Source organism: Pinus tabuliformis, chromosome 8 (assembly GCF_031772625.1).
Source record: "Pinus tabuliformis cultivar Carrire ecotype Pingquan chromosome 8, CPIR1, whole genome shotgun sequence".
Classification (NCBI taxonomy): Eukaryota; Viridiplantae; Streptophyta; class Pinopsida; order Pinales; family Pinaceae; genus Pinus; species Pinus tabuliformis.
In genome coordinates this window covers 1,436,483,720-1,436,627,898 of record NC_142294.1, presented here as the reverse complement: position 1 = coordinate 1,436,627,898, position 144,179 = coordinate 1,436,483,720, and the positions used below count along the sequence as shown (strand labels likewise).

Below are 144,179 nucleotides of genomic sequence, written 5' to 3'. Positions count from 1 at the left end.
ATTACAACATGTTTTTTGAGACTTGAATGAATGAAATGAATTTTTTACTAAAAAATATTAAAAAATCAAACTAATAATTTTTTTTTAATAAAAAATGAAATTTTATTTTTCTATATTCATTTTTCTATTATTATAATAATAAAATAACTCTATATATAATAATAACTCAACTATATATATAATTTAATATAAACATGTTAAAAAAAGTTAGATGAGTAATAATAAAAATTAAATAATTAATAATAAATAGATAATTTTTTGTTAAACAGCCACATAACAGATCGATGAATTTGTACTTATTGACGTAGCCACTCAACCAACTTTATAACTGATACACTATGAAATAAAAATGGGGCATATAATAAGAATATAACCCTCCCATGATAAAATCAAGTTCATGGGAGAAGACAAAGCTCCAAGTTCCCACTACTAGCACGCCTTTGGGTTCGCCGCGTTTCGATCACGAAAAGGAGAATTGAAAATGAGATATATAATAATAATAATTATTATCTAATTTTAATATACAAAAATAATATATAATTCTCTTATGATAAAATAATAAGAATAATAATATAATTCACCCATCATAAAATATTGTTTCAGGGCTCGACCTTTTCTAACATGGAAAAGACAAAGCTCCAACTACTATGACGCCTTTGGGTTGAAAACAGGGAAGATAATTATAAAGTAACTAGCAATTGTCCCAAAAGGTACAAATAGAGGCCGATAGGATTATTAAATTGGAATTGTTGAATTTTTTTAGAAGAGATATTGGTTCAATCAGCCTGGTTTCCTACACTGCCACAACTCTTCCCGGTAAACTCTGACAACGATTCTGCTTTTGTGAAAAATTAAAATTTGCACCAGTAAACGTCACACATATACCTATACAGCTGGATTGTTGATTGATATCTTTGGACGTTGAATAATTTAAGGTAAATCTATTCGCTATTACGCATTTGTGAAAAAATGAAAATTTGCACCAGTGAGCATCACAAATATATACAGTTGGATTGTTGATTCATACCTTTGGACATGCTCGATTAATGAATAATTTAGGGTATAATCTATTACGTAAACAAAGGATCAAAGGGGGAAGGGGTGGGGTTTGTGTACTGGATCAAGCCTTTGAGATTCATGGGAGAAACGAAGGAAGAATCCCCACCCAAACCCTCTCAGTTGGATGAAATTTGTCCCAGTAAACATATTCCTTGGGATCCTTGCAGATTGAGCACCCTGGATCCAACCCACAGCCTACATGGCCATTGTATGGACCATCTCCACAGAAAACCTGTTGACCCACCCCGTACCTCCTAGTCTTCGTCATCCAAAATGAGGTCTAGTCTGCAGCACCCTAGGCCGATGGCCTAGGCTGCCCTGGTTCGAGTCCTCCTGCCGACAGAGCCCTCATCGCTCTCTTTTTCACATCCCCCCTCAAGTGAGAAAGGATTCATAACCCTATATAATCTTATTAATGAATATTATTATATATAATATTATATTAATATTAAGGTTTAATCCTATTCATATTACCAAAAATAATTTAAGAGAGTCATAAACTAAGCAATATGGGGATTAACAAAAAAAATTAATTAATTAATCTATAAATAAATAAAAATAATTTTTTAGGAAGAAAGCGCAGGAATCTAGCATCTGTTGATACTCCAGCCATCATCTCTATTTAAATTAACAAGTCTTTTTTTTTCAATTTCTAAGGCCTCTCTAAATTTACTATAATGAAAATGGTCAATCCTCGCAATGACTTTAGCCTCTTCAATGGAGATGTGATGATTGGTTTTTTCTGCATGCTCTACCAAAGCGGAGGAGCGAGACCTTCCATGCCTGATGTCGACAGCATGTTCACAAATCCTTTGGTTAATGGATTGACCGGTCTCACCAATATAAGGAGCTCGACAAGAACAGGGAATGATATAAACACCCTTCTAATCCTTGGGGTTAATCGGGTCCTTAACAAAATGAAGAGAACTTCATATAGTGTTAAGAGGTCTAAAAGAAGAATGAATCTCATGCTTCCTCAAGATCCTAGCAATTTTATCCGTGGTCCCTTGAATAAAGGGAAGATGAACACCGGAAGACCAATCCTTGGGGTCAATCTTACTCTTAGGACCCTTTTCAGCATTTTGAAAAGCCTTAAGACCTTGAGACCTACTATAACCATTCTTATTAAAAACTTCCAGGAGGTAAGTTTTCTCATCTTCAAGGTGATTTTCGTCATAAACTTGCAACGCCCGCCGAAGTAGCTAAGGTGTTGAGAACGCCTATCTTTTGAACAGGAAAATGATGGGAGCTAGCATGGAATTAAATTGAATTTAATTATTTTAGAGAGATGTTACAATGTTTAACATTTTGACTTAGTCAAATTAAAATTAAAATATAAAATATAAAATTTTCCAACCCATGGTTTTTCCTTATCATATTTTTAATCTATGGTTTTTTCCCATGGTATTTTTCTCTAATGTGAGTTATTTAAAGGTTAATATTTAAACTAATCTAAATTCATTTTAACTCTACATCTACCAAATGCCAAAAAAATCAAATCTCTTTTCACTCTTAAAAAATCAAAGTGTCAAAAAAAATCCCTCTTAACACATAATAAACTTACAACTAAAAATAAGTCTAAACTAATTTTTAAATTTAAAATTTAAAATTTATATTTCAATTAAATTATAAAAATAAATTAATAATACATTGCATTTAAAAATTAAAAATCCTCAAAAATCTTTGCTTTTCTGAGCTTTTTTCTTTTGATCTTTGATTTTTATGATCTTTTTCGTGCTTTCTTGATTTTTTTTGCATAGAATCTTTTTTGAGCTTTTGTGCTTTCTTGACTTTCCGTGCTTTCTTGATTTTCCATTGTTTTGTTTTCTGGTTCAGATCAACGGTTGAGAGTGTTTCATCTGATTTAACGGATCAAAGTAAAAGTGTTGACGAAAAGTTGATGCATATGAAAAGCCTATGGGCCTAAGTATTCTTTAAATAACTCATTATTATGATAGATAAAATATAATTCCAAAAGTTAAAGTGTGCACTTTTATCTATCAAATTAAATAAAGGATAATGGAGATCGAGATTTGACCTTTGCATCCTTCTCGTCACCGATACATTTAGATACAGGAGAGATGTTCCTGAAGGTGACTCCAACTCCTTGTAAACCATAGTTCGCATTGAAAGTTCTTTATAATAAAATAAAATATTAATAATGACTGGGATGCAAAACTAGTTGCCAAGAATCGTGATAGAGTCAGAGGATTGCCACCGTGGAACAGCAATTGCTTGCTGGGTTGAAATTCGATATTAAAAATCTTTGTAACGAAGCCACTGGACCAAAATCCAGTCTAACCTTATGGCATGATTCCGTGTCGCGAGATCAAAACACAAGCTGAAACTCTAAGGTGTATTGTTCATACATATGACACAGATCACTTAAGTTCTGCGGACACATAAGCGCATCAGACGCCTCCGAATGACATTTGTTAATTTACGTCACAGTGATCAGGTCGGCTTTAGTCACCGAACTTCTTCTATAAATCTTTCTAAGATTCATCGGCCTTTAACAAAATGTTCATGGCCTTCAATCCTAGAGACGAAATTATAAAATTATAGCGGTTGAACAAAATTAGAAGGCTTTTTAAAGGTTGTGGATCGAAATGCCCGTAAGAATTATGAATATGAAGTATATGAGAATTTGCATCTGACTAAGATATCAAAATAGCAATAAGAATTGTATATAGTATAACTCCAGTGACGAAATTATAAAATTAGAGCACTTGAACAAAAGTTAAGCGAGGTTTTAACAGCCGTGGATCTAAATGCCTACAAGAATTCGCGTCAAAATAACAGAAGAATTTACATTTAAGTAACAGATAAATATAAATTGCAATAAGAATCGCAAGAATGACAGACCAAAGCTCCTCGAGCATCTGTAAGGTGCAATCTTTAAATTCTTTAAATTAAATGGTAGAGAATATCTTGCCTGGAGCATTCCCGCCGCGGTATTGGTTGAGATGGAGACAGAGATCCATGGCTGAATCCTTGGCCTGTTGCTTTGGAAATTAAAATCAGCCCCGTTTATCGCCGGAAAATAGTGGCGGAGCGGTTTCCTGGCATCGCTCTCTTTTTCTTTAGCTGCGGGAGAAACATCTGTGCGCCGAATCACCAGATTTGGGAATTTTGCGGAGCAGGTCTTCGATCTCTGGATGAGAGTTGCAGCGATAGCCATAGCCATGTATCCTTCTATCTTGGCTGGGCAGATGCAGAGAATAAAGATTTGGACAGTGAGGAATGAAGTATGAGAGGTTGAATGAACTTATAAAGTTATTTACACTCCACGGAGACGGAGTGTAACGATGCGGGGCAGCTTTCCTTCACTATTACTTGTGTGTCGTGAAATGAACGCCAAAAAACAATTTGCATGGTTAGGAAGTTTTCGCGAGAATAATTTCCACCCTTAACTTGCTAACGACACACGTTTCATTTCGTCCAGTATCAATTTCGTTTATGTAGTTTACTATTTGTTTATTAAAGTAGAATATTTGATTGGATTTTAGGCGATGACGTATGATTTCAAACGAAACAGATATATTTACAGATATATTTCAACGAATATTATTTTAGTAGTTAAATATAGCGTAAATGAAAGTTTTAAGTGATTATAGATTTGGTAAGAGAATAAGTTATGTTTCCAGGAAAATAAGAGAATAAATTATGTTATGACCTGGAATAAAGTTATATTTTACAATGAATAAATATATGGAGTGATTGTTTTTTTTGGGCAAATTTATTATAAAATATTTATTGTACAGTGAGATCAAATTAGGTATCAAATTAATTTAAAATGGGGAAATTTATTATAAAATAATTATTGTTTAGTGAGATCAAATTAATATAATCTAACTGAATTTTACAATCTGGTCTATTTTTAAGTATTTTTGATAATTATCATTTTATTATAAAAAGTCATTCTAAATTTGGGGAAACTTATTATAAAATAATTATTGTTTAGTGAGATCAAATTAATATAACCTAACTGAACTTTACAACTTGGTCTATTTTTAAGTATTTTTGACAACTATCATTTTATTGTAACAAGTCATTCTAAATTTGGCAAATTTCCTTTGTATAGGTTAGGTATATAAAAATATTTTTCACAGCTATCATTTTATTCTAAAAAGTCATTTAATTAAATATTGTACATATAAAAGTAATAAAATTGTTATGATTTTCTCAAAATAATCAAAATAAGAAACTGAGTTATAAGATTACATAATTGATGATGGTTGATGATCATTAAGACTAAATTTGGTTTATTCAATTCACATGATATCCATTTAGTGATAAAAAGTTTCTTTAAGTTTGATATTATATGATAAATCTCTTACATTTTTTTTAACTCACAATACATTTTTCCAACTATCTTAGTCAACTAGTTGAGAGAATCTCTTAACAACACATTAATTTAGGAACTACAACACATTAATTTAGGAACTAGCTTGTTGGAGGGAATCTCTCACATCCAACTATTTACAACCACTTCTTAAAAACTAGGAATAGACTCCTCATATAGACTAACTCTGCCTAATAATGACCAATAAGCTCAACAATTAAATATGATCTCACACATAAGACAAGTAGGAGTTACATACTTTAACATCACCCCTTCACAACTACGAGAGTCTTAATCTTCGGCATCTCAACTCTTCAATATCATCTCCTATGTAACAAATAATTCACTATGACTTTAAGAACCCCCTCAATAGAACAATCTACCTCTAGTCCAATCCGACACTTTCACTTTATACCTCGATCATGTACACATCACCAAACTGTTAATGTCCTTATAAATAAATAACCATCCACTAGAATGCATGGTTATATAATCATTATAAGTGTTGGTATAGTAGAATATCCCTTCATTTACATGGTTCATTCAACTTCCTGATGAACACCCCTTAAATGTAAAACTTCACCTCCTAGAGTCTAAAACCAACAATATGACCCACCATATCATATCTAGCCACGCATGGCCTACTCCTGAAAGTGTTAAAGAACTCCCTAATAGAGGTCATTGAACTAAACTATAGAAGCAATCAAGTCATTAGGGAACACACAATAAAGGGGTATGCATGCCTCTTTAGGTCTTATAACAACATGCCTTTTTCATGTTACATAGATATGGATACAAAACACTCCATCCAATGGATATATTAGGTTCAAAATTTTCAAGGACCACTAAATCAAATCAAAACAATATATTTAGACTTGCTACAACTACGATGTGTAGATCACATTACAATATGTTCATGTGTGTTACTATTCAACTCACGTAAATTTACCTTATTTGTCCGTCATCATCTAATCTCTATTGTTGCCACAACTAATATCCTTTGCTGCCATGATGCTTCCATAAACACTATCACCTACTTTTCTTGGACCAAGCTCCAAAGGTATCTCTGTTGTATCAAGAACCTCTCTGTCCTCCTTGTTGCAAACTCATCATTTCACTCCAAAAAAATCAACTTGCAATCAACACTTGGTTTTCCTATGAAAGAAAAATGCAACTCACTTCCACCTCAAAAAGTTTCCATGCTCCTTCCTTCACCTGAAATTGTCATCACGTACTAGCTAGAAATCCTTCATAGCATTAATACCTTAAATTGAACTGGAACTTATTGTACTTTAGGGCCTAACATCAACTGACCATGAAGATTGAGTAATTGGCCACCCATGGACCTACTTCCATCTATGAAGATACATGGGTGTTATCCATTGTACTCGCTAATTATTTAGGAAAGTAGTCTAGATATGGGATTTATCTAACTCAATCTTGCATTTTCTACACCTTCCATTTTGGACTTATAGTGGAAAATTCATTATCAGTTTAAGGAGTAAAACACATAGGCAGAACTCCCTTCTGGCTATACCACTTCTTTACTATCTAGATTCATGAATCATTACATTGCTACAAATTATCAGAAAGAGATAAAATACATAGTGATAAGATTACCATATTGTTCTACAATCATTCACACACTAGGAATCTCAATGTGTTAGGTCCCTATAATACTAGTGATTACCCCATTACTATTGTAGTTGTATCCCTTATTAATATTGTTGTGCCCCTGTTTGTCCCCATATTTTTATTACTGTGCCCCATAGAATCCCTCTGTTGTTATTTTTGTGGCTTTATATTATTATTGTTAGGTCGGCTGGGTTATATTGTGACTCCTTAGACTCCTATATATAGAAAGGAGGTTTTGTCATTTGAATCATCAAAGAATCATTCATTTGTGTAATGTAAAGGAGGTTTCCCTCTCAAAGAGGCTGAATTCTAAGGCGTTGATCTATATTTTTTTATCTTTTTGTGAGTTGGTTTCATAACATTTGGTATCAGAGCATTGGATTCTAGGGTTTCGCTACTCCAAATAGGTCATCGTGGCATTTTCGCTATAACTTTTTTTTTTGCGACGTTTTAGAAGCAGAAAAAAAAAATCCATTTGAGACGAAATCGCATTGAACCTCGGGCCGAATTTCAGAGCTTTTCGCACTATATTTGTGGAGATATGATCTGAGGAAGTTGGTCTTTTTGCAGACTCCCGAATTACATTCCAAATAGGTGACCTCGGGAAAATCGTCATAACTTTCTCTCTGAGCATCAGATTGAAATTTCGTAACAAGGTACAGAAAGAGGACGGACTGTAGTTTCTTGTACATATTTTCCAGAGCCAAAGGTCAAAACAGGCACACGTGGCACGTCGTACAATATCGCTCTACTGAACTAGTCTATAATTAGGTCACTGTGGGAGATTTGGCATAACTCTTCCTTGGAGAATCCAATTTGGATGAGACTGGTGGCATTGGAAAGAGGACACAAAGGGCTACTGTAAATCACAATTTCAGAACTAGATGATCCGAAATTATAAAGATACATCAGAGGCAATATCGAGCTCCTACAAAGTGAAAAAAGGTGTGTAGATTTTTTAAAATTTTTTGCTTAAGCTTGGTTTGAAAAATTATTTTGAAGGAATTCAAAGGGCATAGTAGAGCACTATTATTGGTAACTGATGCCCCGAGGAAAGAAAATGCAAACACCTAGTAAGCAACCTGAAAGCTCTAGCATGACTCATGAAGAAGAGGAAGAAATGCTACATGATATATCAAAATTACAATACCAAGTGCAACAAATGTCACTCTCACAAAAGCTAACAGAAGCTAAGATAAATGGTGTAGAATCTAAGGTAAAGGGCATGGATGCTAAGATGGACGATTTGAAGATAGATTTGAACACAAATTTGATGACAGACATGGCAAATTTGAAGACAAATTTGACAAATTTCCTACAACAAATACTTACTAATGGTGAAAGGGTAGTAAAGGAAACTCATGATGCGAACAAAAGAAATGTTAATCATGATTTCATAGACTCTAATGTTGGATCGAAGACCTACCATATTCCAAAAATTGATATAAGGAAGTTTTATGGCAAGGATCCCGCAACGTGGATACTACAGATGGAGCAATTTTTTGATCTCAATAATGTGCAAAACACACAAAAGGTATGTATTGCAACTTTATATTTGGAACCAAATCAGTTTGTATGGTATCAATGGCTTTGCTCTCGTAAACAAATTATCACTTGGGTAACTTTTACGGAAGAATTGACAGCACATTATGAGGATACAAAAAGCAACACTTTTTTTAGCCAATTGATAAGTCTCAAACAAAAGGGTTCAATAATGGAGCACATTGAGGAGTTCCAAAAATTGAACATAAGGGTAAAAAATATTCCAGAGGAGCATAGGATTGATGTGTTCATAAGGAATTTAAAGGATGATATCCAACATGATGTTCGCCTTTGGGAACCTAATTCATTAGAGAAGGCATTCAGGTTAGCAAGAAAAATGGAAAGCAAAATTATGGCAACCAGGAAGCATACCACTCACAACTATAAAGATGGAATTGTTGTTGCCCCTAGTCTTCCACAACCTATAAGGTTGACACTACAACAATTGGAAGAAAAAAGAGCAAAAGGGCTTTGTTACAGTTGTGATAGCAAATACACTAAAGGTCATAAGTGTGCTGAGAAGAAATTATTATACATAGATTGTGAAGAGGAAGAAGAAAAGGAGCAAGAAAGGTCAAAAGAAGAGGATATACTCCAGGAAAAAAGCTTAGATAAAGAAGAAATGAATCCGACCATATCTTGTAATGCACTGTGTCAAGCTAGGCAGTAACTCCATTAAACAAAAATTGATTCGTATATTCTATTCCATCAGATAGGTCTATTATATACATGAGGGAGAGACTGTTCAGTTTGTCTCCCGATGACTGTTCATATTTCTCATTTATTTATTTATATATATTTACCCAATCACAAGGATTAGGTGTCAACATTCCCCCCTTAATCTGAAGGGATGTTGGTGAGTCCAAGCATCGTTCTGAATCGTTCGAGCTTTTCTCTTCCTAGCGCTTTGGTGAAGATGTTTGCAATTTTCTCATTTGTGGAACAATGACGGAGATGGATTGTTTTGGCCTCAACATGATGTCGAATCAGATGATATTTAGTATTGATGTGCTTTGTTCGATCATGGAACTTTGGGTTCTTGGCCAACTTTATTGCAGAGGTATTGTCAATCATGAGTGGAGTTGATTGTACTTGTTTTACCTGCAAATCTTCAAGAATTTTCCTAAGCCACACAATTTCTTTTGTTGCTTCAGCTGCTGCCACGTATTCTGCTTCTGTTGTGGAATCTGTTGGAACTGATTGTTTGCGTGATCTCCAGGAGACAGCTCCTGATCCAAGACTCATAGCATATCCTGAAGTTGATACTCTAGTTTCCTTGTCTCCATCGAAGTCTGAATCAGAGTATCCAATCAAGCTGAAGTTGTCTACCTGTGTATACTTGATTCCAAAGTCTTGAGTTCCCTTCAAGTACCTTAGAACCTTTTTTGCAGCAGACCAATGTCCCTCACAAGGCTTTTGCATAAACCTGGAGAGGATTCCAACAACAAACGAAATGTCTGTTCTAGTAGTAGTTAGATAGTTGAGACTTCCTACAAGCTGTCTATATTTTGTTGCATCCTCAAATTCTTTTCCTTCAATAGATGTGAGCTTTAAGTTTTGTTCCATTGGAGTAGTAAGAGGATTGCACTCTGTCATGCCAAACCTGTTCAACAAATCTCCAATGTATTTCTTTTGAGAAAGAAATATGGACTTTGGATGTTGGGTTACTTCAATGCCAAGATAGTAATGAACATAGCCCAAATCAGTCATTTCAAAACTTTTCCCCAATTCCTTCTTTATGGATGCAATGTAGCTTTCATTATTCCCTGTCATCAAAAGATCATCTACATATACCACAAGATATACAACTGTTTTTCCAACTTTCTTGACAAATAAAGTTGCATCATCAAGATCAAAATGTTTGAAATTGAGTTTCAGAAGGTGCTCAGTTAGTTTTTCATACCAGGCTTGCGATGCTTGTTTGAGGCCATAAAAGGACTTCACAAGTTTGCATACTTTATGTTCATGTCCTTTCACAACAAATCCTTCAGGCTGGGACACAAAAACATTCTCTTTTAGATCTCCATTCAAGAAAGCAGTTTTGACATCCATTTGATGGACTTTCCAACCGTTCTGAGCTGCTAGTGCAAAGAGTGTCCGGATGGTAGCTCGTTTTGCTGTGGGGGCAAAATTATCCGCATAATCGACCCCTTCCTTCTGTGCAAAACCTTTTGCCACAAGCATAGCTTTGTGCTTGTCAAGTGAGCCATCAGATTTATATTTGTTCTTGTAGACCCACTTGCAACCAATTGGTTTGGTTCCTAATGGAGGATCAACTAGCTTCCAAGTGCCGTTCTTTATGAGGGCATCATACTCCTTTTGCATCGCTTCTTTCCATTCATCATGAGAAGCAGCTTCTTTGAAGGAATTTGGTTCAAAATCTGTAGACAAGTTCAATTCACAATCATAAGAAACATCCATATCAACAGGTGAATTAGAGTCATTTAGATCGCCTCCATTTTGCTGGTTTGAATTTCTGGTTCCTGTCTTTCCAACTTCATCAGGATGAACACTTTCAAGTGTCTTTGTTAGCCACTTTGGGGGACCTTTCTGAGATGGTCCAGGCTGCTCCGTTGATTGAGTTGGGACTGAATCAAGATTGAGTCTCCCAATTCTATCAATTACATCACTTAAAGCATCATCCATTATTGTAGTTTCATGCGGGGAAGAGTGTTCTTCAGAAGAAGATTCCACATGTTGATCTAGTATAGGAATCCCCCCTTCAAGATGTGGAATCTGATTATCAAATTCTTGAAATGATTTTTCTTTTGCGAATCTATCCAAGCGATCAAGTTGCCGCTCAACAACATTGTCAGTTTTGGATGATTCAAGAAAAATTACATCTCTAGATACAAAAAACTTCTTATTTACTTCATCATAGAGGCGGTATGCTTTGGAGGTGTTTGAGTACCCCAAGAAGATACACTTACGACTTCTAGCACCAAGTTTGTTTCTATGTACCTTTGGTATCAAGGCATAACAGGTGGAACCAAAGACCCTGAGATGTTTTACCGAAGGAACATGTCCATACCACATTTCATAAGGAGTCTTGTTTCTTATAGCATTAGATGGACATCTATTCTTTATATATGCAGCACATAGAACAGCATCAGCCCAAACCATTATCTTTACATTTTTGAAGAAAAACATGGATCATACCATATTTAAGATTGTCCTATTCATTCTTTCAGCTACACCATTCTGTTGGGGATTATAAGGCACAGTTGTTTGATGTTTGATCCCATGTTGGCAAAGATAGTTTTCAAATTCATTTGATGTGTATTCTTTTCCATTATCAGTGCGAATAGACCCAATATGATATTGTGCATCATTTTCAATCCATTTATGAAAATTCTTGAATGTTTGAAAAACATCAAATTTGTTCTTCAATAAATAAACCCAACACATTCTGGTGTAGTCATCAACAAATGTCATGATATATTTATTTCCATTTGCAGAAGGAACATGCATTGGACCACATAAATCTGAATGAATGAGTTCAAGTTCCCTATGTGCTCTTGAATGTGAATCATGAAAAGACTGTTTGCTATGCTTTCCTAGAATGCAAGCATCACATTGCTTAAGTTTCCTAGGAATTGTAGGCAAATCAGCAACACCATTTTTCTTCAATAAGCGGAGACTGCCATAGTTCAAATGTCCAAATCTAGCATGCCATAATAAACTTGATGGAAGTGTACCTTCTTCATGATGAGAATTGTATGAGAAATGTTGTGCATGAGCAGATGTTCCTTGCAGTTTGAGAAGCCTTTCTTCTTCTATTCCCCTCATGACAAGTGAGTGGTCAGATGCTTTTCTTACCTCAAGCTTGCCTTCAATCATATGAATGGAGTGACCTTGCTGGCAGATGTGGACCAAGGACAACAAGTTTCTCTTGAGCTGTGGGAGATATAGAACATGATCCAGAAGAAAGTCTGGAAGACCAGGTAGTTTAAGCCTGATTTTGCCAAGCCCTGATGGCTTGATTTTTGATTGATCTGCAAAGTATACTGCTCCATCAACATTGTCAGTGAAATCTTAAAAAAAATCTTTTCTATGAGTCATGTGGCAGGTTGCTCCTGAATCAAGCAACTAATCATTTTTTCAGGAAGCAAGTGAAGCATTAAATAAATCTTTGTTTACTCCAATATTACATTGTGCCACAACATAGTCAGCGGATTCAGGTGATTTACCTTTGTCTGAATCATCAGTTTTACCTTTCTGTTGGTTTCTTTTCTGCTCAATTTTGTCCCATGGTAGTTTGCATGTAGAGGCATCACGTGATCCATTTCTTTTGCAGCGAATGCAGTGCAAATCTGCCTTTTCTCCTTGAGAATGTCTGCCCCCCCTGCCTCTGAAATATCTTCCTCTTCCTCTTCGTCCACCTCTTCCTCTTGTAGAATCTTGAGCAGGATTCTTTTCTTTATGAGCAAGGCACACAGTCTCTTCAGAAGATTCAGAGGTTGTCTTCTTTCCAAAAGCTTTCTCTCTTTCAGCAAAATTTTTCACAAGAGAGTCAAAGGTTATATCTTTGAGATTTCCATTTGCTTGCAATGAATCAAGATAATTGGAGTAAGTAGGATAAAGTGCCTTGAGAAAAGCGATAAGAGGAATATCCAATTCAACCTTAGTGGATTTGATATCATGAATTATAGGCTTTACTTCAGATGCAAGAGCAAGAGGATCATTATTTTGTAGTTCAAGAGTGAAGAGTTTAATCATGAGTTGGACAACTTCAAGTGCAGAATGTGAGTCATAGAGTTCTTTCAACTTTTGGAAGGCTTCAAAGGCAGTTGAATATGACGAAATATGGCGACTTACCTCTTCATTTATAGATGTTGTGATTAATGCATAAGCTTTGTTGTTCTTGTTTTCCCAAACGACGAGCTCTTTGTCTGAGGTGGGTTGTACTGGGTCATTGTCTCCTTCTCCGACACACACTCCTTTCCACAACTCATTGAAAATGAGGGTGTGTTTTATCATCCGGGACCATTCAGGATAGTTCTCCTTGCCAGTGAGAACTATTCCCACCATGGATATGATTGAATGCATTCTGTAAAAAAATTATTTCTGCTGATAGAAAAATACGCTAGCAAAAAAATCTATGTACTGTAAAAAAATACTTCTGCTAGCAAAGAGAAAAACTATATTTTATCCATATAGAATATCACCATTTGTATTTTCAACCTTATTTCATACGATATATCAAGCATCCATGCCCTTAACAAAAAGGAATTGCTCACTGCACCATTATCAATATATTGTATTCCTTAAATCCAGAATGAAAAATAAGGAAAACATCTTCACAGTCTCAACATTTAGCACACAAAGATAAACTATTACTCCTTTAACCTTAATGCCTCTGCGCTGATACAATCATAAAAAACTGTGGTGAAAATTACAGAAATATGGCCAAAACAAAGTGCGTGTCCCGTCCATACCCACGCATAGCCATGTTGTCTCCCCACCTGTTGCCAACCAACAAATCATACAGTGTATTCCGCAAAATTAATATTATTCAACCAAAAGGGCACAGAGGATTATTGATAGGCGCAACTCTCAATGTCAGGCTAGGTAGTAACTCCATTAAGCAAAAACTGATTCGTATATTCTATTCCATCAGATAGGTCTATTATATACATGAGGGAGAGAATGTTCAGTTCATCTCTCGATGACTGTTCATATTTCTCATTTATTTATTTACATATATTTACCCAATCACAAGGATTAGGTGTCAACACATTGGCTGGAATTACCACTCCTCAAACCATTAAGATAGAAGGACAAATCAAGAAGAAAAAGGTAATAGTGTTGATTGACTCAGGAAGTACCCACAATTTTATTCATTGTAAGGTAGCAAAAGAATTGAATTGCTTCCTATATCTAGCACTAGAGTGTCAAGTGATGATTGCAAATGGAGGAACAATAAATTGCTCTGGAAAGTGCCATAATATCAAGCTATCCATGGGAGAATATGTATTGACTAGCCCAATTCTTTCCATTCCAATGGGAGGTGCTGATGTTGTACTAGGAGTCCAATGGCTACAATCCTTGGGTACAATAGCTTTTAATTTTCAAGAACTTTTCATGAAATTTTCTGTGGAAGGAAAGGAAGTTGAATTAAGGGGTATTGCAGGGAAACTAAGAAATATAATCAGCTCTAACGGTATGACCAAGCTTCTAAAAAAGGAACAAAGAGGTGTAATTGCACAATTATGTTCGCTAGATGTTTCCACATCGGAATCATCTATTTCTCCATATCTCCAAAAAGTCTTGGACAATCATTCCAAGGTATTCGAGACTCCCAAAGGTCTCCCACCTATTCGTGATCATGATCATGCTATTCATCTGATTCTAGGAAGTGTTCCTCCAAACATCAGGCCGTACAGATATCCCTATGCCCAAAAGAGTGAAATTGAACATATAGTTGCAGAAATGCTAGAGGCTGGTATAATTCAACCTAGTCAAAGTTCTTTCTCTGCCCCAGTAGTATTGGTGCACAAGAAGGATGGATCATGGCGCATGCGTCCGGATTATCGGGAGCTCAACAAGCTCACTATTAAAGATAAGTTTCCCATTCCTGTCATTGATGAATTACTGGATGAATTACATGGATCAATTTACTTCACCAAGTTGGATCTTCATTCAGGATATCATCAAATAGGAATGAAGACTGAAGACATTCCGAAAACAACATTTAGAACTCATGAGGGTCATTATGAATTTCTGGTCATGCCTTTTGGCCTTACCAATGCACCTTCTATATTTCAAGGTTTGATGAATTCCATTTTCAAACCCTTCCTTAGAAAATTTGTGTTAGTATTTTTTGATGATATACTAATCTACATCAAGTCTTGGAAGGATCATGTTGAACATGTTGACAGGGTGCTACAACTATTGGAGGAGAAAAAATTATATGCAAAAACATCCAAATGTTTCTTTGGAGTACAAGAGGTGGAATATCTGGATCATATTGTATCTCATGAAGGAGTTAAGGTAGACCCTAGCAAAATTAAAGCCATTAAGGAATGGAAAATCCCCACATCCATAAAGCATCTGCGAGGATTTCTAGGGTTGACAGGGTATTATCGCAAGTTTGTTAAGAATTATGGGAGAATACCAGCACCTATAACAACATTATTGAAGAAAGATGCATTTTCATGGGCTCCAGAAGCAATAAAGGCCTTCGAACATCTTAAAGAGGCAATGTGCCAAGCACCGGTCTTAGCTACACCGGACTTCACAAAAACCTTTATTGTGGAATGTGATGCTTTAGGAAATGGAATTGGCGTTGTTTTAATGCAAGATGAAAGACCCATTGCTTTTGAAAGTCGTCCAATCAAGGGAAAGTTTTTACACAAAGCTATTTATGAGAAGGAAATGTTGGCAATACTACATGCACTTAAGAAATGGCGACCCTACCTAATGGGAAGACACTTCAAGGTAAAAGCGGATCATGATAGCCTTAAATACTTTTTAGAACAAAGATTATCCTCTGAAGAGCAACAAAAGTGGGTCACAAAGATGTTGGGTTATGACTTTGAAATCATCTACAAAAAAGGGAAGCAAAATGTGGTGGCAGATGAACTCTCAAGAAAGGATGAGGATGTGGAAGCATTGTTGTGCGCCATTTCTATTATCCAACCAGATTGGATAAACGAAGAAAGGGAGGAATGGAAGAATGATGAAGAAGTGTGGGCACTTATTCGAAAGTTACAACAAAATTCCAGTACATCTGATACATTTAGATGGCAAAATGATTCGTTATGGTACAAAGATCACTTATACCTCTGTAAGAATTCCCAACTCAAACAAAATATTCTTATGGAAGTGCACACTTCTCCCTTAGGAGGGCACTCAAGATTTTTAAAAACTTACCACAGGGTTAAGAAGGAATTTTTTTGGGATGGCCTTAAATCGGATATTCAAAAGTTTGTGGCGGAATGTTTGGTTTGCTAACAAAATAAAGTTGAGACAATTAAGACCCTGGGTCTATTACAACCTTTATCCATTCCAAGCCAACGTTGGGAGGAGGTTTCAATGGATTTTATCACAGGTTTACCCAAGTCTGAGGGAAAGAGTGTCATCATGGTGGTAGTTGACAGACTTACCAAGTATGCACACTTTTGTGCATTATCACATCCATTTAAAGCCAGTACAGTTTCTACTGCATTTATGGAAACAATTCAAAAGCTACATGGAAACCCAAAGATTATTGTAAGTGACAGAGATCCCATTTTCACTAGAAATTTTTGGACAAAATTATTTTCTTGTCTTGGTACTCAGTTATCTCATCTTATCATCCTCAATCTGATGGGCAAACTGAGATAGTAAACAAATGTTTGGAAGGATATCTTCGTTGCTTTGTATCTGATAAACAGACACAATGGGTCAAATGGTTGCCTCTGGCCGAATGGTGGTATAACACTTCCTTCCATACAACAACAAAAATGACCCCATTTATGGCACTTTATGGATATCAACCACCATCCATCGCATCATATTTATGAGAAAATTCTAAGGTTCAAGCAGTGGAACATCACATCGAACATCAACAACAAGTCCTCCAACTCTTAAAGGATAACCTCGTGTTGGCACAGAATAGAATGAAACAACAGGAAGATCAACAACGCAACGAAAGAAGTTTTGATGTAGGTGATTGGGTATTTCTACGACTACAACCATATAAACAAATGTCCCTCAAGCAAGCTAAGAAGGATAATAAATTATCACCAAAGTATTATGGTCAGTACAAGGTGTTGCAAAAGATTGGTACTATGGCATACAAATTGGAGCTTCCTGCAGCTTCTCGAGTGCACCTAGTTTTCCATGTTTCATGTTTAAAGAAGGTTATAGGTGACAAGCTCCCAATTCACAATATTGTCAGAACTTGACGAGGAAGGAAAAATTATATTGGAACCAGAAGTAGTCACAGAAACAAGAACTTGACAGCTACGAAATCGATCAATTTCGGAGTATCTCATCAAGTGGAAGAACTTATCTGCTGAAGATTCCACATGGGAGGATGAGAATTTTATACAAAAGCATCCAGAACTACTCAAGCATTGAGGACAACATTTTTTTGAAGAAGAGGGGCATGTTAGGTCCCTATAATACTAGTGATTACCCCATTACTATTATAGTTGTATCCCTTATTAATATTGTTGTGCCACTATTTATGCCCATGTTGTTATTACTGTGCCCCATAGAATCCCTCTATTGTTATTTTTGTGGCTTTATATTATTATTGTTAATTCAGCTGGGTTATATTGTGACTCCTTAGACTCCTATATATAGAAAGGAGGTTTTTTCATTTGAATCATCAAAGAATCATTTATTTGTGTAATGTAAAGGAGGTTTCCCCCTCGAAGAGGCTAAATTCTAAGGCGTTGATCTATATTTTTTATCTTTTTGTGAGCTGGTTTCATAATACAATGTTTCATCTTTGACATCTTTGTTTGCATATTAGTTCAATTTTCATCTTGGAGTTCCATACTTTAGGAAATTGTTAGAGTAGTCAATTCTAACAACCATGCACCCACATATTGATTTGATTAGGCTCAATATGTATTTTTTAAAAACTCTAAATAAATTCAAGCACACAATTTACATTACTTCCCAAGGATTCTAAGTAATTTTCATTGAAATAGAAATATGCTTTGATCCATTTCGTAGCCCTCAGCTAATGTTCACATTATCGTATTCAAGCTTTAAATCTTGGATCCATAATTTCTTTGAATTGGGGGATCAACTTCACACCATGCACAATTATGATTCTCTTTGTAGCTTCTCTAGGATTCAACTTTATCAACTCTTTATCACTACCATGTTTTTGTTGTTGTCATCTGTAACCAAACAGATGTGAATTTATCTTCGTCGTGATGTTTTAAAACCCGCAAATATATACCTTTCAACCCTTCAATATCATCCTCTAAAGTACCCTTTAGAAGGAAATACACACAATATTTCTCATTTTCTTCATCAATTGGAAGCTCTCCACACACAAGTTTTGTATAAAGTTCTACTTTCTTCTTCAATACTACATAGCTAACTAATCTAGCATTTTCAAATTTTGGTTGAAGTTTATCCCTATGAGATTAATATTCAACACCAAAGTTCTTTTTGAAGAAGATATTATGAGGGGCATTGTTCCTCTACCTTGCATGATGAAAATCAATTTTAGGGGAAACATCCTTTTTGGACTTGGCCTCCTCTTGGGTTCTGTAGGGCTGAGCCCTCTATTCTAACAACAAAGACACACTCACCCCTTATATGGCCTTCTATTTCTTAGGCATCACCCCTGACTTTTTCTACCATCCGAACAACCCAATGTAGCAACCTTGGTAAAAATTCATGGGACACGTATTCCAAGATGAATGTTGGGAGAACATCCTAGTGGGTGTTCATTTCGGTTATTATGGCTAAAGGAAAATAAAAAAATTAATTTCAAAGGCTTTACAAAGGGAAAATGACATTAATTGGCAATTTAATTATGAAAATAATGGAAATTAGGAGAAAACGAAGGGGAAAGGTCACATGTTTCATGTGAGGAGGAAAATGAGTAAATGGAGGCCTCATTGATAAAAAGGTTTATGAGGATCAATTCATATACTTTTGTTAGTTTAGCTTTGGAGCTTTCTCTCTATTCTCTCTCTTACACACTCTTGGACACTTAGAGTTTTCTTGGAACACATCAACATTGGATCAAGAAAATCAAAGAAGGCAAGAGGAAGTAACGATCAAACAAGGAAGAGCAGGATAAAGCAGCTACAACGTGATTCTTTGCAGGCATTGAGTTGCATGTATAGTTTCCTTGCTAGTTTTGGCATGCATGGTTATGCATGTGTGTATTTGGTTCTCTTGTTGTCATGGGCCTGGGTTTTTCTAAGTGATAGTGTTCGTAAGCCTTGCCTTGCCATTTATAGATAACCATGGTGTGATGGGGTTCTCATGTTTTGGTTGAGCTGGATTGTCGGATGAATTTGAAGCTGAGTGAGGTAGACCTCTGAATGAAAGAATACATGGCCTAGTGATCCCCAGACTAGACTGTGGATTGCGGTAAAGCCACTGGCCTAGTGACCCCTAAACCAGATTATGGGTTGCGGTAAATCCAGGTATTGTGTGCCTTGGTGGGCATAGGAATCCTCAACCAATGAATTACAGGATATGAGTTAAAGCCTACAGGTGGTTACCCTTGATCAGGCCCAAGAATCCATGTCGCTGAATGCCGGGATATACGGTAAATGCTGGAGGGTGGTGTCTCAATTATGGCCTAGTGATCCCTGGATCAGATTGTGGATTGCAGTAAAGCCTAGAGACTAGGACATAGAAAAATTCTTCATAGTGTAGGTGGAGAAATTTGGTGGTATCCATGCTTGTTTAGGGCTTAGTGATCTGGTGGGGATTGCGGTAAATCATGGTATTGTATGTTAGTTTTTTTGGCGTAGTGATCTAGTGAGGATTGCGGTAAATCCTGGATCTAGTGATGAGGGTGAGGTCATGTAGCCTCGGGAAACCCTAGTTGAGTTTTGGTTATGAGTTCCACATTCATGCTTAGAATATGTCACGGGGGTGATTGGCTGAAAGAAAATTTGGTTTAGCTAATCTATGGTCGGGTTTTTCGCGGAAGTCCCATACCCTGTTAGCCTTTTCATTCATTAATAAGAGTTCCTTCTCCTTAGTATTTCATGTGTAAATGTACTAGTTCATATGTGGTATTTATGGTTGTTGTATCCTTGCTATTTCTGTTGGTTAGATGCTGGTTATGAGTATGTTTTATGGCAATGATGATGTATGCCTCTCATCATGTTTTGATTTGTAAATGAATGAAAAATGCATATATGACCTAATAGATGATAATGTAGCTAATGTGATAATGCATCAATGCTTCCTTACGAATCTCAAATAAGTATGAGACCCCTATGCTCAGATATGTTGTTATGACCTGTAGATTACATGTGCACAATGTGTTCTACGAAATGACTGTCATGGTTAGGCTTGGTTAGGTCAAGCCCTTGATCAAGTTTTATGTTAGAGGATTTTGCTTGGTGTCATTTATTGTCTTGGTAAGTATCATGAAGGTCCGGGCAATGGTTTGGAGACTAGCCCTGAAAAAGTGGCTTAAATCTCATAATCTCTGGCACAAAACTGGCTGAAAAATACTGCAGTCTCTCCCTTGGAGGCACTGTGGGAGCGACTAGAGGGTCCCAATCACATGTATGCCCATGTCATGGGAGTGACTGGGGGTTTAATTCATTGAAAGGCTAGGTTAACTAAGGGCTTTGGAAACTAGAGTGGTAGATTGTAAATTTTAGGTATGTTCTATGCTAGAGCAATTTATTTCAATTTCTTTTCCACATTAGCAATCACATCAGCGTAAATTAAACTGCAGATAGAACATAAATATAAATTGCAGAAGACAAGTCAAGACAAGAGGACATAAGATGTGGCGCTAGCCAAGGACAAACCCCAATGTGGGGAAACCCTTGATCAATTCTTCTTTTATGTTCTTCAAAGTTCAGTAGAGAAAGTGAGAGAGATAGTACATTTACAATAGAAGTTAATCACTTTGACTTTTGATATCGGCATGAGATCAGTTGAAGACATATTGCTTCAACTGATTCTCTAAGGTGACTCGTTCACCTATCATAGTGTTGCATCTCGTCTATTTGCTGCACATTACCGTGTGACACCTTGCTGTACTATCACATGTGTTGAACCTTGATGACTGAGCTACTCTCATCTTCATGCTGCATCTTCCATGGTCTTATTCATCATCAACCTGTCCATGTTCATGATCTCATTCATCATTATGCTGCCCATGCTCATATCAGCATGCATCATTATGCTGCCCATGCTCATATCATCATGCTGCTCATTATGCTGCCCATGATCTCATACATCATGTTGCCTTCCTTCGGTGACAGATGCTCCGGTTGTTTTGGCAGTTCCCGGTAGTTCCGGCTTTTTCGGCAGTTCCAGTGTTTCCGACAGTTCTGACAGTTCCGACATTTCCGGCTTTTCTGGCTTTTTCCAGTATTTCTGGCTTTTCCAGCATTTTCGGCTTTTCCGGTAGTTCCGGCTTTTCCAGCGATTCCAGATTTTCCGGCAGTTCCGACTTTTCCAGCTTTTCCGGATTTTCTGGCTTTTCCGGTATTTCCGGTTTTTCTGGCGTTTCCGGCTTTTCCGGCAGTTCCGAATTTTCTGGCAGTTCCGACATTTTCGGCTATTCCAGCTTTTCCGGCAGTTCCGACTTTTCTGGTAGTTCCGAATTTTCCAGATTTTCCTTAGGATCTCTCCTCCTACTAAAACCCAAAGACAAGTAGAGAGAGGAAGAGATCCAAGTGTGTGTAGAAATGACTTGGAGTCCTCTTCTATTTATACTAAAACGTAGAGGTTTAATAGACATGACTTTTGGGCTTCTGAGCCTACATAAGTTGTTGGTCGACTTAACAATTTATCCATAACATAAATAAATTCATAACTTCATAAATACTTACCGGAATCAGACGATCTTTAGATCAATCCTACACCTCTCAATGAGAGGGATCCAATAAAAATATCAGCTGCCATAAATAATATGACCCACATGGAGTTTGGCCCTATTTGCCAATTTTAACACTCCCTCTCAACTAGGGAGAACTCTATCTGCTGATCCATATGTCCAACTGTACTATCTCTGATATCAGTGCCCTACACTACTCTACTTAGCTCTACTGGCTCTGCTCTGCTCTGCTCAACTCTGATGGTTGTACTCTACTCTGCTCTGCTTGGCTCTGCTCAACTTAGCTTTGCTGAACCATGAAGAAGAAGAATTGATCAATAATGTGTCATATCATTCTCCACTGACCTGAAGTCAGTCTCAGAGTGTGTACCACTGGTCCCAGACCAATCCTCAACCGACCTAAAGTCAGTGTCATAGTAGGTACAACTCCTACCACTAGTCCTAGACCAATACTCTACTGACTCGAAGTCAGTCTCAGAGTATGTACCACTCGTCCTAGACCAGTCCTTAACTGACCCGAAGTCAGTGTCATAGTGGGTACAACTCCTACCACTGGTCCCAAACCAGTATCATTAATCCCAGATCAATGAAGGTCATCCTAACATAGGGAGTACTGTAGATGCAACGATGCATCCATCAATACTACTATGGTCCCTATCCTCATTTCCCTGCTCATTGATCAGATGAGAGGTACTTCCCATGAGTCCCAGACTACATGGGTAGGATGCCTCGACAGGAGAACTTAATCAATCCTGTCCTCACAGGAGAACTAATCATCCTGCTACACAATCTCCATGGAGAACACATCATCCAGGCCTCATAGGAGAACTAATCATCTTGCTACACAATCGTCATGGAGAACACATCATCTAGACCTCACAGGAGAACTAATAATCCTACTACACAATCGTCATGGAGAACACATCATCCAGACCTCACAGGAGAATTAATCATTCTGCTACACAAACATCATGGAGAACACATCATCCAGACCTCACAGGAGAATTAATCATCCTGCTACACAATCGTCATGGAGAACACATCATCCAGACCTCACAGGAGAATTAATCATCCTGCTACACAGGAGAGTGAATCATCCTGTCCCACAAGAGAGTGAATCATCTTGTCCCACAAGAGAGCGAATCATCTTGTTCACAGGAGAGTGAATCATCCTGTCCACAGGAGAGCGAATCATCCTGTCCCACAAGAGATCGAATCATCTTGTCCCTCAAGAGAGCAAATCATCTTGTCCACATCAAAGCGAATCATCTTGTCCATAGGAGAGCGAATCATCCTGTCCCAGTGTGCACCACCAGGGGAGGGTGAATCACCCTGTGGTCGTATGTTGCTCTAGTAAGAACCACAAGCCCCCAGAGCTCAATGTATACAACATGCAGAACCCTTATACAAGGGTCTCTTGACGACTCCAAGTCATTCGGGAAAATCACAGATTTGATCTTTCCCCCAGGGCTTAGACAAAGTGTAGCGACCTGTACATCATCTCATAGCGATGGAGCTTCCTTGCTCATAGACTTACCATATCCCAGATAAGGTAGTATCTGATGTCTATTTGCTGGAGCAATTGTTGAATACGGGATCCCTCAATAATCAAATCCCACCTCTGGTTGTCACAGAGAATCACAGTGGTACAAACAGCTCACTTGAAGAGCTTCCCCAACCAGGCAGCTTCATACGAGATCATACTCGTAGATATGTATCCGGTCTCAGCAGTGCTTATAACAACCGAATTCTGCTTCCTGCTCATCCATGATATCGAAGCAGAATCCAAAGAGAAATAACACTAAGAAGTGCTCTAGTGATCCTCCACATTGCCTGCCCAATTAGCATTCGAATAATCATGCAGTTTCATATTTTCGACAATGTATCTCAATCCATCAGAGATTGTGCCCTGAAGACATCTTAGAAGATGTTAGGTTCCCACCCTAACCCCCTTATTTATGTAGTAGGATCAAGTCTTAGTTATAGTTAATTAAAGAGTCAATATAGCCCATATTAATAATTGTAAGCGGTTAACCCGCACATAATGACGGGACCACAGTTAATTGCAAATGGGCCATGGTATTAGATAGATGGTATTAATAAGAACCATGGTATTGATCCATGGTATTGCATGTATGAGTCATATATAAAGGATAGAGACTCCCTACGAGGAGCATCATGTCTTATTTTGTAATCGAGATCTGCTCTATTGGAGGTTTTCCCCTCGAAGAGGCAAGTGAATATTGCTTTTTGAATAATAAAATACTTGCTGTTGTTTCTCACTATTCTATGTTCTGGGTATATTTCTTCGCATATTCTGTATTCTGGTATCGTCTTGCAGGTTAAGAGCATAACAAGTGGTATCAGAGCTCTTTCCAGGGCTGGTGGGATCTCCATTTCTTAGCAATTTATTTTTTTGGCTAGAGACATGTTCCAGCGTCTTTAAACCACGGGATCTGTCGTTGAGCGCATAAACCTGCGGATTTGGGGAGGCATGCACGCAGGAAATACAAGAGGTGGTCACGCTTGTTGGACTCCCTTGTAACCCCTGTGGGTACCCCTTCAAGTAGTAGCGCATTAGACAAAACTGCGCACGCACTGTCTTCCAAGTACCCTCTGGGTATATCGGAGGCCCCCTAGCTCCTTTGAAACCTCGCCATAGATAAACCGTCGGCCGTCTTACTGTACAGTACACCGAGAACAGCACTCAGAGAGATTACTTGCCCATACGATAGGGTAGTCGGGTTGTACGGCTAAGGGTATGGTTGATCCTCCTTAGTTAGAGCCTTGAAACATTGGGCCAAGTACTACTATTAGACCCTTATGTATATTGCGATCTGTAGCACCTGACACTCCTCGAGACCATAGTTCCCTTTTCTATCTCGAGATCACGCATAATCTCTGCTAGATCAGATCTCGCAAGTGGGGTTGCAGCAGTAGCAGACATCAGTCCCGCAGTTCCAAGTTAACAGAACAAGCATTCCGATCTATTAGATCCATCAGATCCGCAACATCAATATGTTCTGTCGCTTAGAGCTATCCGATCAACCATTCAGATCTCTCAGATCCACCAAATCTGAGTAGTTGTGTGGGGTTCCTATACCGGGGCGTGATTTCCGCAGGACTTTTGGCAGCATTGACATTTTGGGGATTCAGCTACTGCAGTATTCCTAAGCAAGGAGTAAAACTCCGTTAGGAAAAAAAAAGTCTGAGACCCCTCGGGGCACTTATTGGTGATCTAGCCCATAAGAATTAGGACGACAAGTTGAGCAAGGTGGTACCATTCAATTGTTAGTGAAAAAAAAATCGGGCGGTCCCATATTTCAAGTACATCGGATCGGTGCATGGTAGAAACTAGAGCTCAAGCTATGGCCAATGAGAAGATCGACAAACTGGAACAATCCTTGAAAGACATCCAAGATCAGCTCGACAAACTAACTAATGCACTCTCTAAGGGCAAGGCAGAAGCCCGCGAGGAGGCGTATATTGGCAATGAACACAGTGAGGGTGAGTCTAGCCACTCTCTTCACCTCTAGGGCACCCACCAACAATCCCGTCCGTGACCTCCCAAGCTGGATATGCATAAATTTGATGGTTCTCACCCGACAGCATGGGTAGCACAAATGGAGCAGTATTTCAATCTGAATTACATCTTAGATAATGAGACTCAGCTTATGGTGGGGAGCATGTACTTGGACAATGAAAGATGGCAATGGTGGCAATGGCATCAACGTTGCAATGGAATTTTTTTGACTTGGGACGCCTTCAAAAAGCTCTTACAGAGCGCTTTGACCATGACTCTGCTTTTTTGGGTTGTCTCACTAAGCTCCGACAGACTGGCACAGTGGATGAATATGTTACAGCCTTTGAAGCCTTAGCTTTCCGCACTAGGGGTCTCCCAGATGCGTTCTACATGGAATGTTTTATCAGTGGTCTTAAAGAGGCCATACAAGCCCACGTCTGACTACACCACCCTCCCACATGGTCGGAGGCTTGCAAGGTAGCTCGTAATGTGGAACGTGCGTTAGCGGCCCAGTCCATTCATCCAAATTTCACCGCCAAGGGTCGTCCCCCACAGTCTCATAGCACGACTCAAACACTTAAGGTTCAAAAGGTGTCACCTGTGGAAATGGCCGAAAGAAGAAAGCAGGGATTATGTTACTACTGTGATGAAAAATACTCCCCAGGTCATAAATGCAAGGAGCCCAAATTCTTTCAAATTGATGCCACTGATTATAGCTCATCGGAGGAAGCCCCACCACTTGAGGAACCTGAGGAGGCAGAAGAGGACAACCAAAAGGACAATGTCCCTGACGAACCAGTTATTTCGCTGCATGCTTTGGCAGGGATTTCTTCGCCTCAAACTCTCAAAATCAGAGGTTTTATTAAGCATCACCCAGTAGTAGTTTTGATTGATAGTGGAAGTACACATAATTTCATCCATCAAAGAGTCGCGGAAGCAGTGCATTGTTTTGTATGAGCAGTTTCTAACTTCCAAGTCCAAATTGCGGATGGGGGAACAATGAAATGTGAAGGCCGCTGTGAAAATGTCAAACTTCAAATGGGGGATTATCAGTTGAAGACCCACATGTTTGACATACACATGGGATGGTGTGACATTATCCTCGGTGCTGAATGGCTTCGCACCCTTGGTCCAATCACAATGGATTTCCAGGAGTTATATATGAGCTTTAAGCAGAACAACTCCACACATACCCTCCGCGGACTCCAGGCGGGAGATCCCTCTATCATCAGCTCACATAGGATGGAAAAATTGTTAAAAAAGGGCCATCGTGGAGTTACAGCTCAATTTAATGCCATCCAGGCCGTCGAACCCAATTCTCTGCCGATTCATCCTGAGATGCAACAGATTTTAAATAACCATATGCCAATCTTTGACAAGCCTCATGAGCTTCCACCCTCGAGAGGGGAACATGATCATAGCGTCACCTTGGTTCCAGGGGCCCAACCACCCAATGTGTGCCCATACAGATATCCGTTCACCCAAAAGAATGAAATAGAAAAAATAATCAAGGAACTTTTGGAAGCAGGCATCATTCGTCCTAGCATTAGTCCTTATTCATCACCGGTGGTCATGGTGCTCAAGAAAGATGGGGAGTGGCGTATGTGTCCAGACTTCAGGGCCCTCAATAATTTGACAATCAAAGATAAATTTCCCATCCCAGTTGTTGATGATTTGCTGGATGAACTTAATGGGGCTCAATTCTTCACTAAGCTAGATTTTCGCTCAGGCTACCACCAAATTCGCATGAAGGAAGTTGACATTCCAAAGACTGCTTTCAGAACTCATGAAGGCCATTATGAGTTCTTGGTCATGCCATTCGGTCTTTGTAATGCCCCATCTACTTTTCAGAGCCTTATGAACCACCTTCTCAAACCATATCTCAGGAAATTTGTCCTTGTTTTCTTCGATGACATCCTCATCTACAGTTGCACTTGGGCCGCACATCTTCAGCATGTAGATCTGCTCTTGCAACTGCTCCGCAAGCATAAATTATTTGTTAAGATGTCCAAGTGTTCTTTTGGCATGGAAGAAGTTGAGTATCTGGGCCACATTGTGGGGCGTGAAGGTGTCAAGGTGGACCCCAAAAAGATCCAGGCCATGCAGGATTGGCCTCAACCTAAGACCTTGAAGAGCCTGAGAGGATTTTTGGGTCTCACAGGCTACTATCGCAAATTTGTCCGCAATTATGATCGCATTGCGCAGCCCCTCACTCAACTCCTCAAGAAAAATTCATTCTTCTGGAATGAGGAAGCACAACAGGCATTTACAGCTCTAAAAAATTCCATGTGTTCCACTCCAGTCTTAGCACTACCCGACTTCACCAAATCTTTTGTCATTGAATGTGATGCTTCGGGTACAGGTATTGGGGCGGTCTTAATGTAGGAAGGTCGACCCTTGGCCTTCACAAGCCAACAACTAAGTGGGAAGAATCTGGGACAAACTACCTATGAGAAGGAAATGATGGCCATCTTACATGCCGTAGATACCTGGCGACCTTACTTATTGGGGCGATGTTTCCAAATCCGCACAGACCATCATAGTCTTAAATATTTTTTGGAACAATGCCTATCCTCCCCACAACAAAATAAATGGCTCACCAAAATGCTGGGATATGATTATGAGATCATTTACAAGAAAGGGCGTGAAAATATTGTAGCAGTGCATTATATCACCAATTTGAGGAGGAAAGTACCCTGCTCGCAATTTCCCTTCCCATTCCAGAATGGATTGAAGAGGCTCGCAGGGAATGGTTTTCACATCCTTGGCTCTCCCAACTCATTACTCAATTGCAGGCGGATCCAAATTCCACCAAGGGCTACTCGTGGCAGGATGAGATTCTTCGCTACAAGGACAGAGTCGTAATATCACCAACATCCACCCTTAAAAGTCGCAATTTGGCGGAATTGCACTCATCCCCCACTGCAGGACATTCAGGCTTTCAGAAGACATATGCTCACACTAGAAGATCATTTTTTTGGATAGGCGTGAAAAAGGACATCCTTACTTTTGTAGTAGAATGCGATATCTGTCAGTGCCACAAAGGGGAGACAGTCAAAGCACCAGGCACATTACAACCATTGCCCATCCCGACATTAATATGGACGGAGGTTTCTATGGATTTCATTACACGTCTTCCAAAGTTAGGAAACAAGTCAATCATCATGGTGGTTGTGGACCGACTTTCTAAGTATTCTCATTTTTGCGCCCTACCCCACCCTTTTACACCGACTTTGGTCACTCAATCTTTCATGGATCAGATCTTCAAATTGCATGGCATGCTCACTTCTATTGTGTCTGATCGTGACCCGATATTCACCAGTAATTTTTGGCAGGAACTCTTCAGGCTACAAGGCACCCAACTAAAACTCAGTACTTCCTATCATCCACAAATGGATGGTCAAACTGAAGCCGTCAACAAATGTCTGGAAACCTACCTTAGGTGTTTCTCTTCAGAAAAGCAACATCTTTGGGTACAGTGGTTACCTCTAGCTGAATGGTGGTATAACACCAAATATCATGCCACCACCAAAGTGACTCCCTATGAAGCAGTTTATGGTCAACTCCCTCCTTCCCCTATGTCTTATATCAAGGGATGCTTAAAGGTACAAGCAGTGGATCAACTCCTACAAAACTGCACAACCATGCTCGCCCATCTTAGAGAGAATCTTCATCAAGCTCAAAACTGCATGAAGCAACAGGTAGATCAACATCGCTCAGAGCGCCAATTTCAAGAAGGGGATCAGGTGTTTTTGAGGCTGCAACCATATAAGCAAACATCACTCAAAGACAAGGGTTGTCAGAAACTATCTCCAAAATTCTATGGACCATATCAAGTACTTCAGCGCATTGGAGAAGTGGCCTACAAGCTAGCTTTGCCACCCACTGCAAAAATCCATCCAGTTTTCCATGTCTCATGCCTCAAGAAAGTGATTGGGAACAATTGTAGAATACAAACTAGTCTACTTGAATTGGATGAAGAAGGGTCAATCTGGCTCCATCCTGAACAGGTCCTAGACATACACGAACAGCACCTGCGTGGCCGCATGATCAAGGAAGTACTCGTCAAGTGGAAAGACACCTCTCCGGAAGATGAAACCTGGGAACGAGCCACTATTCTTTAGCAGTTTCCGCAACTTCAGCCTTGAGGACAAGGCTATTCTTAAGGGGGAGGGCATGTTAGGGTCCCACCCTAACCCCCTTATTTATGTAGTAGGATCGAGTCTTAGTTATAGTTGAGTAAAGAGTCAATAAAGCCCATATTAATAATTGTAAGCGGTTAACCCACACTTAATGACGGGACCACAATTAATTTCAAATGGGCCATGGTATTAGATAGATGGTATTAATAAGAACCATGGTATTGATCCATGGTATTGCATGTATGAGTCATATATAAAGGATAGAGACTCCCTACGAGGAGCATCATGTCTTATTTTGTAATCGAGATCTGCTCTATTGGAGGTTTTCTCCCTCGAAGAGGCAAGTGAATATTGCTTTTTGAATAATAAAATACTTGCTGTTGTTTCTCACTATTCTATGTTCTGGGTATATTTCTTCGCATATTCTGTATTCTGGTATCGTCTTGCAGGTTAAGAGCATAACAGAAGATTCTTCGCACCAATCCAGTGAGGTTCAACCAAATATGAGCTTACCATGCTAACTGCAAAACATATGTCCGGAAGGAAGTTCACCTAGAACATCAACGCGAATGAGTTTATGAGATTCAGAGGCATTTCCCAAATCTGGTCCGACATCACTACCATATAACTTCTTAAAGTTAAGATCCTCGAGGTAGTCACAAGCTTGCAGTTCACCATTCCACATCTAGAATCCAACTCCCTCTTACTTCTGCAAATGAGAGGGTCTGTACTTGTTAGAAGTAGGTTGTCATCATAAGGTGCTGGTATGAGAGGTCTATCATCCACAACCTTCGGCTCCTAGTGAATCTCAACTTTATCAGACAGTTATCAATCCTCTCATACTACTCCCGGGGTGTTTTACTTCAAGCCGTAGAGGGATTTCTTCCACTTGCATATGCGCGATTCCTGATTGTCAATCTCAGACCCCTTGGGTTGTTCTAGACTTGTGGACCTACTACATGAGGGGAATGGTCCCCTTGTAAGATTTCCCTTCGGTACATCTCAGACATGTACTTTCATGCTCCTTTTGAATTCAGGCATCCCTGTCACCATCTAACTCACAGACCTTTGATGCTATGTGACAATGGACATGGTCCCCAGTGGACTTCCTGCAATTTGATACAACCCTAAACTCAAAAAAATCTTTGAAAATTCTATTTCCAAACACGTACCTTTCCATCGATGAGTGCCACCCTGAAACCTTTGACTTCCATTTCCGAGATGGACACCAGGTTCTTCTTGCGATCAGGTACATAAAAGTGATTTGGGGTTTCTTGCTTTCTTTGAAGAGGCGAACATTTCCTTGATGACCTGCATTACCTTCGGACACTCCTTCGCATAATGGCCGAACTTATTGCAACCAAGGCATCTGCCTTTCCTTCCACCCTTAGATCCGAACTTCCCAATGAAGTGATCTTTAAATGGGCCATCAGAAACTTTCGCTATGCCATTCTGATAATATGTTCTGCTTCGATTTCACCTTTTGTGAACTTAGAAGAGAGATGTGGAATCCATTGATCCTTTTGTCTTGTCCCTATTGTCTTTGGTGATTGCTCTTTCACTCTTGCTTGGGCATTGTCTTCACCTCAGCTCTGATTCCATGTTAATTTTAGGTATGTTCTATGCTAGACCAATTTATTTCAATTTATTTTCCACATTAGCAATCACATCAGCATAAAGTAAACTGCAGATAGAACATAAATATAAATCGCAGAAGACAAGCCAAGACAAGAGGAAACAAGATGTGGCGCTAGCCAAGGAAAAACGCCAATGTCATGAAACCCTTGATCAATTCTTCTTTTATGTTCTTCAAAGTTCAACAGAGAAAGTGAGAGATATAGTACATTTACAATAGAAGTCAAGCACTTTGACTTTTGATATCGACATGAGATCAACTGAAGAAATATTTCTTCAACTGATTCTCTAAGGTGACTCATTCAGCTATCATAGTGTTGCATCTTGTCTATTTGCTGCACATTACCATGTGACACCTTGTTGTACTGTCACATGTGTTGAACCTTGATGACTAAGCTGCTCTCATCTTCATGCTGCTTATCATGCTGCATCTTCCATGGTATTATTCATCATCAAGCTGCCCATGCTCATGATCTCATTCATCATTATGCTGCCCATGCTCATATCATCATGCATCATTAGATTGCTCATGCTCATATCATCATGCTTCTTATTATGCTGCCCATGATCTCATACATCATGTTTCCTTCCTTCAGAGATAGATGCTCCAGCTGTTTCGGCAGTTCCTGGTAGTTCCGACTTTTCCGGCTGTTTTGGCTTTTCCGACAGTCCCAACAGTTTTGGAATTTCTGGCTTTTTCAGCTTTTCCAGCTTTTCTAGCTTTTCCAGCTTTTCTAGCTTTTCCGTTATTTCCAGCTTTTCTGGCGTTTTCGAATTTTTCGGGAGTTCCAGCTTTTTCAGCAGTTCCAGCTTTTCTGCCAGTTCCGGCTTTTCCGGCAATTCCGGTAGTTCCGAATTTTCCGGCTTTTCTGGCTTTTCCGGTATTTCCGGCTTTTTCGGTGTTTCCGGCTTTTCCAGCTTTTCCTTAGGATCTCTCCTCCTACTAAAACCCAAAGACAAGTAGAGAGAGGAAGAGATCCAAGTGTGTGTATAAATGACTTGAAGTCCTCTTCTATTTATACTAAAACATAGAGGTTGAATAGACATGACTGTTGGGCTTCTGAGCCTACATAAGTTGCTGGCCGACTTAAAAATTTTTCCATAACATAAATAAATTCATAACTTCATAAATACTTATCGGAATCGGATGATCTTTAGATCAATCCTACACCTCTCAATGAGAGGGATCCAATAAAAATATTAGCTGCCATAAATAATATGACCCACATGGAGTTTGGCCCTAACTTCCAATTTTAACATAGATTAACTCCTGGGGTTCTTGAAGCACATGAGGGAGGTCTGTAAGGTGTTGGTTCCTCGGTTCCACTTCCTTAACTACACTTAGGGAGTTGAATCATGTCATAGTAACTCTTTGTCACATGTTTGCCCTGGTGGAATGGTTAGCTTGGGTAAATGTGGGAGGAGGGTGTTACACCCAATTATTTTATTGGGGATGCTATTGCATTTATGCTAATTCTTCAAAGCCTTTAGCACCCTTTATGTCAGCCTATGTGTTGTGTCTCCAATTATCACAATCTGTTCTTCATAAATTCTTGCTGTAATTTCTCTTGATCCTTTTTAACTTGAATTTATTGTTGTTTCTTTAAACCATAGACATTTTTCATAGCTTTAATGGTATCTTAGTTTACTTCTCTTACTAGTCTCTTATGCCCACTTCCATCTCAGAAGAAATCTAGTCTAATCGATGCCCACATGTTTTTTATTTCAATATGTAAAGACATATCACCATCTATTTTACTTTCATTGTCTAAGATTCTAGTTTTATTATTCCCTTCCAACCTCGAGCGTTGCTACAAGTTTCTGGCCCTTAAAATCTTATTCCTGATGATTAAATCCCATTTGGGCTTCTCTCTATCAACTTTTATCTCGACATTTAACTCAGACTTCTTGGAGTAGTTGATTTGTTATGCAAACTTGAAGGTGATGGAAAAATTTCAAGTAAACTTTTATGTATTTTGGGTAATGGATCACTTTACAAAACACATAAAATAATGATTTTTAAAATTAGTTAACAACAATAACAAAGACAATATACCATATTAGAAACACATAAGAACAAAACTGATAAAGGAGTTCATCCCTCTCCTGGGTTACATCTCTTAGACAACTTCCAATGCTGGGCCTCTTTCATTAAGTGCTCAAATTTATGTTTACATGGATTTATACTGTTCAAAATGTAAATATTATTTCTCCAATGGCTTTAGAATAGAAATGAATCCCTAGCTGGGCTTTTGTTGGGCTTAATTAGGCCAAAAACTGAAGAAGTTATGCTCTCTCAAAGTTTTCTATGCTAATTTATCTTCAAACAACACTACTTTGTTATCCATCCTACAAATCCACCTTTTTTGGGCCCGTAGAGTGACAATTTCACTCGGTGTCGGCAAGATTCGCGCCGGATTGGGTGCAAAATATCCCCTACTTTAATTGCCCTGCAAGGCCTATAGGTGGAAAACTAGGGTCACATGGGGCCATGCGCCCGGGCTTGGGGCTAACCACCCGTGCCCGTCGGCATAGCCCCCTTCATATTTTACATTTGGTTTCGTGGGGCCCTTGAAAATGAGGTTGTTCCCTACGTTTTAGTGCTTGAAATCTGAGCTCTCTGCGGTGATCCGCCGTGGTTCCATGCTCCGTGGCGACCGTGGGCTGGTCTCAAAACTCCACCCCTAACTATTCTGTTCCATTTAACTTTGGCGTGTGGGCATATAGTAGGCCATGGGTCCTCGACATGGTGCCTTGTCCCAAGCCCCCCAACTATTAGCTCCCAAATCCCAGATTGTGGTTACATGTGCTCCATGTGATCCGGGGCTAGTCCCCAAAGTTTCGCCCCCTCACCACCGTTGGTGCTTCCGTCGGTTGGCGTTGGTCCGATGGTTTATTATCGCAAGTGCCATAACCTTGGGCCGGGGCTAAGCTCGAGCCCGCGACTCCCCTGCCTATAGTCTCATGGGCATAGGGTGACCGGGGACCAGGACTTAGCCCCGACCCCGTCCCCCAACATCAAACGACATAAACTTTAAATTACCAATTCAGAATTATGTTAGTTAAGAACCAGCATGCACACTAGCAGTAAGGCATTGCAATGCTGCTCCATAGGTCATGCGTTTGACTCACCCAAAGGCCTATTCAACCATAACATAGTTTTAGTAAACCCTGGGGTGCCACATGACAACCCATTACTTGGCCACATGACATCCCACCATTGGTCCAACTCATAGCCTCATTCAACCAATCAAATGCGTAGTAAATTTGACCCAATACAGATAGGCCAAGTGGAAGCCTTCCATTGACCCAAATTTTACAATGAGCCTGTCGAGTCAGTGTACAAGCTGCCTAGTCAACAGTCCTGCATCCAACCTACAAATCTTTTACCTGTTTGGGAAAACAATAAAAATGCGATATCGGTAGCATACGATATCGATTTTGAGCAATTCAAGTTGTGTTGGATTTGGGTCATCGATATCTACGTTCTGGTACAAGTTTCAAGTACTTTTGAACAATTTGAATTTTGAGTACTTTACTGATACCCTGGATCGCTTTCCCAACTAGAAGCTTTTGGATTTCCAAAAGAATATTTTTCAGTCAAAAAATAGATGAGGGTATAGTTCCCTCACCCTTCCCTTTTCAATACATTTGGCTTTGCCTTATTTTGTACCTTTGAGCCCTTTGTGAAGGTGGCTCACGTTCCTTCTTCTTGAAGTTCTTGTTTCTCTGACAAGGATAAGATCTTTTTGCAATTATTCAAGATTTTTAGGAGAGAAAAATTCTCTTGAAAGAATCTGAACATTCTCTCTTGTTTCTTCAATCAAAGGAGGCTTACCTAATTTCATTTTATTTTACCTTGAAGCTTTTCTTTGCTGATGCAAAGCCTTACTTCATATCCAACCTGAAAACTATGGTCAACACGATGCTTATCATGTTTAGGCTCATACTTGGCTTGAGTCTTCACCAAATGTGATCGCCATCGCCATGCACCATTCTTCCTCAAAGCCAAAACACTACGACAACCACAAAAAGATGTATTAGAACTAATGTTACCTTTGTCAAGTAGCTCTTGTATCTGATTCCTTATTATTGCATTCTCTAACACTGACATCTTGTTCAAACCAGTGTTCAAAAGTGATGCATCTTGCTGCAAATGAACTTCATGTTGTTTTCCTCTTTTGGGAGGCAACACATTAGATTCTTGAAACATCTTATCACATGTGTTAACCACTTCAAATAAATCAGATTTTAATGTTGCATCACATTCTTGGAAGGCTTCACATTCATCAACATGTTTATGTTTAATCATGATTCAACAATGCAGAATGCTGACTAGCATTTACAAACCACTTCATTTGTCCAACATTCACAAGTGATAAATTCAACTTCTTGCTATGTGATTTAACAATATAATAAATCCCATTTTTAAACAAATGATACTTGTTCTCATGGCGATGAAAGATGGCTTTCCTGTCATATAAGTATGGGCTTCCCAAAAAAATCCCACAAATGTCAAGTGGTACTGCATCAAGTTCTACCTCATCAATAAAATTTGCAGTGATGGAAAATCTAAGTATGAATTTTCTTGTAACTTTCAATTTGGCATTGTCATAGACCAAACCCAAAGGATAAGGTTTAGGATGAGAAATGGTTTCCAATTTTAGTTTCTTGATAATGCCTTTTGAAATGAGGTTTGCTTGTGATCCACTATCAAACAAAGTATCTACTTTGTTATGTTTTGTGATGACTCTAATATAGAAAATCTCTATTATTTCTCTTTCATTTTGAGTTTTAATGGGTTTTATAGAAGAACTAGTACTTGCAATTGAATCCTCATCTTTCAATCCCATGGCTATGATTAGATCTTATTGTGTAGTTGCAACAATCTTTTCTTTATCCTTGTTATTAAACTTTCTGGGTCTCATTTCAGGATGAAGTTTCCAATCGTGGTCTTCATCATGGTCTTCTTTTGAATAGTGCATAAATGTGATTTTTTCTCCCTCCTTCCTGAATAAAGCATTATTTTTATCCTTGCCTTTGAACTTACCTTTTCCTTTTTCTCCAGACTTAAATGACTTCTCACTAGTTTCTTCAGAAATAGTCTTCCCTCTTGCTTCTAAATGAGTTGATTGTACGCAAATTTCATCTAGTTTTGTAGCGTTAAACATGAGAATAATGTGTCTCAAATAACCATGCAATACTCCAATGTAGTTCAACAGAGTATCTTGGGAGGACAAATCTATACCCAAAATCAAAGATCTTTTTTTAAATTCTTGAGTATAGCTTTTCACATTTTGACCCTTAGCTTGTCTAAAGTTTTTCCAATTAGATTTTTGCATGTATGTTAATGGATAAAATTGCCTTCTTATTACAACAACAAAATCATTCCAAGAGGATAAAACCTTACCATGTTTCTTCATGTCCTCTTGAGTTTTGGCCTCCCACCAAATAAGTGTTGCACTTTCCAACCTAAGAGAAGCAAGCTAAATTTTGGTCTCATCATCCTTGATTCTTTGTATTCTGCAATACGCTTCAATATGATGAATCCAATTTTCTAATTTCTTAACATTTACCTCTCCATCATACATAGGTAGTTCAATCTTTATGTCAAACTTTAATAAAGGGTTTTTACCACATCCTTTTGGAGAATTTGGAGGTGTTTGTGAAAGGGTAGAAGAAGTAGAAGAAGATGAGGATGAAGATGAGGATGAGGATGGAGGTGAAGGTGGTGGCTTGTCACCATTTCCTCCATTCCCTTTTGGAGGTTTGTCTCCTTTTCCTCCATCTCCTTTTGGAGGTTTTGAGCTCTCCCCTTGCAACCTTGAGTTCCTCTCTTCATAAAGAACTTTTACCATTTCAGACATTTCAAAGAAAGCTTTTCTAAAAGTTATTTCATCCTCAGACATCCCTTTAGGACCTTCTTCATGTGCCATGACTAGTGAAGCTTGAGGTATGAGTGTTCTCCTTGAAATAATTTGAGATCTTGGCTCCAAAATTTCTCCTTATCCTCTTTTAAGCTTCAACCTTGTTAGCATCAAAAAACACTTGCAAACAAAATCAAACCTTCAAAATAACCTCGAGCTCTGATACCAAACTGATCTGTTATGAAAACTTGAAGGTGATGGAAAAATTGCAAGTAAATTTTTATGTATTTTGGGTAATGGACCACTTTACAAAACACATAAAGTAATGATTTTGAAACTTATTTAACAACAATAACATAGACAATTTACCATATCATAAACACATAAAATTTATAAAGGAGTTCACCCCTCCTGGGCTACATCTCTTAGTATAGCTTACAATGTTGGGCTTGTTTCATTAAGTGCTCAAATTTGTGTTTACATGGATTTATAGTGCTAATAATGTAAATATTATGTCTCCAATGGCTTCAGAGCAGTCAAAAACCCCTTGCTAGGCTTTTGTTGGGCTCAATTTAGCAAAAGACGATAAAAATTAGGCTCTCTTAAAATCTTCTCTGCTAACTGATCTACAAATTGCACTACTTTATTATCCATCCTATGAATCCCATTTTCCATTAAACCATTACTCTAAAATATAACAATAAGCTTTTCAAATTTTATTTTAATTTTATAAATAATAATATTTTTCTTTTATATGTGGATAAGATGACATTTAGTCAACTTATCTACACATTTAAGATAAGCTCCGATAGGTGGATAATATTAGGCTTAATCAACTTATCTAGACATTTAAGAATAAGCTCAAAGTTGTTGGATGGTCGTGAAAGATATTCAACATCTTGAATTTGTTATTTGTGGATAAGATGAAGCTTAGTAAACTTATGTAGACATTTAAGGATAAATTCAAAGTTGGTAGAGGGTCATGAAATATGTTCACCATGTTTGGAAGATACTAAAGGTGGTATAAAGTGAAGATTTTACATATAAAGAGATAAATTAATTACAATTTTTTTTTTTAGATAATTGAATATGAGAGAATGGTCATATATTGAAAGTTTTATTTAAAATTATGAATAGTAATGAATGAGGTGGGTTTGCACTAATATTATTGAAATGCTCTTATCAAATGACATATTTTATATATAGGTTATTTGTGTTAGAGTTTTAACTTTTCATTTCCTTATGAGCTAATTATAGTTAGTTGTACATTTACATAGAAATCATGAGGAGGCAACACTAGACTAGCATTTGAAGAGCCATAGCCTTGAGGCTATACAAATAACATTGAGGTTTCCATGAAGAAAACCAAACCCTCTTTGGAGTGGAGAACCATGGTGAGCGCAAAATTTGAAAAAACCAAAATTGACTAAGAGTAGAAGTTGAATTCATGACTAAAAGTTATAACTAGAGTGGAACAAGATCCACATTCAACGATGAATTTTGAAATATCACTAAGGTTGTCACAAGAGTTGCGAAAGCATTTGAAAGGATAATGCCCCCATGCAAGAGCTGAGAATAACTCGGAGGTGGCTCTACTTTTCTAAATTGTCAAGTGCTACCAAAGCTTATTGTCGTCCTGCTCTTGATTTAGAATAGCATTGGCCAAAAAATATTTGACATGCCATAGTGTGATAAAACTTAGTAGTTGTGGTACAACTAAAGCTAAGGCATGGCACAAAGTCATCGATAATTGAATTCACTACCTCATTGTTCTAGGAGACTTGTTGTTTAATCGAGTTCTCAATCAAATACAACCTTTCTTGACTATCAATCAAGATAGAGCAATGAAAATCATCGATTATAGGAGCATCGTCATATTTAGTTCTAGTACACCTTAAAGAGGCCTTACCATGAGAATTGGAATGAAGCAACATAGTACACATAATTACCAATAGAAAGACAAAAACAAACATAGTTGAACTAACTATACTTTATAATAGCCACAATTTACATGTACACTAGGGAAAAGGGGTGGTAAGATCCATCTTAAAACGTTGGAGCTAAAGACCAAGTATAGGTTTAACACCCTTTTGAATTAAAGGATCTATTACCTTTATGATAACCGTTAACATAGTTGAACTAACTATACTTTATAATAACCACAACTTACATGTACACTAAGGCAAAGGGGTGTTAAGATCCATCTTAAAGCATTGGAGCTAAAGACCAAAGATAAGTTTAACACCCTTCTTCATTAAAGCATATATTACCTTTATGATAATCGTTGTGTCCTAGAAAAAAAAAACTCCATGACAAATACTTTATTCCATTATCCCTACTGATAAAAAAAAAGTTCAAATGTTAATTATCTAGATGTGAGAAATTGTTCATCATTTGGACATATGTGTGTTGTACGTCCTCTCACGCCTTCAATCACCCTGTACTAGGAATATTGAAATATTATTATTACCATGGTCTTTGTCATATGGAGAGCGAGGGCCGTTGGGTGCTTTCAAGCACATTGGGCTACTAAATAGCTTTAGTATGAAGAGTTCATCCATAAGTAGTGCAACATAAATATTTGGCTAACTCTAGCTCAATTTATGAACATACAACAATTGGTTCAGTGTTTAAATAAATATATATTGTTAATTATGATTTGAATATAAGTAAGAAGTTACAACTTTCGATAACCACTGAGACTACACAAATTGACAATTACAACATGTTATATTAAAGGCAAGACATGCAATAAAAATATAGAGAGTATAGATTGCAACAACTAAGTGCATAGAGGCAGGGGTGTATTAGACAGGGCTTACTGGTAAGGAAGGCTTGCACTAAACTTGCCTGAGATAAAGTAATGTTTAGGAGGTTGACCATGAATTTGAGGTTTAAGGGTAGAGGGTTGAGACATACTGCCTATTTGTTGCAGAGTCACAAATTCATGGGTGGGGATGGATTCCTTTTGCATCTGTTGAATGACATTACAACACATAAGAATCATGAGTGACTAGTGCCAACAGAGACTTCATAGGAGCACACACTTAGGGTCTTCACTAGCAATATAACCAGTCAAAGCATGAGCACTGGGATAATTGAAAGTTGGTGAAAACAACACATTCATAATCATTGTTATCATTATAATGATCTACAGATGGCTTTGAGCACTGGTATCATTGAAAGTCAGTGAAAACAACACGTTCATCATCATTGTTATTGTTATAATGATAGAAAGATGACTTTGAGCACTGGGATCATTGAAAGTCGGGGAAAAAACACATTCATCATCATTGTTATTGTTATAATGATCTATGGATGCAAAGGGAATTGGAGTGACATGTTAGGGTTCCCTTGCATTTGTAAATATATATCAATTATCATTTAGTTAACATATATGTATTGTTTTAGTATTTTAAAGATAGGTTTTGGAATATTTTGAAAATCTAATATATAACTTGGTTTAGCGTTATTCATATTTATCAAAATTTCAAAATATTTCAAAATATTTAAAATATACTGAGATTGTAATGAATATAGAGCCATTGAAAATATAGTATATAACTTAACTTTAACTTTATTCATATTTATCAAAATTTTAAAATATTCCAAAATCTTCAAAATATATTGAGATTGCAATGAATATAGAGCCACTAATAAACTCCACCCAATTAAAGGGCAGGGAGAGACTAGGCACCTTTATCAAGAATGTAGGAAAAGGATTACCTTAAGTCATTGCAAATGATCTGATTTGCAATGATATGATTTACATCCCATGATTGATGTAGATGCTCAAATTTTGAAGGAAACGAGTATTATCGCCAAGGATGATGAATACTTTGCAGCAAAGGTCATTGTAATCTTGCTACGCTAGCTCGCCATCTTTGTTGTCGCTTAGTTAGTATAACAGAATTTGAAGGCTCACAAGGTACAATCAGATGATATTAATGATGATAGATTTTATGATTCGCTCCCTTCCTTTTGTACTAATTAATTTTTTTTTTTAATTATGGGTTGTTGAAGAGTGTAAAAAAAAATGGATCGTGGTGCTGAAACCCATATCACTTTTATGAAATCCTCATCTCTACAATGTTTTGGTCTTCTACATCCATAACTTGGATACAGATTTGAACCTAGAACTCTTAACTTGTTGCCAAAGTCTAGTGTGGCTACGACGTTCTCATCTCTGCAATGTTCCGAGCTTCTATGTCTGTATCTTGCCTATAGATTCTAACCTAGATCCCTCATCAGAGTAGCTGATGGTTTAAGTTAACATTCACATCTAACACTAGGATCAACGACTGCGTTGGGGATAATTCAAGGCCCGACATTTCTAGGTTGCATACACTACGCCCTGTATTGATTTTAGAGATGCAATGTATGATATGACATGATTCCATGGTTTAATAAAAGAGACAATTAGAATGCATTCTCTAGTTGCTTCACTTCCACCATAAACATGTTTATTAGCGTAGTCACTATATCCTAGTTCCATATGGCTTCCTACGACATGAACAATTATCCAACATAGGGTATACGCGTTGAGGAGTAAATTAAACACCTGAGAGAGTCGCTTGAAGTGTGGTGAAAGTTGATCTGATCACCAGTATGGAGAAGCACTTGTTGCACTAACTAGTATAGGAAATGAGATTTAATTTTCCCATACATAACCTTAAAATTTTGGAGATCTTTAATATATATATATAGTTGTGCAACCCTGATAATCATTAAAGACGAACTGGGACCAAAGACGATGATGGGAAAAGCCAAAGAACAGAAAAATGTGGGCTAGCTAGGCCCTTTTTCTCCACCACCACTATGATCATACTATATACTAGTCTCTGCTTAGGTTTTGTTTTCTTGTTCTAATGATTTCTACGCATTACTTTGATTCATTTGATGTTTTTAACCTCTTTATGTAAGGTAGATGTAGTGACATAACTTTGAAAGCGGTTTAAGGCCCGACTTCTTTTATGGGAGGATTTAGATAATTATGGTTGTAATTTTTTTTTTTTTTTTAAGTGGATTAATTTACAAAAATAGATTAACTTACCAAAAATCAGAATGTGTGTAAAAATTGTTCTTATAATATGAATTTTTGGAGAAATTATTTTTTTAATCTAAATTTTTCAAGAGAAATTATGTTTTATCTAAATTACAAATTTAGATGATTAAAATCATTACTTTTAATTGAAAAATTGATTTAGATCCTTAAAATACCACAATTTCATCTTTATTTTATAATATTATGTAATTTTGTTAATTCAAAATGGTTCTTATCAAATTTTGGTTAAAAATGTGAGTTTTTTTTTTTCATTATTTTAAATGATTGAAAAAAAAACAATATAATTTAGACAATGACATAATGAAATATTCATCATTATTTTATTTTTGCTCTATTTTGATTTTATGAGAGTTGCTTAATATTGTAACAAAATTTTATCAAGTGGCATAGGATATGAAAATCAAAATTTTCATACATCTCTACTCTAATTGGATTTCTGAAGATTTGGGTGGTTTCAAATGGAGCAAATTTCTTAAAGATATTTTTCCACTATGTATAGATGTTTGTGTTTGAAACTTTTGTCTAATTATTATCTTATTTGCAATTTAAAAAAAATTATTTTTATTTTTAAATGGAATAATAATTTTTGGAAAATATTTAACTTTAAAGATCAGCTACCACTATTACACTAGATACAACTATTTCATAAATACCACCACAAATGAGCCAATTACAACATGTTTTTTAAAACTTGAATAAGTAAAATGAATTGTTCACCTGAAAAAAAGTTAAAAAATTAAACTAATTAATATTTTTAATAAAAGATGAAATTCCATTTTTCTATATTATTTTGTCTATTATTATAATAAAATAGCTATATATAATAATAATAACTCAATAATAATAATAATAATAATATATATATATATATATATATATATATAAAAGTAAGTTATTTAATATAATTTAATATAAATAAAAATATGTTTTTTTTGGGCGAAATGAACGCCAAAAAATACTTCGAATGGTTAGGAAGTTTCTGCAATAGATTTTTCCACCCTCAACTTGCTAACGACACACGTTTCATTTCGTCGAGTATCAATATCGTTTATGTAGTTTACAATTTGTTTATGAAAGTAGAATATTTGATTGGATTATAGGCGATGACGTATGATTTCAAACGAAACAGATATATTTACTCTGTCAACTCAAAGATTCAACGAAAATTATTTTAATAGTTAAATATAGCGTAAATGAAAGTTTTAAGTTATTATAGTTTTGGTAAGAGAATAAGTTATGTTTCCAGAAAATAAGAGAATAAATTATGTTATAACCCGGAATAAATTTATATTTTACAATGAATAAATATATGGAGGGATGGTTTTAATTTATTATTTTTTTTTTAAAATATATTTTTTGGCGAATTTATTATAAAATAATTATTGTTTTAAAATATATTTTTGGGCGAGTTTATTGTAAAATAATTATTGTTTAGTGAGATCAAATTAACATAACCTAATCTTTGGTAGAGTGAACTTTATAACTGGGTCTATTTCTAAGTATTTTTGACAATTATCATTTTATTGTAAAATGCCAGCAAAATTTCCTTTGTATATGCTATGTAAATCAAAATATTTTTGATAACTATCATGTTTTTTATTGAAGCTTCTGATATTCATAATGAATTAAACAAAGTCTTTCGGTAGAAATCACATGAGAGAATTTTTTGGCGGACGCGTTTCGAACCAACAAGTGTGGTTCATCATCAGGCCAGATGAAGAGGCAGACCATGGCAAAGGCTTAAATAGAGAGCAATGTATTTGAACAATAATGTTTAAATTATAATATTAATATATTAATATATCAAAAACAAATATTATTAAGTAACGGCTATATTAAATGTCTAGTTGTTTGAAAAAAATATTTAAATAATAATATTATTTCATTAACTTATTAAAATTATTATTATTATTTAACTATCATTTTATTGTAAAAATTTATTTTAAATTTAGCAAAATTCTTTGTATATACCATGTAAATGAAAATAATAAGTACAATATTAAAATTTTAATATTTTAAAAAATATTAAAAAAATAATTATAATTGTGTAAAATCATATTTTATATTACTAATTATAGAGAATTGTTAAAAACAAATATGTTTCATTTTCCTTTTTTTGGGTTATACTATAAGTTTTAGAAATTTCTTATTTCTATGTGTTGTTTTTCAACTACCAATTTAATATAATATTTATTAGATTTATGAAAAGATTATTTCTCTCAAAATATTATTTTTTAAAATTATTTTTATAATTAAATATGTCCATGTGTGTTTTTTTCAACTACTAATTTAATATAATATTTATTAGAATTATGAAAAAATTACTTCTCTCAAAATCAATCAATAAATATATATATATATATATATATTAGTTATTTTTATAATTAAATATGGTACATATATAAGAAATAAAATTATTATGATTTTTTAAGAAATTGAGTTATAACATTACATAATTGATGATGGTTAATGATCATTAAGACTAAATTTGGTTTATTCAATTCACATGATATCTACTTAGTGATAAAATATTTCTTTAAGTTTGGTGATATATGATTAATATCTCTTAATTTTTTTTAAATCTTTCCCAATACATTTTTTTAACTATTTTAGCCAACTAGTTTAAACAATATCTTAACAACACATTAATTTAGGAATTATCTTATTGGAGGGAATCTCTCACATCCAACTATTTACAACCACTTCCTAAAAACTAGGAATAAACTCCTCATGTAGACTAACTCTACCTAATAATGACCAATAAGCTCAACAATTAGGTATGATCTTACACATATGACACGTAGGAGTTACATACTTCAACATTCTCCCTTCACAACTACCAGAGTCTTAATCTTCATCATCTCAAGTCTTCAATATCTTATCCTCTGTAGCAAATGCTTCACTATGACTTGAAGAACCTCCTCAATCGAAAAATCTACCTGTAGTCCAATCTGGCACTTTCACTTTATACCTCGATCATGTACACATCACCAAACTATCAATGTTCCTATAAATAAATAACCATCCACTAGAATGCATGGTTACATAATCATTATAAGTGTTCTTATAGTAGGATATCCCTTCATGGACATGGTTCATTCAACTTCTTGATGAACTCCCCTTGAATGTAAAACTTCACCTCCTAGAGTCTAAAACCAACAATATGGCCCACCATATCATATCTAGCCACACATGGCCCACTCTTCAAAGTGTTAAAGAACCCCCTAATAGAGGTCATTGAACTAAACTATAGAAGCAATCAGGTCATTAGGGAACACACAATAAAGGGTATGCATGCCTCTCTAGGTCTTATAACGACATGCCATTTTCATGTTAAATAGATATGGGTACAAAACACTCCATCTAATGGATATATTAGGTACACAATTTTCAAGGACCACTAAATCAAATCAAAACAATGTATGTAGACTTGCGACAACTATGATGTGTAGATCACAGTACAATATGTTCATGTGTGTTATTATTCAACTCACACAATTTTACCTTATTTGCCCGTCATCATCTAGTCTCTATTGTTGCCACAACTAATATCCTTTGCTGCCATGATGCTTCCATAAACACTATCACCTACTTTTCTTGGACCAAGCTCCAAAGATCTTTGTGTTGTATCAAGAACCTCTTTGTCCTCCTTGTTGCAAACTCATCATTCACTCCAAAAAAAAAACTTGCAATCAACACTTTCTTTTCTTAGGAAAGAACAATTCAACTCACTTCCACCTCAAAGAGTGTCCATGCTCCTTGAACCTTCACCTAAAGAATTATCATCATGTACTAGCTAGAAATCATTCATAAAATTAATACCTTAGATTGAATTGGAACTTATTGTACTTTAGGGCCTAACAACAACTGACCATGAAGATTGAGTAATTGGCCATCCCATGGACCTACTTCCATCTATGAAGATACATGGGTGCCATCCACTATACTCCCTAATTATTTAGGAAAGTAGTCTAGATATGGGATTTATCTAACTCAATCTTGCATTTTCTGCACCTTCCATTGTGGACTTATAGTGCAACATTCAACTATCAGTTTAAGGAGTAAAACACATAGGTAGAACTCCCTTCTGGCTATGCCACTTCTTCACTATCCAGATTCATGAATGATTACAACGCTACAAATTATCAGAAAGAGATAAAATACATAGTGATAAGATTACCATTTTTTTCTACAATCATTCGCACACTAGGAATCTCAATGTTTCATCTTTGGCATCTATGTTTTCATATTGGTTCAATCTTCATCTTGTAGTTTCATACTTTAGGAAATGGTTAGAGTAGTCAATTCTAACAACCATGCACCCACATATTATTTTGATTAGGCTCAATATGTATTTTTTACGAACTCTAAATAAATTCAAGCACACAATTTACTTTACTTCCCAAGGATTCTAACAAATTTTCATTGAAATAGAAATATGCTCTGATCGCTTTCGTAGCCCTTAGCTAATGTTCATATTATTGTATTCAATCTTTAAATATTGGATCCATATTTTCTTTGAGTTGGGGGATCAACTTCACACCATGCACAATTATGATTCTCTTTGTAGCTTCTCTAGGATTCAACTTTAGTAACTCTCTATCACTACCATGTTTTTGTCATTGTCATCTGCAACCAACCAAATGTAAATTTATATTCATCCCGAGGTTCTAAAACCCTCAAATATAGACCTTTCAACCCTTCAATATCATCCTCTAAAGTATCCTTCTGAAGGAAATACACACAATATTTTTCATTTTCTTCATCAATTGGAAGCTCTCCACACACAAGTTTTGAATAAAGTTCTACTTTCTTCTTCAATGCTACATAGCTAACTAATCCATCATTTTCAAATTTTAGTTGAATTTTATCCCTATGAGATTGATATTCAATGCTAGAGTTCTTTTTGAAGAAGATATTATGAAGGGTATTGTTCCTTTTCCTTGCATGATGCAAATCAATTTTAGGGGCAACATCCTTGTTCCACTTGGCCTCCTCTTGGGTTCTATAGGGTCGAGCCCTCTATTCTAACAAAAAAGACACACTCACCCCTTATATGGCCTTCTATTTCTTAGGCATATCCCCTGACTTTGTCTACTATCCCAAAAACCCAATGTAACAACCCTGGTAAAAATTCATGTAAAAAAATATATATGACCAAGGTCATGGGACACGTATTCCAAGCTGAATGTTGGGAAAACATCCCAGTCGGTGTTCATTTCGGTTATTATGGCTAAAGGAAAATGGAAAAGGAAATGTCAAAGGCTTTGGAAAGGGAAAATGACATTAATTAGCATTTTGTTTATGAAAATAATGGGAATTAGGAGAAAAGGAAGGTGAAAGGTCACAAGTTGCATCTGAGGAGGAAAATTAAGGAAAATAATGGAAAATGAAGAAAATAGAGGTCTCATTGATAAAAAGGCTTTTGAGGATCAATTCATATACTTTTGTTAGTTTAGTTTTGGAGCGCTCTCTCTATTCTCTCTCTTACACACTCTTGGATACTTAGAATTTTCTTGGAACACTTCAACATTGGATCAAGAAAAGCAAAGAAGGCAAGATGAAGTAACGATCAAGCAAGGAAGAGCAGGATCAAGTAGCTACAACGAGATTCTTTGCAGGAATTGAGTTGCATGTATGGTTTCCTTGCTAGTTTTGGCATGCATGTGTGTAATTGGTTCTCTTGTTGTCATGAGCATGGGTTTTTCCAAGTGTGACAGTGTTCTTATGCCTTGCCTTGCCATTTCCTGACAGTCATGGTGTGATGGGGTTTTCATGTTTTGGTTGAGCTGGATTGTCAGATGAATAGGAAGCTGAATGAGGTAGATCTCTGAATGAAAGAATACATGGCCTAGTGATCCCCGAACTAGACTGTGGATTGTGGTAAAGCCACTAGCATAGTGACCCCTAAACTAGACTAATAGTTGCGATAAATCTAGGTATTGTGTGCCTCGGTGGGCCTAGGAATCCTCAACCGGTGAATGGCGGGATATGCGGTAAAGCCTAGAGCTGTTTACCCTTGATCATGCCTAGGAATCTGTGTGGTGAATGACGGGATATACAACAAATCCTAGAGGGTGGTGTCTCGATTATGGCATAGTGATCCCTGGATCAGACCGTCAATTCCTCATGGTGTAGGTGGAGAAATTTGGTGGCATCCATGCTTGTGTTAGGGCCTAGCGATTTGGTGGGGATTGTGGTAAATCCTGGTATTGTATGTTTATTGTTTTGGCCTAGTGATCTAGTGAGGATTGCAATAAATCGTGGATCTATCGATGAGGGTGAGGTGGTGTAGCCTCGGGAAGCCCTGGTTGAGTTTTGGTTATGAGTCCCACATTCATGCTTGGAATATGGCACATACGTGATTGGTTGAAAGAAAAATTTAGTTCAACTAATCTATGGTTGGGTGGTTCGCCGAAGTCCCATACTCAGTTGGCCTTTGCATTCATTAGTAAGAGTTCGTTCTCCTTGGTATTTCATGTGTAAATGTACTGGTTCATATGTGGTATTTATGGTTGTTGTATCCTTATTATTTTTGTTGGTTATATGCTGCTTATGAGTATGTTTTATGACAGTGATGATGTATGCCTCTCATCGTGTTTTGATTTTTAAATGAATGAACAATGAATATATGACCTAATAGATGATAATGTAGCTAATGTGATAATGCATCAATGTTTCCTTAAGAATCTCAAATAAGTATGAGGCCCCTATGCTCAGATATGTTGTTATGACCCATAGATTACATGTGCACAATGTGTTCTACGAAATGTCTGTCATGGTTAGGCTTGGTTCGGTCAAGTCCTTTATCAAGTTTTGTGTTAGAGGGTTTTTTTTGGTGTCACTTATTATCTTGGTAAGTATCATTCCGAGCAGTGGTTTGGAGACTAGCCCTGAAAAAGTGGCTTAAATCTCGCAGTCTTCGGCATGCAACTGTCTGAAAAAGACTGCAGTCTCTCCCTTACAGGCATTGTGGGAGCGACTGGAGGGTCCCAGTCACATGCATGCCCATGTCATGAGAGAGAATTAGGGTTTAATTCATTGAAAGACTAGGTTAACTCAGGGGTTGGGAACCTAGAATGGTAGATTAGCTCCTGGGGTTCCTGTAGCACCTGAGGGAGGTCTATAAGGTGTTGGTTCATTGGCTCCACTTCCTTAACTACACTTATGGATTTGAATCATATCATAGTAACTCTTCATCACATGTTTACCCTGGTGGCCCGGTTAGCTTGGGTAAATGTGGGAGGGGGTGTTACACCCAATTCTTTTATTGGGGATGCTATTACATTTATGATCATTCTTCAAAGCCTTTAGCACCCTTTATGTCCGCATTTGTGTTGTGTCTCCAATTATCAAAATCCGTTTTTCAAAAATTCTTGTTGTAATATCTCTTGATTCTTTTTAACTTGAATTTATTGTTGTTTCTTTAAACCATATAACTTTTTCATAACTTCAGTGGTATCTTAGTTTACTTCTGTTAGTAGTCTCTTATTCCCACTTCCAGCTCAGAATAAATCGAGTCTAACCGATTCCCACATGTTTTTTATTTCAATATGTAAAGACATATCACCATCTATTTTACTTTCATTGTCTAAGATTCTAGTTTTATTATTCCCTTCCAACCTCCAACGTTGCTACAAGTTTCTGGCCCTCAAAAATCTTGTTCCTAATGATCAAGTCCCATTTGGGCTTCTCTCTGTCAACTTTGATCTGGACATCTAACTCGACCTTCTTGGAGTAGTTGATTTGTTATGCAAACTTGAAGGCGATGGAAAAATTACAAGTAAAATTTTATGTATTTTGGGTAATGGATCACTTTACAAAACACATAAAATAATGATTTTTAAACTTAGTTAACATCAATCAAAGAGACAATATACGATATTAGAAACAAATAACAATAAAAATGATAAAGGAGTTCATCCCTCTTCTGGGCTACATCTCTTAAACAATGTCCAATGTTAGGTATTTTTCATTAAGTGCTCAAATTTGTGTTTACATGGATTTATAGTGCTCAAAATGTAAATATTATGTCTCCAATGACTTTAGAACAGTAAAAAAACCCTAGATGGACTTTTGTTGGTTTCAATTTGGCCAAAAAATGAAGAAGTTATGCTTTCTCTGCTAACTGATCTTCAAACTTCACTGCACTGTTATCTATCCTATGAATACACCTTTTTCGGGCTCATCAAGTGACAATTTCGCTCTGCGCCGGTGAGATTCGCGCCGGATTGGGTGCAAGGTGTCGCCTACTTTAATTGCCTAGTAAGGCTTGTAGGCGGAAAACTAGGGCCACATGGGGCCATGCGCCCAAGGGCATGAGCTAACCGCCAATGCGCATGAGCATAGCCCCCTAGATAATTGGCTTTTGGTTCCGTGGAGCTCGTGAAACTAGGGCCTTTCCATAAGTTTTAGTGCCTAAAATCTAAGCCCTTCGTAGTGATCTTCCGTGGTTCCATGCTCCATGGTGACAGTGGGTTGGTCCCAAAAATTTTCCCCTAACTATTCCTCTCCATTTAACTTTGGCGTGTTGGCATATGGTAGGTCGTGGAACCTCGACCTGGTGCCTTATCCCAAGCCCCTCAACTGTTAGATCCCAAATCTTCAACTATGGTTACAAGCACTCAATTTGATCCGAAGCTAGTCCCCAAAGTTCCACCCCCTCACGATTGTTGGTGCTTCCGTCTGTTGGCGCTGGTCTGATGGTTTATTATCACAGGTGCCAGAACCTTGGGCCGAGGCTAACATAGAGCCCTCGACTTCCCTTCATGTAGTATCATGGGTGTGGGGTGACTGAGGGCTAGGGCTTAGCCTCGGCCCCATCCCCCAACTTCAAATGACATAAAATTTAAATACTAATTTGGAACTATGGTAGTTAAGAATGACCATGTGCCCTGGCGTGCCACGTGAAAGCCCATTACTTGGCCATGTGGCATCCCACCATTGGTCCAACTCATAACCTCATTTAACCAATGAAATGCACAGTAAATTTGACCCAATACGGAGAGGCCAAGTGGCAGCCTTTCATTGGACCAAATAGTACAGTCGGCCTGCCAGTCAGCATACAGACTACCTAGTCAATAGTCCTGCATCCAACCTCCAAATTTTTTACCTGTTTATGAAATTGATCAGAACGCGATATCGGTAGCATAAGATATTGATTTTTAATGATTTAAGTTGCATTGGATTCAGGTCATCGATATCTACGCTTTGGTACAAGTTTCGAGCACTTTTGAACACTTTGCATTTTGAGCACTTTACTGATCCCTTGGCTCATTTTCCCAACTAAAAGCTTTTGGACCTCCAAAAGACTATTTCCAGTCAACAAATAGATGAGGGTACAATTCCCTCACTGTTCCCTTTTCAATACATTTGACTTTGCTTGATTTTGTACCTTTGAGCCCCTTGTGAAAGTGCTTGACGTTCCTTCTTCTTGAACTCCTTGTTTCTTTGTCAAGGATAAGATCTTGCTGCAATTATTCAAGGTTTTCAGGATAGAAAACGTCTCTTGAAAGAATCTGAACATTCTCTCTTGTATCTTCAATCAAAGGACGCTTACCCAATTTCAGTTTCTTTCTACCTTAAAGTTTTTTTTGTTGATGCAAAGCCTTACTTCATCTCCAACCTAAAAATTGTGGTCAACATGATGCTTATCATTTTTAGGCTCATACTTGGCTTGACTCTTCACCAAATGTGATCGCCATTGCCATGCACCATTCTTCCTCAAAGCCAAAACATTAGGAGAGCCAAAAAAAAGATGTATTAGAACTAATGTTCCCTTTTTCAAGTAGCTCTTGAATCTTCTTCCTTATTCCTACATTCTCTATCACTGACATCTTGTTCAAACCAGTGTTCAAAAGTGATGCATCCTGCTGCAAATGAACTTCATGTTGTTTACCTCTTTTGGGAGGCAACCCATTAGATTCTTGAAACATATTATCACATGTGTTAACCACTTCAACTAAATCATATTTTAATGTTGCATCACATTCTTGGAAGGCTTTAGATTCATCAACGTCTTTATGTTTAATAATCAACAATGCAAAATTCTGAGTACCATTCATGAACCTCTTCATTTGTCCAGCATTCACAAGTGATAAATTCAACTTCTTGCTATGTGCACTAACACTATAGTCAATCCCATTTTTAAACAGATGATACTTGTTCTCATGGCGATGAAAGATGGATTTACTGTCATATAAGTATGGGCTTCCCAAAACAATCCCACAAATTTCAAGTGGTATTGCATCAAGTTCTACCTCATCGATAAAATTTGTGGTGATGACAAATCTAAGTATGCATTTTCTTGTCACTTTCAATTTGGCATTGTCACATACCAAACCCAAAGGATAAGGTTCAGGGTGAGAAATGGTTTCCAAATTTAGTTTCTTGACAATGTCTTGTGAAATGAGGTTTGCTTATGATCCACGATCAAACAAAGTATCTACTTTGTTATGTTTTGTGATGACTCTAGTATAGAAAAGCTCTATTATTTCTCTTTCACTTTGAGTTTCAATGGGTTTTCTAGAAGAACTAGTACTTGCAATTGAATCCTCATCTTTCAATCCCATGGCTATGATTTTTGTGTCATCTCTGGAATTAGATCCTAGATCTTGATGTGTAGTTGCAACAATATTTTCTTTCTCATTGTTATTAAATTTTTGGGTCTCATCTCAGGATGAAGTTTCCAACAGTGGTCTTCATCATGGCCTTCTTTTGAATAGTGCGTACATGTGAGTTTTTCTCCCTCCTTCTTGACTAAAGCATTCCTTTTATTCTTGCCTTTGAACTTACCTTTTGCTTTTTCTCCATACTTAAATGACTTCTCGCTAGTTTCTTCATAAAAATTCTTCCCTCTTTCTTCTAAATGAGTTGCTTGTACACAAATTTCATCTAGTTTTGTAGTGTTAAACATGAGAATAATGTATCTCAAATAACTATGTAATCCTCCAATGTATTTCAATAGAGTATCTTGGGAGGAAAAATCTATACCCAAAATCAAAGCTCTTTTTCTAAATTCTTCAGTATAACTTTGCACATTTTGACCCTTAGCTTGCCTAAAGTTTTTCCAATCCATTATAGATTTTTGCATGTATGCTAATGGATAAAATTGCCTTCTTATTGCAACAACAAAATCATTCCACGAGGATAAAACCTTACCATATTTCTTCCTGTCCTCTTGAGTTTTGTCCTCCCACCAAATAAGTGCAGCACTTTCCAACCTAAGAGAATCAAGCTAAATTTTGGTCTCATCATCCTTGATTCTTTGTATCCAACAATACACTTCAATTTGACGAATCCAATTATCTAATTTCTCAACACTTACCTCTCCATCATACATAGGTAATTCAAACTTTATGTCAAGCTTTAACAGAGGACTTTTACCATGTCCTTTTGGAGAATTTGGAGGTGTTTTTGAAAGGGTAAAAGATGAGGATGAAGATGAGGATGAGGATGGAGGTGAAGGTGGTGGCTTGTCACAATTTCCTCCATTCCCTTTCGGAGGAGTGTCGCCTTTTCCTCCATCTCATTTTGGAGACTTTGAGCTCTCCCCTTGCAACCTTGAGTTCCTCTCTTCATAAATAAATTTTACCATTTCAGACATTTCAAAGAAATCTTTTCTAAAAGTTCTTTCATCTTCAGACATTCCTTTAGGACCTTCTTCATGTGCCATGACTAGTGAAGCTTGAGGTATGAGTGTTCTCCTTGAAACAATTTAAGATCTTGGCTTGATAAGTTCTCCCTCTCCTCTTTTAAGCTTCAGCCTTGTAAGCATCATAAAACACTTGCAAACAAAATCAAACCTTCAAAATAACCTTGAGCTTTGATACCAAACTGATCTGTTATGAAAACTTGAAGGTGATGGAAAAATTGCAAGTAAAATTTTATGTATTTTGGGTAATGGTTCACTTTACAAAACACATAAAATAATGATTTTTAAACTTAGTTAACAACAATAACATAGACAATATACCATATCATAAACACATAACAACGAAAATGATAAAGGAGTTTACCCGTCTCTTGGGCTACATCTCTTGGTCTAACTTACAATGTTGGGCCTCTTTCATTAAATGCTCAAATGTGTGTTTACATGGATTTATAGTGCTCATAATGTAAATATTATGGCCCCAATGACTTTAGAACAATAAAAAACCCTTAGCTAGGCTTTTATTGGGCTCAATTTAGCCAAAAACTGAAGAAGTTAAGCTCTCTCAAAATTTTCCCAATTAACTAATCTACAAAGTGCACTACTCTATTAGCAATCCTGCAAATCTACCTTTTCCATTGACCCATCACTCTAAAATAGAAAAAATAAACTTTTCAAATTTTATTTTAATTATAATAATTTTAATTTTATAAATAATAATAATAAATTCATAATTATGAAAAAAAGAGTTACAATTAAAATATTTATTAGTTTAAAAAAAAACATTTATTTAATGTTATTGGAAACAATTATAATATATTTTTTAACGTTATTCAATTTATTAACGTAAATGTAAAGAAATATCGCAATTAAAATAAAAGAAAGGAAACATTAAGCTCAATTTCAAATTTTATATTTCATTTGTATATTAAATTACAAAGAAACCTAAAATGTTATCCATGGCAATAAAAATATGCTCACATTATGGTACCGACTATTAATGCCCAACGAATCGTATTTGTTATATGTGGATAAGATGACGTTTAGTGAACTTATCTACACATTTAAGATGAGCTCCGATATGTGGATAATATTGGAGTCGTATACCGAGGTGGAGGAGGAATTGCTCGGACGGCTAAAAGTGGCTGCAATCTGGGCAAAAAAAATTCAAAAAATCTTGCAGAGGTAGTGTTTGAATCATGTTTTTGATGGTGGAAATGGATTTAGTACCATCAAAAACATTTAAGACACCTAAAATTTTGAAGTCTAACAACTATAACTTGGATTTACAGAAATCCTTGCCGAATTTTCTCTAAATATAACCGGAGTTTCCATAATTTTCCGGGCAATTCCTCTGGCTAATTAGACTACGGCAATAATATTTCACTTAGTCAACTTATCTAGACATTTAAGAATAAGCTCAAAGTTATTGGATGGAATTATTAGAAGGCCGTGAAAGATATTCAACATCTTGAATTTGTTATGTGTGGATAAGATGAAGCTTAGTAAACTTATGTAGACATTCAAGGATAAATTCGAAGTTGGTAGAGGGTCCTGAAATATGTTCACCATGTTTGTGAAGATACTGAAGGGGTATAAAGTGAAGATTTTATATATAAACAGATAAATGAATTAAAATTAAAATTATGAAAAGTAATGGGTGAGGTGAGTTTGCACTAATATTATTGAAATGTTCTTATCAAAGTATATGAGAGATTTCATATATAAGTTATTTGTGTTAGAGTTGGTTTTTACAATTCTATTTATTTTTTTATTAGCTAATTATAATTAGTTGTAAGTTTATATAAAGATTATGAGGAGGAAACGCTAGGCTTGCATTTGAAGAGTCATAGCCTTAAGGTTATATAAATAGTATTGAGGTTTCCATGAAGAAAACCAAACCCTCTTTGGAGTGGAGAACCATGGTTTATGCAAAATTTGAAAAAACCAAACCCTCTTTGGAGTGGAGAACCATGGTTTATGCAAAATTTGAAAAAACCAAACCCTCTTTGGAGTGGAGAACCATGGTTTATGCAAAATTTGAAAAAACAAAAATTGATTAAGAGTAGAAGTTGAATTCATGACTAAAACCTATAACTAGAGTGGAACAAGATCCAGATTCAACAATGACATCTGAAATATCACTGAGGTTGTCACGAGAGTCGCCGGGAGCATTTGAAAGGATAATGCCCCCATGCAAGAGCTGAGAATAACTTGGAGGTGGCTCTACTTTTCTAAATTGTCAAGTGCTACCAAAGCTTACTGTCGTCCTGCTCTTGATTTAGAATAGCATTGGCCACAAAATATTTGACATGCCATAGTGTGTAAAACTTAGTAGTTGTGGTACAACTAAAGCTAAGGCATGGCAGAAAGCCACGGATAATTGAATTCACTACCTCATTGTTCTAGGAGACTTGTTCTTGTTTAATCGAGTTCTCAATCAAATACAACCTTTGTTGACTATCAATCAAGATAGAGCAATGAAAATCATCAATTGTAGGAGCATCATCATTTTTGGTTCTCGTACACCTTAAAGAAACCTTGCAATGAGAATTGGAATGAAGTAACATAGTACACATAATTAGCAATAGAAAGACAAAAGCAAACCTAATTGAACTGACTATACTTTATAATAACCACAACTTACATGTACACTAGGGAAAGGGGTCCTAATATCCATCTTAAAGCATTGGAACTAAAGACCAAAGATAAGTTTAACACCCTTCTGCATTAAAGCATCTATTGCCTTTATGATAATCATTGTGTCATAAAAAACAAGACTCCATGACAAATACTATGTTCCATTATCCCTACCTAAAAAATAATTCAAATGTTAATACTCTAGATGTGAGAAATTGTCTATCATTTGGATATATGTGTGTTGTACATCCTCTCATGCCTTCAATCACCCTGTACTAGGAATATTGAAAGATTATTATTACCATGGTCTTTGTCATATGGAGGGTGAGGGCCGTTGGGTGCTTTCAAGCACATGGGCTGCTAAATAGCTTTAGTATGAAGAGTTCATCCATAAGTAGTGCAACATTTAGATTGGGTTAACTCTAGCTCAATTTATGAACATACAACAATTGGTTCAATGTTTAAATAAATATATTATAAATTATGATTTGACTATAAGTAAGAGGATAAAACTTTCACTTGGCACTTAGACTCCACAAATTGACAATTACAATATGTTATATTAAAGGCAATACATACAATAAAAGTATAGAGAGCATAGATTGCAACAGCTAAGTGCACATAGGTAGGGGTGTATTAGACAGGGCTTATTGGTAAGGGAGGCTTGCACTAAACTTTCCCGAGATAAGGTAATGTTTAGGAGGTTGACCATGAATTTTAGGTTTAAAGGTAGGGGGTTCAGACATATTGCCTATTGGTTGCAGAGTCATAGATTCACTGGTGGGGATGGCTTCCTTTTGCATCCGTTGAACGACATTACAACAAATAAGAATTATGAGTGACTAGTGGCAATGGAGACTTCATAGGAGCACACACTTAGGGTCTTCATTAGCAAGTTAACCAGTCAAAGCATGAGCACTGGGATAATTGAAAGTCAGTGAAAACAACACGTTCATTATCATTGTTATCGTTATAATGATATACATATGGCTTTGAGCACTGGGATCATTGAAAGTCGGTGAGAATAACACGTTCATCATCATTGATCTACAGATGGCTTTGAGCAGTGGGATCATTGAAAGTCGATGAGAATAACACGTTCATCATCATTGTTATTGTTATAATGATAGACAGATGGCTTTGAGCACTAGGATCATTGAAAGACGGGCAAAACAACACGTTCATCATCATTGTTATTATTATAATGATTGACGGATGGAGAGGGAATTTGAATGACATCTTAAGGTTCCCCTTGATTTGTAAATATATATCAATTATCATTTAGTAAAGATATCTGTATTGTTTGAGTATTTTAAAGGTAGATTTTGGAATATTTTGAAAATCTAATATATTATTTAGTTTAGTTTTATTCATATTTATCAAAATTTCAAAATATTCCAAAATATTTAAAATATACTAAGATTGAAATGAATATAGAGCAATCGAAGATCTAGTAACTTAGGTTTAGCTTTATTCATATTTATCAAAATTTCAAAATATTCCAAAATCTTTAAAACCTACTGAGATTGCAATGAATATAGAGCCACTAATAAACTCCACCCAATTGAAGGCTAGGGAGAGACTAGGCACCTTTATCAAGAATGAAGGAAAAGGATTACCTTAAGTCGCTGCAAATGATCTGATTTGCAATGATATGATTTACATCCCATGATTGATGTTGATGCTCAAATTTGCAAGGAAACCAATATTATTGCTAAGGATGATGAATACTTTGCAGCAAAGGTCGTTGTCATCTTGCTAGGCAAGCTCGCCATTTTTGTTGTCAACTTCCTAGGCTAGCTCGCCTTATTCTGTGTTTTCTACAAGAAAGAACTTCTTGGATGCTCTCAGAGCTTTCCATTTACAGATGTCGCTTGGTTAGTATTACAGAATTTGAAACCTCACAAGGTAAGATCAGATTATATTATTGACGATAGATTTTACGCTTCGCTCCCTTCCTTTTACACTATTTAATTTTTTTATTATGGGTTGTTGAAGAGTGTCAAAAAATGGATCGTGGTGCTAAAACCCATAACACTATTATGAAATCCTCATCTCTACAACGTTTTGGTCTTCTACATCCATAACTTGGATATGGATTTGAACCCAGAACTCTTAACTTGTTGCCGAAGTCTGGTATGGCTACGACATTCTCATCTCTGCAATGTTCTGAGCTTCTATGTCTGTATCTTGCCTGTAGATTCTAACCCAGAGCCCTCATCAGAGTAGCTGATGGTTTAAGTTAACATTCACATCCGCAACTAGGATCAAGGACTGTGTTGGGGAAAGTTCAAGGCCCGACATTTCTAGGTTGCATACACTACGCCCTGTTGTTGATTTTAGAGACGCACTGTATGAAATGACATGATTCCATGGTTGCATAAAAGAGACAATTGGAATGCATTCTCTAGGTGCTTCGCTTCCACCATAAACATGTCTGTTAGCGTAGTCACTATATCTTAGTTCCATATGCATTCCTACAACATGAACAATTATCCAACATAGGGTATTATACGCATCAAGGAGTACATTAAACACCTGAGAGAGTCATGTGAAGGGTAGTGGCAATTGCTTTGATCACCAGTCTCGAGAAGCACTTATTGCACTAACTAGTATAGGAAATGAGATTTAATTTTCCCATACATAACCTTAAAATTTTGGATATCTTATATATATATATATATAGTTGTGTAACTCTCATAATCATTAAAGACGAACTGGGACCAGAGACGATGATGGGAAAAGCCAAAGAACATAAAACTATGAGCTAGCTAGGCCCTTTTTCTCCACCACCAGTATGATCAGACTATATACTAGTCTCTGTTTAGGTTTTGTTTTCTCGTTTTAATGATTTCTACACCTTACTTTGATTCCTTTGATGTATTTAATTTCTTTATGTAAGGTACAGATGTAGTGACATAACTTTGAAAGCGGTTTAAGGCCCGACTTTCCATATGGTTGTAATAATTTTTTTATAGTCGTAAATATAAAAAGTGGATTAATTTACAAAAATGAGATTAACTTACCAAAAATAAAAATGTGTGTAAAAATTGTTCTAATAATATGAATTTTTAACATATGTTATCATTATATTATAATGAAATACATTTTATGATATGAATTTTTGAAGAGGAATTATATTTTTAATCTAAAATTTTCAAGAGAAATTATTTTTTTAATCAAAATTATAAAATTTAGATGATTAAAATCATTACTTTTAATTGAAAAATTGATTTAGATCCTTAAAATACCACACTTTCATCTTTATTTTATAATATTATGTAATTTTGTTAATTCAAAATAGTGCTTATCAAATTTTAGTTAAAAATGTGAGTTTTTTTCATTATTTTAAATGATTGAAAAAGAACAATATAATTTAGATTATGACATAATGAAATATTCATCATTCTTTTATTTTTATTATTTTATTTTGTTTTGATTTTTATGAGAGTTGCTTAATATTGTAACAAAATTTTATCAAGTGGCATAGTGATATGAAAAAGTCAAAATTTTCATATATCTCTACTCTTAAATAGATAAAATAAATTATTATGGTAACAAAAAAATGTTAAAAAATTAAACTAATTTTTTTTTTTAATAAAATATAAAATTCCATTTTCTATATTCGTTTTGTCTATTATTATTATAATAAAATAGCTATATATTATTATAACTCAACCATAATGTGTGTGTATATATATATATATAATTTAATAGAGATATATTAAGAAAAAATGAAATAATTAATAATAAATAGATAAATTTCTGTTTAAACAGCCACGATAACAGATCGATGAATTTGTACTTATTGACGTAGCAACTCAACCAACTTTATAACTGACACTATGAATTAAAAATGGGGCATATAATAAGAATATAACTCTCCCATGATAAAATCAAGTTTCAGTCCTCGACCTTTTCTACCATAGCAAAAGACAAAGCTCCACTAGCACGCCTTTGTGTTCGCGGCGTTTCGATCACGAAAACGAGATATATGATTATAATTATTATTATCGAATTTTAATATACAATAATAGTAATATATAATTTTCTCATGATAAAATAATAATAATAATCAATTCACCCATGATAAAATATTGTTTCAGGGCTCGACCTTTCCTACATGGGAAAAGACAAAGCTCCAACTATACTGACACCTTTGGGTTTGCCGCGTTTCCATAACGAAAACAGGAAGTATAGAGTAAATATTCTTTAACTAACTCATTGTTATGATCAATAAAATAAAATAAAATAATATAATAAATAAATAAAAGTATTTCCACAATTTAAAGTGTGCACTTTTCTCAATGAAATTAAATAAAAGATAATAGAAATCGAGATTTGACCTTCGCATGATGCATCCTTCGCGTCACCGATACATTTAGATAGAGGAGAGATGTTCCTGAAGGTGACTTCAATCCCTAAATTTATGTTACATCTTTATTTAAACTAAATCTATACTGACATAATTTAAATAAATATAACCTTAAGGTAACTCCCCAACTCTCCGACAATAAAGGTTTCTTTAGTGAGCCTCATGTACTTCGGGGAAAGGACAAGGCTACCCAACCAGGTTACAACTACCGTCATCTTATTGGCAACAGACAAGCCCGCGACCAATACAACATCTTTTGGGTGACTATACGGTAACTCCGCCAACTCTTTCACAATGCAGGCTTCTTTAGTCAACCTTATCTATTTCAGGGAAAAGACAAGGCTACAACCACCGTCATCTTTTAGGTAACAGACAAGCCCGCGACCAATGCCACATCTTTTGGGTGTCCGAGAAACGAGTGATTGTTTGCGTCGAAAAATACAAAACAAGGATAAAAAAACAAACCGCCAATTAGCCTATCATTTTGTCCCTTCGACCGGATTGCAACTGATAATTTGTCCCTTCGACCGCAGTGCAACTGATAATTTGTCCCTTCGACCGTAGTGCAACTCGAGAGAAGGAACATGATATTATTTTATCGGTTGTTTTGTGATTTGTGATTTTATTGATGTAATTTTATTTTCAAATATCAAAACATTTATTTTACAACGACAACCCGTTATAAAAAATAATATATATATATGTATAAAATTAAAAAATGTATAATAAGTATTTCTAATGATGAAGATTTATATCAAATTAATATCATAATTTATTGATGATGATGATGATAGTTAATGTTCCTTGAGACCAAACAATGGTATATCGGACCTAAAAACAAATTATTTATTTTGATTTAAGATTTTATTCCTATCCTCAAAAAAGGTTAAGAAGGTCAGTATTGTAAAAAATATTGTGAAACTGAGATCTAATGTGGTTGTACGAGGGGCACTCTAAGAGGAAGTGGTTTTCATCTTCAATGTTTCTATTCTCACATATATGGCAGATCCTTTCCATCCATGGCGTTTTAGGCACTGCCCAACGACTTGTTTCACTATGGAGCTCATGAGAATTCGTTCTAATCTTTGCTATATTAATTTTCTTCTTTGAGCTAGTTAAAATAGAGAGATACTTTTGATCTTCTAGGGTGGGGTTGATGACCTTCTTATAATAACTTAATTTTCTTTTAGCCGCTAAATCTTTCTCACACCACATCTTAATTTTCTTTTAGCCGCTAAATCTTTCTCACACCACATTTTTTCTTTGAACTTAGAAGTAACAATATCTTTAATGTTATTTATGTTTTGCAATGCATCATTTTCGTTGATCTCCTAATAGTTTAACTAGGCCCTTGTGTCTTTATGCCACCCTCAATTGAATCTTAGGTAGTTTTGGCTAGAATTTATTATATTATAATTTATTTACTTAATTAATAATTAAAAAATAAATTTATTTTTTAGATAAATTTTAATTTTTGATTTATAATTGTTATAAAAAATATTCAATAAATATTAAATCTTTACTATTTATTTAATAATTAAATTAAAATTTTATTTCAAAATAAACACTTAACATAATTAAAATAACATAATTTTTAATAATTAAATATAAATAAAATACTAATAATAATAATACCATTATTTTTAAAATTAATTTTCATATTTACATAAATTATAAAAACTAAAATCTTTAATTAATCAATTTTTTTTTCAATAAAATAATTTCTCTCCATCCATTCGCAATAATTAAAAGATAGTTAATAATAATAATATTTTTAAATCTGCAATAAGGCACGTAATTCCCAACCTTGACTGGACCAACAATTGCGTATTGAAACTGGATAGCAATAAGGCACGTAATTCCCAACCTTGACTGGACCAACAATTGCGTATTGAAACTGGATAGAAATAATCTCTGCAACAAAATAAATAATAATTTTGTTATTATCTCTGCAATCTAGAAATTATGTTTTTAATCTAAATTTTTCAATTGAAATTATCTTTTAATGTAAATCACAAATTTAGATGATTAAAATCATTAGTTTTAATTGAAAAATGGATTTAGATCCTTGAAGTACGACAATTTTATTTTTAAAATTTTTATTTTATAATATTATGTAATTTTGTTAATTCAAAATGGTTCTTATTAAATTTAGGTTAAAAATGCGAGTTTTTTTTTCATTATTTTAGATGATTGAAAAAAAACAATATAACTTAGATTATGACAAATAAAATATTCATTATTCTTTTATTTTTATTCTCTTTTGATTTTTATGAGAGTTGCATAATCTTGTAATAAAATCCTATCAACTGACATAGTGATATGAAAAGTCAAATTTTTGATGATGATGATGATGATGGTGATGGTTAATGTCCGCTGCTGAGACCAAACATTGGTCTATTGGACCTAAAGAAACAAATTATTTATTTTGATTTAAGATTTTATTCCTATGCTCAAAAAGCTTGGAGAGAAGCCTCCCGAGCTCACTATAATTTTGACATACATCTCTATTGTAATTGGATTTCTCAAAATTTGGGTGGTTTTAAAATGGATCAAATTTCTTAAAGATATTTTGCCACCATGTATAGATCTTTGATTATGATAAGCTCTAGTGTTTGAAATTTTTGTCTAATTATTATCTTATTTGCAATTAAATTTTTTATTATTTTTATTTTTAAATGGAATAATAAATTTTGGAAAATATTTAACTTTGAAGATCCCCTATCACTATTATAGTAGGTACAACTATTTCATAAATACCACCACAAATGAGCCAGTTACAACATATTTTTTTGAGACTTAAATAAGTAAAATAAATTATTGATTGAAAAAATATATTAAAAAATTAAACTAATTAAAACTTTTTAAATAAAAAATAAAATTCCATTTTTCTATATTCATTGGTTTATTATTATAATAAAATAATTCTATATATAAAATAATAAATCAACAATATATATATATATATACATATATGTAAAACTAACTCAGCAATCATATATATATATATATAAAATTTAATAGAAATATATTAATTTTTTTTTTATGTAAGTAATAATAAAAATAGATGGACAAATTTCTGTTAAACAGCCACGGAAAAAAAAACCAAACGATGAATTTGTACTTATTGACTTAGCCACTCAACCAACTTTATAACTGATACACTATGAATTAAAAATGGGCATTTAATAAGAATATAACTCTCCCGTGATAAAATCAAGTTTCAGTCCTCCACCTTTTCTACCGTGGGAAAAGACACGAAAACGAGAATTGAAAATGATATATATAATTACAATTATTATTATCTAAATTTTAATATAATTCTCTCATGATAAAATAATAAGAATAATAATATAATTCACCCATGATAAAATATGGTTTCAGGGCTCGACCTTTCGAACATGGAAAAGACAAAGCTTCAACTACCATGAGACCTTTGGGTTTGCCGCGTTTCCATGACGAAAACGGGAAACATGAGTATACTTTAAATATTCTTTATATAATATAATTAAATTAATAAATAAATAAATACAAGTAATTCCAAAATTTAAAGTGTGCACTTTTATCCATGAAATTAAAGAAAGGATAATGGAGATCGAGATTTGACCTTTGCATCCTTCTCGTTACCAATACATTTAGATACAGGAGAGATGTTCCTGAAGGTGACTTCAACTGATCCTTATAAACCATAGTTCGCATTGAAAGTTCTTTATAATAAAAAAAATATATTAATAATAACTGGGATAATAATAGTTTAAAATGCAAAACTAGTTGCCAAGAATCGTGATACAGTCAGAGGATTGCCACCCGAGTGGAACAGCAATTGCGTGCTTGGTTGAGACTCGATATTAAAAATCTTTGCAACGAAGCCATTGAACAAAATCCAGTCTAATCTTATGGCATGATTCCGGTGTCGCGAGATCGAATCACAAGCTGAAACTCTACGGTGTATTGTTCATACATACACTTAAGTTTTTCAGACGCATAAGCGCATCAGACGCCTCCGAATGACATCCGTTTAACTCACCGAACTTCTTCTATAAATATTTCTAAGATTCATTGGGCCTTTAACAAAATGTTCATGGCCTTCAATCCTAGAGACGAAATAATAGAATTATAGCGGTTGAACAAAATTAGAAGGCTTTTTAAAGGCAGTGGATCGAAATGACCGTAAGAATTATGAATATGAAGTATATGAGAATTTGCATCTAAGATATCAAAATAGCAATAAGAATGGCATATAGTATAACTCTAGTGACGAAATTATATAACGGGGTTTTAACAGCCGTGGACATAAATTCCTACAAGAATTCGCGTCAAAATAACAGAGGAATTTGCATTCAAGTAACAGATAAATATAAATTGCAATAAGAATATGTAGGTTACTATTTGTTTATTAAAGTAGAATATTTGATTGGATTTTAGGCGATGACGTATGATTTCAAACGAAACAGATATATTTACTCTGTCAATTCAAAGATTCAACGAATATTATTTTAATAGTTAAATATAGCGTAAATGAAAGTTTTAAGTTATTATAGTTTTGGTAAGAGAATAAGTTATGTTTCCAGGAAAATAAGAGAATAAATTATGTTATGACTGGAATAAAGTTATATTTTACAATGAATAAATATATGGAGGGATTGTTTTAATTTTTTTTTTTTTAAATATATTTTTGTGCAAACTTAATATAAAATATTTATTGTACAGTGAGATCAAATTAATTTAATATGGGAAATTTATTATAAAATAATTATTGTTTAGTGAGATCAAATTAACCTAACCTAACTGACTTTTACAACTTGGTCTATTTTTAAGTATTTTTGATAACTATCATTCTATTGTAAAAAGTCATTTTAAATTTGGCAAAATTTCCTTTATATAGGTTATGTAAATGAAAATATTTTTTACAACTATCATTTTATTCTAAAAAGTTATTTAATTAAATATTGTACATATAAAAGTGATAATGTAACATTCCCCGTGAAAAGTTAATGTTAGTAAATAGTAAAAGTAATTATGAACAAAGACTTTATTTGAAAAGTATATATAACTCTGTTATTAATTTTATGTTAATAAAAAACAATTGTGTTAGTACTATTTGAACTGAGCTTATGGTTAATCATGGTTAGTAACCCTAACTACCTTCAGGAGGTAGTTGAGACCCCAGAGGAAAAAGGGGGAATTGCCAAGTCTAGTTGGGATCAGATGGCAGAGAAGAAAGAAAATGTTCATGGTATGTCTGGTTAGGATCAGATGGCATTAAGGAAAGGAATTTTCTTGTGTACGCTATGTCTGGTTAGGATCAGATAGCGTTTACTGGCGAGACCAGTGTAATTGCAGTCGAGAGGACCTGCAAGTGCTTGGGGGTGGAAGATTAAAGAGGAACTCTTCCTACGGACGGGTGGATTGACAAGCATTACAAATAGGTTTGGCAGATAAGCAGGTATGGCTTACTACTTATACATCTGTTAAAATGTTTCCTATACTGTACTGTACTGAGAAAAGTGAAAAAAGCTGACAGTTATCTGCCTATTCTTCTTAAACAGTATTATGAAAACAATTATTGCATGCTGTGTGAATTATAGAAAACATATTCGAGTGTAGAACCGGAACTGAATATACAATCTGAAGGAAGAACACTAATGTCTGTATGAAAGACAACAACAGAACCTAAGTTTGCATGGTTCTTAAAGAAATAACAGAAAAACACGATAAAGGGTTTATAATAACCTCGGTAGCAGCATAAATGACCTATCAAGAAATGGTATAGTAAGAACCCTCATTCATATGTAAAAGCAAGAAAATATACAGACATTTAGAAAAGCAAGAAATGTACAGGCGCTCTCTGCTGTAATGAATGGTAGTAAAACCCTGATACACTATGTATATATTCATGAGTGAATCTAGAGAGCCTCGTGGCCCAGCAAAAGTAAAAGAACAAACTGTGCATTACGCTTAATCCACAAGGGAATATCAACAGAGAACAAATACGATATGATTTCCATACCAATGAAACTGAGCAAGTAAACTACGACCTCGTACAAGTATGGAAAAGGGGTAAAACCTTAACCTCGGCCGGCGAAAACATGAAATGAAACCAGAGACCGTTAATAAAGACTGGTTAAACACTTCGGCATGCTGTTACAGTCGCACAGTGGTGTCGCATGGCACAAAAATACAAACATGTATATATCTAAGGTAAACCCATAAAAGTACAATGCATTCTAATACCCTGAAAAGAACCAACAACTGTATTATATAAGTATAAGCACATAGTTGAGTTAGCCCGCAACTCTGTTTAGGAACAGTTGCCTTGTCCGCCTTAAACCGGACGCAAAACCAAAAGAAAACCTTTGAAATCTAAACTTAAAAGCGTATATGACCTCGACATTTGAAGAGATGGTCATGCAGTCAATTTAATTAGAAAGAAACATTAAAAATCCTGAACATTAAGTCTGTATATATATAGCCGTGGCCAAGAAGGCGAATAAACAAAAGAAGAACATTGTACATATAGCTGAAATCTATTGAATCTCTCGTGCTCTTCCTCTCTAAGGCATTTTAATGAAATAACCAGGGAATCAACCCTCATGTTCAGTATTAAAGCTTAAACATCATACTGTCTGAGTACAAACCAGAACAGGCTTCAGAAATAAACAACTATACATATCAGAGGGTTACGGCCATGCATGAAATGCTTAGCCTGTATCTTTCCCTAACCAAAGACTATCATCTAAAACAAGGATAGAAGCCCCGAATTGATAAAGGGACCCCAGGCCGCGGTGGTGCTACCCGGCATTCCTGTCAAAGTAATATAAACGCTCAGCTGTTACCCTGAACAGATGCAACAAATGAAGTTAAGTTAGGTGGCATTCGAGCCTACCTGTGATCCGGACAGCAGATAGAGCGAAGGGTTCCCTATCCTCGATAAGGAATAATCACCGGTTACCTGCACACCTGAGTCAAGCCAGGAAATCGAGAGCTCAGGTTAAATGATGAAATACCATAACAAAATAAGGACTGATACAGACGGTAGCAAGACAAGGGAACGACCTCATACCTGTTTATTCCAGTGCGAAAGAGGAACAGAACTGAAGTTTAGAGCTGAACGAAGTTGCATAAGCATTGGACAGGCGAATCGCCATAGCTCTGCGACACACCGTCGCAACGAAATGAGAAACAAAATGAGTTGAACAGAAGCACACAAAAACTATATGCTATACCATGCTTACCGACTGGTGGCAAGATCTCAACCCTCGATCTGCAGAGAGGTTCGTCCACCGTTCGATGGCCGGTTAGGGTCGATGGGATCCGGGCGCGAAATTGGTATGCCCGAGGTGACAGGCCCGTAGGTGCTTGGAGCACCGGGCGCACATGGCCTCACGCCATCTAGCCCTTGATCTTTCCAAATGGACGATGCTGCCTCGTCACCGAAGTCAAGGCCGGACACAACGTAAAACTTACAGATGTCTCGGGATTTAAACCAGTACACGATAGCAGCTGCCATAAATTCGCTTCTAAGGACTGACAGTCCCATTGGAATGTGCACATAAACCCGTTACATACTTTGAAACATTATATATGCTTTGAAATATATTGATTGTGATTCTCCACGATGAACCTTAGGATTATGATGTATAAAAGGAATATATATCAACTGAATGAAAAACATATGTATAGATATTCGAACAGTCATGACTACTACATTTGTTATGAGACTGTATTCATAAGGTTAATAAAGTAGAATGCATGTATGTGTTAATATATGGGGTTAATCGCCATAAAAAAAAAATTTGCTCCATATGTGTGCGTGACAATTTGGTATCAGAGCCAAAGGTTTACAACTCTGTGACCTTTGGGAAAATTTCAAAATTACAGTAACATAATATAAACAGTATCATGATGAAAGTTCAGATTACGCTAAAAGTAAATTATATCTGTTTAATGAGTGATTCTTAAGCAGGTAGTAGCAGGATGAGGAGAGCAATTAGCGCCCCTCATGGAAATTTGGATCAACCCGAAAATGTGGGACAACCTCAGGGACATCCTGAGTTTTGGGTGCAACTGGGAGCAGAAGGCCGCAATACTGATTCGATGCTAATGAGGACAGTTCAGGAACTGAAAGATGAAATGGCCCGGTTGCGTGCAGATAACACAAGATTAAATGTGGAACAGGAGAGGATCCTGAAAAGTTTATCCGATAAGCAACATCAACAACAGTCACATCCGAGGCCTGAACAGCCACGAGTATCAGATGAACACAGTTTTCACACTGAGCCAGAGGACGCGGAAGACAGAGTAGAGACGCGGGGAGAGAAGTCTGTCAATGCTTCTGATTACCAGACTCCAAAAAGACCACGGATGGAACTGCAAGGGGAGTTTCGGAAAATTAAACCACCTCATTTCGATGGGGAATCAGAAGAAGCTGCAGAGGCGTGGTTAATTAATATGAATAAGTATTTTCAAGTGTATGAATATGATCATCATCTTAAGGCAAGGCTGGCTATATTCCAGCTGCAGGCCAAAGCCACGCTATGGTGGGAGGAGGTCAAGATGGTGCGGGGAGTGAGTGAACAAGATGTGACATGGGAAATGTTTCAGAGATATTTCAAGGAGAAGTATCTGACAGAACGCTTTTATGATGAAAAAGCGCGAGAATTTCATGATCTGCGGCTTGGACAGCAGACCATTGACGAGTTCGTAACTAAATTCACATCCCTGCTTCGTTACGTGCCCTATATTCGTGAGGAGAAGGCTAAGGTACAAAGATTTGTTAGTAGCTTACCTCTGACAATGCGAGAAAGGATAGAGTTCGATAATCCGAGGACGATGGATGAAGCAATTCGGAAGGCAAGACTGTGTTATCAGCAAAACAAATCAAAAGGAGAAAATTCTGGGAAGCGTTGGACAGATAAGCGGGGCAGTAAAATGCCTATGGGAAGTAAGGGAGCACGCAACAGTTTTCAAAAAGGATTCTCGAAAGGAGCCAATACTAAAAATCCAACTAAAAATCAGAACAGATTCAAGCCTCCTGCAGAATCCAAGTATAGTGAACAGCAAGTTAGATTGGACAATGAAGGCTCAGCTCGGCCACCTGTTCAGTGTTGGGGTTGTGGAGGACCCCATTATATTAGAAATTGCCCTCATCGGAAGGACAGCGACCAGTTGCCCCAGATCTATGAAGCTTCGACAGTAGGAGATGTGGCTCGATCCATACCCAGAATCAATGCAGCATTGGAGGATCGACAAGCTGATTACCAGCCAACAATGATAGAGTTTGAAGGTAAGATCTTTGATCGACCTGTTTCTATTTTAGTAGATCCCGGAGCTACTTTAAGCTATATAAGTCCCAAAGTTGTGGAAAGCTGTGGTTTGCAAACTACCAAATTTAAAAGTCCTTGGCTAGTACAGCTGGCCACTGGAGCCAAAAGACGAGTACTAACTAAAGTCAGCAACTGTCCATTAAGGTTAGCTGGTCAAACAATAACAACTGAATTAAACGTACTCCCTCTTGGTTCCTATGATGTGCTGATAGGAATGGATTGGTTGGAACGGCGATGGTCTGTAATTAATTGTAAAACGAAAACAGTTTCTTACCGAGATGAACTGGGTGTGGGAAAAGAGATTCAAGGCATCCAGAAACCAGTACAGATTCGGCCGATCACGGCCTCACAGCTGGTCAAATGCATCCGAAAGAAATGCCAGATTTATGCAGTACAAGTGGGGTATGCAGATTCTGTGGATAAGGCTGCAACTGTTGAAAATATACCGGTAGTGCAAGATTTTGCAGATGTATTTCCTGAAGAAATTCCGGGGCTGCCGCCTAAAAGGGATTTAGACTTCACCATTGAGCTGGTACCCGGAGCAGCCCCAGTGTCCCGGGCACCCTATCGGATGAGTGTGCCAGAGTTAACTGAGTTAAAAATGCAACTGCAAGAGCTGTTGGATAAGAAGTATATCCGTCCTAGTGTATCTCCTTGGGGAGCACCTGTGTTATTTGTAAGGAAAAAGGATGGAACTCTGCGTATGTGTATAGATTATAGACAGCTGAACAAGCTGACTGTGAAAAGAAAATACCCCTTACCCCGCATTGATGAGCTGTTTGATCAGGTGAAGGGAGCGACAATCTTCTCCAAGATTGATTTAAGGTCTGGTTACCATCAAATCAGAATCAAAGATGAGGACATAGCCAAGACAACTTTTCGTACTCGTTACGGACACTACGAGTTTGTGGTACTGCCTTTTGGATTAACTAATGCACCTGCAACATTCATGTGTTTGATGAATGGTGTATTTCATCAATACCTAGACAAATTTGTATTGATCTTCATTGATGATATACTTATATACTCCTGGAATATCAAGGAGCATGAGGAACATTTGAGGATAGTGTTACAGACATTACGGGAGCATCAGTTATATGGAAAATTCAGCAAATGTGATTTTTATAAAGAACAGATCCAGTATTTGGGCCACATTATTACGAAGGAAGGTATAGTTGTGGACCCTGAAAAGATTAAAACTATAATGGAATGGCCTACACCCAAGGATGTAGCAGATATTCGATCTTTCATGGGGCTGGCTGGATATTACCGGCGGTTTGTAGAAGGTTTTTCTAGAGTTGCCTACCCTATTACCTCCTTGCAAAAGAAGGGAAAAGTGTTTAAATGGACAGCAGACTGTCAGCGGAGTTTCGAACAGCTTAAACATTTACTTACCACAACACCTGTGTTGTGTGTGGCAGATCCCGAAAAGGAGTATGTAGTTTGTACAGATGCCAGTAAGGAGGGCGTGGGTGGAGTGCTAATGCAGGAAGGTAAAGTGATTGCCTATGAATCCAGAAAGTTAAAAGAACATGAGCAGAAATATTCTGCCTATGATCTGGAATTAACCGCTGTGATCCATGCTTTGAAGATGTGGCGCCATTATTTAGTAGGAAGGAAATTTTTGTTAATGACGGATCACCACAGCTTGACTAGTTACTTTAGTCAACCCACTTTAAACGCAAGACAAGCAAGATGGGTGGACTTTTTGGGAAATTTCGATTTCGAAATTAAGCACTTAAAGGGAAAGGAGAACAGAGTAGCTGATGCACTGAGTCGAAAAGTGCATTGCATTTATGAGATTGGTATTAGTCAAGGGTGGTCCACTCTTGACAAAGAGATTGAGGAGGCTGCAGCGCAAGATCAGATTTATTTGCAAAAGAAGCATTTGGTGCAGAATTCAGACACCCGTTCAATACAACAAGGTTACACCTTGAATGCAGCCGGAATTTTGTGCTACCAAAAGAAGATTTATATACCCAATCAGGGTGGTATTAAAGAAAAGATTCTGGATGAAACTCATAGAAGTCCTTATGCAGGACATCCTGGTTACCAGAAATTAATCACCTCGCTAAGGAAGGAGTATTACTGGCCAGGCATGAAGAAGGATGTATTAGAATACCTGGCGCGCTGTTTGGAGTGTCAACAGGTGAAGGCTGAACATCAGCACCCTGCAGGATTACTACAGCCAATACCCATACCAGAATGGAAATGGGAGACCATAACCATGGACTTTATTACCGGTTTGCCGAAATCCAAAAAGAACAATGATTCTATAATGGTGGTAGTGGATAAACTCAGCAAGTCAGCTCACTTTATACCGGTTCAATCCACTTATCGTGCAGCTCAAATCGCAAACATTTTTATGCAAAACATATTTAAACTTCATGGGCTGCCGAAAGTAATAATATCTGATCGTGATGTTAAGTTTACCTCAGCTTTTTGGAGGACCTTATTTGAAGGTCTAGGAACTCAATTGAGCTTCAGCACCGCATATCATCCGCAAACTGACGGACAGACTGAGCGAGTGAATCAAGTAGTGGAGGACATGCTGAGGTCTTATGTGATGCAGCAACCTACGCGATGGGAGGAGTATTTACACCTAGTGGAATTCGCCTATAACAATGGCTATCACTCATCCTTGAAGATGAGCCCATTCGAAGTACTTTACGGCCGGAAATGCCGCACACCCTCCAGTTGGGGTGGACCGGAGGACAAATTCTTGCTGGGTCCTGAGATGTTGGAAGAAATGGAAGTTATGGTGAAAAAAGTTAGAGCTAATCTAAAGATGGCACAGGACAGGCAGAAGAATTTTGCAGATCGGAAGAGAACATTTAGAGAGTACCAAGTGGGTGAACATGTGTACATCAGAATTCGAGCTAGGAAAAGTACCCTCCAATGGAATGCTTGTGCCAAATTGGCACCGCGTTTTTGTGGACCATTCCAAATTCTGGCACGGGTAGGGCCGGTAGCTTATCAGCTCGCCCTACCCAGCCATATTCGGGTTCATAATGTCTTCCATGTATCAGTTTTAAAGAAATATGTGTATGACCCTAGGCATATAATAAGTTGGCAGGACATTCAGGTAAGGGAAGACTGTTATATAATGTAAACCTAAAATAGAATACTAGTAAGCAGCTGACTTGATTGTCATGTGTTTCAGGTGGAACCGGAAGGAGAGTTCCTGGTCGAACCAGTGAACATATTAGATCGGAGAAGAGTCGAGCTGCGGAAAAGGGTCATCAGCCAGGTTAAAGTGCAGTGGCAGCACTTTGGGCCTGAAGAGGCCACCTGGGAGGATGAACAAATGATAAGGGATACTTATCCCAGTCTGTTTTTGGATGAACAGCAACATCGGGACGATGTAGACTTTCAGGAGGGGGAGATGTAACATTCCCCGTGAAAAGTTAATGTTAGTAAATAGTAAAAGTAATTATGAACAAAGACTTTATTTGAAAAGTATATATAACTCTGTTATTAATTTTATGTTAATAAAAAACAATTGTGTTAGTACTATTTGAACTGAGCTTATGATTAATCATGGTTAGTAACTGTGGAATCAGTTACAATGGAACCCTAACTACCTTCAGGAGGTAGTTGAGACCCCAGAGGAAAAAGGGGGAATTGCCAAGTCTGGTTGGGATCAGATGGCAGAGAAGAAAGAAAATGTTCATGCTATGTCTGGTTAGGATCAGATGGCATTAAGGAAAGGAATTTTCCTGTGTACGCTATGTCTGGTTAGGATCAGATAGCGTTTACTGGCGAGACCAGTGTAATTGCAGTCGAGAGGACCTGCAAGTGCTTGGGGGTGGAAGATTAAAGAGGAACTCTTCCTACGGACGGGTGGATTGACAAGCATTACAAATAGGTTTGGCAGATAAGCAGGTATGGCTTACTACTTATACATCTGTTAAAATGTTTCTTGTACTGTACTGTACTGAGAAAAGTGAAATAAGCTGACAATTATCTGCCTATTCTTCTTAAACAGTATTATGAAAACAATTATTGCATGCTGTGTGAATTATAGAAAACATATTCGAGTGTAGAACCGTAACTGAATATACAATCTGAAGGAAGAACACTAATGTCTGTATGAAAGACAACGACAGAACCTAAGTTTGCATGGTTCCTTAAAGAAATAATAGAAAACACGATAAAGGGTTTATAATAACCTCGGTAGCAGTATAAATGGCCTATCAAGAAATGGTATAGTAAGAACCCTCATTCATATGTAAAAGCAAGAAAATATACAGACATTTAGAAAAGCAAGAAATGTACAGGCGCTCTCTGCTGTAATGAATGGTAGTAAAACCCTGATACACTATGTATATATTCATGAGTGAATCTAGAGAGCCTCGCGGCCCAGCAAAAGTAAAAGAACAAACTGTGCATTACGCTTAATCCACAAGGGAATATCAACAGAGAACAAATACGATATGATTTCCATACCAATGAAACTGAGCAAGTAAACTACGACCTCGTACAAGTATGGAAAAGGGGAAAAACCTTAACCTCGGCCGGCGAAAACATGAAACGAAACCGGAGACCGTTAATAAAGACTGGTTAAACACTTCGGCATGCTGTTACAGTCGCACAGTGGTGTCGCATGGCACAAAAATACAAACATGTATATATCTAAGGTAAACCCATAAAAGTACAACGCATTCTAATACCCTGAAAAGAACCAACAACTGCATTATATAAGTATAAGCACATAGTCGAGTTAGCCCGCAACTCTGTTTAGGAACAGTTGCCTTGTCCGCCTTAAACCGGACGCAAAACCAAAAGAAAACCTTTGAAATCTAAACTTAAAAGCGTATATGACCTCGACATTTGAAGAGATGGTCATGCAGTCAATTTAATTAGAAAGAAACATTAAAAATCCTGAACATTAAGTCTGTATATATATAGCCATGGCCAAGAAGGCGAATAAACAAAAGAAGAACATTGTACATATAGCTGAAATCTATTGAATCTCTCGTGCTCTTCCTCTCTAAGGCATTTTAATGAAATAACCAAGGAATCAACCCTCATGTTCAGTATTAAAGCTTAAACATCATACTGTCTGAGTACAAACCAGAACAGGCTTCAGAAATAAACAACTATACATATCAGAGGGTTATGGCCATGCATGAAATGCTTAGCCTGTATCTTTCTCTAACCAAAGACTATCATCTAAAACAAGGATAGAAGCCCTGAATTGATAAAGGGACCCCAGGCCGCGGTGGTGCTACCCAGCATTCCTGTCAAAGTAATATAAACGCTCAGCTGTTACCCTGAACAGATGCAACAAATGAAGTTAAGTTGGGTGGCATTCGAGCCTACCTGTGATCCGGACAGCAAATAGAGCGAAGGGTTCCCTATCCTCGATAAGGAATAATCACCGGTTACCTGCACACCTGAGTCAAGCCAGGAAATCGAGAGCTCAGGTTAAATGATGAAATACCATAACAAAATAAGGACTGATACAGACGGTAACAAGACAAGGGAACGACCTCATACCTGTTTATTCCAGTGCGAAAGGGGAATAGAACTGAAGTTTAGAGCTGAACGAAGTTGCATAAGCATTGGACAGGCGAATCGCCATAGCTCTGCGACACACCGTCGCAACGAAATGAGAAACAAAATGAGTTGAACTGAAGCACACAAAAAGTATATGCTATACCATGCTTATCGACTGGTGGCAAGATCTCAACCCTCGATCTGCACAGAGGTTCGTCCACCGTTCGATGGCCGGTTAGGGTCGATGGGATCCGGGCGCGAAATTGGTATGCCCGAGGTGACAGGCCCGTAGGTGCTTGGAGCACCGGGCGCACATGGCATCACACCATCTAGCCCTTGATCTTTCCAAATGGACAATGCTGCCTCGTCACCGAAGTCAAGGCCGGACACAACGTAAAACTTACACATATCTCGGGATTTAAACCAGTACACGATAGCAGCTGCCATAAATTCGCTTCTAAGGACTGACAGTCCCATTGGAATGTGCACATAAACCCGTTACATACTTTGAAACATTATATATGCTTTGAAATATATTGATTGTGATTCTCCACGATGAACCTTAGGATTATGATGTATAAAAGGAATATATATCAACTGAATGAAAAACATATGTATAAATATTCGAACAGTCATGACTACTACATTTGTTATGAGACTGTATTTATAAGGTTAATAAAGTAGAATGCATGTATGTGTTAATATATGGGGTTAATCGCCATAAAAAAAATTTTTGCTCCATATGTGTGCGTGACAGATAAAATTGTTATGATTTTCTCAAAATAATCAATGAGAACTATCATTTTATTTAAAAAGTCATTTTAAATTTGGCAAAATTTCCTTTGTATAGGTTAGGTAAATGAAAATATTTTTTACAACTATCATTTTATTCTAAAAAGTCATTTAATTAAATATTGTACATATGAAATTAATAAAATTGTTATGATTTTCTCAAAATAATCAATGACAACTATCATTTTATTTAAAAGGTCATTTTAAATTTGGCAAAATTTCCTTTGTATACGTTAGGTAAATGAAAATATTTTTTACAACTATCATTTTATTCTAAAAAGTCATTTAATTAAATATTGTACATATAAAAGTAATAAAATTGTTATGATTTTCTCAAAATAATCAATGACAACTATCATTTTATTGTAAAAAGCCATTTAAATTTGGCAAAATTTCCTTTGTATAGGTTAGGTAAATGAAAATATTTTTTACAACTATCATTTTGTTCTAAAAAGTCATTTAATTAAATATTGTACATATAAAAGTAATAAAATTGTTATGATTTTCCCAAAATAATCAATGACAACTATCATTTTGTTGTAAAAAGTCATTCTAAATTTGGCAAAATTTCCTTTGTATAGGTTAGGTAAATGGAAATATTTTTTACAACTATCAATTTATTCTAAAAAGTCATTTAATTAAATATTGTACATATAAAAGTAATAAAATTGTTATGATTTTCCCAAAATAATCAATAACAACTATCATTTTGTTGTAAAAAGTCATTCTAAATTTGGCAAAATTTCCTTTTGTCGTTGTCATATGCAACCAATCAAATGTGAATTTATCATCATCATGAGGTTCTAAAACCCTAAAATATATACCTTTCAACCCTTCAATGTCATCCTATAAAGTACCCTTCTGAAGGAAATACACACAATATTTCTCATTTATGATTTTCTCAAAATAATCAATGACAACTATCATTTTATTTTAAAAAGTCATTTAAATTTGGCAAAATTTCCTTTGTATAGGTTAGGTAAATGAAAATATTTTTTACAACTATCATTTTGTTCTAAAAAGTCATTTAATTAAATATTGTACATATAAAAGTAATAAAATTCTTATGATTTTCTCAAAATAATCAATGACAACTATCATCTTATTGTAAAAAGTCATTTTAAATTTGGCAAAATTTCCTTTGTATAAGTTAGGTAAATGAAAATATTTTTTACAACTATCAATTTATTCTAAAAAATCATTTAATTAAATATTGTACCTATAAAAGTAATAAAATTGTCATGATTTTCCCAAAATAATCAATGACAACTATCATTTTGTTGTAAAAAGTCATTCTAAATTTGGTAAAATTTCCTTTGTATAGGTTAGGTAAATGAAAATATTTTTTACAACTATCATTTTATTCTAAAAAGTCATTTAATTAAATATTGTACATATAAAAGTAATAAAATTGTTATGATTTTCGAACATTTAGGTTTGGCTTGAGCGCGACCAGGTCTGCATCTGCGAGCCTCGGCTCCCCTCGAGACCTGCCCTTTGCGGGCTCTAAACCTGCGATCCTCCTCGCTTCTTGCTGCTCCTGCAACCTGCGGACCTTCCTGCTTCAGATCTGATCGGATCCAAGACAGCCAGTCGTCCTTCTGGCTAGGGTGTGGCCTCTGCTGCGCTGCCCTTGTGGCGGCCGGCATCAAACCTGATGGAGTCTCAGGGCCAAGATCTGCCCTCCGGTCCTGCCGTAGATGCATTTAACCAGCTCCTGGCAGGTCTGCCTCCGAAAAAAAGAAATGATGCCTCCAAATTCGTCAAGAAACTAGATGAAATTCCAGAGATCTCTTTGCCTCCGGAGACCCCCATGCAAGTAGCTTTGTCGCTGGTGGATCGGGGACTTATTGGCCAATTCACGGGACTTTGGCCCTCCCCGAAAACTACAGAGCAATGGGTTAACAGGAACTGGGCGCCCCTGATCAGTCAAAGTGTTACCTCTTACTTTCTAGGGCGAGGGTATTTTCTTTTCGAATTTACCTCCAGAGAGGACAAAGACCTGATCTTTCGAAATGGACCGTACTTCATGGGTCCTCAGGGTCTCTACCTGAACAAATGGACCCCGGATTTTGACCCAGCGGTAGATGTTCCCAAGGCTGTTCCAGTATGGGTTCGTCTCCCAAATCTGCCGGTTCACTGTTGGAACTGGGACTCCTTGAAACACATTGGCAACTCCCTCGGGAAATTCATAGATCGGGCAAGCAACAAGGATCAGTATGATTGTGCCAGGATCTGTGTGGAGGTAGATCTAGAGGAGGGTTTACCAGAAGCAATCAAAATCAAAGTCGGTAGCTGGTCCCATGTGCAGATCTTGGATTATGAACAGCTGCCATTCAAATGCAGGAAATGCCACGTGTATGGGCACTTCGCCAGAAACTGCCCGTCTAAACCAGAGCCAGAGAAAGGAAATGAAGAGGGCTGGAACCAAGTAAGACAAGCTAGAGCCAACCACAAGGGGCAGAAACAGGGTGGACCATCCGGCAAAGGTAATTTTCAGGTTAATGCCCAGAGGCCCCCTACCAAAAAGGCGCAAGAAAACAAATTTGACCTTTTAAGCCAACTGACAGAAGACACTCCAGAGGTAGAGATCCAAAAGCCAGAATCCTCAAGGAAAAGCTCACCTCCAGCTTCCCCCAAAGAAGTTGAAAACCCCAAAGACACGGTCCCAGAGGACGAGGAAGAAGCTCCCTCGGCCTCACTCAAAGGAACAAGTCCCGAAGATCCAAAAGGCATGATCATAGAAGATGAAGAAGAAGAGCAGGAAACGGAAGAATCAGAAGAGGAAGGAGAAATAGGGGAATCCCACACCCCGGTAAGAAGATCAACAAGAGGCCGGAAAACAGACAGGGAAAAAAGGGAGCAGGAGACTTACAAAGAAAAACTCCAGGGCAGTCAGCCAACCTTGGAGAAAATGCTAGCTTCAAAGCCAAAGATATTGAAAAATCTGCCCCAAGGCTCCAAGGGAGCCCACCTGAAGCATAAATAATGAAGGTCATCTCCTGGAACTGCAGAGGGATGGGGAGCAAAATTAAAGAAGAAGCCATCAGAAGTCTAATCAGGACAGAAACCCCAGATCTACTTCTCGTCCAGGAGACAAAGCTGGAAGACATAGCCTTCCTTCAAACAAGCAAGAAAGTCTGGAATAAAAGCGAAGCAAGAGCAATCTCCGCCCGGGGCGCCTCAGGAGGAATAGGTACTCTTTGGAATATCAATAAATTTACAGTTCTACTCGAGGCCAGGAATACCCATTGGTTGATGCTGAAAATGCAGAACCTGGATACTAAGCAAACGTTCTGCCTCTTCAACGTTTACTCTCCAGTCAACGTTGGGGAAAAAAAGACTGTTGGGACTCTATAAGACAGCAAGCAGACTTGACAGACCTGGAAAACATAATAATTGCTGGCGATCTCAATCTTACCCTTCACCCATCAGAAAAAAGGGGAGGCAGCATAGTTAGAGATCCGGCTAGAGAATGGGTGGAGGACATAGTGCAAGACTGGGATTTGCTGGACATCAAACCCTCTTCAGGTAAGTACTCTTGGTCTAATAAAAGAGTGGGGCCTGGCCACATTGCTGCCAGGTTAGATAGGTTTATCATTCAAAGTTCCTTTCTGCTGCTAGGATTAGAGCCTAGAATGTATATTCTTGCCAACAACACCTCTGATCATAAGCCCATAAAGTTAGACCTGTTAGCTCATCATGATCTGGGCCCCATCCCATTTAGGTTCAGCCCTCTTTGGGTAAAGGAGAATGATTTCATGCAAACAGTCAAGGAATGTTGGAACCAACCAGTCAAAGGATCGCCATTCTATATTTGGGAGGAAAAACTCAGAAGGGTGAAAAGAGCCCTAAAAAGATGGGCCAAAACGCTGTCCAACCCAGCCACAATAAGGAAAACCATTAAAGCAGCTCTTGTTTCTCATCATAATGGTATGGAAAACGCAATGCTTACAAAGGACTCATTAGAACAAGAAACCCATTTACAACAGCAATATCACAAGGCCTGTTTAGCTGAAGAAGAGTATTGGAGAATGAAATCTCAGAACCTCTGGCTCAAAGCAGGGGATAGGAACACTGCTTATTTTCATAAACAAGCCCAGGCAAGGAAATGTTTCAATACTATCTCAGAAATTAAAGAGGAGGGAGATATCCATAAGGATTTTGAGCATATAAAGAGAGCTGCGTTTACTCATTTCCAGAATCTATATAGTGAAGACAAGGACCCAAGTCACTATCCAGAGCTGTTAGTCAATATACCCTCTGTAATTTCTCAGCGAATTAATGAATCTCTGGAGGCCAAAGTCACTAAAGATGAGGTGAAAAAGGCGCTCTTCGACATGGATCCGGACAAGGCCCCTGGGCCGGATGGTTTCTCTGCTAGATTCCTCCAAACGTGCTGGCCGATTATTGAAAAATATCTTCTCAAAATGGTACAAAAATCCCAAAATATTCAGAAAATCGAAGGCAGTACCAATTCTGCGTTTTTAGCACTCATACCCAAGGAAAAAGGTGCCAATAACTTCAACAGATTTCGGCCGATTTCTCTATGTAATACAGGGTACAAATTGATCACCAAAGTAATTGCAAACAGATTGAAGTTTATCCTCCCCAAAATAATTCCAGAGAATCAAGGAGGCTTCATCCATGGAAGGCAGATCGTGGACAACTTTTTCTGGTCCAGGAAGCAATACACTCAAGTCTACTCCGAAAAGAGCAAGGTATGGTGATCAAACTTGATTTAGCAAATGCTTTTGATCGAGTCAATCATAGCTTCCTTTTGAATGTTATGTGTAAGCTAGGTTTTGGAACAAACTTCATTAATTGGATCCGGGCTTGCATCTCGGAGCCTTGGATAGCTCCTCTTGTTAATGGAAGAGCCACAGACTTCTTTAAAGCCTCGAGAGGACTCAGGCAGGGGTGCCCTCTATCCCCCCTGCTCTTTGTCATCCAGGCCTCAGCCCTCAGTTTCCTGCTAGATAAAAAGTTGCAGGAACAAGAAATTAATGGTTTGCGCATTGCAAGAGGAACCAAAAATATCAATCATGCTTTATTTGCAGATGACACATTGATGTTAGGTCCCGAGTGTTGTTAACAAGAGCAAATGCCATATTTTCAGTTGGAACACTTCGCCTAGACTGCTATCTGCCATATCCAGATGTTTGGGCTTCGAAGCCTCCTCCTCCTGGTCGTCCTTTAAATACCTGGGCCTCCCAATATCTCAAAAGAGACCAACCAGCAAAGATTGGCTTCCACAGTTAGAAAAGTTCAAGGCAAAGATTCAAGCCTGGGGATATTCCTGGCTGAATGCTGCAGGCAAAACAGTCTTAATAAAGTCTGTTCTCAACAGCTTGCCCCTATTCCAATTTGCAGGTCTCCTCGCTCCGGCAACCATACTAAACAAAATGGAGGAATACATAAGGAGGTTTTTTTGGAAGGGAGGGAAACAAAATGAAAAAAAGATCCCTCTTGTCAGCTGGGACATCATCTCCAAGCCGCTGTGGGAAGGTGGCCTAAATTTTAAGAATCTTCGTCAACAAAATGTAGCAATGGCTGCAAAAATCGTGTGGAGGATCATCGCCCCCAATCCTGGCTGGGCTCAAAAGGTGCTCTGGAAAAAATATTTCAGAGGTTCAAGATCCAGATGCTTAGAAAATGTGATTCACCTGCCTAATTCGACATTCCTCAAAATTTATGACAGAGCCGCATCTCTAATCACCGCCCACTCCTACTGGATACCAGGCAACGGTAAAAAAATCAATATTTGGTCGGACAGAATCATGAACAAAGAGCCAATAGAAGCCAGAGCCTCCATTAACTCGCTGCGTTGTTGGATGGACAGAGAAGGAATGAAATCTCTGTGGGATATTTCATGTTGGAATAACTCGATCTGGGCAGGCTGGAAGCGATTAAATGTGCCGGACAACCTGAACTCTGAGTGGACCACGCTGTTAGACGCCCTCCAAGGATTGGCTCCCACGCAATCGAGGAAGAGAGACGAGATGGGTTGGGGGCCAAAAGCCAAAGGTTATGCAGTCGCACAGGGGTATGCCAAATTGAACGAGAAACCTCACGTTCCTCCGAATCCAGCTCCATGGCAAGGCGTTTGGCATCAGCCCTCATGGCCCAAGGTCGATTTCTTTGCCTGGGTCTACTGTCACGGGAAAATATTAACTTATGATAACCTGCAGAAAAAAGGCTTCCACGGCCCTTCCATGTGTCCTCTGTGTAATGAAAGCGTTGAGACAACAATCCACCTAATGCTAGATTGCAGCTTCTCCAGGCAGATTTGGTCCTATTTTACTCATGATCTGGACCCAAATTTCACTGTCCCTTGCTCCACTTCTGATCTTTTCGCTGAATGGTCAAACAGATTCCCAGGTCCTCCCCCTAAAAATCTGATTATCAAGGCAACATGGGTTGTCCTCCCAAAAATCATCTGTTGGCAATTATGGATAGAGCGCAACAAAAGAATATTTAGAAACACAAAACAAAGCCACAAAGTCCTGGAAACCAAGATAAAAAGCCACATAAAGGAATGCTTGATTGATATAAAAGACGACACCAACCTCAGACAGCAGGATATAGCATGGGGATCAACGCTAGAACTCCAATTTCAGCCAGCAGTCAAAAAAGCCCTCATTATCAAAGAATGGCAAATAAGAAAACCCGAGAATGACTTTCAAGAGTGGCTTAAATCGCAAGCAAGGCACTTCCTATTCTTTGATGGAGCAGCAAAGGGAAATCCGGGCAAAGCTGGTGCAGGAGGTGTTGTCCTAAATCAATCCGGGGAAAAAATTCACTCCTACGCCTGGGGACTAGATTACACAACCAGCATTCAAGCTGAGGCCTTGGCCCTCTTCCAAGGACTCAAGATCCTCAAAGAACTGGACATAAATGAAGCAATTGTCATAGGTGACTCTCAAGTCATTATAAATGCAATGGTTACCAACACCCCAGTTCAGGACCTCAATCTAGCAAGGCTGATTACCAGGATCAAAGGTATGGAAAACAACTTCCAAGACTTGAAGTACTATCACGTGTTGAGAATTCATAATAAAAAGGTGGACATCGAAGCCAATAAAGCTGTCCTTCTCTCTGCTGGGATCAAGCTGAAAGAGGATGAAGAATCATGGGATCCCATTCCATAAATAGACTGCTGCCATGTTCTACTGTCTGTTACTAAACCAATTTGTTTGTATTTCCAAGTGGGGGAAAATCTCCGAAATTAACTCAGTGGGGGTCTATCCAAGGAAGAAAATTGTAAGCTTCAGCTACATCCTTAGCAAAGAAATGCAGCAGGACAAAGAAGCTCAAATTGTAATCAGATTTTGGCATTCTGCCCAAGATTAATACAAAGCATCATAACCATTCCTGTAAAAAAAACAAAAAAAAATTGTTATGATTTTCTCAAAATAATAAAAATAAGAAATTGAGTTATAAGATTACATAATTGATGATGGTTGATGATCATTAAGGCTAAATTTGGTTTATTCAATTCACATGATATCCATTTAGTGATAAAAAATTTCTTTAAGTTTGACATTATATGATAAATCTCTTCCATTTTTTTTAGATCCCTCATAATACATTATTCCAACTATCTTACTCAACTAGTTGAGAGAATATCTTAACAACACTCTAATTTAGGAATTATCTTGTTGGAGGGAATCTCTCACATCCAACTATTTACAACCACTTCCTAAAAACTAGGAATAGACTCCTCATATAGACTAATTCTACCTAATAATGACCAATAAGCTCAACAATTAAATATGATCTCACACATAAGAAAAGCAGGAGTTACATACTTTAACATCACCCCTTCACAACTACGAGAGTCTTAATCTTCATCATCTCAACTCTTCAATATCGTCTCCTATGTAGCAAATAATTCGCTATGACTTGAAGAACCACCTCAATAGAACAATCTACCTCTAGTCCAATCTGGCACTTTCACTTTATACCTCAATCATGTACACATCACCAAACTGTTAATGTCCTTATAAATAAATAACCATCCACCAGAATGCATGGTTATATAATCATTATAAGTGTTGGTATAGTAGAATATCCCTTCATGTACATGGTTCATTCAACTTCCTGATGAACACCCCTTGAATGTAAAACTTCACCTCCTTGATTCTAAAACTAACAATATGGCCCACCATGTCATATCTAGTCACACATGGCCTACTCTTCAAAGTGTTAAAGAACTCCCTAATAGAGGTCATTGAACTAAACTATAGAAGAAATCAAGTCATTAGGGAACACACAATAAAGGGGTATGCATGCCTCTCTAGGTCTTATAACGACATGCCTTTTTCATGTTATATAGATATGGGTACAAAACACTCCATCTAATGGATATATTAGGTACAAAATTTTCAAGGACCACTAAATCAAATCAAAACAATATATGTAGACTTTCTACAACTACGATGTGTAGATCACATTACAATATATTCATGTGTGTTACTATTCAACTCACACAAATTTACCTTATTTGTCCATCATCATCTAATCTCTATTGTTGCCACAACTAATATCCTTTGCTGCCATGATGCTTCCATAAACACTATCACCTACTCTTCTTGGACCAAGCTCCAAAGATCTCTTTGTTGTATCAATAACCTCTATGTCCTCCTTGTTGCAAACTCATCATTTCACTCCAAAAAAATCAACTTGCAATCAACATTTGGTTTTCCTAGGAAATAAAAATGCAACTCACTTCCACCTCAAAAAGTGTCCATGCTCCTTCTTCACCTGAAGAATTGTCACCACGTACTAGCTAGAAATCATTCATAGCATTAATACCTTAAATTGAATTGGAACTTATTGTACTTTAGGGCCTAACATCAACTGACCATGAAGATTGAGTAATTGACCACCCATGGACCTACTTCCATCTATGAAGATACATGGGTGCCATCCACTCTACTCGATAATTATTTAGCCATGGACCTACTTCCATCTATGAAGATACATGGGTGCCATCCATTGTACTTGCTAATTATTTAGGAAAGTAGTGTAGACATGGGATTTATCTAGCTCAATCTTGCATTTTTTGCACCTTCCATTTTGGACTTATGGTGGAAAATTCAACTATCAATTTAAGGAGTAAAACACATAGGTAGAACTCCCTTCTGGCTATGCCACTTCTTTACTATCTAGATTCATGAATGATTACAACGCTACAAATTATCAGAAAGAGATAAAATACATAGTGATAAGATTACCATATTGTTCTACAATCATTCACACACTAGGAATCTCAATGTTTCATCTTTGACATCTTTGTTTGCATATTGGTTCAATTTTCATCTTGGAGTTCCATACTTTAGGAAATTGTTAGAGTAGTCAATTCTAACAACCATGCACCCACATATTGATTTGATTATGCTCAATATGTATTTTTTACAAACTCTAAATAATATCAAGCACACAAATTACTTTACTTCCCAAGGATTCTAACAAATTTTTATTGAAATAGAAATATGCTTTGATCCCTTTCCTAGCCCTCAACTAATGTTCACATTATTGTATTCAAGCTTTAAATCTTGGATCCATATTTTCTTTGAATTGGGGGATCAACTTCACACCAAACACAATTGTGATTCTCTTTGTAGCTTCTCTAGGATTCAACTTTAGCAACTCTTTATCACTACCATGTTTTTGTCGTTGTCATATGCAACCAACCAAATGTGAATTTATGGTCATCGTGAGGTTCTAAGACCCTAAATATATACCTTTCATCCCTTCAGTATCATCCTATAAGGTACCCTTCCGAAGGAAATGCACACAATATTTCTCATTTTCTTCATCAATTGGAAGCTCTCCACACACAAGTTTTGTATAAAGTTCTACTTTCTTCTTCAACGCTACATAGCTAACTAATCCATCATTTTCAAATTTTAGTTGAAGTTTATCCCTATGAGATTGATATTCAATGTCAGAGTTCTTTTTGAAGAAGATATTATGAGGGGCATTGTTCCTCTTCCTTGCACGATGCAAATCAATTTTAGGGGCAACATCCTTGTTTGACTTGGCCTCCTCTTGGGTTCTGTAGGGCCTAGCCCTCTATCCTAACAACAAAGACACACTCACCCCTTATATGACCTTCTATTTCTTAGGCATCACCCCTCACTTTGTCTACCATCTCAACAACCCAATGTAACAACCCTAGTAAAAATTCATGTAAAAAAATATATAAGACCAAGGTCATGGGACACGTATTCCAAACTGAATGTTGGGAGAACATCCTAGTGGGTGTTCATTTCGATTATTATGGCTAAAGGAAAATGGAAAAGGAAATTTCAAAGGTTTTGGAAAGGGAAAATAACAGTAATTGGAATTTTATTTATGAAAATAATGGAAATTAGGAGAAAACAAAGGTGAATGGTCAAAGGTTGCATGCGAGGAGGAAAATGAAGGAAAATAATGGAAAATGAAGAAAATAGAGGCCTCATTGATAAAAAGGCTTCTGAGGACCAGTTCATATACTTTTGTTAGTTTAGTTTTGGATCTCTCTCTCTATTCTCTCTCTTACACACTCTTCGACACTTAGAGTTTTCTTGGAACACTTCAATATTGGATCAAGAAAAGAAAAGAAGGCAAGAGGAAGTAAAGATCAAGCAAAGAAGAGCAGGATCAAGTGGCTACAACGAGATTATTTGCAGGCATTGAGTTGCATGTATGGTTTCCTTTCTAGTTCTGGCAGATATACAGTAAATCCTGGAGGGTGGTGTCTTGATTATGGCCTAGTGATCCCTGGATCAGATTGTGGATTGCGGTAAAACCTAGAGACTAGGACATAGGAAAATTCCTCACGGTTTATGTGGAGAAATTTGGTGGCATCCATGCTTGTTTAGGGCCTAGTGATTCGGTGGGGATTACGGTAAATCCTGGTATTGTATGTTTATTGTTTTGGCATAGTGATCCAGTGAGGATTGTGGTAAATCCTAGATCTAGTGATGAGGGTGAAGTGGTGTAGCCTTGGGAAGCATTGGTTGAGTTTTGGTTATGAGTCCCACATTCATGCTTGGAATATGGCACGGGGTTGATTTGCTAAAAGAAAATTTTGGTTCAGCTAATCTATGGTCGGTTGGTTCACAGAATTCCCATACCCGGTTAGCCTTTTGATTCATTAATAAGAGTTCCTTCTCCTCGGTATTTCATGTGTAAATGTACTGGTTCATATGTGGTATTTACGGTTATTGTATCCTTGTTATTTTTGTTGGTTATATGTTGGTTATGAGTATGTTTTATGACAATGACGATGTATGCCTCTCATCATGTTTTGATTTGTAAATGAATGAACAATGATTATATGACCTAATAGACGATAATGCAACTAATGTGATAATGCATCAATGCCTCCTTATGAATCTTAGATAAGTATGATACCCTATGCTCATATATGTTGTTATATCCTGTAGATTACGTGTGCACAATGTGTTCTATGGAATGTCTGTCATGGTTACGCTTGGTTAGGTAAAGCCCTTTATCAAGTTTTATGTTAGAGCCTTTCTCTTGGTGTCATTTATTGCCTTGGTAAGTATCATGAAGTTTCAGGCAGTGGTTTGGAGACTATCCCTAAAAAGTGGCTTAAATCTCGCAGTCTCTGGAACAGAACTAGCTGAAAAATACTACAGTCTCTCCCTTGTAGGCATTGTGGGAGAGACTAGAGGGTCCCAGTCACATGCATGCGCATGTCATGGGAGCGACTGGGGGTTTAATTCATTGAAAGGCTAGGTTAACTTAGGGGTTGGGAACCTAGAGTGGTAGATTAGCTCCTGGGGTTCTTGTACCAACTCAGGGAGGTCTGTAAGGTGTTGGTTCATCGGTTCCACTTCCTTCACTACAGTTAGGGAGTTGAATCATATCATAGTAACTCTTTGTCACATGTTTACCTTGGTGGAACAATTAGCTTGGGTAACTATGGGAGGAGGGTGTTACACCCAATTCTTTTATTGGGGATGCTATTTCATTTATGCAAATTCTTCAAAGCCTTTAGCACCCTTTATTTCAACCTATGTGTTCTGTCTCCAATCATCACAATTCGATTTTCACAAATTCTTGTTGTAATTTCTCGTGATTCTTTTTAACTTGAATTTATTCTTGTTTCTTTAAACCATAGGCCTTTTTCATAGCTTCAGTGGTATCTTAGTTTACTTCTCTTACTAGTCTCTTATGCCCACTTCCAGATCAGAAGAAATCTAGTCTAATCGACGCCCACATGTTTTTTATTTCAATATGTAAAGACATATCATCATCTATTTTACTTTCATTGTCTAAGATTTTGGTTTTATTATTCCCTTACAACCTCCGATGTTTCTACAAGTTTCTTGCCCTAAAAATCTTATTCCTAATGATCAAATCCCATTTGGGCTTCTCTCTCTGTCAACTTTGATCTCGACATCTAACTCAACCTTCTTGGAGTAGTTGACATGTCATGCAAACTTGAAGGTGATGGAAAAATTGCAAGTAAAAATTTATGTATTTTGGGTAATGGATCACTTTACAAAACACATAAAATAATAATTTTTAAACTTACTTAACAATAATAACATGGAAAATATACCATATTAGAAATAGATAAGAACAAAAATCATAAAAGAGTTCACCCCTCTCTTGGGCTACATCTCTTAGACAACTTCCAATGTTGGGCCTCTTTCATTAAGTTCTTAAATTTATGTTTACATGGATTTATATTGTTCAAAATGTAAATATTAGGTCTCCAATGACTTTAGAACAGTAAAAAACCCCTAGCTGGGCTTTTGTTGGGCTCAATTTGGCCAAAAACTGAAGAAGTTATGCTCTCTCAAAGTTTTCTCTACCAAATGATCTTCAAACTGCATTGCTTTTTTATCCATCCTACGAATCCACCTTTTTTGGGCTCGTCGAGTGACAATTGCGCTCGGCGTCAGCGAGATTCACGCCGGATTGAGTCTAAACTTTCGCTTACTTTAATTTCCCAACAAGGCTTGTAGACGGAAAACCAGGGCCACATGGGGCCATGTGCCCAGGGCCTAGGGTTAACCACCCGCGCCCATCAGCATAGCCCCCTAGATCTTTGACGTTTGGTTTTGTGGGTCCCTTGAAATCGAGGTCATTCCTTAAGTTTTAGTGCTTGAAATCCAAGCCCTCCGCGGTGATCCGCCATGGTTCCATGCCTCATAGTGACCATGGGCTGGTCCCAAAACTTTGCCCCTGACTATTTTGATCCGTTTAACTTTGACATGTGGGCATATAGTAGGCCATGGGACCTCAACCTAGTGCCTTGTCCTAAGCCCCCCAACTATTATCTCCCAAATACTAAATTGTGGTTACATGCTCTCTATGTGATCCGGGGCTAGTCCGCAAACTTCCGCCCCCTCACTACTGTTGGTGCTTCCGTCTGTTGGCATTGGTATGATGTTTTATTATCGCAGGTTCCAAAACCTTTGGCCAGGGTTAAGCTTGAGCCCTCGGCTCCCCTGCCTGTAGTCTCGTGGGCGTGGGGTGACCGGGGGCCAGGGCTTAGCCTCGACCTCGTCCCCCAACATCAAACGACATAAACTTTAAATATCAATTCAAAACTATGGTAGTTAAGAACCACCGTGCGCCCTAGCGGTAAGGCGCTGCAATGCTGCTCCATAGGTCATGTGTTCGACTCACCCAGAGGCCTATTCAGCCATAACATAATTTTAGTGAACCTCGGGGTGCCAATTGACAACCCATTACTTGGCCACGTGGCATCCCACCATTGGTCCAACTCATAACCTCATTCAACCAATCAAATGCGTAGTAAATTCAACCAAATACAGAGAGGCCAAGTGGCAATCTTCCATTGGCCCAAATTGTACAATCAGCCTGTCCAGTCAGAGTACAAACTGCCTAGTCAATAGTCCTGGATCCAACCCGCAAATGTTTTACCTATTTGGGAAAATGATCAGAACGTGATATCGATAGCATACAATATTGATTTTGAGAAATTCAAGCTCCGTTGGAGTCGTCGATATCTATGCTCTGATACAAGTTTCAAGCACTTTTGAACACTTTTAATTTTGAGTACTTTACTGATCCCCTGGATCACTTTCCCAACTGGAAGCTTTTGGACCTTCAAAAGACTATTTTCAGTGAACAAACAAATGAGGGTACAATTCCCTTACCCTTACCTTTTCAATTCATTTGGCTTTGCCTTATTTTGTACCTTTGAGCCCCTTGTGAAGGTGCCTCACGTTCCTTCTTCTTGGAGTTCTTGTTTCTCTGACAAGGATAGGATCTTGTTGTAATTATTCAAGTTTTTCAGGAGAGAAAAGTTCTCTTGAAAGAATCTGAACATTCTCTCTTGTGTGTTCAACCAAAGGAAGCATACCTAATTTCATTTTCTTTTTACCTTGAACCTTTTCTTTGTTGATGCAAAGCCTTACTTCATCTCCAACTTGAAAACTATGGTCAACACGATGCTTACCATGTTTAGGCTCATACTTGGCTTGACCCTTCACCAAATGTGATCGCCATCGCCATGCACCATTCTTCCTCAAAGAAAAAACATTAGGAGAGCCACAAAAATATGTATTAGAACTAATGTTCCCTTTGTCAAGTAGCTCTTGCATCTACTTCCTTATTCCTACATTCTCTAACATTGGCATCTTGTTCAAACCAATGTTCAAAAGCGATGCATCCTGCTGCAAATGAACTTCATGTTGTTTTCCTCTTTTGGGAGGAGACACATTAGATTATTGAAACATCTTATCACATGTGTTAACAACTTTAACTAAATCAGATTTTAATGTTGCATCACATTCTTGGAAGGCTTCGGATTCATCAACATCTTTATGTTTAATCATGATTAAACAATGCAAAATTATGACTAGCATTTACAAACCACTTCATTTTTCCAGCATTCACAAGTGATAAATTCAAATTCTTGCTATGTGCTTTAACAATATAATCAATCTCATTTTCAAACAAATGCTACTTGTTCTCATGGCGATGAAAGATGGCTTTCCTGCCATATAAGTATAGGCTTCCCAAAACAATCCCACAAATGTAAAGTGGTACCGCATCAAGTTATATCTCATCAATAAAATTTGTAGTGATGGCAAATATTGTCACATACCAAACCCCAAGGATAATGTTTAGGATGAGAAATGGTTTCCAAATTTAGTTTCTTGACAATGTCTTTTGAAATGAGGTTTTCTTGTGATCCACTATCAAACTGTTATAGATCTGATATGAAAGTATAAGGTAATAATATACGAAGAAATAATAAGATAGAAATATATAAATGCTTCACTTTATTAATCAAACCCTTAAGGTAGGGCAACACCATACATTCACTCCTTAAGGAAGGAGAACACTCCACAAGCCATATGCCTATTCATACAATAATCCTTGGCATCCCTCAATGTGGAGTCTCTAGCCTCTATATAGGCCTTATACATATAATACCATGGGTCATTACCATGGTTCCCTCAATACCATCTATCTAATACCATGGGCCCATTACATTATTACTAACTACTTGTGGTCCCTTACATGATACGGGTTAACCACCTTATTTATTACTATGGCCCATCCCATTATTACATTATTCCCTTAGGTACCTCCCTTTGTACCCCATATTATCCCCCCTAGGTATATAACATTCCACCCCCCTTAACATGTTTCGTCCCCGAAACATGGGAAGAACAAAAATAATAAGATCTACTCAAAAGAGTAGTCCACTGGTACCATGCACATGCATCTAGCCATCCAAGAGAAAGGTGAACCCTCGATCTCGCTGGTGCCTCACTTGCTTGAGATGGAAGTTGACCTTGGCAGCTCTTCTGTGTTGATGTGTAGTAGGTGGATCTTTGCTCCTCTCTATCTGTCATTCGGGGGTTGTTGTCCTTGTGGCTAATTGGTTGCCATCTTGTTGGTTGTTTTCTTGCGGGGTGATGTGGGTGATGATATGTTGAAATTTTAACCCACGGTGTCTTTTTCTTTAATTCACCCCTTACTGGAGCCTGACTGTTATCTGGTGCATGTTGTGGTGTCTTATCTTCCAATATTACTTCAACCACTGAGCCCTCATTTGATGTGTCGGCAGCTGTAACCTTTTCTGCTTCAGCCTTTGTTTGTGTTTGATTGTCGACCATCAACTGCTCATCATCTGATGTGTAAGTGTAATTAGAGCTTGTGCTTCTGCCTCCATAGTCTCTACTTGGGTCTTAATGCAAATATCCTGTAATGTAATTTTCTTCTTTTTATACTAGAGCTTCAGGAATTTCTTCTGCACATTAATATTGATAGTACCCACGGATTCCATCCAAGGATATCCCAAATCAACATCCACATTATCCATCTCTAAAGTATAAAAATCACCATGCAACACATACTTGTCAATAGAAATCTTCAAATCCTTATACACTTGAACATCCTCATCATCAACCTGTGCGTTTTCAATATGTTTTGCTGGCACTTGCAATTTTTTTGCCAAGTTGACATTTATGAGATTTTGCTTGCAACTCGGATTTATAAACACAATGATTGTCTCCTTCTGAATCAATCCATGAACCTGCAATAAGGAGACACCAGTAGAAAATAACCTCTTACGTGTCTCATTCTTTTTTCTAGCACAAGACCATTTGTCCATAAGGAGTTTTTCCAATTCTTTATTCGAAAATTTGGACAAATCTTTGATGCCAAGTGAGTTCCACCATATGGCAGCCTCTTCTTTCAAACTAATCAGTACTATAGACCTCCAAAATTCCCCATATTTGAACTTTAGTCTTTGTATGAATTCTTCAATAGTAGGGCTATCATCTTTTGCTGTAAAATTTTCCATGAAGAGGGTTTGAGAAAAATTCACTTACTTGGAGAAACTTTGAAATGGCCACAATTCCGTCAATATTGCTCAGAATCTCTATTATGACTTGTTTTCGGAAATGGAACAACCATTCTACATCTGCCCATATGATAGAAATCCTGATCCAGGCACCGAAATTTCAGATATGCGCTGCAACTCTCCTGTTGTCACCAAAAATTCTGAAAAAATAGTTGATTTTTAAATCAACAATATCTCCCTCATCCAGACTTCGATTCCACTGATTTTTTTTTTTGAAATCGGGTATTTTTTCATAAAGAATCCAGATCAGCAATTAGATTTTGTAGATTTTTCCCCAAAATGTACATATCTGCGCCGCAAACTCGCTGCCCCGAAAAAATGTCTGCAACACCACTAATTTTTAGATCAACGATATCTCCTTCATCTGGACTTTGATTCGGCCGATTTTTTTTTGAAATCGGGTATTTTTCACAAAGAATCCAGATCTGCAATTAGATTTTGCAGATTTTGCCCCAAAACATACAGATCTAGTCTTCAAACTCGCCGCCCTAAAAAGTTCCTGCAAAAAATAAAAAAAGTTCTCCACTTTTTCCCAAGAAAGTGTTTTGATACCACTTGTTATAGATCTGATATGGAAATATAAGATAATATAAATAAACAATATCTGAATATGGATAGAAATGATTCACTTTATTGATCAAACCCTCAAGGTAGGGAAACACCATACATTCACTCCCTAAGGAAGGAGAACACTCCACAAGCCATATGCATGTTCATACAATAATCCTTGACATCACTCAATGTGGAGTCTCTAGCCTCTATATAGGCCTCATACATACAATACCATGGGCCATTACCATGGTTCCCTCAATACCATCTATCTAATACCATGGGCCCATTACATTATTACTAACCACTGTGGTCCCTTCCATGATACGGGTTAACCACCTTATTTATTACTATGGCCCATCCCATTATTACATTATTCCCCTGGGTACCTCCCTTTGTACCCCATATTATCCCCCCTACCCCAAATTTAGTTTCTTGACAATGTCTTTTGAAATGAGGTTTTCTTGTGATCCACTATCAAACAAAGTATCTACTTTGTTATGTTTTGTGATGACTCTTATATAGAAAATCTCTATTATTTCTCTTTCATTTTGAGTTTCAATGGGTATTCTAGAAGAACTAGTACTTGCAATTGAATCCTCATCTTTCAATCCCATGGCCCTATGATTTTTGTTTCATCTCTAGAATTAGATCTTAGATCTTGCTGTGTAGTTGCAACAATCTTTTCTTTCTCCTTGTTATTAAAATTTTTGGGTCTCATCTCAAGATGATGTTTCCAACAATGGTATTCATCATGGTCTTCTTTTGAATAGTGTGTACATGTGAGTTGTTCTCCCTCCTTCTTGACTAAAGAATTCTCTTTACCCTTGCCTTTGAACTTACCTTTTCATTTTTCTCCATTCTTAAATGACTTCTCGCTAGTTTCTTCAAAAACATTCTTCCCTCTTGCTTCTAAATGAGTTGCTTGCACACAAATTTCATCTAGTTTTGTAGTGTTAAATATGAGAATAATGTGTCTCAAATAACTATGTAATCCTCCAATGTATTTCAATAGATTATCTTGGGAGGACAAATATATACCCAAAATCAAATCTCTTTTTCTAAATTCTTGAGTATAACTTTGCACATTTTGACCCTTAGCTTGCCTAAAGTTTTTCCAATCCATTATAGATTTTTGCATGTATGCTAATGGATAAAATTGCCTTCTTATTTCAACAACAAAATCATTCCAAGTGGATAAAACCTTACCATGTTTCTTCATGTCCTCTTGAGTTTTGGCCTCCCACCAAAACTCAAGAGAAGCATGCTGAATTTTGGTCTCATCATCCTTGATTCTTTGTATCATACAATACACTTCAATTTGATGAATCCAATTATATAATTTCTTAACATTTACCTCTCCGTCATACATAGGTAATTCAAACTTTATTTCAAGCTTTAACAAAGGAGTTTTACCACGTCTTTTTGGAGAATTTGGAGGTGTTTGTGAAAGGGTAGAAGAAGTAGAAGATGATGAGGATGAAGATGAGGATGAGGATGGAGGTGAAGGTGGTGGCTTGTCACCACTTCCTCCATTCCCTTTTAGAGGTTTGTCTCCTTTTCCTCCATCTCCTTTTGGAGAATTTGAGCTTTCCCCTTGCAACCTTGACTTCCTCTCTTCATAAAGAACTTTTACCATTTTAGACATTTCAAAGAAAGATTTTCTAAAAGTTTTTTCATCTTCAGACATCCCTTTAGGACCTTCTTCATGTGCCATGACTAGTGAAGCCTGAGGTATGAGTGTTCTCCTTTAAACAATTTGAGATCTTGGTTCCACAATTTCTCCTTGTCCTATTTTAAGCTTCAACCTTGAAAGCATCAAAAAACAATTGCAAATAAAATCAAACCTTCAAAATAACCTTGAGCTATGATACCAAAATGAAAACTTGAAGGTGATGGAAAAATTGCAAGTAATTTATTTATTTATTTTTTTGTATTTTGGGTAATGGATCACTTTACAAAAAACATAAAATAATGATTTTTAAACTTTAGTTAACAACAATAACATAGACAATATACCATATCATAAACACATAACAACAAAAATGAGAGTTCACCCCTCTTGTGGGCTACATCTCTTGGTCTAGCTTATAATTTTGGGCCTCTTTCATTAAGGGCTCAAATTTGTGTTTACATGGATTTATAGTGCTCATAATATGAATATTAGTCTCCAATGAACAATCAAAAACCCCTTGCTAGGCTTTTGTTGGGCTCAATTTGACAAAAAACTATAAAAGTTAGGCTCTTTCAAAGTTTTCTTTGCTAACTAATCTACAAATTGCACTGCTTTGCTATCCATCCTACGAATCCACTTTTTCCATTAACCCAAAATAAACTTTTCAAATTTTATTTTAATTATAATAATTTTAATTTTATAAATAATAATAATAAATTCATAATTATGGGAAAAATTAGTTACAATTAAAATATTTAATAATTAAAAAAAAATTATAATACATTATTTTAATGTTATTGGAAACCATTATAATATATTTTTTAACGTTATTCAATTTCCGCGCAGCGATTTGACTGCTAAGTCTACGAAGGCATACATACTCTACCCCGCTTTGGGTTTGAACCTGTGACCTATTAGGAGGAAACACATGCTCTTAACCATTAGGCCCACTCATGAAATATGCTCACCATGTTTTTAAGATACTAAAGGTGGTATAAAGTGAAGATTTTACATATAAACAGATAAATTAATTATAAATTCTTTTAAGATAATTGAATATGAGAGAATGGTCATATATTGAAAGTTTTATTTAAAATTATGAAAAGTATTGGATGAGGTGAGTTTGCAATAATATTATTGAAATGTTTTAATGTTTTTCTCAAAGTATAGGAGAGATTTTATATATAGGTTATTTGGATTAGAGTTAGTTTTTTCAACTCTTCATTTTTTTATGAGCTAATTATAGTTAGTTGTAAGTTTACATAGAAACCATGAGGAAGTAACACTAGACTAGCATTTGAAGAGCCATAACCTTAAGGATATAAAAATAACAATTGAGGTTTCTATGGAGAAAACCAAACCCTCTTTGGAGTGGATAACCATGGAGAATTCAAAATTTGAAAAAACCAAAATTGACTAAGAGTAGAAATTGAATTCATGACTAAAACTTATAACTAGAGTGGAACAAGATCCACATTCAATGATGATGTATGAAATATAACTAAGGTTGTCACGAGAGTCACCGAGAGGATTTGAAAGGATAATGCCCCCATGTAAGAGCTAGAGACTTGTTCTTGTTTAATTGAGTTCTCAATCAAATACAACCTTTGATGACTATTAATCAAGATAGAGCAATGAAAATCATCGATTGTAGGAGCATCAACATTTTTGGTTCTGGTACACCTTAAAGAGGCCTTGCCATGAGAATTGGAATGAAGCAACATAGTACGCATAATTAGCAATAGAAAGACAAAAACAAACATGCTAGTTGAACTAACTATACTTTATAATAACCACAACTTACATGTACACTAGGGAAAAAGGGTGCTAAGATCCATCTTAAAGCGTTGGAGCTAAAGACCAAGGATAGGTTTAACACCCTTCTGCATTAAAGCATCTATTACCTTTATGATAATTGTTAACATAGTTGAACTAACTATAATTTATAATAACCGCAACTTACATGTACACTAAGCAAAGGGGTGCTAAGATCCATCTTAAAGCGTTGGAATAAAGACCAAAAATAGGTTTAACACCCTTCTTCATTAAAGCATCTATTACCTTTATGATAATCGTTGTGTCCTAGAAAAACAAAACTCCATGACGAATACTTTGTTCCATTATCCCTACTTAAAAAAAACAATTCAAATGTTAATCGTCTAGATGTGAAAATTGTCCGTCATTTGGAAATGTGTGTTGTATGTCCTCTCATGCCTTCAATCACCCTGTACTAGGAATATTGAAATATTATTATTACCATGGTATTTTTCATATGGAGGGTGAGGGCCGTTGGGTGCTTTCAAGCACATGGGCTACTAAATAGCTTTAGTATGAAGAGTTCATCCATAAGTAGTGCAACACTCATATTGGGCTAACTCTAATCAATTTATAAACATATAACAATTGGTTCAGTGTTTAAATAAATATATTATTAATTATGATTTGAATATAAGTAAGAGGATACAACTTTCGCTAACTACTTATACTACACAAATTGACAATTACAACATTTTATATTAAAGGAAAGACATGCAATAAAAGTATAAAGAGTATAGATTGAAACAGCTAAGTGCACAGAGGCATGGGTGTATTAGAAAGGGTTACTGGTAGGGGAGGCTTGCATTAAACTTACCGAGATAAAGTAATGTTTAGGAGGTTGACCATGAATTTGAGATTTAAGGGTAGGAGGGTCAAACATACTGCCTATTGGCTGCAGAGTCACAAATTCACTGGTGGGGATGGCTTCCTTTTGCATCCGTTGAACGACATTACAACAAATAAGAATCATGAGTGACTAGTGGCAATAGAGACTTCATAGGAGTACACACTTAGGGCCTTCATTAGCAATATAACTAGTCAAAGCATGAGCACTGGGATAATTGAAAGTAAGTGAAAACAACACGTTCATCATCATTGTTATCGTTATAATGATCTACAGATGGCTTTGAGCACTGGGATCATTGAAAGTCGATGAAAACAACACATTCATCATCATTGTTATTGTTATAATGATAGAGAGATGACTTTGAGCACTAGGATCATTGAAAGTCGGGGAAAACAACACATTCATCATCATTGTTATTGTTATAATGATAGAGAGATGACTTTGAGCACTAGGATCATTGAAATTCGGGGAAAACAACACATTCATCATCATTGTTATTGTTATAATGATCTACGGATGTAGAGGGAATTGGAGTGACATGTTAGGGTTCCCCTACATTTGTAAATATATATCAATTATCAATTAGTAAACAGATATGTATTGTTTGAGTATTTTAAAGATAGGTTTTGGAATATTTCGAAAATCTAATATATAACTTAGTTTAACTTTATTTATATTTATTAGATTTTCAAAATATTCCAAAATCTTTAAAATAAACTGAGATGGCAATGAATATAGAACCATTGAAAATCTAGTATATAACTTAGGTTTAGCTTTATTCATATTTATCAAAATTTCAAAATATTCCAAAATCTTTAAAACATATTGAGATTGCAATGAATATAGAGTCACTAATAAACTCCACCCAATTGAAGGCCAAGGAGAGGCTAGGCACCTTTATCGGGAATGAAGGAAAAGCACTACCTTAAGTTGCTACAAATGATCTGATTTGCAATGATATGATTTACATCCCATGATTGATGTTGATGCTCAGATTTGGAAAAGGATTACCTTAAGTCACTGTAGATGATTTGATTTGCAATGATATGATTTACATCCCATGATTGATATCGATGCTCAAATTTGCAAGGAAACCAATATTATCACCAAGGACGATGAATACTTTGCAGCAAAGGTCATTGTCTAGGCTAGCTTGCCACATTCTGCGCTTTCTGCAGGAAAGAAATTCTTGGATGCTCTTAGAACTTTCCGTTTACAGATGTCACTTGGTTAGCATAACAGAATTTGAAGGCTCACAAGGTACAATCAGATTATATTATTGACAATAAATTTTACACTTCGCTCCCTTCCTTTTATACTAATTAATTTTTTTATTATGGTTTGTTGAAGAGTGTCAAAAATTGGATCGTGGTGCTGAAACCCATAGCACTATTATGAAATCCTCATCTCTACAACGTTTTGGTCTTCTACATCCATAACTTGGATACGGATTTGAACTCAAAACTCTTAACTTGCCCGAAGTCTGGTGTGGCTACGATGTTCTCATCTCTGTAATGTTCCGAGCTTCTATGTTTGTATCTTCCCTGTAGATTCTAACCCAAAGCCCTCATCAGAGTAGCTGATGGTTTAAGTTAACATTCACGTCCACAACTAGGATTAGCGACTGCGTTGGGGACAATTCAAGGCCCAACATTTCTAGGTTGCATACACTACGCCCTGGTGCTAATTTTAGAGATGCAGTGTATGATATGACATGATTCCATGGTTGCATAAAAGAGACAACTGGAATGCATTCTCTAGTTGCTTCGCTTCCACCATAAACATGTCTGTTAGCGTAGTCACTATATCCTAGTTCCATATGCCTTCCTACAACATGAACAATTATCCAACATAGGGTATACACGTCAAGGAGTAAATTAAAAACCTGAGAGAGTCGCGTGAAGGGTGGTTGCAGTTGCTCTGATCACCAGTCTGGAGAAGCACTTGTTGCACTAACTAGTATAGGAAATGAGATTTAATTTTCCCATACATAACCTTAAAATTTTGGATATCTTTAATATATCTATCTCTATATATATATATATATATATATTGTTGTGCAACTCTGATAATCATTAAATACGATCTGGGACCGGAGACGATGATGGGAAAAGCCAAAGAACAAAAAACTGAGGGCTCGCTAGGCCCTTTTTCTCCACCCCCAATATGATCATACTATATACTAGTCTGTGTTTAGGTTTTATTTTCTCGTTTTAATGATTTCTCCGCCTTACTTTGATGCATTTGATGTATTTAACCTCTTTATGTAAGGTAGATGTAGTGATATAACTTTGAAGGCGATTTAAGGCCCGACTTATTTTATGGGAGGCTTTAGATAATTATGGTTGTAATATTTTTTTTACAGTACTAATATAAAAAGTGGAATAATTTACAAAAATGAGATTAACTTATTAAGATAATAAGAATATAAGAATATTAAATTTAAAATTTTCTTTCATAACTTGAATTTTTAATGTATGCCATTATTTTTAATGTATGTGATCATTATAATTATAATGAAATACATTTTATTATATGAATATTTTATTATATCAATTTTTTAGGTGAATTTTTTTATTATCTAAATTATAAATTTAGATTTTTATTAAAATCATTATTTTTAATTGAAAAATGGATTTAGATCTTTAAAGCACTATGGTTTCATCTTAATTTTATAAGATTATGTAATTTTGTTAATTCAAAATAATTCTTATCAAAGTTTGATAAAAGTTGTGAGTGTTTTTTTTCATTATTTTAAAATGATGAAAACAAAATAATATAAGAAAGATTGTTACATAATGAAATATTTATTATTCTTTTCTTTTTGTTCTGGTTTGATTTTTATAAGAGTTGCATAATTTTGTAACATTTTTTTTTTCAAGTGACATGGTGGTATGATGGAGCAAATTTCTTAAAGATATTTTATTACTATGTATAGATTTTTGATCACGATAAGTTTTAATGTTTGAAATTTTTGTCTAATTATTATCTTATTTGCAATTAAATTTTTTATTATTTTTATTTTTAAATGGAATAATAATTTTTGAAAAATATTTAATTTTGAAGATCTGTTACCACTATTACACTAGGTACAACTATTTCAGAAATATCACCATACATAAGCTAGTTACAACATATTTTTTAAAACTTAATCGACATAATTGTTAAAATGAAATAATTTATTAAAAATTTAGATCAATTAATTTTTTTTTTTTAAATAAAAAATAAGATTCTATTTTTCCATATTCATTTTTTCTATTATTATTATTATAATAAAATTATATATATATATATAACTCACCGAACTTCTTCTATAAATATTTCTAAGATTCATCGGCCTTTAACAAAATGTTCATGGCCTTCAATCCTAGAGACGAAATTATAAAATTATAGTGATTGAACAAAATTAGAAGGCTTTTTAAAGGCTGTGGATCAAAATGCCCGTAAGAATTATGAATATGAAGTATATGAGAATTTGCATCTGACTAAGATATCAAAATAGCAATAAGAATTGTATATAGTATAACTCTAGTGACAAAATTATAAAATTAGAGCACTTGAACAAAAGTTAAATGGGGTTTTAACTTTTAACAGTCGTGGATCTAAATGCCTACAAGAATTCGTGTCAAAATAACAGAGGAATTTGCATTTGAGCAACAGATAAATATAAATTGCAATAAGAATCGCAAGAATGACAGATCAAAGCTACTGGAGCATTTGTGAGGTGCAATCTTTAAACTCTTTAAATTAAATGGTAGAGAATATCTTCACATTACAATATGTTCATGTGTGTTATTATTCAACTCAAACAATGTTACCTTGTTTGTTCGTCATCATCTAATCTCTATGGTTGCCAAAAGTAATATCCTTTGAAGCCATGATGCTTCCATAAACACTATCACCTACTTTTATTGGGCCAAGATTTAAATATCTCTCTGTTGTATCCAATACCTCTTTGTCCTCGTTGCAAATTCGTTATTTCACTCCCAAAAAATCAACTTGCAATCAACACTTGGTTTTCTTAGGAAAGAACAATGCAACTCACTTCCACCTCAAAAAAGTGTCCATGCTCCTTCCTTCACCTAAAGAATTGTCATAACATACTAGCTATAAATCATTCATACCACTGATACCTTAGATTGAATTAGAACTTATTATACTCCAGGGCCTAACATCAACTGACCATGAAGATCAAGTAACTGGCCATCCCATGGACCCACTTCCATCTATGAAGATACATGTGTGCCATCCACTGTACTTGTTAATTATCTAGTAAACTAGTTTAGATATGGGATTTATCTAACTCAATCTTGCATTTCTGCACCTTCCATTTAGGACTTATAGTGGAACATTTAAAAACCAGTTCAAGGAGTAAAACATATAGGTAGAACTCCCATCTAGCTACGCCACTTCTCTACTATTCAGATTCATGAATGATTACAACACTACAAATTATCAAAAAGAGATAAAAGACATATTGACAAGATTACCATATTCTTCCACAATTGTTCACATAATAGGAATCTCATTGTTTCATCTTTGGCATCTTTGTTTGCATATTAGTTCAATCTTCATTTTAGAGTTCCATACTTTAGACAATTGTTGGAGTAGTCAATTATAACAACCATGCAACCACATATTAAGTTGATTAGGCTCAATATGTATTTTTTACGAACTCTAAATAAATTCAAGCACACAATTTACTTTACGTCCTAAAGATTCTAACAAATTTTCATTGAAATAGAAATATGCTATGATACCTTCTGTATCCCTCAATTGATGTTCAACCTATCATATTTAAGATTTAAATCTTGGACCCATATCTTCTTTGAATTGGGGGATCGAATTCACACCATGCACAATTATGATTCTCTTTGTAGCTTCTTCATGATTCAACTTTAGAAATTCTTGTTCACTACCATGTTGTCATCATTTTCATCTACAACCAACCAAATGTGAATTGATCTTCATCATGAGGTTCTAAAACCATCAAATATAGACCTTTCAATGCTTTAATGTCATCCTCTAAAGTACCCTTCTGAAGGAAATACATACAACATTTCTCATTTTCTACATCATTTGGAAGCTCTCCACACAGAAATTTTGCATAAAGTTCTACTTTGTTCTTCAATGCTACATAGCTAACTAATCCATCATTTTCAAATTTTAGTTGAAGTTTATCCCTATTAACTTGATATTCAACATCAAAGTTTTTTTTTTGAAGATATTATGAGAGGCATTGTTCCTCTTCCGTACATGATGAAAATCAATGTTACGGGTGACATACTTGTTGCACTTGTCCTCCTCACGTGTTCTGTAGGGTTGAGCCCTCTATTCTAATAAGAAAGACACACTCACCCCTTATATAGCCTTCTATTTCTTAGGCATGACCCTTGACTTTGTCTACCATCCCAAAAACCCTATTCATTTATTGGGATGTTGTTGCATTTATGCTCATTCTTCAAAGCCTTTAGTGCTGTTTATTTCCACCTATGTGCTATGTCTCCAATTCTCACAATTTGTTCTTCAAAAATTCTTGCTTCAAATTCTCTCGATTATTTTTAACTTCAATTTATTGTTGTTTCTTTAAACCATAGGTCTTTTCCATAACTTCAGTGGTATCTTAGTTTACTTCCCTTACTAGTCTTTTATGCCCGCTTCCAGTGCAAAAGAAATCTAGTCCAACTTCCAGTGTTGCTACAAGTTTCTGGCCCTTGAAAATCTTGTTCATGATGATCAAATCCCATTTGGGCTTCTCTCTGTCAGCTTCGATCTTGACACCTAACTGACCTTCTTGGAGTAGTAAATGAACTTGACTAAATACATACCCTCAACTACCGAAATGGATCATAGGATTTGAACCAGAAACCCCCACACTAAACATTAAGATAAGAAGAAATATAAGAACACTTATCTTATAAAAACTATATAATTGGCTATAGATGATGGACATTCCACCCAACCATAGAATTTCTACTCCACTTTTCCCAATAGTAAATCACCCTTGGGCTAGGGTTAGAAATGCGCAATAAATTATGTGTCCTATGGATGGATATTGTCTAGTCACAAACTAATACCTAGTAAAATAAATTCTATAACAATTTCAATAAACCTATTTTGTTTTTTCTCAACCCACACAAACCAAGGAATGGGGTCCCATTCTCTGCCATAGAGTCCCTTAGGCTCTCCCACTTCCCTCTAGGGTTCCAACAAGGGATATCCAAGAAATCTCTTAGTTGAGGACTCTAATTACTATCGCTGCCTAAAATTTATCACAACACTAATACTATTAAACCTTTTGCAATTTTATCCATAGAAATATCACTTATAGGCCCCAAAAAAAACTTCTTCGTGCATTTAATATCTCCAAGAGGTTATCATAAATACCCACTATGACTACCTACTATCTCCTAACACCCCATGTTTTTCTTCCCCTCTACCCAACTTTAAAAGTTACTCTCGTTACTATTCAAATATCATTTTCTCCCATATGTTGACTGTTAAATTTCTCAAAGTTTGTACTCAACCCATGCTTTCAATAACTATGTAAGGTGTCTTTTCCCACCAACCTCTCACATGCATTGAATGATTTGGGTTTTTGAAATAACTAAAAGGGGAAAATAGATGTTTCATCACAATTTTTTTTTTGAAAGGTGTAATAACCGCCTCATTGATTTTCTATGTATATAAGAAAAATAAGACCAAGGTCCTGGGACACGTATTAAAAGTTGAATGTTGGGAAAAATATAGTGATGTGTATCATTGGTGATTAATTACTGGCTATGGAAATTTGCAAAGGCAAAGTGATATGATAGTTTATCAGATACAAAAGAAAAGTTATTAGCATGGGATCATAATACAGATAATGAGTATAGTATTTCTATGACTTTCATCCAAAGGGTTAGATTTATTCATAATGAATTTGAAGAAAAATGTGGTGGGGATAAGACAAAGGTTAGTCTAGAATTTCGGAAGGAATGTTGTATGGAAATAGGCTATCAAATTGAGGAAAAAATCAATTCAAAAGGAGGAAAAGTACATTATGATATATTCAGAGGTATTGATAACATTTTCCAATTGAAATTTAGAACTAGAGAGATATGGGAATTGATTAATGATATTTTTAGCATGTGGGAGAACATTGGCATTAAAAACCAGAAGGTCAAAAAGTCTAAACCATTGATATGTAGCAGCAATAAATCAGGTCCTGAAATGAAGCAACTTCCAGAAGATATGACTATCACACCTTGGAGATAATTGCAAGGAGTGAAGGATGAAAAACTTTTCAAAACAATACTATCTCGTGTGAAGTTAGGGCAATTACCATTTGACAAAATGAGTGATGAATTTCAAAAGTAAGATTGCTGAATTATTTTTACTTATTTCTAGGTTATAAATTTCTTTTAAATATAACATATTGTTGTTGGTAGTATTTGTTAATAATACATATCATTATATTAACTTTTTTTACTTTATCTATTTAGACACAAGGTTTACATGAAAATACAAGAACAAATGGTTAAATTGTTGAATGAAGATACTGGGATGATGTTGTATGCAACTACCCATATTCAAGTTCTACAGCAACACTAAAATATTTTTATCTTGCATTTAAAAAGGTATGTTGATTTGTACATTCATTTTTATTCATATGTATACTATTTTTATTTTATAACTTATACATATATTTGTTTATTTTATTAAAGATGAAGAAGGATGCAAATGGAGCACCAGATAATTTCAAAAACTTTATTGAAAAAATTAAAATTGAAAGACTGAGAAAGCATCGTCTTAGTAAAGTTGAACTTGATCCAACTCTTACTCATTTCATTTGGAATGGACTTGACATTATTCAATATCAACAAGGTGATTGTGAAGACATTACTGAACTCATACCTAAAATCGATTATTCCCTACTTATTGCAGATATTCCCCATGGTTTCAATATCCCAAACATTGACTATGATAACGACCCTTATACCTATCAAAATCTTAGTAAAGTGGTTGTGGGATTGTAGAAGTCACATCATCACCATTATGGATATTTGTGACATTTCATTCAGACACACAATTGGCAATGTTATTGACTAGCTTCAAGGGGAAAGCAAACTCAAGGATGCTGCTTACATGGTAAGACGTTGAAATTGTATGTTTGATTAATGTTAAAAAATCCATTTATGTACAAGTTAGTTGAACTTTTACTATTTCATGTTACAGGCAAAAGTCAAATCTTATTAACCGTGAAGATCAACCAATTATAAGTGACTGTGAGTTCATCCATGTTATAAGTTGGACGAAAGAGGATAGTTATAAGTCTATGATTCTTAATCTGGTAGATGGGAAGAGGCATAGCCAAGTACTGGTTTATGATGTTGTTGTAAAAAAACTGCCAAGTACTAGTTTATGATGTTGTTGTAAAAAACTAACATATGATGATAAAGAAGCAAAATGAGAGATAATTAACATTTATCAAAAACCACAGTCATTAATTAACTATCTTATAGACTTATGTTCAAATGAAGGAGATTGGGTTCTAGATTTATTCTCAGGCTCAGGTAAGTTTTATTATATAAAATTGAATTTCAATATCTTCTTTCTTAATTTATATGTGATTATACTAATTTACTTCATTATTTCTTTTGTGCTTGATAATTAGGTACAACACTAGCATGTTGCCTACAAAAAGGAAGAAATTGCATTGCCATTGAAAAAGACCCAGTACAGTGCAAATTTATTCAACAAAGAATTAATGCTCTTCAATTTCTTCCAGATGCAATGTAAGAAATTGGGTTTAGGAAATGAGATTTTAATGAATCATGTGTGGCAAAAAAAACAAAAGAACCTCAACCACCATTAGATGGAATGCTTGGAAAGACATACATTGGGCAATTCGAAGACATCAAAGATCCATTAGAAGAGGAAAATGAGCAAACTGAAGTAGAAAATATTGTGGAAGAAGACAATGATGAAATTCTAGAAGATGAGGAGTTTATATTACATGATATTATTGATTAAATTTAAGTTATGCTTGGAAATCAAGTTCATTTTTTGTATTAGCTATATTTGTAATGTTTTGACTTTGACATTTTATGAAAAGAATAAGTATTCAGTTAATGTTGTTATATTTTCAATATTTGTATTATGTGATTTTCACTTTAATTTTTACATGAATCATTATTTTTTGAAAAAAAAATATGTGATTATTATTATTTTTTGACATGAAATTCATAAAAAAACTATTGTTTAACTATTTTTTGTTAAATTTTTCTTATAAAAATTGTGATTTTGACATGTCATTTCTAGCAAAAAAGTTATCAAAATATGTAATTTTTTTGTTATATTTATGTTCAAAATGTTTATTTTCATGTCAATTGTTAAAATTATTGTTTTTTAGAGACAATTATTTGATGTGCATTGAAAAATTAATTAACAATATATAAATATGTAAAATATCGACCTTTTTCTTTAACTATGCAAAAAAATAAACATCTCGCACATTGCCCTATAGCTCGCATGGTTAGGGACGACCGCTTATTGCCTCCCCACCTAGGTTCGACCCTCGTGCATGACTCGCTGCTCCGCAGCTTATGTCTCTTATTTCGCTCCGCTGCTCCACAGCCTATGGTTTCAATCATGCTTCTGTAAATATGTATATATGTACAAATGTTGAATTTGGGTTAATAAAGCTTCTATAAGTGGGACTTACCCCCCACATTTTAAAAAAATAAACATCTCACAACAACAACAACAACAAAAATTTAAAAGAAAAACAAAAAAATATGAAAAAAAAGGCTACTTAAAAGATTGTTAAATTTAGAAAATAATTATTCACATTTAATACATTAGAAAATTTAAAGTAAAAAATAAGCTTTCTAAAAAAGGGCCTAATGCAACATCAACACTTTTTAAAATAAGTCTGCAAATCACTAACATTCTAAAAATTAATATACATAAAAAAATTCGAAATGTCAAAAACTATATATATATATATATATATATATTCTGAATCAACGCTTTTCAAAATCGGTTTATTTTTTGCTATCTCAAAAAAACGGGTAATCGTATCAGTACCCGTATCAAAGTTTACATTGTTATTCTCTATACAATGACAAGACCTCAAATTGCATATCTAATCTAGAGAATAACGAGATGAATTATTGCATTCTCGATTAATTCAATGTGTAGTTGGATGGATAACATTTGCAATTAGACCTCTTCAAAATTACAATTATGGCCTCCTTGCATCTTTCTTATATGTTCTCATTGCTTATTTGTTAGCCAAAGAGTTTTTCTCAATATTGATAATGATCTATCAATACATGAAGAAAATTATGTTATGACAAAAAATTTGGAACCTATCAAATGTCGTATCCAGGTTGAATAAAGAACAAATGACGAAGATTCTATAAGTACAATATATGAATAATTTAAACTTCATGTTTTATATTATTTGTTTATTCAACAATGTTGATAACAATTTATTTATATTCAATATGAAAGTGTTCTCTTATTTAAAACATTGTTGAAATGAACTGCTCAAATCCACATGATTTTATTGGGGAAGATGTAACTCACTTTAGATCTTAGGTTCCACATCTTCTTTGAGTAACTTTAATTAGGGTTCTAATAAAGATAGCATTAATGGTTAGCCTTAAGTCCTATTGTGTTTAGTGCATGATAGTGATAACAACAAGAACTTTGATAACAAGATTCACTCTATGTTAGGCATAAAATATGTAAGAAAATAAGTCTTCCAATTAATAGAAAATATTTCTTTTTAGGTCTGGTCAAAGTAGCTATGCATAAAAACTCTCAACCTATGGAACACCCCACTGCAAAATGTGCCTTGGATTCCCTTTTCTGAGTGGTGCACTCATTTACTTTAACTTGGAAACATATATAAATCATAATCAAAATTCCTCTCAACAAAGTGCTCCGTGGTATGTGGCACGGGCGCTTCAGTGGGGAAGCAATACCATACCACGTGGGTTCATATTGGGGGATATATATTAAGGGAAAAATGACATAATATATTGGGGGATATATAAGGGGTAAAGGGTTTTTATATTGGAAAGTATAACAAATGGGGGTGAAAGTTAATGAAAAAATATAAAGGGGTATAAAAAATGTTAATGAAAAAATGGATACTTACAATATCTAGTGAAATTAGTGGTATTTAAATTGGGAAGGTTTATAGGGTTCGTATTGGTAGGGGGTTAAATAATGTGATTTTTAGAGGTATTTTCCAATATGTAGTCAAATTAAATTTATTGTTTAATATGCCACGAATGCACGTGATACGTCAGAGGTTCATTGAGTGAAGCCCCCATCGTATTGGTGGCATTTTCCTTTATACCAAATTTGGCAACTTTGTCATTCTCCTCAATTATATAGATTTCCAAAAGTTCCATGTAATATGCCACATAGTATAGTGGTAGCAATTTGTAAGGTAACTCTAAAAGCTCACAAATTCAACAAAGTTAACATGAACAATGAATGGAGGATGATTACCAAATTTTTCATTATTTCTTATTGCTGCAATAACTTTATTTTTTTTGTGCGTCTATTGATTTATTGGCTCCAGAATAGAATGATCACTCCCATGAAGCCTTAAAAATTTTCAATAAAATGTAAGTCAAAAAATAAAACCCAACTTAATTACAATATTTCATGTTATGCCCATGTTTAAATTTTGAATTTTATATACATATAATTTCTTATTGTTATAATAATATTTTTATTTTTATTTTATTTTTTATTTTTTTCTATTACCATGTTTAAGGTTAGAATCTCTTATATATTTATATATATGAACAATGTAATAAATATTATATAAATTAAAATATATACATCTGATATATATATGAAGGAAATAAATGCAATAAGCCTCACTTTTATGCAAATTCCATTTAGCATATCAAGAGGAAACACTTTCTCTAGTTGTAAAGTTGGGATGTGGCATCTGAAATGCACTGTAGTGCACATTTTTCGATAGAAGTTTCTTATTCATTGCCATCACCATACCCACTAGAAAACCACCTACAAATTTCAGCGCTCAGATTTTGACAAGAAAGTCCCAAACCGCTTTTTCTTTTAGTCAGAACCCAAAATCATCAACCTAAAAAAATCTTCAGAATTGATACATATGTTACTTTCCATATGATTTATGGTTTCTAACACTTGTGTATTATGACAGTTTTATATTTTCTTAGTGAAAGCATGAAAGATATGTTGATCGCTATTTAAAAAACAAGTTCGCGTTGCACACGACATACCTGCCCAATAAAAGCTTGTATATTAACTTCGAAAAAAAAAGAAAAAAGAAAAAATGTGTTGCATAATGGATCTAAATTAAGAATAAAAGCATTCACAATAGTTTTTTTTTTAATGAGTAAATACAAACACATTGTTATAGCATTTTTCAATATAAATATATAGAGCGAAAAGCCACAGTATCCATCACAACATTTTCAATGAAGCACATCCATTGCCAATTGACCGAGGTATAATCAATCACATTTTCAATAAAGTACATCCATTACCAATTGATCAAGGTATAATCAATTTGGACGAGATGCTCGGAAACACAATCTCTGAGATGCCCTAATGCTTTGAAAGTTCAGTTCAAATGTTTAGGAAGGTCACTCTTTATAGGTTTGATTTTTGTACGCTACACCATAGTTTTCTGCAAAAGCTAATTGCAATCCCATCTCCTTCTCAAACTGTGTCGCACATATTTATTTGAATATTAGTATGAACGTATAAATCTGGAAATATGCGAACCCTTGTCACTATGCATTTTATAAGGTCGCTAATTTATGGGGTGGACGGATGGGGAATAGATGACCTTTTGGGCGCTCTCCCACCAGCCAGTTTTGGGGATAGATCACTTCAAAGTTGTATTTAATAGAGATACTCGATCTAACTCCACGAATTGTCGTTGGGAGAGGTCGTCACTACTGGATCTACTGCTGAATCCAGTGAGTTACCACTAGAATCAACAGAATGAACTGGAAGGTCGTCGTGTAAATTTGATCAAGATATTTATAGCCTTATTAGCACCTCTTAATCTAACATGTATGCCTTATAATATTATAATAAATTATAATATTATGTAATGTGAAAACCATGTTGCCCACCTGTTCGCACAAGACATTAAGAATGGAATGCACACATGGAAAAACACACCACCGCATCGGCCCGTCTGCCAACCACTTGTCCACACTAACATACTATCTCCATACATGTTCACCAGGCTCACTGACATCCGGTCCTTCTCCCTGTTCCTTATACTCTGGCTAGATGTTTCTAGTAACTACACTGATGGGTTCCGGAAGGTCTGTCATCTTAGATCGAATCCATTTTGTCTCGTTCCCTGCTTTATTTCCTGCCATTCTCATTTAGGGCCCAAGCAATGGGGCACACTACCAGAGTTGATGAATTTTCGTTTACTTAGGTTTATGGAATAACGCATTCAGCATTTCCTTGCAGCAGATGATGATCGTCATGCCACTATCGGCATTGCAGCAAATGATATTCGCCTTGCCACTGTCAGCATTGCAGATCGATTACTAAATCCTGGAGGCATTTAGTCTTTTTCCAATGGCCTTTGCTGAGACGCTGGGAAGCGACTGGGTAAAATCAACCCAGTCGAAAAGGTGAAAATGATTTCCTTGTTATTCTTTAATTGAGTCAAGTTAATTATATAATATTAGTTAAATTATATAATGTTAGATATTTGACAAATGATTTTCCTTGCATGCAAGGTGTTTTTCGAATACATATAGTAAGTATTTTTAAATCCTGAAGGAGTTCCAAGAGTGTCTTCCACAACTACTAAATCATGGAGTTATTTACTCTTTTTTCAATCACCTATATAATGTTAGTTAAATGATATAATGTTAGATATTGGACAATTCTCTATATACACCACAATATAGTGTAAACCTTCGCAACACGAGGGTTATTACACCATGGTGTAGAACATCACAACATGAGGGTTTAGTTCAGTGATTATTTATATTTCTCATAAAAAGAGATTCAGAGAAAAGCAAAATGACAAGGGAGGAAATATATTATTGCATCACTTGAGAATACACTCCATGGAGCCCAAAATTAAGATTGTCAAAATTAGCCTAATCCAACATATCAACCAAGAAAAGGTATCCTATGCATCTATCCAAACTCGACCACCAATTTTTAACTACCAATATATGTTCCAAGCTATACTCATTTATAGTGTCGGACTGTAGCTTCCATGATCTCATCCTGAATCCACTTTGTAACATCTTGTGGCATTGAGGACATGAAAAATGAAGCGGCAGTTTGACCAGAGGCGAAACTTTCCATTTCCTAATTGCTATTTAAAAGAAAATTGGAAAAACTTACACTAAATTTCATTTATACCACTTCGGTGAATATGGTGGGCGGCCGGTTCACTCAAGGTTCAACCTTGGATTGTGGTTAGCTGCCTTTTTCTCTCTCCCCCCTGCTTTCGGCACTATAAATTCACATCAACCTGTCGGACATCTCCATCGCTACTCCCTCTGGTTCTCTAATCTGTAGCCACTCCCCTTTTGTCATTTTCTTTGTGTGCAGGGTATTTTTTGGATACATATGGTGAGTATTTTGAAGATCTGAAGGAGTTCCATGAGTGTCTTCCACAACTACTAAAGCATGGAGTTATTTACTCTTTTTTCAATCACCTTTGTGGAGATGATGCATTTTTTCATGTACTTTACTGTCAATTAGTTGTACTTGAGCTTGCACATCTGGGTTACACCATGCAGTTCATCCCTTTACCGGTTAAAGATTTCTTAGAGAAATTCCCCTTACCCGTAAAATATTTCTTGGGGAAAAATGTATGGGAGGGTGTCAAGCCAAAATACAAGATGCTTATTAATCTCTGTCAATTATATTTTCAAGATCATTCGGGATGATTTAATCTGTATTTTATATTTCTTATCTTTTTTAGCCAATCTTTGTTCAAAATTATTGGTTATGATTATTCATTTTAATTTCCAATATAACTTTACAGTGGGCACAATTTGGCTTTCAATGTTTGTTTGTATGTGTCTTTCAATGTATGTTTGTTTGAGATACAACTCGCAAGGTGTCAGAGCTTTCTTCCTGGACAGAATCCCTTTCCAATACCAATTTGTGAGCAACCAACAACAATTTTCTGGCAAACAAAGAGGGAACCTATCAGGAATTGGACAATACAAAGGACGGTGACCTATCTTCACTAACATTGGGTTTATTAGATCTCAAAGTAGAAGGTAAGGAGAAATTCTCTTCTGCATATTTTAGTTTTTATTGTACCTTCAAATGTGACAGTGTTTGTTTTACATCATGCATTCTCTAGGTTAGACAACATAACAATTATTTTTCTAATCCTATGCCATCCTCTAAATGAAGGTGTGAGAGGAGAGAGATTGTTGTTGATGAATTTGTTACAACATCTATGTGACTACCTTTGTCCTACTACAAAGCTCTCTCTCAATACATGAATGGGACCAGGTTACCGAGGATGGAAATGAAGGGAAATGAAAACAATTATATATCAAAACAACTATATATGGGAACATGAAGCAGAGTCAATACCAAAGCTTGTAGTGAGTTAATTTAGAGAAATGAGAATAGTTATATATAGCAACATGAAGTGGGGTCATTACCAAAACCTTGAGCCAAGCCAATTCATATAAATGTAAACAATTTTATACGGGAACGGAAGCAGAGCGAGAAAGGAGTTTTATGTACCTCTTCCTCCTCCAGGAGCATTTATTCAAAACAATATTTTCAATGTTAGCAAATAGAAGAGAGAGTTTCAATGCTAATTTTCATCTCCTCTAGGAGCATTTGGAATAAGAGAACAATATCCCAGCAAGCATACATGTGTGAGAATGTTGCCTAACTTCTCAGCCAGATGTAAACGAGAGCACTTCTACTCAGGTATGCTTACTCTAGGTATGTCTTTTGTCTCTTGGCACCATATGTTCATTTAATTGTCATCTTGGAGAAGAATGTCGCACTAGGGCAGAGCATTGGAGTTGAGAAGAATGTCGAGCCATGGCAAAGCATTGGAGCTATGAATGCTGAGAAGGCTACAACTAGCGAGGGTCCAGAAGCTATCTAGAGAAGAATGTCGAGCCATGGCATAGTGGTGAGCTCCAGTATTGTAGCAATAATGCTACAACTCCTGGGGCTTCCTGTCTCTCATTTTATCAACCCGGTAGTTCGTACAAACTTGGAAGCGACGGTGCTATATGCACAAGTACTAGCTCTTGTTGCAGCTGTCACTTGGCCAGCTGGCACAAGTCTGCTAGGGCTCAAGCCAACTTCTATAGGCTCTCAGAAGAAGCTTGCTAATTGATGGACGAAAGCTAATCTCAAAGGAAAGCTACTTTACTTGACAAAAATGAACTGAAAGCAAATCAAAGCATGTAAACCTAGGAAACCCTAATTTAACTAGTCTAACCTCTACAATGCAAGAAATGTGAATGAAACTTCTACCAATGCTGTTGTTACCTCTAATAAGTGCAAATGCATGGATCTAAACTACTTGCATCATGAAAGATATGTTTTGTATTTTTCCTTTAAGTGTGTGGAATGATTGTGATCTTGTGCTAACTAGGGTTTGGTTGTGCAGATGGGATGGAGAAGGAAGGAAAGTGTGGGATAGGTTGGGGAGGCTAGGAGAGGTCCCTAGGGATCCTTAGCATCCATCCACAGAGGTTCCTCGCATTCAGATGCTCAGCAACCGAGAGAGTGGCCTCCTACAGGATGGCTGTGGAGGATCCTACAGGATACTCTGTTTTCTACAGGATGTCTACAAATGGCTACAGGATGACCTACCGTGAGTGTTTGGAGTGATGGAGGAGTAATGGAATGGTAGGGGGAGATGTGTAAGGTAGGAATGAGGCTGGTGATGGCTGTAGAAGTGGAGGAATAGGATAGGGAGTGAATGTAGGGAGTAGGTTGGAAGATAGAGGGCTAGGTCAATGAAAGGGCTAGAGAATGGAAGTACGTGAGGAGTGAAAGACTTTGGGAGATAACAGAGCGGAGCAGGGGTTGAAGATGTGTGTGCATGCGGGATCAAGATGGAGAATGAAGTAATGGAACGAGAGAGAGAGAGCAGTGTAAGTGAAACAAATGCTTATGACTGTCACCAAACCGAAAATGCATCAACCTAACTATCTGTGCTTATAAATTCAATGAACAACAATTTAAACGCGAAGGAGAATGTGGATGAAGCTGTGGTAAAGGAGTGTGGTGCAGGTGTGAATCATGTGGAAGCATCTAACATAACGTGACTGTGTTTGCAGCAATCATGGAATAAAGAAATGCGTATTTTTGGTGGCTAGTCATGGACTGCACTCCAATCCCAGATGAGACGGCAGTGAGCCTTAACAACCTTTTTGTTGGAGCTCCAATGGACTATATCTATCCTTTGCTACACTAAACAACTGTAAACAAACTCACCATAAGCAAATCCTATCTAACTCATGAAAAAGACCAACTTAACAACCTGTAATTCGAATTGCATGTGCAAATGAAAAGCTCAAAGTGCTGAAATGAAATGGAAACAACACTACAGCAGAGGGGATCTATGGCTCTCAGGTTGGGCCCTAACCTGAGAGCTATAGTCTCCTTAAGAAACTCAGAACTAGATCACAAACTGCCTTCTTTATTCATAATCTAATGTCATGCCAAATTGGCTTACAGAAAGGAACGAAAACTGAACTGTGCTCCAAAATTACAATAGCAATACGAGAGTTTCAACAACCTATCCAAGGCTAAGGCCTCTATACTTATACAAAAAAGATGATCCAACAAATATCCTTGATTTTAAGAGCTCGGCTGTCCAACTTCGAGTTTAACTGCTGATCCTGTAGGACAGTCATAACTACTGTTCCTATAGAACAGTTATAACTGCTGTTCCTGTAGGACAGCTGGCTGCTTCTTAAGCTTGGAGGGGAGATGGATTGGAGCTCGGAGTTCTTGGTGGGAATCACGAGGAATGTCCCAAGACTGTGGACATCCTCTCCTAAAAACCAGCAGTGCCACCTCATTGTCTCTTTATCTCCTTTTTCGTTGTCTCTTGCTCCCTTTTAATGCCAAAACCTGGAATCATAATGCATTAGTCACGTAGATAGAGTGCCTACCCTTCTTCCTACAAACAACATGAATAAACTAAGAAATGCATGCATAAGCAATAAAAAAATGAATGGTTTGAGCAAGTAGAATAGGCCAAAATGAGCCCAAATTGTACCAAAATTGGGGCTCATCATCACCCCCCAGCTGAACCATTTGCTCATCCTTGAGCAATTTTTCCCCGGCTCCTTGTCCTTGGCCGAGAGCTGGGGCCCAGAACCTGCTCCTTCTTCTCTATTTTTGGGGCCTCTGTTTTCTCTGCCTCAGGTGGAGACGAGGGTGGTGCTTCTTCCCCCTTTTTCATTTCCTTGAGCCAGGCTTCAGAAGGCGACTGGCCTATTTTCCGCGTCCAGGAAGTGACTTTTGGGCTTCCCTTCTCAGGGGTGGCCTGTGTTTTAGAGGGAGTTCTTGTATTGGGTGAAGTAGGGATGTCTCCTGAAGTGGGTTGGCTGCTGGGTGGAGGCTGCGACTTGTCTGTTTTCATTCCCTGACTCCTCCTTGCTTCGGAAGGTAGAGGGATCTCCCTCTCTCTTTTTTCTTTGGGTTTTGCCGGTGTGTTGAGGGCAGCCAGTGCCGCTGCCGCCTTCTTTTCGAGGATGCTAGACTTCTCTTTCTTGTGCTTTTCTCTCTCAGAGCTCCTTGTAGAGGGTCCCTCCTCCTTTGGTTTCGGGTTTCCTTAGCTCTTGGGCTTCCCGTAGGAGCCTTTTCTTTTAGCACGTCTGGGCTTCCTGCAGGAGCTTTTCCTTTTTCTTGAATTTTTGGGCTTCCTGTAGAAGCCTTTGTCTTTGTTTCCAGACTTCCTGTAGAAGTCTGTTCCTTAGTGATTTTCGGGCTTCCTGTAGAAGACCCTACTTTGTCCACTTTCGGCCCTCCTGTAGAAGACCCTTTCTTTACGCTCTGTGGGTCTTTTGTAGAAGATCCCTTCTCTGTTTTTGAGCCTCCTGTAGAAGCCTTCGTCTGCTTTCCTGTAGGCGTTGTTCTTGGGCTTCCTGTAGAAGCCTGCGTTTGTTTCCCTGTAGATGCAACTGTCACCACCTTTTCTTGCTTGGCTGCATGGATTTTGCTTTTGGCTTTGACTGCAGGAGCTGACGAGGTGCTTGGGCTGACAGGGACCACCTCCGCTTTGTCCATTCTGCTCTTCATCCTCTGTTCTCTTGCTGTCAAAACAGGTGTGTCACCCTCCTCTTCGTCTTCCTTTTCTTCTTGCTTCCTCTTTTGTTCCTTCCTCTGCACCGTGGCAGGGGTCTTCGGACCTGGTTTCCTCTTTTCTTTGGCCACTGCCTCTTTGTCTTCACTACTGGAGGAGCCACTATCTTCGACCAGCATTTTGATGTCCCCATCTCGTGTTAGATTTCTAAATGACTCCCAGGAGAGGGGAACTTTATAGGAGTGCAGTGCATCCTCTACAAGCAACTTGATCAGTCCATGGTGTGCCACCTGATCTGGGACGCCACCCTTCAGCTTCGTAGCACATTCCATTAAAGATTGCAATAGGAAATAAGGAATGCTTAATTTCTTTTCTACAGGAAGCTCACTTCGGTGCCTTAATTCGTTCAGCAATCGGAAATGGTACCCGTAGACGATGCTATAGCGCCCCTCACATGTAATATATTTCATAACCTGTAAGATGACCTCGTTCCAAGGTGGTGTCAAACTGTTCCTTCGTACTCCATTCTTATCCTCGGAGAATTCTTCCTCAGGTGGAAAGAATTCCTTCTTTGCTTGCTGGCTCTGTTTTCGTTCTTCTTTATCCCACGGGAGACCCATAGGAAGCTCAGTGATTCTACTGATGGACTGCGGGGTTATCTTGAGGCTTAGGCCTCTGAAATTGACTGTGGCCAGCACCTTGGATTTTGGCCTCAGGGCCTGCAAGAATTCCTCGGCCACTTCCTCATCGTACCCCTGCAACTTATCACAAAAAGACATCCACTGTGCTTGTGTAAAGAGCTCTACCACTGCCTGATTTCTCCTCAATGTGGTTGAATCAGTGGGCTCTCGCCTGATAAACCCACCAGGCATGATGAACACAGTGGTTTTGACCAAAGGCGGTAGATACAAAGGAAATTCGGTCTTATAGACAGAGCATGCAATGAATTCACAGACCACAGTCTAATTATACTGCTATCCTGTAGAAGCGATAGTATAGGCACGGCAATCCAATATTTCTTTTTATGACCAGACTGTGAATAATGACCTTGCCACCTTTGAAAACCAATTGCGGAAGGAGTTTCAGGGTTACCTCTTTTCCGCCACCTTTTTTACGTGAAGACTTCACCTTCCTGTAGAGACTGCTTTCCTGTAGATACTGCTTCCTGTAGGACTGCGTTCCTGTAGAAACTGTTCCTGTAGGAGCAGTGCGCAGACTTCGGGGGGAGCTATAGTTGGACAGCGGTCGAGAGGTGCCTTACCAGCGTTCAGGTAGCCGAGAGCTTGGCGTATCAACATGCAGAGGTAATCAGAGGAGCTACTCGAGTTTTGAAGTGAGGTTGATGGATATACACGCTTAATCGAGCCGATTAGATTTTGAATCGGCGCAGCTCGTGGTGCGGGGGGTGAGCTGTCCCCGCCGGACCGTTGGGTGACGTCACCCATCATCCGCCTGCACATTCGCTTGCTGCCGCATTCATTCCCACAGATCTGCCGCCGCCCTTTTCGGTTAAACTCGTTTCACGGTTGACGGGACTAATCTTCACGTGCGTGCTACGTGTGTCTTTTGTCGTGGCTGCCACCTCATCATCTGACTATCCCTTCACTAGCTGATGTGGCCATTCAACTGGCCTTACGGCCGCTCAACCATTCACCTTTATGCCATGCAAAACAAATCAAAGTAATATCCATGCAATTTGATGGAGAGAAGGATTAGAACACTTACCTGCGCGCGGCTGCACATGATTTCCAGTTTGTGGACGATGGATTTACCTGCTGCACGCGGCTTACACAGACCCGGAGGCACATGGCTACCGATTGTTGACGCTGGAGTGGATGGTTTTGCGTTCATGCGCCCGTGTTTTATCTCGGATGGCGGTGTTGTGGACGGTATTCACTCGAGCAGGTTGAACTGTTACAGGATCCCCGCGAGGGGTCTTGTCACAGTCCTTTCTCCTTGGGTGCATGCTGCATGCTAGCGGTTATGGCTTCTCGATCTCGATCCCAGCGCTTCTGATGCATAACGTGGATGTGGTATGGCTCTCGGTGCTTGGTTTTTCTTTGACAGATGTTTTTTCACGAGAACTCATTGCTTTGTTGTGCTGCTGCAGAGATCTTGGTTGCATGGCGACGAGGATGGTGGAGCAAGATAGTAGCAATGTTCGGGGGTGCCATCAGTGGCATGCATGCATTCAATCCACTCCTCAGTCTCTAGATCTTCATTTGAAACACATTTCGGCCGTCGCAACCTTCTACAGGAAGTTTCCTGTAGAACACAGAGCTTCCTGTAGAAATTTTGCACTTTCCTATAGAAGATCCGCGTCTTCCTGTAGGAAGACTGTCTGTTCCTGTAGAAAACTGTATCTTCCTGTAGAAGATCCAAATCATGATAAAAATTGCACATACCTTGAAAAACATTGTTATTCTTGGAGGAGGTGTTGATGACATCCTTTGATAGCATGATGAAGGCCCCTGGCTTGGAGTGGAGAGGCTTCTTCTCCTCCATAGAACATCTGCATGCAAAACTTTTATTGTGCTTATTGTTTTTTCTTTTTTTTTTCTCTCTTTTTTTTTTTTTTTTTTGAAAAGATAGCAGGGGCGCCCCAAAGAGGTTTTCACCCTTGCTACCTGCCCTGAGCGCCTCAAAGAGGTTTTCACTCAAGGATCTTTTTTAAACTTTTTTTTTTTTTTGAAAGACAATAGGAGCGCCTCAATGAGGTTTTCACCCCTACTGCCTGCCTTGGGCGCCTCAAAGAGGTTTTCACCCAAGGATCTTTATTTTTTCTCTTTTTTCTTTTTTTTCTTTTTTTTTCTCTTCAGGGTATGCCCACAGTGGAGGCAGAACCCTTCTCTATGACCAAAACAGATTTCTCCATAGTGCTGATAAACTCTTGTCTTGAGAGAGGTCTTCTGTAGATCTTCAATCGGTGCCCATTGACAAGCATGGGAATGGCTTCCTCATCAATGGTTCGAATGAGGACAGATCCATTGTCATGGCACTGCTCCACTACATATGGTCCTAGCCATCTGGTTCTCAACTTCCCCTTGAAATCTTTGAATCTGGAGTCATACAACAAAGCCCAATCTCCCGGCTGGAATTGCTTGTCATGGAGATGTTGGTCATGCCACACCTTTCTCTGAAGTTGAACCACTTCTGAGTGAAGGAGGGCCTGCATGCAGTGCTCATCCAGTCCATTCAGCTGCAATAACCTTTCTTGCTGTGCATGGCTGAGATCTAGGTCCAGCTGAGCTGCCATCCTCAAAGTGTTATACTCAAACTCAATGGACAGCAAAGCTTTCTTCCCATAGACCAGCTCATAAGGTGTGAAGCCGGTGGTGGTCTTCCAAGTGGTGTTGTAAGCCCATGTGGCCTCAACCAGGCGATCTGCCCAGTCCTTTCTGCTGCTGCTCACCACTTTGGTCAAGATCCCTTCTAATGCTCTATTGGTGACTTCCACCTGCCCATTTGCTTGAGGGTGATAGGGGGTGGAAGTCCTGTGCTTGATCTTGTGATGAGCTAGAAGATCTTCAATCAAGTTGGATGTGAACTGGCTCCCCTGATCGGTCACCAGCTCTCTTGGGTAGCCAAACTTGTAGAAGATGTTCTCTCTTAAGAACTCGACCACCTTCTCTTCTGTTGCTGCTTTGATTGCTTTAGTCTCTGCCCACTTTGTCAAGTAGTCAGTACACACAATGATGTAGGATCTCTGCCTCGAAGAGGGATTGATTGGACCCACAAAGTCCATGCCCCACTTCTCAAATGGCTCAAGAGTCACTTGAGGTTGGAGAGGCATCTCATCCCTTTGGGTCGGTTTCCCCATTCTTTGGCATTGGTCACACTGGCTAACATATCTTCTGACATCTTGATGAAGTGTGGGCCAATAGTAGCCTGCCTGCAGGATCTTGAAGGCAGTTCTCTTTGATGCAAAATGTCCTCCACAAGGCCCATCATGACAGGTGAGGAGGATTTCAAAGACTTCCTCTTCCCTTACACAATGCCTTAAGATCTGATTGGGGCCAAGCTTGAACAGATTGCCCCCAATCCATGTAAATGAGGCACTCTTTCTGATGATTTTGCTCTTCTCTTTTGAAGAGAGGTGCGGAGGGAACTGAGCCGAAACAAGGTAGTTTGCTATATCAGCAAACCATGGAGAGAGTACTGAGATAGCAAACAGATGCTCATCAGGCATCTGGTCATCCACCGTCCCATCTTCTTCTGCAGACAAATCCAATCTAGACAAGAAGTCAACAACAACATTTTCTCTCCCTGGTTTACCAACAATGGTTAGATAAAACTGCTGCAATAAAAGTAACCATCTAATAATACGAGCATTTACATCTGGTTTATTCATCAAATATCTAATAGCAGCATGGTCAGTATGTACAAAAGTCTGGTAACCAGTAATATAATGTCGGAACTTGTTCAGTGCATGGACTACAGCTAAGAACTCTTTCTCGGTTATAGTGTAATTCAGCTCTGCTTTGGACAAGTTTTTGCTGACAAAGTAAATGGCATATGGAAGTTTTTCCTCAACTTGTCCTAAAGCTGCACCTATAGCTTTGTTCGAGGCATCAGTGTGGATGTGGAAAGGTAGGGCCCAGTTTGGACCTCTCAAGATTGGTGCTGACACCAACTTGTCCTTTAACTCATTCAAACTCCTCTGACAATCGTCAGTCCACTTAAACTCCACATCTTTTGCCAACAGACCAAACAATGGTGAGGCTAACTTGCTGAAGTCCTTAATGAATCTCCGGTAGTATCCTGCTAATCCCAAGAAACTCCGGACATCCCTTACTTTTTGAGGAGGTGGAACCCTCTTGATGAGAGCAATTTTGTTAGGATCCACCTGCAATCCTTGGGAAGAAATGGTATGGCCTAGCATGGTCCCTTCAGTCATTAGGAATTCACATTTTTCAGGGCTGAGGGACAAGTTCATCTCGGTGCATTTGGTTAGGACTTTTCCCAAGTTGGACAATGCTTCCTGGAAGTTGGCCCCATAGGGAGTAAAGTCATCCATGTATATTTCCACTGCATCATGGACCAACTCCGAGAAGATGCTCAAGACAACTCTCTGAAAAGTAGCAGGAGCATTGCATAGCCCAAAGGGAAGGACTCGGTAGTCAAAGGTACCCCAAGGACAAGTGAAGGTGGTTTTATCTTGGTCTTCCGGGCTGATTTGGATTTGATTGTACCCGCTAAACCCATCCAGGAAAGAGAAGAACTTCTTTCCTGCCAGTCCATCCAACACTTGGTCTATGAAAGGTAGAGGGAAATGGTCTTTCTTGGTAGCTTTGTTCAGCTCACGGTAATCTACACAGATCCTCCACTTCCCATTCTTCTTGGGAACCAACACTAGAGGGGACACCCATTCACTATCTGAGATGGGGTAGATGAATCCGGCATCCAACAGTTTTTGCAATTCTTCCTTGACAATGTCTTTAAGGGCTGGATTCATTCTCCTCTGAGGTTGCCTAACCGGTTTACAGTCCTCTTTGATGTATATATGATGAGTACAGACCGAGGGATGGACTCCTTTCATCTCCTTATAGCTCCAAGCAAAAGCATCTAGGTGGCTGGCTAACAGGTTGCACAGCTCCTTTTCTTGAGAAGGAGATAGGGAGGAGCTGATTTTCAATGCTCTCTCAGGGCCGAACTCCACATTCTTAACTCTGGGAGTGACAGGGTTGGTTGTACAAAGATCCACTAAGGTGCTAGCTTGGGCATCCTCCACCAATTTTTCTAAAGGTAGGGCACTGGTAGGTGGGTTTTGGATCAAGTTCTCGATCAAATCATCCTCGGTTGGGGGATTTCTTCTATTGGTTTCTATGGTACACAGAGGTGCTGAATACACCTCGTCTTCTTCTCCTTCTTCCAACCAGAGTGGTAAGTCATGCTCCAAAGAGGGTTGGGCAGGAGGGTATAGGACAAGTTGCTTGGACATAGGACCCTTTTTGATGGTCATATTTCCGGCACGACAACTGATATAGGCATCTGCAGTGGCTAACCAAGGCCTTCCCAAAATGAGGGGATATCCAGTAAGCTTTGCCTTTGGTTGCAGAACCAAGAAGTCTGCAGGATACTCCCAAGAGTCAATAGAGACCAAGACATCCTCCACAATCCCTTCGGGAGTCACATTGGAGCGATCTGCTAATTGCAGTACTGTCGAGGTCTTCCTCAAGGAACCTTGAAGATTGAGCTTGAGCATGGTATCCCTGGTCATTACATTAATGGCAGCCCCCAGATCAATCAGGGTGTGGGGTATGATGGTGCCATTGATGTGGACATCTACTACAGGACTTCCAGGATCTAAGTACTTTGGGCAGATGACTTGTCCTAGCATAAGGTCAGACAGTTGTCCTATGACATTGATAGTTGAAGCATCTTTCTTCCGTCTGCCTGGATGTTTGAAACACTTCTCCTTAACCAGCTTGTTATAGATTGGCACATCCTTGATGGCCTAGAGAAGGGGTATCTTCACACACAACTGCTTGAGCTCTCCTAGAAGCTCATCTTCTTCTGGGTTGGGTTGTGTGGTGGCTGTAAGTCTCTCAGGAAAGGGTGGAATAGGCTTTGGTTCACTCTCCTGATGGTTTTCCTCATCCTCTGGGGGAGGAGGTTGGCGATCTGGAAGAGTCTTTCCAGATCTAAGATTGATCTCCTGGATCTCCACAACATAGGTAGGGCATGAGGTCTCCCCAGTATATACCTGCTGAGCCTGTCTATTGTTGGGGTTCGGGTTCGGTTGGGCAGGCATCTGAGGTTGCCTTGGAGGAGCAGGAGGTAATGGTTGTGGCTGAACTGGAGGTGGAGGCAGAATGGCGGGAGGAGTGTTGTACTGGGGCCTCCACCCCGACTGAGGAGCACTCCATTGAGGCTGCGACTGGGTATGTGAGTGATATGGATGAGAAGTAGGTTGAGTAGGATACTGAGGTGGATAAGACCATGGAGGAGGCATGGACCAAGAAGGATGAGCAGGGGGACCCCAGGAAGGCATAGGAGTCGATTGGTTGGGGTTGTAATAGGCTTGTGGTGCCCCTTGCATTCCCTGCTGATAAGGTCTAGATCCTTGAGGCCTCCTTTGGTTGATGAAGTAGAGAGGTTCAGTGGGGGCTTCGGTTCCTTGGTACATGGCTTTAAACCCAGGTAAGGTTGGACATTGATTTTTTGGCTGGTCCTCCTCACAAACGAAACACACTTCAACCGAATGCAATGGACATTCGTTCTTAGGGTGTCTTCTGGTGCACCTAGGACAGAAGACAGCCAAGGCTTTCTCAGCTTCTTCTTTCTTCTGCTGGATCCTGAATGTGTCCAGCTGCATGGCAATGGTCTGTCTCACCTCACTCTTAAGATCTTCTAATTGGTTTGTAAACTCATGTTTGGAGAAAGGGACACCAGTGGAGAGGAGATTTCCTCTACCTCGTTTCCTAGCTGCCCTAGAATGATTTCTAAACACAGTTTTGATGTCCTCATAAGGCAATTGGTAAATGTCCCCCCCAGCTAACATGTGAAGGGTGTCTAAGAGATCTTCAGGGACTCCTCGGAGTAGAACCAACTTGAGGGATTCAGGGTCAAGTGTGCACCTGGCCCGTTTATAGCTAAGTTGGAACCTCTCCTCATAATCCTCTAAAGACTCATCATTCCCCATGGTCATTCGAAAGATCTCTCCTTTCGTTTCCTTGGACCTACAATAATCCCGGTACTTGGTGTTGAAGGCTTGCTGCATCTGAGCCCATGTGGTGATACTATTCCCAGGCAAACCCATGAACCAGCGTAATGCTGCATCCTTGAGAGTGGAAGGGAAAAGTTTTAGCTTTTGTTCATCTTCAGTATAGTCATAGGTTCTACAGAGGACAGCAAACTCAAATAGGAAGGTATCAGGATCCTCAGTGGTCAGTCCATGGAAGTGAGGCAAAGCAGAGGGGCTAATGTTTTTCATTTTCATCTCTCCATTGGTCTCTCGGATGGGGAAAGCTCCTTCTATTCTCTCATCTTCTCTCCTATTATCAGCCATGGCTTCAGATGGAGTGGTCTCTAACTCTTCTTCTTCTATAGGGTCTTGGTATATCTCAGGATGTTCACCTATAGGTTCCTCTGGGTCATTGTCACCAAAGAAGAGAGAAGGGTGACTCAGTGATGTGGTGGGGGTGTTTGGTAGGAATTTGCCTGATCTATCTCGGTTCCTACGAGGCATGAAATGGAAAGGACTTTTCTCTTTTTTTTTTGATTGCTTTTTCCTTTTCTTTGGTACCTACAAAACTGAAACAAAGTGATCTACAACTAACTATATTGCTCAAATGAAATTGCAGAATTGGAAAGCTAATCTAGGAAAGCAAGAAAAATTACTCTAGGAAAGCAAGAAATATTAATCTAGGAAAGCAGGAAATGCTAATCTATGAAAGCAGGAGATGCTAATCTATGAAAGCAGGAAATGCTAATCTAGGAAAGCAGGAAATGCTAATCTAGGAAAGCAGGAAATGCTAAGCTACTTTTGCAGAATGGAAATGAAATAAACTATTGAGCAGAAGTAAGAGTACGAAAGTAGAAGAAAAGCAACAATTACTAATACTCTGACGCTTCCCCGGCAACGGCGCCAAAAAGATGGTGAGCTCCAGTATTGTAGCAATAATGCTACAACTCCTGGGGCTTCCTGTCTCTCATTTTATCAACCCGGTAGTTCGTACAAACTTGGAAGCGACGGTGCTATATGCACAAGTACTAGCTCTTGTCGCAGCTGTCACTTGGCCAGCTGGCACAAGTCCGCTAGGGCTCAAGCCAACTTCTATAGGCTCTCAGAAGAAGCTTGCTAATTGATGGACGAAAGCTAATCTCAAAGGAAAGCTACTTTACTTGACAAAAATGAACTGAAAGCAAATCAAAGCATGTAAACCTAGGAAACCCTAATTTAACTAGTCTAACCTCTACAATGCAAGAAATGTGAATGAAACTTCTACCAATGCTGCTGTTACCTCTAATAAGTGCAAATGCATGGATCTAAACTACTTGCATCATGAAAGATATGTTTTTGTATTTTTCCTTTAAGTGTGTGGAATGATTGTGATCTTGTGCTAACTAGGGTTTGGTTGTGCAGATGGGATGGAGAAGGAAGGAAAGCGTGGGATAGGTTGGGGAGGCTAGGAGAGGTCCCTAGGGATCCTTAGCATCCATCCACAGAGGTTCCTCGCATTCAGATGCTCAGCAACCGAGAGAGTGGCCTCCTACAGGATGGCTGTGGAGGATCCTACAGGATACTCTGTTTTCTACAGGATGTCTACAAATGGCTACAGGATGACCTACCGTGAGTGTTTGGAGTGATGGAGGAGTAATGGAATGGTAGGGGGAGATGTGTAAGGTAGGAATGAGGCTGGTGATGGCTGTAGAAGTGGAGGAATAGGATAGGGAGTGAATGTAGGGAGTAGGTTGGAAGATAGAGGGCTAGGTCAATGAAAGGGCTAGAGAATGGAAGTACGTGAGGAGTGAAAGACTTTGGGAGATAACAGAGCGGAGCAGGGGTTGAAGATGTGTGTGCATGCGGGATCAAGATGGAGAATGAAGTAATGGAACAAGAGAGAGAGCAGTGTAAGTGAAACAAATGCTTATGACTGTCACTAAACCGAAAATGCATCAACCTAACTATCTGTGCTTATAAATTCAATGAACAACAATTTAAACGCGAAGGAGAATGTGCATGAAGCTGTGGTAAAGGAGTGTGGTGCAGGTGTGAATCATGTGGAAGCATCTAACATAACGTGACTGTGTTTGCAGCAATCATGGAATAAAGAAATGCGTATTTTTGGTGGCTAGTCATGGACTGCACTCCAATCCCAGATGAGACGGCAGTGAGCCTTAACAACCTTTTTGTTGGAGCTCCAATGGACTATATCTATCCTCTGCTACACTAAACAACTGTAAACAAACTCACCATAAGCAAATCCTATCTAACTCATGAAAAAGACCAACTTAACAACCTGTAATTCGAATTGCATGTGCAAATGAAAAGCTCAAAGTGCTGAAATGAAATGGAAACAACACTACAGCAGAGGGGATCTATGGCTCTCAGGTTGGGCCCTAACCTGAGAGCTATAGTCTCCTTAAGAAACTCAGAACTAGATCACAAACTGCCTTCTTTATTCATAATATGATGTCATGCCAAATTGGCTTACAAAAAGGAACGAAAACTGAACTGTGCTCCAAAATTACAATAGCAATACGAGAGTTTCAACAACCTATCCAAGGCTAAGGCCTATATACTTATACAAAAACGATGATCCAACAAATATCCTTGATTTTAGGAGCTCGGCTGTCCAACTTCGAGTTTAACTGCTGATCCTGTAGGACAGTCATAACTACTGTTCCTGTAGAACAGTTATAACTGCTGTTCCTATAGGACAGCTGGCTGCTTCTTAAGCTCGGAGGGGAGATGGATTGGAGCTCGGAGTTCTTGGTGGGAATCACAAGGAATGTCCCAAGACCGTGGACATCCTCTCCTAAAAACCAGCAGTGCCACCTCATTGTCTCTTTATCTCCTTTTTCGTTGTCTCTTGCTCCCTTTTAATGCCAAAACCTGGAATCATAATGCATTAGTCACGTAGATAGAGTGCCTACCCTTCTTCCTACAAACAACATGAATAAACTAAGAAATGCATGCATAAGCAATAAAAAAATGAATGGTTTGAGCAAGTAGAATAGGCCAAAATGAGCCCAAATTGTACCAAAATTGGGGCTCATCACATAGCATGGGAGCTATGAAGTCTAAGAAGGTTGCAACCAGCCAGGGCAGAGGGTTAAGAACACATCTTCATAGATGTGGCAGAGGGTGTTAATGAGTTGGAGAGCGATGGTGGAAGGTGTAAACAATGGTGGCAGGTGTAAGCAGGCGATAACAACTATAATTTCAGGAGTAATTGAGAAATCAATACAAATATACAAAACATTTTTTCAAACTGTTTGTATAACATTAAATGTCATGAATTAATGTTAAACTTTGAAATAACGTTAGTTTTAACTTTGTGAATTTGATTCAGGTTTAACTTGTTTATCCTAAATTTAATAGATTGCTGGCCTAAAAACCTTAGGATATTGTCCCTCCCTCTACAATAAGTGCTATAATGTGATACCCAATCAAAACACTCACAAATTGTTTTAAAATATTATTAAAGTTGTTTAGAACTTTGGTTAAATTGCACTGAGAAGAATAGTACAACTAAGATTAATATAGGAGCGTTCGCTATATACCTGCATGGCAGGTATAATAATAGTGAATTGTTGTTGGTGGTCGACAATGTCATTGCATATGGAACGACGTCTGTGCGGAATTAAAAGCAGTGACGAAACCAACAGAAGATTGAAGCCATAGAGTTGAATGAGATTCTTCGTGCTTCGTACTGTGCCACGCCAGTCTAAAGATTTATTTATTCGGTGCTCATTCGTACGGACAGTAGACAATATCGATGTTTATGCTCCACTCACAGTTGTAAGTCAAAACAATAATTATTATTACTTCTAAATATTCTCATCACAAGCGAAATGCGTCACTTACATTTTTGTCCATCAGAATAATGGAGTTGTAGGGAAAGTTTAAAAAGTTGTATTAAAGACAACTCTCAAAAGAATTATTATTATTATTATAAATATTATCATTACAAATTATTTTTTTTTTTTAATTATTTAAAAAATAATAATTATTTTTAAATTTTTTCATTATAAATAAATGTGTTTTTGTTTAAAAATATATTTGGTTTAAAATGAATATTTTGTAAAGACAATTCACTCAAAGTGAAAGTTGACTTTTCAAAATAATTTTTATTAATTTTTTTTTTAAATGAAATTTGAATCAAAGATATAATTGTAACTAGACCTACACAAACCAAGTGACACACATAATAATTTAATGTTATCTATTTTAAATCGATTGTTATATAATACTTATACACATACATATATAATAATTTAATATTTTATATTGTTTTTTATATAATATTAATAAATTTCATTTATAAAGAACTATACGCTATTTCATAAAAGGTATTCTAATTGATTTAGGCCAGATTTAGTTTTCGTGATAAAAGTTGAAAGTGGAAATTTATTAGGAAAGATAAAATATTATTAAAAATTATATTTATATTTTATAAAATTATAAAATTTAATTAAAAATTATTAAAATAAAATATAATAATTTAAATTCATCTAATTTTGGATCTATCATGTGTCGAGATGAAATCTTTCCTCGTGTAAGTTTTTTTGGAGTATAGAATATTATTAATTAATTAATAATTTATTATAATTAATAAGTTAAATTATTTATAATATTATTATTAAATTAATATTTATATTAATTAATTATAATATTGTTTTTTCAGTTAATATTTTTTCATTTATGAGGCAAAATAGGTTGGCTAGTAGGAAATTCTCAAAAATGTTAATTCTAAGCCTTGACAATTTTCTATCCAAAAACTAAGAGGGACCCAGTACCAGAAAATTAGTAAGATTAAGACACAACAAATTACCACTATGATGGAGAACCAAGGGAGAGGTGGCTAAAAATCACAATGCATATATTTTTCCATATGACTCAAGTGACCACCCATGTGATCCAGGGTTTCCTGTAGATGCCATTAGTTGTGTTGGAGACGAGTTAGGTTGTCTTGCACGTGCCATTGGTTTCGCTAGAGATCATTCATGAAGGCAATGAGGTCATTTTTCATCATATCTAGCCTTTAACAGTTGCTCCTTGAACACCTAATATTGCCCATGCATGGTAAGCATTTCTTTGAACACTTCAAAATATGAGTCATAATGTCTGGTGTGACATGCAAACCCCTCTGACCCATGGTGTTCTTCATGTCGATTAGGAGAATCAAGATCCTGGGTAGGGATGGGTCTTGATGGAATTGTCAAGTCTGCAGTGTTGAAGAATTTAACTAGATTCGATCTTCATAATTGTACTTGAGTCATAATGAAATCTATTTATCAAAAGAAAGAAAAAGAAATTACTATTATTATTATTATGACTTATTAAAGCATGGTTTTCATGCTTCGGTCATCATTTTATAGGTCAAAGTCCCCATTGAGAGCTTATAGGTTTCATATTGAATCATTAGTCATTATCCATTTTATGAGACCCTTCTTGGGCTTTTGTATCATGTAAAAAGAATTATTATTGAGTCAAATAAGTCATTTAGGCCTCCTCCACCAAGTCAGCCTCAAGAAGATCAAGTCGGCCTCAAACAAGGTAATTCCACCTCACCAGAAGCCTATATATTGGAGCAACTCGACTTCATTTGGAACACTCTCTCATCAAGTTCAATTTGCAGTAAAAAGTGCAATAAACTAGTTGTAGTAAAAGGTGTGAAGTTGCTAGAGAAGAAGGAAAGAAGATGGAAGAAGGAAATTGATTTTTTGGGTTACCTTTATCTCACACATGCAAAGTTATTGAGCTAAAGTTAGGACCAAAATTCTCTCTCTATTGCAAGATTGAAGTTCTGAAGTTGGGGTCGAAAATTATGTTGTAGTTGTAGTAAATTAGATCAAAGTTTATGGATGTTGTTGGGTTGAAGTTGTTGCATCAGGGTTGGAGATGTGAAGTTGTTACGTTAAGGTCGAGGTTGTGAAGTCGTTGCATCAAGGTTGAAGATGTGAAGTTGTTGCATCAATATTGAAGTTGTGAAGTTGCATCAAAGTCGAAGTTCTGGATTGAAGTTACAATTTGAAAGGCTGACACTTACAAGAAGGAAGGGCTGACTTGGTGGAGGAGGAAGGTATGTTGGTCCAGTGTCTTAGTTGTATCACTGTCATATGAATCTACTGAATGAAAAGTTCTTGATTGGTTTTTCTCCTAGATAGGGGATTTTCCCTGGTTGTCTGCGTACATATGGTGTCCATGATATTCATGTTTTTTATTTGATAATTGCTTGATGAAACAAAGATAAAAGAAGATCATAATAAAGATAATAAGAACATAATAATATCACAAGTAATTATCATCATAAAAAACTATTTTTTCCTTTCTGGTTTTCCAACGTGGTATCAAAGGTAAGGTAAATATGAAGGAAAAAGGCAGCCTAAAGGTTTATTAAAAGAAGAATATGGAAATCTCAAGAAGTTGAATAAGGGTCATCAAAGGGGATAATATAAGGAGAGAAGCCTACTATATTCAATAACCATATCTAACTCAATAAAGGATAAAAAAATTAGAAGGAGCACCCAATTACAGGGCATGGGAAAAGAGGATAGATTTCATCCTCGAGAAGAATAAAGTCTTGGATCTAGTCAAGGGAAAAGTAAAGAAGCCTACATATGAATCAAGTGAAGCAGTGAAAGCAAAGTTTAGAGAAACAAAGATTCTGGCCATGAGCCTAATAGTGGATGGAATAAAGGATAGCCTCATCCCATGTATATGCAACATGTATTCCACTCAAGAGATTTGGAAGGATACTCCTAGATTCAAGAATGCATGTAGTCAATAAGAAGTCAGAATATCTTTAGTAAGCGACAAGGAGACTAAAGAAGAGAAAATATCAAATGCTTATTCCACTCATCACAAGAATAAAGGAACCTTTAAGAAGTCCAAAGGGCCAAGGAAAAAGATAGACCTATCCAAGAATGAATGCTACAATTGCCACAACATGGGTCACTATAAAAGTAATTGTCCTGAGAATCCAAGAGGAGGAAGGGATCAAGCAAACATTGCCAACGAAGGTTCACCAAAGAAGAAAAATATGGAAGGATCAAAAGTCAAAAGCCTGTTTGTTAGAGAATCTATCCGTTTCATATCCTTATACTTTAGGTTTTTAATTGTTTTCATTTATTCTTTGATTTCTAGTATTTATAGGTTTAACATGCTTTGGAAAAACATTTTTGAATTGTTTTGATAAAGTTATAAGTATCCCTCGAGATTGGATTGAGAGGGAGCCCTCACCATTTTTCCAAATATAAGTATCTTACTCCTTGTATTATATTTTGACTATTTCCCTCTCTTATCTACATGTGTTTGTATTAGATGCTAATAACATTTCTTTTATATTTTTCCTTGTTTAAGAAAGCCTGTTGATCTGCTCAAGGGTTGTGGAGGAGACCTCACAAAGAAAAAGTCCTATTATAAGAGAAGTTCTTCAAGAATTGGTGTGCTACAAGGTTTGTTAAGAAAACAAATCAAAGGTATGTCTTAGACCATAAGCTTCATGATAAAGATATATTCATTCATTTTGATAATTTGTTCTACATTACTAACATCGATATTTCTAGGACCTTTGAATCATAAAGATTCTTATTTGGGTGATTAATTAATAGATTTAATCGACCCTCTTTACACATTTAATAATTTGTGTGGAACCCTAAAAAAGGTTCTTTGTAAAACCCTAACCTAAGGTTATGTCGATGCTAATGTGAAATCCCTAGTCTACTTAGGGTTATTGATGAAATCTAGAAAATACTATTCTTTTGATGTTTGGTGTTTTGATTGTAATGTCATGTTTGGGGTTTTGGTATTGTTATGGAAACCCTAGTCAATTAGGGTTGGATGGTAATATATTTTAAAATCCTAGACTTTTAAAGGTTTTGGTAAACTAGGGTTTACGACCAAAACCCTTATATAACTAGAGTAAGCTCTTCAGAATGAAACCCTAGGTGAATGTTTTTTTATTTGATTGAAACCCTAACCTGATCAAGTTTGCTATATATCTAACTTTTATTGATATTTGTGTCTTAGGTTTGCCTAATAAATATTATTATGGTATGCTTATGCATGATTATGAAATCCTAGGTATGTATATGTGCTAACCTACGCGTTGATGTTCATAGTTCTAGGGTTTGTAACTAAGCCCTAGTAGAAATTTGATATTATAGGACATGGTGATAGTCTTTCCATTATGATGATAAAATCTAGGGTTTACAACAAACCCTAGTAGAAGTTGATCATATTGTTGAAACCTTAGATTGTGCTATGAGTGTCTCAAAGATGGAATCTAGGGTTTGCATTAAATCCTAGTAGAAGTATAACATATGAATTCTAAAGTTGTTGGATGCATTGTAGAACTATACTTGTTTGAATTTATTCTAAGGTTTGCAATATATTATAGTAGAATATGTCATATCTCTAAAATAAATCTTGAGGCCCTAGATATAATGAGACTGATATTTTGATTAAGTTATGGATGTGATCTAAGGTTTGTAACAAAACCCAAGCAAGAAGTTGAAGTATAGAAGTATGTGTCTCTTGTTTATTATAAACCTAACTAAGTTTAGGTATTTGATGTCTAAAGTCTTCATTATTCTATGATTCTGACATAGTTAACTTCATACTTCTATATATGTATTTGGTTGTACTTGTTTTCTAATTTGTGCAGATAAATAATCTTCAATGTGTTGAAGATATTAGTAAGAAAAGTTGACTTGATTGGCAAGCATGATGAAGGAAGTTATATGAATGATGATGATCAAAATTACTCTAATAAGAAGGATGGAAGCCATAAAATATTCTCTGGTGTCATAGAAAGTAATTGATCTAAAAAAGGGTATATCTCCCAAGTTGAGAGGGGGGGCATATTATAGTCATGATGGATACCTTGAAGAAGAAATTGGAGAATGTATATTCAGGTGTTGCGGAAGGAAGGATAGCAAGATCCAGTTGTAGAATATTTTGATGCATGTGAAGTAGGAAAGGAAGTTGTATGATTGAGGAAACTTTTGTCAAGCTTTGTTTCTAAGGCCTCTAAGTTCTACTGTGATAAACTGTGAAGCAGCATCAAGATGTTTGAAGACCCGAAGGTTTGTGTTTACTTATGTGTATTTGAAAGGTTGTTACTGATTAGGGTTGTCTTTGTACATGTAAATTTCTTGGACTTTTGGAAGCATGTTTTACATGCTTGATGTTACCGATATGTTTGATTGGGAGAGATTTGTTACTGATTTGAATAATCAGGAGTGTTGAGGCTTTGTGTGTAATACACATTGCCTGGGAGGACATCTGGTTGGTCTGTGTGTTAATGTCTAGTTCCCGAAGTAGGGAGGGTGGAATTGGTCATAGAGCTCTGACCTTGCATTACGCACCTAGTTCCCTGGGTTGATGGTTAGCAAGTAAGCCTAATGGTACCTAGAGTGACTGAAATCTTTAGTCCATCTTAGTCCTACCTGGATAGATTTCCCTAGTCAAAAATCTAGTTTGTGGCACCGTGAGTGCCTAAACTCTTAATAGTTCATTTTGAGATCTTCCATGTACCTCTATAGATATATGTAATTATGAATACCTCCCTATTTAAGAGGTAGTGTTGAAGAATATAAATAGGTTAGGTCTTCATAAATGTACTTGAGTCATAATGAAATGTATTTATCAAAAGAAAGAAAAATAAATTATTATTATTATTATTATTATGACTTATTAAGGCATGTGTTTCATGCTTGGGTCATTATTTATAGTTCAAAGTACCCATTGAGGACTTCTAGGTTTTATATTGAGTCATTAGATCCATTGTCCATGTTATGAGACCATTCTTAGGCTTTTTTATCATGTAAAAAGAATTATTATTGACTCAGATATTTCATTAGGCCTCCTCCACCAAGTCGGCCTCAAGAAGATCAAGTCATCCTCAGACAGGGTAATTCCACCTCACCAGAAGCCTATATATTGGAGCAACTCAACTTCATTTGGAACACTCTCTCATCAAGTTCGATTTTACACTGAAAAGTGCAGTAAATTTGATGCAGTTAAAGATGTGAAGATAATGGAGAAGAAGGAAAGAAGATGGAAGAAGGAAATCAAATTTGTGGGTTACCTTTATCTCACACATGTGAAGTTATTAACCTAAAGTTGGGACTAAAATTCTCTCTCTATTACACGATCGAAATTATGAAGCTCGGGCTCGAGAATTCTGTTGTAGTTGTAGTAAAATGGATCAAAGTTTCGAGATGTTGCTGGGTTGAATTTGTTGCATCAGGGCTGAAGATGTGAATTTGTTGCATCAAGGTTGAAGTTGTGAATTTTTTGCATCAAGGTCGAATATGTGAAGTTTCTACATCAAGGTCGAAGTTTTGAAGCTGCATCAAAGTTGAAGTTTTAGATTGAAGCTGCACTTTGAGGGGATGACACTTACAGGAAGGAAGGGTTGACTTGGTGGAGGAGGAAGGTCATTTGGTCTAGGGCCTTGGTTGTATCACGGTCATATGAATGTACTGAAATGAAGAGTTCTTGACTGGGTTTTCCCCTAGATAAGGGTTTTTCCCTGGCTGTCTACCTACATTTGGTGTCCCCGATCTTCATGTTATGTATTTGATAATTGCTTAATGAAAAAAAGATAAAATAAGATCATAATAAAGTTAATAAGAACATAATAATATCACAAGTAATTATCATCATAAGAAAATATTTATGCCTTTCTAGTTTTCCAACATGCAAGAGGGCGACTAAATTGACCCCTATCCCCACAACCTTGACAGGCGTGGCCATGTTAGCATGCCATTGTGTGACTAGCTATAAATCCAAAACAAATAGGACTATAAAGAGAACCCGAGATTATCCATTGAGTTGAGAAACTTGTACCTGCAATAGAGCAGGAACCATAGACCTCAGGATATTCTCAATTCTAAATGCATGCAACCCACACAAGAAACTTAAGAAAGCGGGGTTCTGATTGAATGTATTTCAAACTAGTAAGCACAAACCCAATCACGTCATAGTCAAGATCTTGAATATACCACTACCAGCCTTGACCCCTATCCACAAACCATAGACAAATACTAACCACAAAATATGAATTACTTGACGAGTCTCTCAAATGTGCTTCGACAAAGACACTTAGAACCTAGGAAAGTAACAAGTTTTGCAGACCTCCAAACTTCCACAACGACTTGCATTGAATGAGCGACCCTCTCCTTCTCAGATTTACCAAGCGGCATTATGAGAGATGTCCCAGGTAGGATAGGCTAAATACCTAGAATTGTACCCACAAATTTGTTCTCACCACATAAGACTGACAATTCACCAGGCTAAAGAAAGCATACCGCAATGGTAACCACCAAATGGACTCCAACTGAACAAAAAATCTATAGAACACCCAAATAGAACCAGAGATCCAAGTAGAGCAAGGAATCTAACTTTCCTCCAAGACCTCTTAACTACGAGGGTAGGAGCACCATTACAAGCCTACAATTAGTGGAGGGAGCATGGCTTCATCTCTTTGCAACTCCCCAAAATGCATAAACCTTCTAATCTCGGGTCCCAGGTTCACTTGCATGCCCAATTTTCCCTCGATAGTGCATGCAAAACGGGAAGTAGAAGAGGAAAATACCATTTACGTTAAACCTTAATAGTTTTACAAGGCCTGCATAAGGCTAGCCCTTTCGCTCCTTTGAACACCAACCCACCATCGACAACCAGCAACCACAATGGAGGACCTCTAACCACCTCCCAAGATTAGCATGTTTGATACAACTTGGTCATGTTCATTCTACATGGGGGTAGCATGCAACATTGCCCTTTGCCCCTCCCCCCATTAATGGCTACAGGATCTAGTGGGGTGACTAGCACTCCCCTAATCCACTATTCATTTGATTTTCCACCCCATCGGCGTATAATAAATTAATTATTATAAATAAATTAAAATTTAATAATAACTAATTTTCTTAATTAATGTTATTAATTTTATTAATACGTATTAATTTATTACTTTATTAACTAGTTTTTTAATTAATATTTTTTTTTTATCTAAAAGAATCAACAACTAGGCTAGTCGCATACTCACATGATGCAAAGTTGATTCTGAACGTTACCACTATAACCTTTAGGTGTTGATGTATGCCCCTTCCACAAGCACAGGTGAATCGAGGGATTTGAACCTCAAACCTTCCTGCATATAATGCTTCATTTTCACGACTATTTCCAATTCAGCTGCCCCGAGGGACTTTAATTAATGTTATTAGCAGTAATAACGTTAATAATCATTTAACATTAATTATTTTAAATTATAATGATAATGTTATATGATTAATATTAACATGATTGAGGGATTATATTCTAGCCTAACATCTCTCTCGATATTAAATAGTAGTAATGAAAAATAATTATAACCTTGTTTTTAAAAAATTAAAATCATGTAAATTTCAAATGGTTAATTATTGAAAATTAAATAAAGAAATTAAATTTTATTTTCATAATCTAAAATTACTAAATCTTTATTTCAAATGATAAATAATTCATTTTGTTCTAATTAGCATTTTTTTATATCAACTAAATATATTTTTTATTTTAAAAAAATATATATATAAACAAAACAAAATTACATATCACCCTCATATTAAGTTATTAAGTTATTGAAGATGTCTCTCAACACAATAATCAATAATAATTTAAAACTTTAAAAGTAAAAATATTTGATAAATATTATTTTTATAAAAATACCTCAGATTATACATTTTCTATAATTTTCATTTTTAAGAATCATTTTCATTTTCTCAGTTTTTTTTAAGTGAAATCGTTGGTAAAATTAAAAAACAAAATCTCAATTTTAAATTTTGAATTTGTTTTTAACTATGATAAAATTGTAAACCACTCCTATGCATGATTGTAATGGCTTCATTATTTTAAATTATTTAAAACAAATTATGTTAAGGAAAAAATAATGGCATTTAAAACAAATTAGGTTAAGAAAAAATAATGAAGCCATTACAATCCTGCATAGTATTTATATATATATAATTTTCATTACAATCCTGCATAGTATTTATATATATATAATTTTCATGTTTTTAGGTTAACGATGTTATTATAGATTTTTTATATAGTTTTTATAAAAATAAATTTATAACTTAAATAATAATTTATTTATTTATTTTATGAATTTTATAATAATCTAAAGTATTAAAAAAATAATAATTTATTTATTTATTTTATGAATTTTATAATAATCTAAAGTATTAAAAAGTCAATATTGTAATAAATATTTTGATATTGAAATTTAATATAAGTATACACATGTCATTTTAAGAAAAATAATTCTTTATCCTTCGCCTTTTATTATGTTACGAAAGAATTTTTCATTTTTATAATAAAAGGCTAAGGATAAAGAATTATTTTTCTTAAAATGACATGTGTATGCTTATATTAAATCTCAATATCAAAGTATTTATTACAATATTGATCTTTTTAATACTTTAAATTATTATAAAGTTTATAAAATAAGTAAATTATTATTTAAATTATAAATTTATTTTTATAAAAACTATATAAAAAATTTATAATAATAAATCTAATAACATGGCTAACCTAAAACATGAAAAAAATACTATGCATGATTGTAATGATTTCATTATTTTTTTCGTAATATAATTTGTTTTAAATAATATATATATATATATATATATGAAAAAGATGAGTTAGTTTTAATAGGTATCCCCCACTTCTACCAAATTCCTCTTTAAACCCCAATATCTTATATTCCCTCATCAACCTTCATTTAAAAAAAAAACATCTAAAATATATTGACTCTATTTTTTCAAAAATTTAAAACCTCATTTTATGAATGTATGTGATTAAATAATGGTCAACACGATGAAGCCCATATATAACATAACTTGTTCTTCAAAGCAACAAGAGCTAAAATAAAGTTAAAGATAAAAAATTACTCTAAAGGCTAACCATCTTTTTGTGAAAAAGCTCCTTTGACTAAAATTTGATGGTGAATCTCATCCTAATAAAAGGAATGCAATGAGCTAACCTCATGTGAAAAATACTCTTGCACCTAACTTTCCACAAAATAAATAATGTATAGATCACTCAAATAATGCCAAATCCCTACACAAAAAAAAAGGTTAAACTTGAAAAAAAATAAAAAAAAATAAATAAAAATTAATTAATTAATAAAAATCACCCCATAAAGAAAACCAACCATTAATCCTACCGAGAGGCACCCGTGAGTAGTGATCCTTAAGAAACCTTCGAAATAACTTGACAAACTAAAAATCCTAAAGGATGTGCTTGATTGTATAAAATATTACAAATAAGAAAGAGGCTATCAAAGAGTCTACTCTTGGTCAACATGACCTTGGACAAAACCCATAATAAATCACCAATCATGAAAATCTCTTTACTTGTAGGAAAGTTGAAACAAGGAAACGTTATGTAGGCAACAAATCGATCTACCCCTTGAATCCATGAATAGCTAGTGAGCACTCATGACTAGGTATAATGGATATTTTTGATGTTTCATGGAATACAAATTATGAGAATCATACTACTACAATGGATGACCAAGGTACCAACTCCAATCACTCTAGAGAAACCTAGGTATCCTAGTGTTCATTTTAAATAATTTGGTCTTTAGGCTAAGAATTCATAATTCCATCATCAAGAGACAATCAAGGTCTTGAGGTCAGACTCCTCATGAAAAGCACACTACTCATTCCAATAATAATAAGTCAAATCCCACAAATCTCCCTAAAAGAAGATATATTTCCCGCTTAACCTACATAACTAGAAGTGAGGTGACTCCGCCATAATAGAGTCTTAAACCCTCCAAATCCAAACAAGTTGGCAAGCTAAATCACAACCTGTGATTTTTCCCTTCCATCTGTAATGAGCCAAAACCTACAACCATTTTCCAAGCTACACAAATGGTCTAAAAAATGAGAGAGAATGACACCTAAAAAAGGTGAGACAATGACATGATATTACAAAGTTTGAAAGCCCCACAAATTCTACCTAAATGCTAGATTGGAATCACCTAATGCAAAATAAAAATATTCCAAGGACTACCTCACCCACATGGCCACACGAATGCTATCATATGTGGCAACATCAATCAAGCCTTAGTCATCCTTGAGCATTCTACAAAAACCACATGGAATAAATGGAAAACCCTACACCCCACAATCCTTGGACCATGAATCAACTTTGAAAATATACTCAAGTCATTAGCAATGTGTTATGATAGAAAACCAACAAGAGATAATATTCTTGAAAAGTTTGAAGAATAAAACCAACAATAGTCAGCTTGACTACAAATGGAAGGTCTATTAGGGGAAATTTGAGGTCTGAAATGGGCCTCCTAAGGAAATTATAAAATAATATCGGAAATAATAAAATAAGATTAGATTGCATCATCAAATTTTAGAGGAAAAAAAAAAACTATTTTTTCAATTCATATTTTGAACTTATCTCCCTTGTTGGATGCAAAATTTGGTTCTTCATCCAAGAAGTACCCATGTGGCATACTTTCAATGGACCCTACCACATGAAAAAGGATAAATACATGAAAAACATTATTGCAATCATGTTTTTCATGTATTTCTTATTTTTTGTATAGCAGGGTCCATCGAAAGTATGTGACATGGGTACTCCTTGGATGAGGAATTAAATTTTGCATCCAACGAGTACTCCCTCTCGAAATTTGAGTAAAACCTTAGGGAGATAAGTTGAAAATACAAGTTGAAAAAGTAGTTTTATTATTTTATTATTTTTTAATATTTTTTTTACTCCAAAAATGGTGAATCATCCCCATGGTTGACATCATCATCTTGAATCTTATCGGTTCTTATAAAGTTATTTTGGTTGTACATTTTTCTTAGGAGGCCCATTTTAGACCTCAAAATTCCCCTAATGATTGTAAATTCCCCTAATGCTTGTGGTGCCATAAGTGAAGCTTTATAATGTATCTAGTGATCCATATTGGACCATTATATTGTTGCTTTTAGGGTGGAAAAAATGGATAAATTAGCTTACATGAGTAGTTTTAGCGGCAAGACCCAGTTTGGAGAATTATGGTAAAAAATCCTTTTACGTTCAGGCTAAGTCCTTAAGTGACGTTTATTGGGGATAAAAATTTTATGCTTAATTTCACAACCCGTGATGTTCTTTTATACATAGATACATTTCTAATGATTCAATAGATATTCCAATCAAAGCTTGGATGCAAAAGTTATGCCTCCTAGAAGTTAACCTATTGTGATTGACCACCATAATTCAAGAGGATGCCATATAAACCCTCATTACTCATGGAAAAGGATATAATCACGTGGAGACTATGAATAATACTCTAGAATGGTTAGAGTTATAACTCATGTTGAGGGTTGAATGGGTCAAAATTAAGTCCTATTTAGCTATCGAATTGTGTTATAACTGGGTTATTATGAAGAAAGGGGATTTGAATATATTAGAGTGCATTTTGTTTCATAATAGAGAAAAGTAACCGAGAGTGGATAGAAAGAAAGCATAATAGGGGTGAGTTGTGTTCTATAGTATCCCGTGGCACACAAGTCTCAAACAACTCCATACACACAAGTCTCAAACAACTCCATAGAGAGTGTATCTTTCTTTGTATTTGCTTCATTTCCATTCAGATAAAAGAGAGCAGATCAAACTCACATTTTAATTGGGTTTTCTCTTGAAAGGGTTTCCTAGATCATATTTGGGTGTTCATTGTGATTGGTGTATATTTGTAATTCATTGTTATCTATATTTCACATTTTATCTATTGCATGCAAAGTAGGAAGATAGTAATAAATAAACCCATGAATCTAAGGAAAAAATAACCCTCATAGTATATATTTTAGATTTCATTCTATTTTTATTAGATTTGTTATGACAAACTATCCAATGGAATATCCATGATAGTTATAGATCACCTAGGGAGGATACTATGGGGTACATAAGTAGGTATCCAAGGGGATAATGAATGTCATATGGATATAATCATGGAATACACCTACTTGTTAGTTGATGGATAACAACTAGGTTCATTATGTAGTTAAAGGAAATAATAAAGTAATAAGGAGTAGTTGACATAGAGAGTACTCATGTCAGGTATAAATACACATGATTATATTTATTTTGAGATATAATGGATGCATTGTCTTATGCCAAGCGTAGTTTGTAGAGTGATTATTTCCATTATTATCTAATCATGTTACCCTATCTATTGTCGCTGAGACAAACACGCTCCAAAATTTTTCCTACGCTTGAATTTTGGAGCCTACCATGGAACTTGTGATCGGTCATTTCATTGTCACTTCTTGGTCGATCAATGTTTTGTTAAGTCTTTGAGCTCCCTTCTTGAATTGTAAGTGTCGAGTGTGCAACAAGTTCATGAGCACATTTTTTTACGCAAGCTTGTACAAGCATAGCACAATCCATCAATATTGTGCCTGTGTGATGATCAACCCATGTCGATAGTCAATGCATGCTTTCATTGACAGTCTCTCACTTTTGGTTGTGATTGTAATTTTGTTTCGGTGAGTTTTCCAAATTGTCACTTTGTGTGTCTTCACTTTCGTGAGTGTTGTTTTCATGTTTTCAATTGTCACATTTGCTTGTTTTCATCTTAATTAGTGTCATTTTCATGTTATCTTGGCTCTAGAATGTGTTGTTTTCACCATTGTTCGCATATTGCAAGTGTCATTCACACTTTTCTCTTTATATAGCAAATGTCGTATTTTGGCATGGGAAGTGTCGCTTATCATGTAAAGTGGAGTTTTTGCTTGTTTCAAGGGGTAAATTTGGTGTTTATGAGTCCTACTAGTCATGTAGACATGTTTTACACTCATTCCCAAAGTTTCATGCATTGTCACACAAGTGTCGTCACTTTCGTTGTAAAGTGTATATTTTGTGTCGCACTTGGAGAGGTATGTTGCATTGTTGTCGCATTGAGGGCATCATGTTGTTCTTATTTTTTTGAGTGATCAATGTTGTGTCATTGACTATTCTGAGTGTGTGATCATGATCTAGTTTTTCTCTGCTCACTTGAGCCTCACTGATCCCACACTTAGCCTTATCTAGAAAATTTTGTTCCCAGGCAACTTGACTTCACTCAGCTTTCCTGAACTATGCATTGTGCAATCTCAACCCTCAAGCCCTGACCTTGCCTCTTGGAAATGTGCACTGTACAATATCAGTGCTCAGTCCTAGTCCTTGAGCTCCAAAACTGTGCAATCCTTGCCTCCATCCAGCCTTCTTTGCGCACTGTGCAGTCTCAAGCATCAAGCCTCATACTTAAGCTCTTAAACTCGTAATTGTGTAATCACTTGGCCTCTCTCCCTCCAAAACTACACATTGGGTAACTTCAAGCCTCGAGCCTCAAGCTTAAGGCCTTGAACCCCTCAACTGTGAAATCTCCCAACCTGTTCTCCTGTCTGAACTACGCATTGGGAAACTTCAAGCCTCAAGCTTGACCTTTTAAATTCCTCAATTGTGTAGTCACTCAACCCATGCCTTCAGAACTGCACATTATGCGATCTCAAGATTTAAGCCTCTAGCTTGAGCCCTTGAGTCCCTCAACTACACAGTCCCTCTACCCAAGCCTCCATAATTGTGCTCTGCGCAATCTCAAGGCTCAAGCTTCCAGCCTGAGCTCTTGAGTCCCTCAACTGTGCAATTATTTGACCCTGGACATCATGAACTGTGCATTGCGTAGTATCAATCCTTAGACCGAAACCTTGGCCTCTGGAACTACGAATTCTTGAGTCATGCACTCAACCAATCATTAGTTCCAGTCCTGACAAGTGATTGCATGAAGCATCTTAGATTAGGGATTTATCG

General features: G+C 36.7%; 3 pseudogenes; all 3 read right to left on the bottom strand.

Annotated features, from left to right (window-relative positions):
* Positions 1-32,911: 32,911 nt before the first annotated feature.
* LOC149241079 (uncharacterized protein At4g18257-like) lies at positions 32,912-47,453 on the bottom strand (annotated as a pseudogene).
* A 2,213-nt stretch (positions 47,454-49,666) lies between these two features.
* Positions 49,667-88,442, bottom strand: LOC149241078 (uncharacterized protein At4g18257-like; annotated as a pseudogene).
* A 211-nt stretch (positions 88,443-88,653) lies between these two features.
* Positions 88,654-111,610, bottom strand: LOC149241077 (uncharacterized protein At4g18257-like; annotated as a pseudogene).
* Positions 111,611-144,179: the final 32,569 nt, after the last annotated feature.